A 144,179-nucleotide genomic window follows, 5' to 3' on the forward strand; every position below is an offset into this window, starting at 1 on the left:
GTATTTATGGTTGCGTTGCCATGCGCAGAGTGCTGTGCCAACTCTTAAGGGACCCTGCATCTAGTACTTTCACTTAAATGCTAGTTGAAGAATGAAGTTGAAAACCACCATGCATAAGGCCTTTGCGGCCTTGTTCAAATCATTATAGGGTGAGACTTCAGAGTGCATTTCTATTCTCCACTCTGCTTGTAGTGCAATTAAGGGCGGGGCAGAGCCAAGTGCAATTGAAATTCCAACAGTAACATTTTGTATTGGAGTGGGACCCCTGGTTTCCCAAGCACTGCACAATGGCCCACCTACACAGAGGCAGGAACTGTAGCATGGACGTGCAAGGAGGTAGCAACATATCCCTGTTCTCTGTTGCCAGCATTTAGCTACAGAACAAGGAGATTAAGGCTTAAAATAGCAGCAGAACTGCGTGGTCATCAGCTGATCTTGTAAAAGGCAGAGCAGAGATTTGAAGCTGTTGTCCATCCGCCTAACTTCACTGAAGTTATTGGGGCAAGCCAGAGTTGCAGAATGGCGACAGCATCCATTTTCTTTCCCTGAGGGATGTTTAAACTGAGACAGACAGAGATATCTAGCTTGACAAAGGACAGAGAGAGTGGGGGAAAGATGAGGCACATTGTCTCAGATTGCAGGAGCAAGAGTTAGAGTGAGCAGCCATGGCTGTGTGACACCTCAGGTCTGAGCTGGAAGAGCAGAGAGGTGTCATGGAGGGAAGGTTTGGGTGGGGGAGAAGTGGGGATCACATGTGGTGTTCAAGGCTGGGGCCAAGGGCTTGATCTGGGAAAATCACTGAGGACAGCAGAGAATCATAGGGAGGCACAACAGGGGCAGTGCTTGGGTGAGAGTGTGGGAGAAGAGAAGGTATCTAAGGCAGACGGGGAGAAGGAAAGCAGCTGAGCATATGGACAGCAGGAGCACAGACTAAATTTTACGTGTGGCGCAAAGATCTCCTGTCCAAAGAAAAGAAAAAAAGAGGACTGCAGTGATTGAGGCGAGGTAAAAAATGGTGGTGCAGGGGATGTGAGCTGGAAGGACAAGAATAAAATTATAAAAGGGTTAAAAGTTACATTTCTGCACCTCTGTGAAGGCAGTGTTGCATATGTTTGTGTGCCCCCTTAGGAGACCAGCAATGGATGATGGATCTGACTCCTTAAATTCCCGTATCTTGCAGGGAAGTCTGGCTGCACAGCAAAAGAAGACTGGCAGCAGCAAAAAAACAGTATGGTTGGGCGCGATGAGCTGTAACTCTCCTTAAGCACAAGAAGCTGAGGAGCGTGAAATGGGTGTTCTGACCCCGTCCTGCATTTACGTTGACTGAAATACAAAAGGAGCAGATCACCTTTGCCCCCAAGGCTAATTTCCTGCTACCTTTTGGAGAGCAATAACCTCTGGTGCATTGCATTGGGTCACACTCTGATAAGCTAGCTGGGGGAAGCAAGGATGGGAGCCGGGGGAGATCAGTTACTGGCAACGCCACTGCCTTGTGCACCATCTCCTGACTCTGGGCTGGGCCAGTCAAGAGGCGAGCTTCTTATCTCTTCACGTTCGTCATGGCACTCATAGGCTGGCTGCGTCCAGCATGGAAATCACACCGGGTCCTTGGACCACAGGCTGGAGGCGGGCAAACGCTCACACAAGTCAACCCCCAGTTGGAGGGGGAGGGAGGTGGGGGGACACACCATTAACATCTGTCAGAAGGTCATTGAGCTGGCAATAGTCCTTTGGCTAAGAGCATAGCAAACTGCACAGCAGGGAGACCACCCTCGGGGCAGGCTCAGAAGGCAGAGGGGGCATGGAGATAAGAGGTCGCAGGAAGGGTCGTTTGAAGCCACGCTGCCCAGCTGCAGCGCCACAGTTCATCTCGGAACAGGGCTGTCCTGAACTGGGGCTGGTCCAGGAGGTGTCTTCGAAGATTGGAGACTTCATTGCACCAGGATTATTTTCGAGGTGAAAGATTTCATGCCCTGGGCTCTCAGGAGACAAACTGCCCTTTGCTGGTTTGTTAGAGGCCTAGAACAGATATACAAGGGAGCAGTTTACTCTTACAGGAGAAATTAGAGGTGAAAAAAAATGTTGCACTTTCCGTTCAGAGACCTGCACTCACTCTCCAGTTGGGATAGCAGAAGCACCATTGCTGGGGGGCTTCCAAACCCAGGGAGCGCCATGCATCCACTCACACTGTGGGAAGAAGTTGCACATTGCTGGCGTATTAAATTAGATTCCTTAATGAGCTCTGAGCTGCCAGTGAGATCCAGCAGCCCCAACAAACTCCATTTTCTAGGACCTCACTGAAATAGCCTGCAGTGAGATGAGCACGGCTGGTTTGGTTTCCTGATCTTCATGCACAGGGGAAAGAGCAGGCCTATCATGCCCCGGAGGAATAAATACGGCTCAACGCATGCCGAGTTGAACCGAATGGATTTATTTATGGAGGATATTGCAGAGCCAAGCATGCAGCTGGGCTGCCGCACCACCTCTGCCAGCTGAGGTCCGTGAGGGGGAGCTGTGGACAGCCTAAAACCTTCCCAGCGAGCATTTGTAACCATGCACTCCTGGCTGTGCTTGGGGGAAGGGTATGACACAGAAAATTTGCTCGTCAGCACAGGTCTGAGCACAGCATTCAGCAGAGAAATTCCTCCCGGTGACAGCCCGTGATGAAAATCACTTGCTGGCTTCTTTGTAGTGTTGCTTAATTGAACACACTATGAGTTTCAGGGAATATGCAGCTCCTGTGATGCTATTTTGGTGTCAAAACTACTCTATCAGCAGCCCATTCAAAATGGGGTTATGATGAAGCACCAATCTTATTAGCTAATTGTGCTTGCTAGTCTACGGTTCTGTATTTCATGGCCAAATTACAATGGTTGGCGGATGGGCTCTGCAGTCAGAATACTTCTAATTCCCCCTGGATTTCATTATTGTGACTGCAAAGGAAGGAATAGAATAGCAGATGAAGCTGTTGCTGTTTAGGCTCATGATGCTGCCTGTGCCTTGTGCTAAGCTGTGCCCTTAAGCTGAGCAATTTGGCAGGACTCATCTGGAAGAGTGAAAACACAAATTTTGTATTTGTCTAGGCTTTTTTAATACAAAAAAAATTAACCCTTTGGCTCAGGAGCAGCTTGTTTTTTTCCAAGAAGTAGACTACTTCTTCAGTTTCCGCTAGGTAACCTGTACAAACACACCATAGGTATATCTGCATATATGTGACATGCTCAGTACCGCTTGCCTGCTGTGTTACCACTATCACAGCAAGATGCTGTGTTTCCTGGCTTGCAGTGGTGCATCCTTTCCTACCAGACCTTCTTAACAGTTTCTCTATCAGAACAGGCAGCAAGGACAGCTTTGCCGCCTTACAAAAGTAAGACACTCAAGCAAAGGTCTCTCCAGAAGCTCCGTCTGCTGCAAATCCAGTGATCCTCAGACTGTAATGGTTCATCTGTCTTCATACAGTTTCCCCAGACACCTCCATGCAAATGCTTAATTCTAGCCAAAGACGACCTAGTTCTTTTTAATTGCCAGCAGCAGCAGTTGTGTTCATCCAGGGTAGCTATAATGGGTGGAGGCAAGCACAAATACACACCCTGCAAAGAAACGGACTGCTGCCATCCCTCCAATAAGCAAGGCACAGGTAAAGCTCTTCGATCGCCTCTGAGATTTCCTGCAGCCCACTCCTGAGGAGGGTCTCCATATTCTGGCATGTCATTTACTGCTTATTGCCTTTTCCATTTATTGGCTTTTCCATTGCCTTTTCCCTAGTTACTAGTCTTTCTAGCCTGATCCCTCCAGAAGGGTTAGCTGGAAAACATCGGCAAGAGCTCAACAGGGGAGGGCATAGCTACAAGGTGCAAATACAAGGTGCTCTGCAGCCTGGACACTAAGCAAGGCTTTGCCATTGCTGGGACTTACCCCGGCTGACATCCTTCCTCCTACTTTCTTCACTGTGTCATGGCTGGGGCCCTTCTGGAGCCCAAGCACAGTTTGTGGCCACATATCAAATGTTCAGCTTGCTTTGAGCAACAGTTGCCCTGCCCCCATGGCTCAAAAACTCGATGAGCACTTTTTACTTGTCCTGTTATGTGCTGTTCTTGAAGTAAATCCAGATTATGATTACAGGAATGTTGAGGGCCCTGGCCCATGAATGCAATGATATGAACATAAATGTCGTGTTTGTGTACAGTTCTCCTACCTTCTTCATTCAAGATTTCCTTCCTTATTCTTTCTTTCTGAAGCTTAATAGCTTTTCAAGCTGTACATCTTCTGGGAAATTCAGACCTGCGCACTCTTGTGCTGGGTTTTTGGGGGAGCAAATTCTATTTTGATAAAGCTCTTAAGCTTCCTCTTCATCATAAACATCATGAAACTTAGATGCTCTTCTGGCAGGCTGGTCTCCTGCTGTTATGCAATACAGGCCCTTCTGAGGTTTCTTGTCCTCATGTTGTCTCACAATGAATGCATGCAACACCAGAGCTTTCAAAAGCAAGCTGTGATGCTCCTTGCCTGGAGGCAGCAGGACTTCTGTGCTCACAAGAATGAGGCAGTCCTCTGCAGTCCTCCTCCCAGGCCTTATGAAACAGGCAGCAAACTCTCACTTTGAAATCCCTTTCCTGTCTTTAGCAATGTTCCAACCTTAGGTATTAAAGTCAAGTTTTGCTGTTGCCATTAGGGGTAGTGCAATTTGGAGAGGTTTGGAAGGGACCCAGCAGCACCTTCTAACAAGTGAATTTTTCCTTCTTGCAGAAAGCAGACTTTTGTGGTGGTGTTCCTGGCCTGGGATTTGAGACATCTTGTTTCAATCCAGTTCTGTCATAGAGTGCTTTATGCATGGTTTGCTTCCACTTATCAGAGCCTTAAAAACCAAAATAAAACCCCGAGTTCTCTCAAGATATTCTTCTGAGCCCTCCCTCCCCCCTTCCCTGGGACTGACATTGTTACCGTTCTTGCTGCTCCATCCTTCTGTTGATGAAAAGTTAGGGAAATGAATCCCAACACAGAAAAACATGGGATACTGAATTGCATCCTGAGCCAGGAACGCTTTCACTGAAACCAAAAGTGTCGGAAACAAATCAGAAGATGACTTACGGTGAAAGGAAGTCAGGATGACTTCATGTATGTAATGAGCTACCAAGGCCCACTAAAGGACTGGAGGGGGTTTGCTAGTAGACTTTTGAGTTTTTAGATATTTAAGCATCAGAAGAGGGATGAGTCTCAGGTATCCACGTCTGTATTATTTCCCTGCGACTTCTGCCCAATTCACTGCCTTGTCCAGCTGCAGAGAGGCATTTTTATATCCCAACTTCCCACATAGCCTTACCTGCCCCTGTTTCATTTGTACCTCCTCTTGCAGTATCTGAGTGCCTACTGATCTTTATTAATGTACTCACCTTCACGGCATCAGCATCAGCTGGGAAAGGGAGACACAAAGACAGCAAGTGATGAGCCCCAGGCTACAGGGGAGGTCTGCGGTGGAGCAGCAGTGTGTTGGCCCCAGGCGGGTGTCCACATCTTTGAACCATCCCTCTCATACCTGGAAGCCCCAGGAGCAAAGCTGGGGGGATGTGGTGGGCCCTACAATCAGGCGAGGTGGCCAGACCACCCTGCCTCTGTCTGACATTGCCAATGCCTACTGAATGTTTTTTGCCCAAGGTCTGCATTCCTCCAGGACTTAATATTTAAAACTAGAATACAGCTAAGAGCTGTCAGAAAAGTAATTAAAATCAAGGGACATCTTATCACTATTTCTGAGACTGTGGCAGACTTTTTTTTTTTTTTTTGGCAGGGCACAGGGTTCAGGCCTGTGATTTCTTCTTCAAAGTATTGTGGTGTGAAATACCTGCTCACCCATTTATTTGTCTCCCACTTGATTACTGTCAGCTGAGGTAGCTAGATAAAACAATTCAGTAGCTTCTGTCATAGGCTTTATTTCTAGTTTTGACTGCTCTAGCAAGGGTCTCAGAAAATCTGCAATGGCCCTGGATTTTCTTCCACTTTATTTTTAGTGTATCTAAGGTAAACAAGGACTGAGCATTAGATGGAGATTATGGCAGTAGGTGTCAGAAAAACAGCTTTTTTAGGTGCTCTGTGTGGGGGAGTGCAAGCTCCATCCATTTCACGCATTCATAATTTAAATAGTAATTAGAAATTCTAAATAATCTCTCCCTGGGCACTAGCTAATCTTCATTAAACATCTAAATACCAGCGACTAAAACTGGGTCAGTTCCTCAGTGGCCCCCGGTGGGAGGAAGGAGCCGTGCCAAACTTCAGCAGTGCAAGATCTGGTCTCACTGGCTCAGAGAAGAAGCCAGTTTGCTGCATGCTAAGAGTTGCACACAGAGGGCTCCATCCTTCACGCGAGGCAGGAGAGCTCCTTCAGCAGCCAAGGAGCTGTGCTGTCCTGCAAGCAAGGAGACTGGTCCTTCAGTTGTGGTGGGAGAGCAGGACGACTCAGGGAGCAGGGATATGAGGAGGTGTCTGCCCGTGCTGTTCTGCAATTACAGATGCCAGTGAGCAGGTCCTGAGGCTAGTGTTCAGAGGTACATGATCACTGTAGCAGCGTGTCTTGGCCGTGGGAACCACTGTGTGGCTGAAGGACAAATCCTGCTTTTGCAGCTCCAGTCCTCTGTCTCCATGTCCCTGCTTTCCCGCCTGCTAATAGCTTCCTGGGTTTTCTTGCCCACTCCATCCCAGTGTCCTCAGGTTTTCTTTTCACTTCAAGCCCCATGTCCCATTCTGTTCTCCCTGCAAGTGCTTCTCTCACTAGCCATCCCCAGCCCACCTTTAGCCCCTTCACTTTTTTTTTTCCTGGAAGCCACCAAACTTTTGTTTCAGGGCTATGGGACTCAGCGTTGCTCTCCCCAGACAGCCCTTCAGTCCCTTACTGCTGGAGACGGTGAGGAGAGTCAAAGAGCTTCTGTTCTGCAGTTCTGACACAGCCAAAACCCAGTGGAAGCCAAACAGGGTTTTCATAACCTCTATGTGACGTGCCTCCTGCCCCTAACACTTCTGCTGATGAAGAAGGGCATCTCTGGAGACTCTTTTGCTCCATGCAACTAAACCCATCTAGCCAAGCAGCTTCACCCTTAATAAACCATGAAAAAGACTCTACAAGCCAAGGGAACATACCTTCGGAGGAACAGCAAAACACTGAGACATGCAGCAAAACACTTGGGTCCACAGCATGGGACCTGCCTGTGTGCAGAGGTCCTGCTTGATGGGCTGGCTGGTCCTTTTGCCCCCCTAACTGTATTTAGTGATTTGCCACAGAAGCTGCAGCCTCTGGTTCAGAAGTGGCAGTGGTTCCCAGATAAAGCAAACCATCTTATGCAAATGCAGTGCTGAAATGGTTTGCAGTAAAGAGTAATACAAGCAAGAAAACATGGTTCAGCTTGGCTTATTAGTATATTAAAAAAAGTGGCAGTAAAGAAAGCAGAAATTTGCTCTGCCCATGGGAGGGAGAGGAGAAAGGAAGGAGCCTTTGCAACTCCACATGCTTCTGCTAGTAAGATTACACAGGTGCTGTTATTAATTGCTTCTATTCACTATCCATCTTCAGCTATTCAATCTTGTTAGAACAGCTCTGCAGAACAGGGACCCTGCTGTGGGAGCAGGGAGCATGTACAGGACCTTGCAGAACAAGGAGGTGGCCCCACAACAGGTGCTGCACTGGGATGTACCGTTTGCATAGCTCATAATACATAATGAGATTTCCTTCATCCCTCCCTACTCTGCATTCCCCCTAAGCTGTCCCTATAAGGCAAAGCATACGTTATTAGCCACCCTGCTCCAGATAGCCTTAGCAGTCCTGAGAGTCCTCCATCCCGGGTATGAGCAAGGGACTGTGTGCATGTGTGATGGTGACCTCCATTTCCACGGTGAAGACTTTAGCAACCTCTTCTGTGTGAGACTGACCCTTCAACACACCCTGTAGCTTACATACCAGGGAGGCCAAGGAACCTGGTGATGGGTGAAACTGTTGGCATAAAGTTAAAGGGGCAGTTTCTTATTCCCAGGAGAGAAGCTGAAGAGCAGAAGGTTAGAGAGAAGAAAGAAAGCAAAAAAACCCCACCTTTGCTTTACAAAACCCCATTCACCCCACCCAGCTCAGCAAACCATTAGCATCACAAGACTTTTCTTGGCACTAGGACAGTGAGAGAGCCAAGAAGGCATGCCCTGCACTACTGCAGCTACTCAGCTAAAGAGCAGGCACAGAGCAAGCAAAGTTTGAGCAAAGATTTGGATGGGCTCTGCTTGCTTTTGGGGATGTGAGACAGTATTCCTCAGAAGAAGAACAGGGCTTAGCACCCCACAAGGAAGACAAACAAGTTTTTCTTACTTAAAAAGAAAAACTTTATTTTGATACATTAAAAAAACTATACATTTCTTAGACTAAAATACAGTTTTGCATCAGTATCCTGGCACAATGTCAGTTTACACAGAAAATCTAAGATTAGATCAGCACTGTTAATTTCCCTTCTCTTCCTGCATTCACAGCTTGCAGTATAAAACATTTCAAGTTCTCAAGACAACAATAAACAGTGTCACATTTACTTTTCCCATTCCAAAAGGAGGTGGCATTCCACTGGAAAAAGGAGCACTTTTTAGTTGATCTTGATTCAATGTAAATCACTAAGCCAGTCCAGGGGTTTGATTGCCCTGTTAGAAGTATGAGTGAAAGAAGATGAAAAATCTGTTTCCAGATGAAGCTTTGATGGACTATGACAATGCAAGTACTGTCAAATCTTTAAAATCTGTTCAGAAGATTCTCCTTTTTCCTTGGGGTAATTGCTATAATCAGCAACACAATCCACCGTATAGAAATAATTCCTTTCTATAGGTATAGGATTCCACCTTCTTTCTTGCTCAGAAGAGCTCCAGAGCAAAATAAAAGCAGGGCACAGGGGATGTTGCTGTGAGATGTCTGTGAATTGGAATGTGAATTTTCTTAACTACTGTGAAGATCCTGCAGATTTTCTACCTGTGAAATCCTGTTCTCCATGGATCCACCTAACTTCTGGCAGCTGCTTTCTAGCCTATATTAGAAACTAAACCACCTTTCTGTTTCCTCCTCCCTCACTCTCCTAGGAGACGCTATCGCATTGTCTGCAGCACTGTTTTTCTAGTAAGAGATATTCTCCCTTTTCAGTTTGAGCAGGGAGGGACCCAACCAATACTAATACTGGAGCACAAGCAATATTTATTTGAGAGTTAAAAATTACGACTTTCATAGGAACTCCAGTCAGTGCCCAACTTCTGCTGGGTTTCAGGAGTAATCCGCTTCCTAATCTCACAAAACCTTCCTGAAATACTCCCTAGCTTCCCCTATTTCACTCAAGCCAGAGGGGAGCGGTGGTGTGCTTGAGGAATGGTAGCCACCTATGCTGCCAGCATCTTCCATTACATACTTAGAGAGGCCAGAGCTATCTCTAAAGTTACTGAAATTAGGCTAGTTCTGCTATAGTCAGCTGGTACTTTTGCTCTGAATTCTTGAAACTTTGGTTCTAAGGGGAGTCCCATGTTTCTGTAGAAAAGTACCAAATGCTTAAAACACCAAATTCTGCTCATCATATTCACATATGATGACTTGACCTCAGTGAGACAGGGGAATAGAATCTGATGGTGTTTGCTGGTTCTCTTTTAACAGATCTCCGTCAAATGAATGCCATAGTTTAGCCTCCAAATGGGTAAATTTAGATGGATTCATGCTACCTATTGTCCCTAGAAATATTTTCATAATCCTAATGTCTCTGAAGAGCTTTGGCTTGATTGCATCAGCTTGCAAACACTGCAAGACACATCACAGCTCCATCCCAGACCAGAAATTCTGCCTTTTATACATGACTTGCATCACAAGAGAGAAGTTCCATCTCTTCTCTCACCTCTCTAAATATAAAAGAAAAAAAATACCTTGAGAACAGTATTTGCTACAGAACACAAGAAATACAAATTTACTAGTCTCCATAATCTCTTGTTATGTGATGGAAATAACAGCAGAGATGAAATAGTTGAAAGAGTATTTAAAAATGAAATATTTAGAGTAAACTTCCATCATCCGAACAAACAAGCTGAGTGCAAGAAATGCTTCAAATAAGTCTGTTAAGTTTTGGGAAATGCAGGGGTTTTTTTTCCACAAAGATGAAATAGGATTTCTGTGGTGATAATGTGACACACAAGCTGTTCAAGAAACAATGGACTAGTGATGTTTAGATTTAGTAAACAGTATCTGCACAGGCAAAGCCATGATTTAAAAAACAGGGATGCTGTTAGGTATCTACTTTTAGATCTTAAAAGTGTTTCTTAAAATGACTGTGCCATGCTCAATACAGCGTGTAATATGCACTCGGAACCAAATGATCACTGGATGGTGATGATACGTATATGTCTGCTACATGCATTTTATTCTGACTCTATAACATACATTCATAGAATACATCATAACCACTCAGAGCAAACCACTAAAGTGCATGCCCTGAGGGCACATTAAGTATGTTGTCTCCAACACTGGCTGCTCAATTGCCAGAACACTGATACAGAAAGGGCTCATTTTTGCTTTATATCCCCATTTTGTGCTGAAAGAGTAAGAGCTAGCATCCCCTGCTCCCTCCATGAAAGGGAGCACTGTGGAGCAGGCTAATTGCCTGCTGTGAAAAAAGCCCTTTCAGAAAGAAGTAACCACCCTGAGAAGGTGCTGTACAGAAATGCAGGGAGCAAGTCTTGGATTCACTCTTGGGTAAGTGGACCTTTGTACTGGGTTAGGCTGGGATGGAGTTAATTTTCTTCACAGCAGCCTGCATGATGCTGTGTTTTAGATTTGCGACCAAAACAGAGTTGATAACACAACAATGTTTTACCTGTTGCTGAGCAGTGCTTGCACAGGGTCAAGGCCTTCTCTGTTTCTCACTCTGCCACCCCAGCAGAGTAGACTGGGGTTGGGCAAGAGGGTGGGAGGGCACACAGCCAGGACAGCTGACCTGAACAGACTGAAGAAATATTCTATACCATATAATGTCATACTCAGCAATAAAACTGGCATGTGTGTGTAGTTTGAAAGTAGCCATTGCTTGAGATTGGCTGGGCATTTGTCTGCTGGTGGGAGGTGGTGAGTGATTGCCTTTGCATCACTTGGGTTTCTCTTTTTTCTTTACTTAATGAACTGTCTTTTATCTCAACACTTTTGTCCTTCCAATGCTCTCTCCCATCCTGCTGGAGCTACTGAGCACGCAACAGAGGAAGGGCTTACCTGCCAGCCAGCATCAACCTACCACAACGTGTAACTGGGTTTTTGACTTTAAGTTCTCCCTTCTATGACATGCTTTCCTAATGCAGAAAGTCCTTGGGTTACCATGCGAAGCTAAGGCCACACGTAAAACCCCATCCTGGTTTTGGCAGCTGGGAGTGTGAACACAAGCTACTGGAAGGCTGAAGATGCAATTCTAAGATGGCCATACCATATGTTTAGTCTAGCTGTGGAGCAGCACTGAAACTGTAGAAGTGATGGGCTGCACTCCTAACCACAGCAAGCACAGTGATGGAGTGATATCATACAAAAATAACCACCTCAGAACTTCAGCTCAGCACTCAACTCCCCCTCCCATTCAGTCCAGGTGATATCCTGAAACATTGCCTCCGGAAACTGAGAAGGCATGTGCTAACATCAGTGGGACAAAGGGGAGCTGACTCTCTGCCACTTGGCACTCCTTTGCTGAAAGAGCAATACAGAAATGAGCGGTAAAGGGACAAAAAAAATATCTCTAGGGCTGGAAGAAGCAAAGAAGGCAACACACTGCTGCTCAACTGCCAAATAGAGAGTAAAATAATGTGGAAAAAAATTAAGCAATTTAAAGAATGGCATGCCTTTTTTCCTTTGAAACCTAGCTGATCAGAGGCTATGATGCAGATGGTCTGCAGAAACCAAATGCTGGGAACCAGTAATCCCATTAACTTTGTTTTGAAACCCAAATTGTCCAGCCTGAATCTCCAGTCCTCAAGCACTACTTGTTTCAGTGGACTTTGCAAGGAGATGATTTCTCTGTCTCAGCTGTCTCATTTGCTGCTCCTGCAGTGTTACTCCCAGTGCAGCATCACTCTCTAGTTAGTCTAGACTGCTTCCCACAAAGCAGTCCATATACTGGTTTTAATAACCAGCTGGCAAAGAAAGTGCTTAATCCATCACAACTGGCAGACCCCAGCACCACTACTGCCAACTACGGATTTACATGTCAAATGTTCTCCCACTCCACTATCCCCACTAGGGAAGGAAAGCAGAGTCTAAGTTTGTCCTGAAAGGTTGTCTCTTCAGACGTCAGTCTTCTGCTTATCTCCTTACACAAGACAGAGCTGGAAGAGGGCAGCTCGCAGTTTGGTTGCAAATGAACTTCAAAGGACATTCAAAAGCTTTAAAGGGCCACTGGAAAGCCTGCATGTTGATGGAATGCCTTTTTGGCATGACTGAAAAGCTGTGCATGCCAGATATACACTCAAGAATGGTGCACACAATTTTATTAAGAACTTTGTAATGATATAGATTTGTTACTTAAACATTACAACTACGCATAGAAAAGTGTTGCCTGTATCTCTTAAACACCATGTAAATAAAACAAATTTATTTTTAAAACAGGATAAACTGCTATAAAAATGGTGCACAGTCAAGTCATATAAAAATACAAAATTTGTTTCCAACTGCGGTCCTAGTTGCAATTACAGAGAAAAGCCCCCACCCAGGACTTCCAGTGAGCAGAGAACACAAACTTGTGGAACTGGTCATGGCAGAAATTTGTTGTCAAAATGAGCAGAACCCAAGGCTTCAATCAAAACACCTCCAATAACTTCCAAACAAGGTGGAAATTAGTTTCTCTGGAAGCAACTGGGTATGCGGTAAGTCTCTTAGCTTTGGAATCCAGTTTCCAGGATTCATCTAAACTAGTTTTTAAATTTCTGTTGCTAAACCCCACTTATCTCCACAAATATCAGTGTTCAGTGCCACTGCTGTCTTGAGACACTGGTACAGCAGGAATGCCTCCTCTCCATGAACTTAAGGCTGCTCCAATGCTTATTCTACACAGTCTGACCTCTAACCTGCACTGAGGCCTCACCAGTGCTCCAGTCTGAATCCCCTAGGTTGAAGCTCTAGTCCAGTTAGCACTTAAATGGATGTGTAACTTAACAACTTCCATACTTAGACAGCCCTCCTGATGTCAGTGGAGCTACTGATATGGTTCATTAAATGAGCGTCAAAGTGCTTTCAGGATTGGATAATTCTGACTCCCTGCCTCCCCAGCAGCCATCATTACTAAATGTATTTTTATTTTCATACCTTTCATATAGTTCGGGTTCTGTGATATGAAAAGAGTAAATCCTTTTAATTGGCTTACTGAAAGAAAACTAAACAAATTTAAGTTATCAAATGACTTCTGGAAGCAGAAGTGAAATATTTCACTATTGCCAAAAGGTAAGAGCACTGGTTAGCTACATGATACTACATATTTTTTTTTTAACCTTCGCCAGCAATTTAAAAGTCTGATTTTCTGAAAGGAAGCACGGATAACTGCTTACTTATTAAACCTTGATAACACAACTTGTGCATGTCTCTACCTAGACATACCTCCACTCCATCACAAAGCTTCTGTAGAAGGGCTTTTCTCTTTCAAAAGATTTTCTTGAATGGAGTGATTGAACCATTGAGGCATTATTTATTTGTACAGAGCTTCTATTTAGTGCAATAAGTTTAAAAATTCTGCTCTGAAATATTAACTTTACATTAACAAAAATAGTTTTCTTAAAAAAATTGTAACAAAAGGAGTATATAGCATAGACAGATCATGAATTCTTAGCAAATACACTTTTAAGCATTTACCATTACAATATGCTGAACAATTGAATATTAGCATTCATATCTGGTGAGCTTCCAGACTGAAAAGAAATGTAAGTATATAATAACAAGAAGAAGAACAACAAGAAGAAAAGAGCACGTTCTCTTGTAATTATTTGATAACTTTAGGTAACTATCCTGGCAGTTACACTTCCAAAGAAATGTTTCTCTGCCCTTTCCTTTTTTAGCCACCCGCTACAGTACATACAAATATAGATGAAACGACAGGCAAGGAATGGTCCCTTCCACCTCCCAGAGCTCTCTGGCATTAAATGAAATGAAGCATACAGTACTTTTTTGTACAGTAGTACAGTTCATTTCTCTTCCCATCCTCAGCATCGTTGTATTTAGTCATGAATTAATCATGAGTATGGCTAAGACTGAGCTTTAACAATCTGTTATTTCAGTTGCTCATATGGAGAATCCATACCCTTCGAAGGAGCGCTGCTGAAGTGTGAAGGAAGCTACTGAACTCAATGGGAGGATAGAGGGCAACGGATGTGAGGGATAAATAGGGTAAACCAGGAAGTTAATTGCATATAAAAATTATCTGTCCCCATTTTGTAGTTTCTGTTTAATAGGAGATGCAAGGGCTCCCACACACCTGAATACCTGAGGAGTTGGTTATTGTGGTATCTGATACTGATAAACAAAACTGTGCCCTGCCAGGGCTGTAAAGTAAAATGACTGCTTACAAATCCATTCGAACTGAATGAACTCTCACTGAAACCACCTTTTGAAAAACTAAATTTGAGAATTTTCTTGATTTGAAGGTTTTCCTTACATGAAACTGACCTGAATTTAATGCAAATTTAAACAAACTAAACAAGTAAAATTCTCAGCAGATTAGCAGTGTCATGGGAAATCTGTCTCTAAACGCAGTCATCATTTCAGATTATCTTTACAGTGATACCTCCTCCAGATTGTAAAATAACAAGCAGATAAGAATCAACATTTCCATGACCACAACGAATAATTTAAAAAATGGAACAATGATAAAGCTGCTTGTAAAAGCCACCCGTATGAAAAGAGTACATGTTTCACAAAAATAATTGTTAAAAAAAGTATTAAATCCCTGTTCCTTTTCTCTGATTTTGGCTGTTTATTTTTATATATATATATATATGTGTGTGTGTATATATGTATATATATACTGTTTTGGAATGTCAATGGGTTCCAATATGGCTGGCTAGTTTCAAGATGAACTTGCTCCAGAGGCCTAGAAAACAAAGCCATACAGTACAGTCTTAGACAAATGCCAAAGGACAAGGAGAAAGTGAGTCAAAGGGGACACTGGAAACCATAAAGAAAGAAGTGTGAAAAGTTTTTTTTTTTCTTGTGCCTTGATACAAGAACAGAAGGTCCAAAATGTTTCCTCATCTCTGATATTAATACCTATTTAAAATACAGCTGCACTTAGGGCATTTCACTTTTAGAACTAATTGTCATGTCTAAGAAATACCTGCATTTCAAGGAGACTGAAGTAAACCAGTATAGACTCTATTTTCAAAAAAAGAAGAAAAAAAAAATATCTATTTTTCAGACACCCAATTTTGGGACTGTAGGCGCTACTAGTACGGAATAGACTTATGAATGATCCTATTCCAGATGTAACGCAGGCCTTTATCTGTACTTTGGGGAAAGGTATCAGAAATTTCATGGAGGTAACTGCTGTGTCACATCCTTGTCAGGAAGTGAGATCCTAGTTATTTCAGAATCTATTCAACTGGAGCTGAACGCCCCAAAACGGAAGACCACTTGAGAAAACAAGGTCAAATCAGTTCCAAACAAGACAATCACAGGAGCAGCAGAACTGGGAGTAATTCAGCAGGTGACACTCAGGCTGAGCCCCAAGTGCTCAGCATCTTCTCCAGCAGTCCCAAGAGGACTTTCAGCCAGTGCCAGGCTCAAGCACCTAGAGTCAAGTTCCTAAAAGAGCAAGACTACCCTTGACTTGCAAGTACTTGCTTTACCCTTTTACAAGATGGGGTCAGTAAAGGTTTTAGCTTCCAAGCTTTACACAGTCAAGTACAGAAGTATAAGTAGCAGTCTGTGCTAGCACTGACAAGAGCATAAGCGGAAAACCACTTAAGGTAAACCAGTTGTTTGAATTAGAGGTTAATATAAAAATTTGGACTGAGATTTTTTGTGCATGTGACTAGAGGGTTTGCAGACCCAATTCTCAATCATTGTAATAGCAGCTTTACATCTACAGTGTTTAGACCACTCTGAAAATCCCATCAGTGTCTGTTTGAACAGCTAGAATTACTCCCAGAAGAAAACAGTAAATGAGCATAGAATTAGGTTTTTTTAGATAAACACAGCAGCATTTAGGCATAAGCAAATCTAGAAACTAGTATGCTATAATGAAATAGCAAACCACGCAAAGCTACACATCTATCCACTCTACATCAGGAACCCATTCCAGCTTGGTCAAAAAGTACTCATGCAACATGGCTTCACATACATCATTGAAAAAAAAAATTCTACCGTTAGCGTACACTTATTTAGATTCCATTAAGTTAAAAAATTGTCCCCATGGTAAGGAACTGAGTCAGGCCCCAAATACTCTGAGAAAGTAATGATGGAAAAATATTTTATTTCACAAAGTCATATCGCACGATGACAAGTCATACCTTGCCCAGCCTGGCTCTCCATCATATGCTCTCAGTTCTCCACCTTCCAAACTTATCCTCCTATCTGTTATCTGTACCATGTATAGCTGTTCCTTATTCCAGGCTACTCAGACATGCAATGCCTTCCTAACAGGCACACCATAAGTAAAACAGGCTGCAGAAGCATAAATGATGCATTGTTCACTGTCTGTGTATCTGACAGTGTGAGATGGAAAGAGCACACAAGAGACAAGCAACATAAGTAGTTGGCAATAAAAACAAACAACTGGGAGAAATGTCATTTGAGCAGGTTGAAAGGAATCACTGTATCCAGTTCCTTGGCACTGTATAAAATAATTTGTTAAGACCTTTAAATGCCTGGTCCTACTTTGCAACAATGGATGCGCTCAGTAGTGTTCTTCAGGCTTTTACAGTGAACCCAAGATGAACAAAAATTGTTCAGCTCAGGGCTGAAAAGAGGATTAAAGCCAGAACAGCCCAATGAATTCCAGAGCCATTGTCCTGGTTTCAGCCATCTTATTTTAAGAGTACTCGGCAATTGGGGCTGTCTGTGTATACCACTAAGCATGCACTACTAATCCTAATGAAATGATACTGCATTTGTTTCATATGACACAGTTCCTTTCATCTTACTTTTACAGGAGATGGTCTCAGCTGTGACAAAAACTCTGCCATCCAGGTGATAGGCAAGCTCACAAACAGAAAAAGCAGAACATCTTGAGTGATACAGAGAACAAAAACTTCTCCTGAAGAAGTGCAGTCAGTAAAGACAAAGAGGGAGAAGAAGTAAAAGTGAAACTCTTGGAGGATCGCCACCTCCTCATCTGCACCTACCATTGGTTTTAGCTCTCTGCCCTCAGCTCCACCTCCCCGGACAGCTTCTTTCATAGATTTCCTACTATTCTCCACAAACTCCTGAAAAACAGTAATGAAGTGAAAAGTGCTTTCTTAGGGCAGACTCTAAACATCAAATCTCAAGACAAAACTTCAAGATGTAACTGCTCAAAATGTCAATACAACTTGCTCCTCCCACTTCTCTTGCTCAGACTTGTCCACAAGGTATCAAAAAAGCCTGCCAAATAGCCACAAGGGTCTCCCTCATTTAGTTCTGGAAGACAGACAGGTATTTGCCTCATGTGCTGTTACAACTTTTCCATTTACCACACAATGCCCTCCTTTATGGGGAAGGAAGGTAGAAGGGTGGTTGTCAAAAAACCCCAAACCAAACAAAACCAAACCTCAGAGATCCCAGTTACTATGTCCTATCCTGTGAACTATGTGTGATATTAGAACTCCATCAAACAGAGGCACTTGGAGATAATTACTTGCAAGGTCTTGTTGATTTCTCTAACTTACCTCAATTAAAATTCTTAAATTTTTCACTGGATCACAGTCATCTGTTCACAAAGATTAGCAAAGGTGCTAATTCAATTTTATGTAATTTTTTTCTCTTAAAGGCAAGCATTCTGTAGCAAGTTTCAGTAAACTTGACCTGCTGGTGTTTTGTGATACTGACTGCTGACTAAAGAAACCCACAATGCTTTTACGATTTGTCTGTGCTGTTTTCTGAGACAGCATGCTGCATTTTATTCTTATTCTGTGCTAAAAAACAACCCATCGGCTACCGTTTTATTTATTATATACTCTAGATTCTGTAATGTTTTATGAAAAATTTAACGTTAAGTTCTTGGCATGGTTTTCCAACAAGTAATAAAAAAAAAAGTTCTACTAAGAAGTCATGAGGTCTTCCTCTAGCCTACACATGGGGGTACATTTTACAGGGACATATTCTACCCACTTAAAAACATTGTCAAGAAAATTACCTACTCGACAACAAACTGGAGGGCCTGAGCATCAGAACTTTTACATCTTGGTCTCTAGCTACAGTGAACAGGGAATAAGATGGAACAAGCAAATAAGAACTGAATTGTGCAAAGGGCCTTGACATAGCATCTAGGCTCCGGGACAGAACATAAAACCTGTTGTTTCTGTGCATGACAGACTGAGAGTCAAATTCTGGTGGCTGCCTTTCCGAAAGAAGAAAAATTCCAGTGTAGTCACTATCTGTGTGCATGGTAGAATACTCTGATATTTTTTCTCTTTCCCATCGCAGAAGAGGTCCCTCTTAGGAAAGTACAAAACCCAAGCTGTTACCCCTTGTTTTGCTCCTTTCCATTCTGCACCGTTATCATTTTCAAGAAATGATACCCAAGAGTATGATTCTGCAAGATGACTGCTCATCTAACAGCCAGCAAATAGAAGCCAATACCAGTGACGCCAAGGGAAGGAAGCATCGTTATTTATCTGATGCTCATTAGATCACACTGTTGGCTGATCAAGCCATGAACAAGACAGCAAGGTAACCCAGGTAAAAAAAAAATTACCACATTAAACTCAGCTAGTGAGTTAATTCCACTGTCAAAATACCCATTTTATGGAACCATATGCTTAGACTTACGAGACCAAGGGGAAACTTACCATGAGAACTTTATCCATGTAGAATTCCCTCCCGGGGCTCCCATCATTGTATTTTGTATCGATGGCAAAACACAAGAAAAGGACATCAACAACCATTTCATAAATGGACAGGAAGCAGTGAGCAACCAGGAATGCAAAGAGGCAGACAATGATGAGTGGCAGCACCCAGATGGTGTAATCTCGTTGGTAATTCAGCAACATAATCCCAGCCAAACCTGTACTGCAGACAATCAGGACCTGAAGAAGAAAACAGTAGACAACTCTAATGGCAGAAGCCTTTTGATCTTTTTGTTTCGGTTTGGTTTGATTTTATTTTTTTAACCTACGTGCTTCTTGCTCTACCAGGGCTAGAACTTAGAGGTTACAGATTCTCGTGGTAAAGACAACTTTACCTGCTGGATTCCCCACAGCCCCAAGCGTAAATGACATTTATCCACTGGTCCAGCATGTGCAAATCAGAATACTTTCAAACACATCCTTCAACACAAAAGGTATTTTTCAGAGCAAATTACATTTTTATACTGCTGTCATAGTTCTAGTGTTATAAAATATTCCTGTAAAAAAGAACTTTATCCTGTCAATTATAAAACCCCCAGAACTTGACGCTACCAATCAACTAACATGGAATTGCTTTTTTAGTTGGGCAGGGGGAAGAAAGTAGGCCTTAGGAGGATGGAAGTTTTTCATTTTGCTGGTGGGAACAACTTCCAAACTTGTCTTATCTCTGTCTCGTCTCCATACAAGGGAAAGTAGATCAGAATTCACATGAGGCACTTTATGTAACAGTCTCCACAGAACTACACTATGTGTGATGCCCTAACAGGTATTTCACTGGGTACCAGTTTGGTCTTTGGGAATAACAAAAGGACTAAAACAATTGTTGTGGCCACTCAACGTTTTGAACATTTCTGAACCTATTATTATGAACTGCAGCTAATCAGGAAACTGTAAAATAGGTCATCTTTACTGTATTATGAAAATACTAGCTTGGACTGGTAGGGGAGACAGGCTATCAGCCTAGCACTGTTTTAGCTGATACTATATTTTATATACTGCACTGTTCATTTTAACTTTTCTGTCACCTGTGCATTTCTCTAATAATTTGAAAGACATCTTTTCAGGGATGTCTTTTCCTAACACGTTTCAGACTCCTCCATAAAACCAGGTAACAATAGTTTCATGGTCTCCCAAGCAGCTATATCTTCATTATGTGTTTATTTCTTCTCACACCTTATTGATTTAATTACTGGATTAAAAGTTCAGCCCACTGTACTCTGACTTAATAAAAGTAGAGGAACGTAGTAAGGAAGACAGTTCAGTCCAACCAGTGTCTGAATGCTTAGCTACAGGTGGTTTAAGCTTTCATTGTTTTAGTATATAATGGCACAAAATCCTTCAAAGGACAGGAATAACTCACTGGATTAAGTTTCCATAAAGTAGATCTTCATCAGCTGGAGACCCAAAAAGCTGACTGACCACAGCAATTATTCTAGTCTCCTTTTAATTCTCAGAGTAGTTGCTTAAGCTGGCAGTTCCTCATAGCAGGCTTCTGTACTACCTTCCAGTCCAATTTTGTCATAAATGGTGATCAATGTGTCAATTTTCAACATAAACCTGGAGAACCTTTACTACTTACTAAATAGAATTTAGAGAAAATGCTTCCTTTCCTTACAATTCTAGGTTTTAACCACAAAACCAATCAAAAGCTTAGAACTTCCAATCACCTTTCTCTTGACTCCCTAAAAATAAATTCATGCAAAAGGCATCATCATCTTCAGCTATTCCTTTCTAATCACTTTTACTTAACATAAGTGGATCATCTGTTTATCCTCCCTATCCTGGACAGTTCCCTCCTGACATGACGCAGCTAGATGTGATAAAGTGCATGCTAAGAAACAGGAATTTTAGGGCATTTTGTATTTGGGGTGCAAGCCATTGCTAAGGAAAGCTTGGTACTATGTAGGTCCATAACAACTGTATACAGCACACATACCTTTCCTAGAAACAGCATAAAATCCCCAACTGTGTTTATGGCAGCCACTCGCAAAGCATTTTCCACTAGAATAACAAAGGCATCCTTTGCTGATGTGCAGAAGTTGGTGCTGTTGATAGCTGTGGCTGTATATGCGTTCTGGGAAAAGGAGATTGAAAATTTACTCATGGAATGATCATATATGTCAGACAGAGCCAGGGGAAGAAGCGGTGTGATACAGCTTCTGAATAAGTCACACAAGTCATATGATGCTAATGAACAAAGATTCCCTTGAGAGTTCTTGAATCAAGCAGTATGTAGCAGCTGACAGAAGCCTATACATGGTAGAGAATTCTATTCTCCTCCCTTGCTCATCATTTATGCATTAACAAGTTTATTCCAAAAAACTACTTAAACAGAATTTGCAATACCTCTGCAGGAGGAGGTGAGCCATGGCATAACTACAGCAATTAAGTAGTTAGGAAAAATATTCTGGAAATACAGAAGAGTTTGAGAGTCATACAAGCCCACCAAGATAATTTCTAGATACTTCACTAGACTGCATTCAAGGTTAGCCAGGACAATTTTCAAGGATTACACTGGGGGTTTTTAAATGCTTTCTTCTGATTTTACTTTCTATATTTCCACAAGCAAAAAAATGAACAACAGTGAAAAAGATATTTATGTATGTATTTAACAGAGGTGGAACCACAGGCCAATAAAACCTCTTTTATAAAGGGACCTGACAAGCTAGTGTGTTGCAGCTTGTGTAGATGATGATGACAATGTGATGTTACGTACAGTTTTTCAGCTGTGTGAGCCTTAAATATTGCACCTAGAAAAGCTTCACTCTCTTTTCATAGCAAACATATTTTGAAACTCAGATGTAGTTAGACAGGGTGGGCATAAGGGGGAACATCTCCAACCACTAAAGAAATTGTTATAAAGTTGAGATAACATTCACAAAGATGAATACTGGCTATTTTTCACCTTTGCAATGTAAACAAAGACTAATGTAGTGATTTGCAATGTAATTTCAGTAATGGAGACAAGACTGAAGTACTGTCATTCAAGTTCAGTTCCAAAGTATGATATGTGTTAGCCTCAGACTGCATTATAGGAATATATATATTATCAACCCTTACATAAAACTTGAATATTGAAAATCTTACCTGATTTAAGTAGGTCAGGCACTTTTCTAGACACCAAAGGCAGCAGATGCAGGCTTTAAGCATACAGCGAGCACAAGCATTTTCCTAGGAAAGCACAGAATGTGGGAAAAAAATATAAAAAGTAAAACCAACAGACCGTAAGAAAACAGTATTCCTTTGTGTTTCAGTAACTGATACTCAGCTTGGTAACTTAAGCAGTGCTGCTCAATCCCACAGTGCTTTAAAGACCAAATATTCCAAAACAAGACTTTCAGCCTCCCATACAGATTAAACTAAATTAGCTGTAAACACATCAGGTCTTGAGTTTCAGTAAGAAAATGGAAACTATTTCTCTTACTTTTCCTTTGAGTTGTGAATGAATATACATAAGGATCATTCGTGGTATCTTCACTAGTGTGATAATGAAAGACCCCTTTGCTACTGTTCCTAGGTGGTAACAAACAAGGCGATTAACAGATGCCAGAATAGGAGTAAACGGCAGATTCCTTTTCTCCCTGTTGAAAAGAGAAAAATAATAAGGAGAATGATCAGTATGTATGTAATACCATCTAGAAGTGCTACAAATTCCCAATAAACTAACATGCCAAAGGAGTGTATTATCCTTATACTAGCTTTCGGGGTATATTGTTCACTCCACATTGACTGACTGTGCAACTCACAGTTTTGGCTCTAATGCAGTAACAGGAATAGGATAAGGAATCAGTACGTCTTAAGGGTAATCCTACTAGCAGTTGGCTGCATTACCGCTATCACCAGCTAGCAGTTTCTATACAACTACATTTGATGGTGTGCAATTCAAAACCTTCCAAAAAAGTGAGAAACAATGCTAATATTTTATTAGTCAGATTACTGATAAACTTGCTTTCCCCTTCTCTCCTGTTCTGTTGGACATCTTTATGGAGACTTTGGAGTATAGGGTATTACTATTTTTATTTATTAGGTAAATTCTTTCCTCAGATGTTTCACATTTCTGATTTAGCTATTATATCCTCAAGGAACCAAGTATTAAGCCTTAAACCAAGCTATTTTATTGCAACGTGGCTAGAATATTTTTGATCTATCAGATGAATACTCACTTGCACACCTTTGAAGCAATTCCCTCTTAAAGCTTTTACTTATATTTCCCATCAAGGACGCCACTTCTGTTTCTCTCTCAAAGAACAGCTCTATTGAACACTTAAAGAATGGCTCTTTTTCTTTATTAGAAATATTAACATAATGATAAGCATATTAAAGGAACAAGTGCTAACATTCCAAACATAAAATATCTCCCCAGCTTGGGAGAAAGTTACTTTCATGTGAGTTTCATTCAAAAAAGATAAAAAAGCAGAGTATTCATTCCATGAAACTAACATCTGCGTAACTTAATCCTGAGATGTTAATAATTAAAATAGGTTTACCCTGTATTTTCTTCCAATTAACTTTTAGAGCTCAGGTGGGGGAAGATAAATTCTATTCCCCTTTGGGCACAATCACATAAATGGTCTGAGCCTTACACCCAGGCAACCCAACCACTTCCTCCTTTTGAGGTAAATATAACTGAGGACAGAGTCTGCAATGCAGAACACCATGAGGTCTGTTATTGCCTGAGTTGAAAGGAGTCCATCCGGCTAAGGTGAATGAACAGTGAACATATATAAAACATTTCTCCATGAGTAACTTAAATCTCATTTGCTGTGGAAAGCTGTTAATACACGAAATAATGGGGAAGTCCAAATTAATGCCCTTTCTAAGTCACTTTCCAGATTAGATTTGTACCTTAAAATACAAAAAAGGGCAGCAGGAGGGAGAAATGGGTATTTACTACCTTAAAATAGAATTCCTGTTATGGAATGATAGGGTACAGTTAAAAGAAAAATCGTTTACCCTCAGGTGATAGAAAATACATAAACTTACAGATGAAGCATATATATTGCCAAACAATCTATTTAAATGTGAAGCTATCCTCTCTCCTCTGTATTTTCCTAGTTCTTTACTCCATCTAGTTTAATTATTCACAAGATTATATCCCTGTAACATCTTGTAATAGCTTCATAGATGTATTTCATTGGTATACTGGAGGACTTAATCATTAATAAAATAGCAGAATTTCTGTCAGCACAGTAAATTAATTTCTTGCCTTTGATATTGTTCTAAAGACTAGGGCAGATCAGGAGTCAAAGGTAATTCAGATAACAGTCTCAACTAAAAAGACAAACGAATTAAACATTTGTGATCTGAATCATGCACTTGAAAAATATCTGCATGATTTAAGCACCTTTTTTTTTAAAAAAAACAGACTCTGAAATGCACATGGCAAGAATAGAGTATGGTTGCTGGATATCACGATAAATTTTTATATGGGACATTCTTCATATGAAAGGCTGAAAAAAACACTAGCCGAACTACATGTGTATTTAGGATACTAATGTTTTTTTTCTTAGGGATAGCACCATGCCAACATCTTGGTTTTCCTTTCTTAAGTAAAACACCACTGCTAGATATCTTGTCAACATCCTCTACTCAAGTTGCTCTTTATCCTGAGGAGTTGTATTTTTATTGTTTGGAAAAGACTTTGAGAACATCTGAAATAAAATTACTTACCTAGCTCCTGAACAATGATATGGTGGGGTTTTAGGGGTTTTTTTGAAGAAAGGTATCATGAACTACTAGATCTAGGATGACATGTGGAGAAGCTTCATTAAACTGTACTTTTACAAAACAGGTATTATTGTACTTGCTTCTTTTCCTTACCAAAAATATTGCCATAGTTCTGCTCTACATACCAGTATGTAATACTTCAGATCACTTAAGTACTGTTTATTCTCAAGAAATAACAACAAAGCATCTGATACCACTTTTTTTCTGAAAAACTTGGGTCCTACATGGCTAAAATAAGAACTTTAATTTTCACTTATTTAAAGTAAACTTAAGCAATCTTAATTTCAGAAAAATTTTCAAATACTAAAGACTAAAACACCAAAGCTAAGTTTGCGATTCTGAAATCATTTTCTTACCTCTGGGTAGCAAAATTCTTGTGCCTGAAGGTTGGTAAAACCATTGCTTAATAATTAGTATTGCCTTCCTGAACAGCTAGCAGATACATGCAGAATAGCCAGAGTAAAGTATGGCCTGATACACAATTTAGTACACAAACATAGCAATGAAATATAGAGCTTTAATGCACATGTATTTTGTATCACTTTTTATTTGTACATAATCTTGTCAGAATCCATATGTAAATGATGAATCTAATAAGATCTTAAGTAATCTTGTGTAAGAAAGATTAATGAAGCACTGTAAATAATTTAAACAGCACTGTTTTGCAATTAAGATAATAATCGATTGCTTTCAATATTTTTTTAATCTCCACCAAACTTATCAGCATTAATTATTAGCATCACAGATGACATTCCAGGTGCATCCTGCTTTGTAAACAACCCTCTGTGTCTGTACAATGTGCACAAGTTACAAGGCAAATAAGACTTCAAGTCCTAAATATCAAGAATATCATCTATAACCAGCAAACCAGATTATTTTAGAACTTGATATGATTTGAAAAGAGTCAATACAATTTCAACTGCTCTCCAGCTTTCAGGACAGAAGCAAGAATTCTCCCCAAAAGCTCTGTCCCTCATTATTTCCACTAATTCCATTTCTAGGCTACTCTCAGTAGAGCTGTCTAAGTTGTTCTTACCTTGTAAAATAGTATGTCACAACAGCCCCTGCTACTGTCATCTGCTGACAGGCTAGGATAAACTCGCTGATCCAGATGAGTCCCACTACATGGTACCACCACATGTATTTCAAAGGACCTAACATCCGAAATTCAACAAAACCTTCTTCATTTGGGACAGGACTACCTAGAAATAAATGAGGGTAAAAAAAGGAAATGGTGCTTATGTCATCTCAGAAAGAAGAAAGCATATGGCATCTGGCCCTATTTGCACAAAGATTTTGTTTAACTGGTATCAGTGAAGATACTGAGTGCATGTAAGGCTAAAAGCATAAATTAGCCTTTGCAGAATCAAGGCCAATTGAAGATTTCCATCAGTAAAGTATAATATCAGCCTAAGTTCTGCTACAAATTTAGTCCCTGTGCAGTGGTCTTTAACTCACAGAGTGAAGCATGGGACTGAGATTTAACTCACTTTCAGAGACAAACGTTTTCTGCACATAGGTCAGCATGTAATGAAAACTAAAAATTTCAACAGTAATGATAACAAGAACACATGAATTCTATTACCTCCATCCCTCGCTAAGAATTCAGGCTATGAAATATAAAATACTTAGCTTGTCTTAACCTGAAATAGCTCTGTCACCTGAAACACTGCTACTTTTGGATCAATAGTAAACAATAAATTTCAAAGTCTAAGGTTTTAATAATGAATGATGGTCTCTATTTCCTACAACCTACTGCAAAATAACACAGACATCTCCCATTTTGAAAAGGAGTTGCTGGGTTTCTCTGCTGAAGTAACTAAGACTGGACCTACAGGATCGACTAACTAGAAGCTCTTGTCAGACCATGAACACAAATGAAACTCTCATCTTCTACGCTCTTCACAGCAGGCAGAAATCGAGAGTACATTGGCTGCTCTCAGAATACAGTGTACAAACAGCAGAAAAATCTCCCTAATAATCCTAGAAAATGCTGGAGTAATACTGGACACCTAAGTTATGAACAACTGAAAAGTACTTCCAGTATATTTACATTTTGGGAGACAGTAATTGTGTGCAACAGCCCTTTCATTACCATGTCTTCACCTGTGTGAGTACTGGCTGCAATACAATACTTTATGAGATTAGCTGCAAGATTAGGCTGTTTTTAACCTGTTTGTGTAAAATTAGAGGGAATTATTTGAAAAATTGTTATAGCAGCCTTATTAATGGTGCCTTGTGGTTTGCAACATGCCAACTTACATCAAATCAAAAAGCTGGCCTAAGGCACAAGTAACATACTGGGAATGCAGACTCAAACGCACAACAACTTTCTTAAAATGAGTGTTTTGAAGTCACTAAAGCAGACAAGAACAGAAGCACAATATGTGGTGGGTTTTTTTCCTAGAGGTTCCCACATGATTTTTAACCAACGCTGCCTGAAACCTTGCAAAAATGAAGTGGAATTTGTTTAAAATAAGACTGGTAAATGCTTACCTGTAGTACCAAGGAAAAGCAGGACTGTGATCCAGTATGTCCAGAAGAGGATAAGCACAAAGAATGTCCAAAATGGCTGGAAGACTAGCAGTGGCAGGTGAATGAAGACCTTGCCGGCCACGTGGAACAAGGCAATGGTGAGAGCTACTCGTTTGCGCATAATTAACATTATCAAGAACAAGATAACCTAGAGGGAGATGTTTCCAAATCACATTTTAGACAACTGAAAAATAAGAAAGCTATCATTTTGCACAGCTAGTATATTCAAACACAGCAAATTAACACATGCTCTATCTATAAGATCACAAGATCAAAATGTAAAACATCTATCAGCTTCTTCTGGTGATAAATAATTTTCCAAATTATACTTCTGGGGAATTCCAAGGTCATAATTATGTAATTGGAATCATCATCGGCCTCAGGCTGATATGATTAGACCAGATTTTATCCTCAATTATTTTTTACAAAACAATGAAATCAGCAAGATTTAACGAAGAATACAATTTAATATTTATGTTTGAGCATGGTGTGGTGGTCTTGACATGGAAGTTAATCAAACTTTGTAATTTTGAGTAGTAAAGTCACTGACTCTGAAATGAACAGCAAGGCCTAAAGAAGATAAATTGTTTCAGTAATCAGTGTTAGTATTTCAGTTCACAATGATCCTTCTGTAAATGGAAAAAGTTTGGGAACAACCGATTTCATAAGTAGGAACGGTCTAAGGGCTTTCAAATAAACTGAAATGACTAAGTACCTGTGAACTAAGAACCTAAGAAAAATCTCCTAAGTGAAATTGGATAGGGAGACCAATATTGTACCTATTCTTGGAAGTCCCTCTGGACATTTTACAGTAGATGAAAGTAGCTGCAGGGTTAGGAACTCTTTCCTGACTCAAAACCAGATATTAAAGAACAATGCCTGGAAGTTAAAAAAAAATCAAATCACTGCAATAGAGCTTGTAGTAGAAATAAACTCTTCAAAAATGTGTACAATATAAACGTTTCACCTGAATTAAAAAAAAAAGAGACCACCAGGAAGACAGAACAAGAAAATAATATAGTCATTAGCAAAACATACCGTGAAGACTGTAGCTGAAATGGCATAGATCAGGAGAGCCTGAAGATTGTCTTTGGCTATTTGAGTCTCAACAGCACTGGCAGATACTCGTTGCTTAGCATAGAGCCACCACAGGACCCCTGTACCACCTATTTTTTTAGAGAAAAAAAAAAAGGATAAATGAGAGATGCTTCTTCTGAGTGACACAGTCATACTGTCTAGTACCAAAGAAACTAAACTGTTACTTCTTTTTAAGTCTAGTCTGGTACAGAATACTCAAGGGCACTGACGCTTAACTCAACAGGAACTTCTCAGGAGGGAGAAGCGCTTAGCTCTCCTGTGTTGCCCTCAAGTGGATATACTCTTTTCACAGTCTCACCCCACTGCAACCACTTAAGAGACTTGCAGCTCTTTGACTCTGTGGTTTAGGGTGAACTGCATGGAAGGATTAGTTTATGGGGAGCCCTAACAATGAAGAACTCAGCTCCCATTAGATAGGCAATAAAGAAACAAAAAGAAGAATAAAGAGTTATACGGCAGGATATAAGTATATACATGTATAATAAGGCAGGGAGTAAGAATTTAGAAGCAACAGAGAGGGACCTTTGGATTAGGATCCAAAATAACAGAAGGAACAAAAGGAGGAGTTTACAACTCCTGGGAAGACTAATCGAGATGAAAAGGAACAGCCCTGATGCTGAAAACAGCACCTCAGGTTAATGACATGTAGCTACACCTGCATCAGACAATGTCTTTTGAGCACTGGAAAAAACATCAGAGAGGCACAAGAGGCCAATATAACACAAGGTACTTTCTTCTAACCCCTGTTACCAAATCCTAGCCTTATGGCCACAATATCATTCTCCTATTCTAGCCACCTTTCCAAGTTAGAACTTTTCTTAAATACAGGACTCCAGCCCCTCAGTGAGATAACCTCTCTCCTCTGATACATTTTTTTTCTGAGTATCCTTCTGTGTTCTGTTGTTACTTCTGAATCAGCTGCATAAGCTTATCTAGAGATCACAAGTCTTTGCTGAAGGTACTCCATTCAGGTCTAAAACAGTGAATACAGAATAAGCGGTATGTCTCACAAATGACATGTTCTTATTCAGTCTGTGTAATGGATGAGATTTTTTAGAACATAATAACAGATGGCAATAAGATATGTCATTCAAATACTTCACTCAACATAGTTGCTCACCTTCTAAAGAGAATATAAATGAAAAAAAGAAATCTATTTTTTTCCTTTTCTGTGGTCACAGATCCTGAGACCAGTAAGCAGAAAAACCAAGTGATCCTGAAAAAACATATATGGTTTGCCGATTTTCTTCCATCCCTTGCAGTTATGAACTGCAAGAATGAAATTGCTAGTGCTTCCTAATTTGATTATTCTATTTTTTTTCCCTCCTTACAGTCATCTGCCTATACATTTTGGCTTAGCTACTGAGTATCAATAACAGAAAACTTTAGTTTTACAAATGTAAAAGTTAATGTGATAAAGTACAGCTATTTTCATGCAAGCTGCATCATTTTGTATGAGACTATCTTTGGCCATTCCCAAGACAGCATGGCTGGTTGCATTTCATACATAACCTAGCTGATGCAGGACTTTCTGAGTCACATGGAAATACAAGGCTTTAATTAGAAATGCTAGAAAAGCACTTTTGCTTCCTCTCCTCAAGAACAGGTCTTAGATACACCTATGGAGCTACTCAGAGGACTGAAAGAGTTGATGAACATGTCAGGGTTGTATGGACACTTCTACATCTTAAGGTCCCCTGAGGCTGCATGAAAAATAGCTGCCCTTTGATTCCTGCATACTTGAGTATGCCCAGCGGGTGGGTATGCCATCAGATACACCCAGACTGGCAAATCTCTAAGGAGCAACATACTCTCTGGGAGGTGACTGCAATTACAATGGGGGCATTTTTTACATATGTCTTGCAAGGGACTCAAAGGAAAGCTGAAGGGAAATGTATGGTCCATGATCAGTGCAGGATGTAGCTGGCCTGAGGACATGCAGCACAAAGATTAGAACTGGGCACTCAGAAACTGGGAGACAAACAAGACTTACCAAGTGATCCCAGAATGACAAGAATTGTTAAAATCCAGACAAGTACTCTTGAAATGTACCTGATTATAACCATCAAAATCATGGACAACACTGCAAAAGAAGATAAATAATATAAGCAGAGCAATTATTTCAAGTAGAAATAGCCTTCCTAATTCTCCCACTATACTAAGGTAACTGCCTTCCAACAGAATTTTTAGACAGGGATTTATTTTCTGAGGCTTACGAACTCACTGCACAGACAGTTAAGGAAATTAGGCACCTCTACAACTTTTGCTTTGATACTGTTGATTAAAACAAAGAGAGCATAAATACATTTACATGGTACATTAAATACAAGACATAATGCATACATACAGAGATGTATTTAGACAATGACAAAACACACAGCAAGACATGACAGTACTCCCAGTCTGGTAACATGAGAACACCGCCTGAGGACCAGAGCAGAATTTACACTCAAATACACTTGTCAAACAAATGCAGATAATGTGACACCTGTGTATTCCAAAATGTCATGCCAGTAAAAAGTAAAAGAATTACGATTTTATTTTCAACATTCAGAATGAGTTCTTTAACAAGCTTTGTTCATATAGTTCCACTGCTATTCAGGAACTGCACGTCAAAAAGCCCTCTACAATCTCAGCCAAGTAAGATTTAGTGAGTGGTGTGTGTAAGGGCACACACATATTTTTGCATATACGTATTTGTGTACAGTAGTTACATGAAAGCCACTGGAAAATGGTTTTCTGAATCACACAATCTTACTCATTAATTAGAAATAAATTCTATTTAACTATGAAGGTATGAAAAATATTTTTTAAATTAACTGTATGCAAAACCCAGTATTAGCTTCTGTCTCTAAGCAAACAGTAGCACTGCTGATCAGCCACTAGCTTTCAGATTCGGAACAGTCTTTCTACTGTTATTATCAAACACTGAAGCAGTCAAGATAGAAGAACAAACAGCTTTCTAGTTATAGTTGAAAAGATACTCAATGGTCTCTTTTGTGGTTTTCGTTTGGTTTGGTTTTTTTAAATGGTATCTAGCATCCTCTTCTTTGGTTTTTTTTTTAACCACAAAGGCAGACTGAAGAAAAAGGACTTATTAATCTGGTATAGTTTCACAGTGTTTCTTCCTAAACCACACACTGCTCATATACATGGCTAGCATGAGGAGCCTCCCATTTTGGGATTTCAGATTTTATACTTGGTACGAGTAAAATAGAGTCATTAGGAGAGTAATTTCTGTGGGTGGGTAGCTTTCTACCTTAATTCACAAGACTTCGTTAAAACAGCACTTCAGTCTAGTGCAATGTGTCACTCTATAGGCCAGAAGCATCTCCCAGCTATAGAAACAATTCAGCACATCTATACTGCTGGGAATTTCCAGCTCTTCAGACAAGGCTGAGATTTTCAAAAGTGCGAAGTTTTTAATTTTAGGGGAAGGGGAAGAAGGAGGTAACATACAATACAACAAATGGGCACCTAGGTTTCTTGTTTTCCCTTTGAAAGTTCTCATATCCCTGCACAACTATGTTAAATGAAACAAAGTAAACCCCCTACATTCTAGCAGAGTGTGCTATTGTGCATTTCTCACCCTGTCCTTTTTATTTGGAAAGGGTTTACTTGGACTTGGGTTGGCAGAAGATGAATATTAGAAATGGGAAAGGGGAGTAGTATAATAAAAATTTGGAGAATGGGGAAGCTCTGCTAATTATACCAAAACTAACATTGGCTAACCAACAGCCATACATCCCCAATCTCATAATCAGTGGAAGAGGAGAAAAAACAGGAATGCATATGTATATTGCTTTTGAATAAGTTATCCAGCTGTCAAATAAAATTTTTAAAAAGCATTCTGGACCATATTCTAAGGGCTCATTGCTATCATGCATGTTTCTTGCTCATATTGTAGTTAGAGGGTGTTAACAATCTCCTAATGCAGTACTAAGAAATAGCTAGTAATGAGAAAAACAATTACCTAGTGATAACAAGCAAAGTCCCATTATAATCTCTTTGCTGGTCATAACTCCACTAATCAGCCTGTGTAAGACACTACTGTCACTGACAAAGGTGATCAGGGCCTCTGCAAACTTGGCATAGCAGGAAATGTTCACAGGAGCACAGCGATGGAAGAATGGAATAGGTGCACTGGTGACACAAGAAAAAAAAATCAGAAAAAAAAATTACTCCTACTTAATATAAATGCCACATCAACACACAAATGAAAGGTGAATAGATGCAACCATTCCACCCTTATAACATTATAACCAGAAACCATGTGTTGAAAGCACAAGTGCTGCTGGAATGAAGATGATCATAATGGGAAGTGATGTAGTTCTTACAAGTAATCCTGTGAGGCTGGAATGCACAGTCCAATAGGAAATTATTACCCCCCCACCCTTAAACAGCAAGGCTCAGAAAATACACGTTCCTATTTCTGCTTAAACATCTCTCATTCAAGTGTCAGGTGATGAACCAGCAGCTGAAACAATGCCTTTCACTCATGTTAGAATGGAATACTGGCCCATATTTGCAGCAAAAGAAATCCCAGAATGACAATACTCTTCTTGCAAGCATACTTTTTATGCTTAAAGACATCAGCACATACAACTGCTGCCAAGCAAAACCAATGTATTTATTCTTAGTCTTTCCCCATACTAAACTTGCTCTTGTATTGAAGATTACACAGTATTTACTTCCATTAATTTTGTTAAAATTATGCACTACATTCTTTGCAAAACATGCAAAGATGCCTCTATTGTTTCATTATTCCTGAACTGTTTTGGAAGCATCCTCCCCAAAAATACTCACGCAATGCATTAAATTTTCCAAAATGCTCAGCAGAACCCATACAGGAGAGCAAAAACTTCACTTTAAAACTGAGTAATTTTGTTTTCCAAATGTTTCCCATTAGAGTAGCTGCCTTTCTTGCTCATAAACTATATCAGATCTCAAAGTGGCCCATTACATCTTTTGATCAATCTTGCCAATTACACTTCAGACACATTCCATGAATTACATGTTCCTTCCTGCAGTTGGATCCAATGAAAGAAATGTCTTTCATATTAAGTCAGTCTTTTCTTCTAACCTCTGTACGTGTTTCACTCAGCCCAATCTTCCTTACTTAAAAGATTTCAGTGGACTGTAGCAGCAATGCACATAATCTTTTGCAGTTTCCTCCATTTCAGCAATGACCTATAAACCAGCAATTTTCTGTACTCAATAACTATTTGTTAAGCCCATGCCTTTCCAAAATTCTGTCATTTTAAACACGTAGTGAGTAAACCAGCTGCCTTAGGCACATAGTTTCTATGCATTGTTTTTGGGGAAAACAAGTCGATGTTAAAACCATTAGTGTGTAATTATTCTGTACAGAATTCAGGATTATGATCACCTGACATACCTAGGTAATTAGTAGATCCTAGGCTTTTGTTTGAAGTGACTGACAATTGTAAATTATATGGTTTTAAACTTGCTGTGCTGAGTAGGTAATGCATTTGGAGATGCTCATGTGGATGGTCTACTTTTGGGTACTGATGCAGACAGCAGTTAAGCATAGCAAAGTAATTGTGAATTAGTCACAGTTGTTAAAAACCAAATTAAACCCATAATGATGGCTGTCCTATTTAAAAGGCAGCCCATGTATCCTCTCAGCCTCTTACAACATAGCCTATTTTGGAATATGCAGCATACTGCAGTTCATTATATGCAGTAATACTGGAAAAGACTGAAATTTGGGAGGTTTATTTAACTGTTAATTGCTCCAACTTTGCAAAAAGCCTAGAGCATTTAGAACTTGTCAATATCAGTAACAAAGCTCAAATTTTGAGCTGGGAGTAGGCAAAGGACTGTCATTCCTGCATCCAAATACGAAAATATCCATTTTGAAAAGGGGAACTAATGGGATTAAAATACTGTTCCAAAATACATCCCAACAGAGGAAAAATTGCTTTTTGCCTACCAGAGTTTATATTACTCATCTAACATCCCTTAAGCCATAAGAATCTCACTACACATTTTAAGTTACGTATTATCGTGTGCAATAATTAATTTCTAACTGTTGTAATTAATAAAAAAATGAGCTTGGTGGTTCCTACAGGCTTTCTTGAGTAAATGGGACTCCTGAGAATCCACCTTTTCAGATCTACGCTGTTTCAGTGGTTCTGACTGAATAAGTGAGGTAAGGTGTCTCAGTTAATAAAAAATACAATAATAGATATATTCTGCGTGACCTGTGCTATTTTATATGGCCTCTTGATTATAACTTGGTATATTACATACTGAAATGGAATTACAAGTTTCTGAGAATAACAACATGATGCTTAATCATGAACAAGAGCAAGTGGAGTTCAAGCCAGCAGATGATGGTGTTAAAAATTTTATTTTTAAAGCAACATTCAAATGAAGTTAAGAGACCCATCTGATTGTTCAAGTACGAGATTTCAGAGGAGAGCTTCTTCCTCTCACTACTACACCCGGACATATACAGCAACTTCTGTGTGGGAAGCCTGGTTGGAATGCCACTGCTAGCTGCCCTTTGTAACATCTACAGGGCAGCCCCTTGGCACAGCTCAGCAGAGCTGGTTGATAGATAAATGCTGCAGGGATAAGCTGGATAGGTTTTCCTCTAGGGTCCTCTAAACAGTGAAGTCATGCTCTACTGAGGCTGAGATAGTCTGGGCACGACTTCTGGAAGACACATGTATTGCTGGCTGCCTTGCTAGACGGCACTGCTGTGTCAAAGTTGGACATAATGCCTTGAACCTGAAGGACCAGAGTCCCTTGAGAGGTGGAGCCTCAACTGAAGGGCATGAAGAAGCCTGGTCATCAAACAGACAACATCAAGGGACAGTCCTCACAGCATACGCTACCTTCATCCCAGGGACCTAATGGGAATCAGATGATGGTTCATACCTCTGACATCAAATCTGAGGAGTGTTAGGTAAGTTCTCCCTGAATGCCTCAGCCTACAGGGTGTTGAGTTTTCAATTGTTTGTCTCCACAGGATTCTATTTCCCCTCCAAATTACACTAATTTACTGAAATAATTTAACTATAAAAATCTGAAAAACAGAGTGGTTTACAGATGCAATATTGGCCTTTTTCACCTTAGAGCATTAAGTTCAGACTTTTCAACCTCAAAAATATTGAAACATATTGTACATTTTATTCATACCAAATAAAAAAGGCGAAATGCTCCACCTACACAATAGCTTTTCAAAAATAACTCTTGAGGTAGTTTTTGTGAGGAATTTACATAGTGTCATTAGAACTCTGACACACTGTTCTTTTGTTTTCTTATTAAGCTATATTCATTCAGACTGAATGACATAGGAACACACAGTGAGAAAAGTCAATATAATTCTGGCAAAAATGAAGATTGACAAGCCTTTTCAGTATGCAAGCTGGCACTGAAGTTTTCATTTGTTTTTGTATTACAGCTATAACAGCTGGTTAGCTGCATGGAATATTAATCTGCTGTGGGGAAAAGTAAAAAAAAAAGTTAATATTCCAGCTGCTACTTATTGTCACTACAATATAAAAAAATTATTCACTGGAGAAGCTACCATGCAGACAAGAGAGACTTAAAATCAGAGTTTTTAGAACTGACACAATTATAACATTTAATAAAACCATAACAAAAAACTGTGCATAGGAAAAGACTCTGCAGTTACAACCTACTACTGAATATGTTTGAGAAGCTAAATTTTGAGAAAACACGATTCTTCCTGAGTGAGTGGAATTACTGACAGAAGGGTGTGCACAACAGCAAACAGATCACTTTTCTCAGCAATGCTCATCTCCACAGCTCCAGCCAGCACAGCTAGCAGAGTTTCTGGAGCTACAAAGTTTTCTACCCTACTTCACAAAAAGCAGTCTAATATAATACTTTAAACAATAAAACTTAAATTGATCTGTTTATAAAATACAGCCCTCTTTTTGGTACTTGACCATCCTCGTATTAGTCATTCAGAGACCAAAAGAATAAAAAATGAAGCAATTTGCTAAATCTGACTGGCTGATATAAGTTATAAGAAGTGAACGCTGCAGAGCGCTGTGTGTCAATATATCCTTTTTCCTCCCAAAGATCCAAAGTGCTCCATAATTATCTCTGATCTGCACTGCTGACAGGCAGCTGGCTATAGGGTGAAAGGCAGTAAAACAGCTGATACTCAGCACAGTGTCAGTTACATCAGATAGAAGAGAACTTGAAGGTACCTGCTCTATACTCTCAGTAACACATGCATGATAGTTTGGGTTTTTCTTTAAGAGCTGCTTTCGTAATCTTTTAAAAACATGTGGCAATAATACACTAGAACATCCACCCGTAAAACAGTATAAATCTGTGCTGCATATTTTCCGAAGAACTGTCACAAGCAAACCAAATCTCTGCTCCCTCCACCCCCAATCAGACAAGATGTTAGTATTACCTCTCTGGAACAGGATATTTAGGACATAACTTGGCGGCCCTTGGGTCTGTAGTGTACTCTGATGGCTGTAGTTCATAGCTACACAGAGCGGATCCTGTTGAGGGAAAAAAAAAAAAGATTGATGAGGAAAAAAATAAAAATCAAATATTCCCGTTCTTTGTAAACAGTATTAAAACTGAGGTAGGTCCTGATTCTGCAGCTCCTCATGTTATTACCACAAAGTTATGCTACAGTTCCTCCTGTAATGGAACAGTGGATCAAGCCCAATACAGGCTTCAGTGTAACAGAATGACACTCTCCATCTACTTTTGGGTCTTCCAACATTTGTGTGTTCAGGTGGAAAAGGCTAATTCACAATGCAGTGTAAAAGAGGACACACAAAGCACTTGGAAGTCACCCTCCCCTGCTACTCCACCAAGCTTTTTCTTGATCATTTTTAGTGCATGAATATTGTATAAGACAACATTCATTATGGAAAGAAAACATTCAAGTGTTTTTTCATTTTGCTGTTTGGTTTTTTTCAAAATATAACCATTTTTTCAATATTCAACAATACAGTCTATAAGCTCCAGGGAGACAAACAAAGGAACCAAACTGCTGAAGTTGGAAACTTGGCTCAAAAACAACACAAGCTCTCCATTAGATGTCCAAAACTCTTAACGAAGCTGAACTCTCTCCATAAACAAATTGCTACAGCACAATAAAGATCAAGTTGCCTACAAGAAAATTCAAACATAATTTAAGGATTCCTTAGTACCTGACACTTGCCTAATGGAAGTACATTACCGAGACAGATATCTTTCCATTTGTCTGTAATCAAGATATTGAACATCTGAGCCAATGCTTCTAGGAATATAGCAACTGCCAAATCAGACTGGAGCAGCAGTCTCTCAGAAACTGGACAAAGAGGTAAAAAAGCCTCCAGCGGTACAAGCTGCCTATCCAAAGATGAGTTTCTACCCAAGCATGTTTGCTAACAGATTGCTTACTCCCCAGTGCAAGGGCTCTGGATACATAGCCTTTAGTGTCCTTGTTTCCTACATAATAAACTAAGGACATCTTGATCATCCCTATAAATATTCAATTCTTTCGATTATGAAAATCTCTCCAGAAATACTTTGCAGCAGAGAGTTGTACAAACTGGATCTGGATAATACATACACACTTTTACTCAAATTAAAACAAGACTTTTCACCAACAGCCTCATCTTGGCTTGTGTGACACCAAACAGAAGTATTATTTGTAGAAACTGTAGAATATTATTTGCAGAAATCTTGTTTACCGTTACCACATTGCTACCTCTATGAAGAGACATCATCTGTTTACAGACTGAAACAGAAGACAGCAGCTGAGCAGGCTATCCCATGCAGTATCTGAAACACTACTTAAACACCACTTCTACGAATTAGTTTTTGGGGGGCAGGTCCAAAACACCAAATACACTACTGAAGAAAGTTAGATTTCCCACAAAGAGAAGGTTTCAGGTAAAACATCTGAACTCTATTTTCAATTCTACTCTTTATATGAATCCTTAGGACTCTACTTGCTTATGTGGAAAATATGGTGTCAGATAAACAGACGTCAGATAAAACTACCTTCATTATATTGTAGCTGTAAACGTAGTATCTAAAAAGTAATTATTATTCTTTTTGGACAAAAGGCTTTATACTGCTGCAAAATTTTTTATTCTGTTCTTGTAGATATGAAAACTTCTGGATCAAGTGCATTTACAAACAATTCCAGAATTTGATGGAGGGGCAGCAGTTGAGAGAGTCACATGTTTATCTTAAAAACAGAAGGAAAAAGAAGATTGCAGATATTTACATTTATTTTGCATTGCTTTGAATATAGGCCAAAAGTTAAGCTATAAAGATGGTCGACAGCTGGCTGAATATGAGCCAGCAGTGGGCCCAGGTGGCCAAGAAGGCCAGTAGCATCCCGGCTTGTATCAGAAATAGTGTGGCCAGCAGGAACAGGGAGGTGATCGTCCCCCTGTACTCAGCACTGGCGAGGCTGCACCTCAAATACTGTGTTCAGTTTGGGGCCTCTCACTACAAGAAAGACACTGAGATGCTGAAGCACATCTGAAGAAAGGCAACGAAGCTGGTGAAGGGTCTAGAGCACAAGTCTTATGAGGAGCAGCTGAAGGAACTGGGGTTGTTTAGCCTGGAGAAAAAGGAGGTTCAGGGGAGACCTTATTGCCCTCTACAACTAACTGAAAGGAGGTTGTAGCAAGGTGGGCATCAGTCTCTTTTCCCAAGTAACAAGCAATAGGACAAGAGGAAACGGCTTCAAGTTGTGCCAGGGGAGGTTTAGACTGGATATTAGGGAAAATTTCTTCACGAAAAGGGTTGTCAAGCACTGGAACAGGCTGCCCAGGGCAGTGGTTGAGTCACCATCCCTGGAGGTATTTAAAAGGCATGTAGATGTGGTGCTTAGGGACATGGTTTAGTGTGGACTTGGCAGTTTTTACTGTTGGACTTGATGATCTTAAGGGTCCTTTCCAACCTAAATGATTCTATGATTCTGTTCTATGATTTTATGACAAGAACAAGAAGTTCCATAGGAAGAAGCGGGGGGAGGGAGGGTATGTGGACAATTGTATACAGATTTGTGATACAGAATGTGCAGTGCCAGCTTGGTCATTCTGCCATTCAACACTACCAGTGTTGAACTACAGTTAAGTATCTTATGCAGAGGCCCCCACACTTAAATAGGCGTAAGGGATACAGCTGATCTGTGGATAACCATGCCTCCTTGTGACTTCTAGCAGTTCAGGAAGAAGAGAAAAAGGGTAGGATTTGCTACGGCCAGGGAAGGAGGTTCAAGGTTCCTTGCACAAATGTGTATCTGAAAACCTTCTGCTTGGATCACAGATGTAAGCCAAGCAAAACCAAATGCCAGAGCCTGATCTGCATACAGGTCACAAGTCATTCAAGTAGGCCTTGTAGACTAGGGTAACCCAACAAAACCCTGGCTGTGGAGGAAACTGGACACACCTTGCCAGGTCCCTCTGGAACCCAACGTTGTGTTCCCTCTTGTCATGCAATGGAGCAGTGGATGACTCTGGCTGCCACTGTCAACTCTTGCCTGGGAACTGCTCTTGGGGCTCCTTTGGAACTCTTCCCTTCAGCTGTTTACCTCACATAGTATGCTTCTTTAGAATCCCAGCCAAGCACAGAAATATTCTCATGGAGCTTGTCAGACAAGGGACATTAACCACCCTGCATCTAAAGAAACTACCAGTCCAATAGCTGAAATAATCCCCATGAGATTTATTTGTCCTTTTGTCCTACATAATTAGGCAGAATAAATTTTTACTATTCCCACAAGTATTTATTTCTTTATATTTTGAAAACCTTCCAACTTCTCTAATACTGTGTAGGAGAGTTTTACAACCCCAACGTGTGCTTGAATAATGTATCACTTTACATCAAATTTAAACTGATTTCTCAACAAAACATCCTGTACATCAATAAATAAAAGTTTTAATTTTGTAAGGGGAGAGTGGGAAGAATGGGCTGCTTTGCCAAACCTTCCACCCCACTGTAGTTACTCTGTGTTAGTAGAGACTGTCTTAGCACAGCCAGTCTTACGATTGCTGTTTGAGTTTGCAAGGCTTGCAAAAGTTTAAAGAATTGAATCATCTACCTTGCTGAGCTAATTATTTTACCAAAGATACTATTATTATTCCTAAATTACTGTAACTCATAAATGTTTCAACAAAATTATGGGTAGAATACAGAGAACAAACTAAAAAATTATTAAAGTAATACATCCTTTGCTTCCTACAGCAATGCACATATTTCTTCTGGAGAAATCATTAGGCAAACAACATCAAACTGTCCTACAGGGATTGGATTTGAGATTCCAACATGTTGTAACCTCAAAGAAAAACACTTCTAAACTATGCAGAGCAACAGATGCCAGGCTGCTGATGAGCACACAGAGTTTACTGATCCCACAGTGCTATAATTTGGTGCTTTCACCTACAAAGTGGTATCCTGGAGACACAACACAGCTTCTGTTCCATGGTTTCTTTCCATGAATAGAGTTGCTCCAGCCATTGGAATATTTTGGTAACATGACTGGAGCAAAGAATCTCAAAAGACAAACTTTCCTTTCAACCTTTATGTAGCCATAGGAGTGACAGCCACCTTTCCTTCTTTCTGTGTTGGCTAGGCTTGCATTAGTAAGGAGCTGAACAGCCATTATCTCTGGCATTTCTAAAACCAGCCACATTTAGCACAAATTACGTAAAGATGCTGTAGAAAGCCAGGACAAAGACAGGGGACCAAACTCTTACTTCAAAGATTCTTTCCAAGTGAGAAGGCAAATTATTAAGGGTCTTGTGTGCTTAGAGGACACAGCACACGGAACAAGACATAACCCCCTGCCTTCCACAGCAGTGCAGTAAATAGGAGTTCCATACTAACCCAAGGAGGTTAGATAAAACTACTTTTAGAGACCACAGCTTCAGTACAGCTTTCCTTCCTGCATTTGCTGTGCTGTAAAAAACCAGACAAAACCCCTGCTACATCAGCATCACTATCAATATCAAAGTTTACAGCTTCAGAAATGGTAAGACTTCCTAAGTCATCCGCTCAGAGGACCAGCCCACAGAGGAAGCCAGTTGACTGTCTGAATGATAGTGGTGGAAAGCACGCCAGAGGTCCTGAATCCCATTCTGAGCTGCTCAGCAGTGCCTATCCATCTATCAACACTGTTAGCAGGAACTAAAACAAGGACTTTCATATCTTAAAACATGGAATCATATTCAGAGTCAAGGATTTAAGCAGAAAAATATGGAACTATGCAGAGATACCTGGGATAGCTTCAATACCAGAACCAGAACAGTCACCTTAAGGGCTTAGGAGTATGTTCTACTTATGTTAGGCGTGGCTCCAAGCAGCTCCACATACCCCTTTCCACAGGCACGTGGCAAAGCACAGCCTGAGAGACTAGAAACCAGTTGTGATAAGGTAATTTATATGGTCTTCCATGTATGCTCTCACTGTTCTGAGTCTGACTGACAATATGCATCTATTGCACACATACGTGACCTAAATGACTTCTAAAACACCCTATGATGAAGCAGAGATTAAACATCTTATTCCACTTTAAGCATTCTCTCTCCTTCACAAGCAACATCCTATGAGTCCATCAGTAACATAAGTCCTCTAACACAGGAATCAAACGCCAGGTACCCACAGATAGAGAAATGTGCAGAAATGTTAGCAGGAGTGAGACTGTTATTGTACTTTGTTGTGTTGAAAGTACAACTGTGGGTTCTCAGTGTTTTATGAGTAAGTGTCACCAATTAAAACATAGCTAACATTGTGAATATATGACTCACAGATGATTATGCTTGACCAACCCACGCAATACAATCTAGAGGTATTAACAACTGAATATTGACAGAGGTGGAGTTCACTGGTATTCAGGAAGGACAAGGCTCACAGACTCTCACAAGGATGAAATTCTTAACACTTTTCTACTTTTCTCACTCCAGAGCTTGCCTCAAATCTATCTGTCAAACTCTATCAGCTCTAAACTGTTAATGTGAACTACATTACCAGTCCAAAGCTTCACACAATAAGACAACTTGGTATACTACCAATAACTGCATAATATCTTAGCATATTATGGACTAGCAACATGGCATAGAAAAGTGGAAGCTTAAGACACTGGCTTATGTATCTGTAGAGAACTCTGCTGTAAATTCCACAGCCAAAACCCACAGAACAGGTAAGATGCCAAGCACTACTTCCAGTAGTAAATTACTATCCATTGCCGACTTCTGCCAGTAACAGAGAACAATGCTGCATGACCTCAGAAAAAGCGTGCCTATGGGGAGTAGTAACAAGACCATCTCTTCACGAACTCCTGCCAAGTGGAAAAAAGTTCAGGTCATCATGAAAGGAAATACACTGATGCTGACCAGACTTTCTTCATCCTTTGTCTGTCAGGTCTGACAACTGTAATTATACCTGGTCTACAACTATTAGGAAGTAATTAGAACACAAGCACTAAGAATACATAAAATTTAGGCCTGTATAAATTTCCTATTTGCCTACTGGTTTTTAGAACAACAAAAACATTCCAGAAGCAGACAAGTTCACATTTGATGCTTCATTTAGGAATGAAGTAGCATTTAACTGTGCAGAGATTAGCGTCAGAGCTGGAAACGAGTAAGAAAACAAGAACTCCACTTCTTAGCCATTGATTTGTGCACGGCCTGAACCAGCAGTTAATGTGGAAGCATCAGAGGACTGCACAAACATACCTAAACATTGTAGCTATGCCTTTTACAAATGGTGCAGGAATAGAGGCAGAAGGCTGACCAAGGATACAGCTCAACCTTAACACCTAAACCTAATTTCTGGGCCCTAGTAGAGCCTAGAAAAATAGTGATGCCTTGAGATGAGCAACAAGGCATAGGAAACACCACTCTGCAGTCAGGATTTCTCAGATTAATGACAGATTTGTTCTCAGTGAAGAAAGCAAGCTTCATTCTCTAGATATATCCACTGGTGCCTTCCAGAAGCATGGTGTGTGTTTTAAAGGAAGGAAAGTAATGATTGTATATATCTAAACTTCTAGTTGTTGCAGAGAGACATACCATCACTTCTTTAAAAGAGTGAGCATCAGAGGGCAGGAGAAATTGCAGCTTGCTTTTATAAATAAATGTGGGACTGAAGTAAAAGTAAGTATTCTCCAGTGCCTGCAAGAATGTTCGAAGAAAAATCCAACACAAAACCCCACTACTAAGATCTTTAGATGTCTCCAGAATTGAAAACTACAAAAAGAACTACTGAGACAGCGAAGCACAGTTGCTGTTACAACTAACTGTACATAAAAAAAACCAAACCCAAGTCAGAATTCATATACATGTATTTTGAGTTGTAATTAAAAAGCCCAGACTATCCCTTCTTTATTCCCCACTCTTATGAACAGTACAAAAAGTTGAAAACAAGTATTAATTTACCCATTCCTCCACTCATATTTCTTCCAGTGCTAAATAAAATCAGCTGTTCTGGAATCAAATTTAAAATCCGTCTAGTCCCGTAGCAGATGTTTCCTGTACTGTATCTTTAGTTCTCCCCCAATTATAGCTCAAGGATATCCCTGAGTGCTAACCACCTATTAAATATCCAAACACTATTATTCTAACAGTTTATCTTTTGGTATCTACAATATCTTCATGGCAATAAGTTTTGTAAATTAACAATAACTTGTGTGTAAAAAATCTGGCTCTTTGATGCCTAGTAATTTCATTTTTGATCTCTAGTTTCATATTACTCAGGTCATGAGATCAAGGAATAATACTTTTAACCTATGTTTTAACCTCTAAGCTATTTCTGCTTTTAATGATCTTACTTTTCCTGATAGTATTCTCTTTTCCAGGCAGAAGAATCCAAGATGACTGCCAACACGTTGTAAAATAGAAATTTCATTTTAGTTTCCTAAATCTGCATCCAGTCATTTACACAACAGATAGGAATATTAGTTCCCACAATGACCAGCCAATATAGTTATCACTGAATTAAACATGACAGAAATTATGGCCATCTGTTTAGTGTTTCTTTTTAATAATGACATTTCCATTATTCATTTGGCACAATCATATATGAATTATAGCTTCAAGGATATTTCAAAATGCTTTGGCAAGTCCTTGAAAATAGCACTGTAGTATTTCATGGACATTATGTTTTGAAGCATCAATCAGCTTTCTGGAAAAAAAAGCTTTCAGTCACATTACTCAAAATACATCGTTTTTTAAGTGCCAAGACCAACATTAACGTTGAATCTCAAGTACTCCTTGCCTGAGGTGTCCTGCTGGGTGAGAAAATCCTGGTGAGCCCAGCAGCAACCCGTTCACAATATACTGCATTCTCAGTTGTCTTCAGTCCATAGCTCTATAAACTCAAGTATCATCATGGCTGTGTGAGAACAGCATTAGAACATGTTCTCAGCCAACACTGCAGCTTTCTCCATCACCTACAGGAGTTGCTCCAGAACATTCCTGTATTTTACAACTTGCATCTTGGCACAGGCTGAAGATCTGAGTGGTCAACTGCCCAGCTTTTTCCTTCCCTTTTTACTCCTCTTGTGAAAGGTCCCAACTGGTTCCCAGTGTTCTGGGTGTCAATTATTCTGAACAGATTAAAGGCACATGCTTTCTTGTCTTCCTAAAATCAGACAGGCTTTGCAAGGGATGTTCTTCTTTCCTTAGATGGGCAGGTACTGAAAATGCAGGACCGGACTGTGGGAGATCAAGTGGGGTGAGGGTTGGCACTGAAGTCACTGTCCTGAAATGGTGCAGTGTTATTCATCAAGTCAGCTCCTTTTCCCAAATTACAGCAGAATAGCAAGTGCATCCCTACTGACTCAGGAAGCCAAAAGGCTGCTTTGTCATGAAATGATCTTCATGCCTCAGGCAAGCATTTTCCATGCCCTAAATGCGTATTTATAATCTTGCTTATAGAAAAATACAAGCTGTACCGCACAACAGGAGCTCTGCCGTAACAGCTCTAAAACTTAGGGGTTAGCAGTTCTGCCATGTTGCGTACAGGCAATCAAGTGCCTGTCCCACTTTGGGAAAGATACCATAAATTCTAAGCTAGCTGGAAGATCATACATGTTATTTATAAAATCATTAATCAATAGAAGGATGTTGTAGTATGTTTTACTATGTTACATCTTTTGATAAAGATGTTTAGATAAAAACTCCTCTATATGAACTTACCAAACCACCTCTTGACATGAGGATTTCTTTGGGATGGAAGGGTTCTTAAACAGTAATTTATGAAAGAATTCCAAGGTGCATGGACAAGTAAGGTGATTTCAGGGATGGCATGTGAGACAGGTGAAAATGGCTAACTCTTCAAATGCACATGCAGCAACATACATAGAGCCTATCTCCAGCACAAGTGCTATTTTCAGGTTGCAGGAGTTAAAGCTTTCAGAAGGGCTCAGCCGAGCAAAATTAAGAGTTTACTGCATTCTCGACCCATATATTTAAAACATTAAGGTGGTTTTCTTGTTGAGTGTTAGAAGTTGCAAGCCTGGGAAAATTCAGCAGTGGTTATCACAAGAAACCAAACACGTATGTCTTGCCCTCCTTCTTCAGAACTTGACAGCTGAACTCTAAATTCTAACTAGGTATCATCACAAACATAGAAATTGCAATTAAGCTCTGTGCAGTCATGTTCAAAGTCCTCAGATTTCCTTATTATCCTTTTTACAGTGGAGTCTATGGTCACTTGAAACAGACTGCCAAACATAATCCTAGTATTAATTAATTTAAACCCACTATCATAGTTACAAAGTGGCTCTCAGAAAAACGGTTCTGTTTACTGAGTACTATAGTTTGGGTACTAATTCACTGTTCTTGCATGGTGATTGAACTTTTACTATAATATGCAACATTTACGGTGATCAATACTTAAGCTGTTCATTTGCTGCAAACCATCACTTACTGGAACCTGCACAGGTTGGTGAATATTTAAGCAGAAACATAACCATGAGGATGACAATATTTCTCTGAACTGTGTGATCCCAGTCTTGCACAGGGTTCATCTACAAAAGGAAAGCTCAGTTTAGTTTAATACCTGTTTTTGATAAGCCCAATATCATATAATGAAAATTAGGAATTGAACTCATTGATGATTCTGTTCTGCTGTAGCACCAGGTTTCATGCTTTTGACCAAGCTTCTGTAAACTGGAACAACTGGCTGTGATATTAATTAAAAAAAAAATCTTTTATCTTTAGGTTTTAAAATCTAAAACACTAAGGGAGATACAGTTAGAATGGAGAACCATGAGGACAAGGCATAGCATGTTTTAGGAAGAGTGGGTTTTGGTTTACTTTAAAAGATGGTTATACTGAACATATTTCAGGCACAATTAATAAGAGACTTAACTTATAAACATAGAAACAGTATTTGTAGTAAAAAAAGGCACGGCTGCATTTCATTATTTCAAGAGGTACTCCACTACTAATGACCTTGACTTCACATCAACAAATAACTGGTCTGCATTAGTTAAGAAAAACACAGCATGGTCAGATAAGGGGTAAAGAGTAAAATTGTAAATATATATTGGCTAATTTCACTGTGGGCTTGTATTTGACAACAGTGCACAGATCACATGAGGAAGTTCCTGTTCTCAGACCACCTGCTGCACTGTGCTGGCACAGCCATCTATGCAGCTCCATGCATGCCGTAATGTCACATGATAGTTCAGCTCCCTGATTCAGGCTGTCAGACACCCAAGAGTGTGGGCACAATGCAGTGTGAGACCCAAGGGCACTTAACAGTGTCCTAGGGCCACTTCAGCTTGCTCTGCTTTCAAACAAGAAGTACTCACATAACCTGTACCAGAAGAGAAATCAAAATTGCATTTCCTTCTATGAAAAAACATCAGTTTCACTGCTTTGAACTTGGTTGCCCAGACTGACTCATCATTAGCCAAATACCTCACAAAATGTTAATGCAGCATTTTAAAGGATGAAGTAGGAAAGTTTAGGACAAAACGCTCCCACTTGAATAGCTGAAATCCCCTGAAATTCCCTCAAATTAAGTTTTTATCTTTACTTTCTTTTGGAAGGTCCAAAAGTTGTTACCTCTCATGTGTTTTATTCCATACAGTGTTAAAATATGAATTGAGCTAGTAATATCAGTATTATTGCTACAGAGAAAAAGTACTGCTCTTAGGGGAGATGGGGTACAATTTGTTAATACAGTTAGTTTCCTTCACACTTCTTTAAAAAAGTGTAAGAAAACAAAAAAACCCAGGAACTCCACTGTAGCACTGAAGAAAAGCAGGAATATTTTCACATCCACAGCCATATTCTGTGCAGCAAGTGCCATCTAATAGCAGCATTGCTCTCACTAACCCCATACACATGAGGATATTTCAAAGCATTACTGTTGAGCAGCAGTGTCAGAACATTTCCACAGGAGTTGAGAACATACCCTATAGTCAGACATTCCCTCAAATTCTTGTTACACTTTGTAGTCCTGTTTTAACAATGAGCTTTCAAAACTGTCCAAGACATGACAGAACAGAAGCAGATTAATACTGTAAGATTTAGTAAAGTTTTAGCTTAATATAAATATCACATTATTTCTATTGGTATTTCTTAATATGTATTTAATTTTTAGTTTGCTAATGCCCAAGTCTTTTTTTAATCCTATGAGAATACCTGCTACATGAACAAAAACAGACATGGGTGTGGTGAGGCACTGACACAGGTTGCCCAGCGAGGTGGTAGATGCCCCATCCCTGGAAGTGTTCAAGGCCAGGCTGGATGGGGCTCTGAGCAACCTGGTCTAGTGGAAGGTGTCCCTGCCCACAACAGGGGGGTTGGAACTAGATGACCTTTAACGTCCCTTCCAACACAAACCATATCATGATTCTATGATGTGATTCATAACATAGTTTTTTGCATACCATTAGTTTCTGCAAATTTCTGAATATCAGCCAGAGTTTTTAGTTCTTTCCTTGGGCAAGCTGATACACACAAAGCAAGTGACTTGATCCTCTGTTGTACTAGATCAATGTTGCATGGATCCAGGAAGAACACATACCTAGGGAAGAAAAAAAAATAAATTACTCCTATTTTAATTAACAATTACACTGAACAAAATCAATTTCATTTCAAAGTAAAGGATTCAGCTAAGACTAACCTTCAGTCTACCCATAAACACAGGAAATTTGCTATTACCATAATTGTGAGTCGAAAGAATATGCACCACAAATACATAGATATTTATATACTACTGGATCACACAGAAAGGATGTTTAACCATACCAGATTCAAGTCCATTCAAATGGTGCTCTTCATAAAAACAGCAGCACTTCTACCATGCCTCTTCACAGATATGAGTTTAAACATTCACAAAGCTTCATTCCAACCTTAAACTTGACTTCAAGATATCCAACTTTTTCCAAAAAGACCCAACAAACCCCATAAGGTCATACTTATGCTGCAAAAAGGACAACGTCCATAGCTACTTTAATGAATATGCATAATACCAGCAATTAAGATCAGCTTTTTGGTTTAGATTGATTTTCCACACCACCAGTCCATATGACTGAGCAGATTACTTTATTTATATAAAAATAAAAATTGTTCAGATATTTCAAGTAGAACTATCCAATGTTCAAGTGCAGTATTTTGAAGAGATTCTATTTGCTAACTTTCCATGATGAGTCACTGTCATTTAAAAACCCAATGCATGAAGAATGTCTTATAGCTTCCTGGCTAACATCTTCTCCTGGCTATACACATTTCACCACAAACATTAACCCTACAGTATTGTCCATTCATGGTATAATATAGATGCAGAATGTTTTTCTATCTTGAAGTTGAACAAGTCTTTCAAATTCCTACAATTCTAGTGATATACTATGCATTGAAACACTCTCTTCATATTATCTAACATCATCATAGGAAAACACCAAACTGCCATATAAAATGCCATTTCTGTTTTTGCAGTCCTCATGATGGGAATTCACTCTGTAATTAATAAAAAACCTTCCTGCTCCTAGAAAGCACGTAGGTCCTGCCTGAACACTTTCGGTCTATATGCCAATTGCTGTCTAACTTTCCCCCACAGAATGGCTGTTCTATTATCCAGTCTCAGTATACAAGAATTATTAGTACTTAATACAGTGTTACTTCCTGATAGTCCATCAAAACCCATGTTATCAATATCAACTGTAATATGGTAACAGACTACTTGCATTCTTAAAACATTCTCTTTCCTTGTCCACACATCCTTCCTTGTTTCATCTCTACACTACACACCTCAGGACTCCATAGATCATGAAAGTCTAACAAGCAAGTGCAAACAGGAAACATTCCGTCCCACAGACACAGCCAAAGTAACTGCATGTAAGCAATAAGCCACTAATTCCACAGTTTTCCTTTATTTCAAAGAAAATACTCTTGAGTTGATACCAAGATATACAATACTTGTATTAGCTGGACACTCCTGTTACAACTTCCTCTTCATGAAGGCAAGTTCCTGCAGTTGCTATTCCATACCGTAAGGCTACATGTAAGCACAGTGTCTGCTCCTTTGAGGGTATCTGGTCAAAGAAGCTACAAACAAGAACCTACAAAGTCAAACCTGACTGACACTGCTAAGGGAGGTTGTGATGGGAACAAATCTGGTCAGTTGCACTAATTGGTAAGGATAGGGGGAGTGTGAAAATTCTCATCTTTCAGTAAGATTATCTAGCTAAGCACCTTACCAAATTGTGATGATAAGGAAAAGCGGGGAGACACTTGACATAAAACTTGACCAAGGAAAACAATAACCAAAAACAGTAATTGATGGGCTATCAAGAAACTGCAGGCAGGGACTTTGCAACTGATAAGGATGCAAACCTGAAGGTGCAGGAGGTGTCAGTGGGACTGTGCCAGCTGCTAAGGGAACGTGCAAGAGACAGGACTCCGGCAGAAACAAGAGGGAGGGGCAGACAGAAAGAGGTGTAAAAGGGGACAGTTCCATGTAGGCTGATGTCAGTCAGCAGTACATTGGTCTGACTGAGCCCAGCAGCTGATCACTGCAGTCTGCCCTATCCTTTTACTAAATCCTTTCTTAACTCTCTCTCTGCGTAATTCCAGTCTCTATCCCATGTGCACGGATGCTGCAAATGCTACAAGGACTAAGTGCTACTGGGGGGACTGGCATGATGGATTTGGTGCCAGCACTGGAGTCAGACTAGTGGTGTGGGTGCACCAGATCTGTGGTGTCAGCTCCCAAAGTGAGTGGGGTCTTAGTGCCAGCAACTGGGTCAGGGAGGGGTCTTGGCCACCAGCCACTGGGCTGGTGTCCTGGTTTCAGCTGGGATAGAGTTAATTGTCTTCCCAGTAGCTGGTACAGTGCTGTTTTGGGTTCAGTACAAGAAGAATGTTGGTAACACACTGATGTTTTCAGTTGTTGCTAAGTAGTGTTTATACTAAGTCAAGGATTCTTCAGCTTCTCATGCCCAGCCAGCAAGAAGGCTGGAGGGGCACAAGAGGTTGGGAGGAGACACAGCCAGGACAGCTGACCCCAACTGGCCAAAAGCGTATTCCATACCATGGGACATCATGCCCAGTATATAAACTGGGGGGAGAGGGGCTGGGAGGGATCACCATTCGGGGACTAACTGGGCATTGGTTGGCGAGTGGTGAGCAAGTGCATTGTGCATCACTTGTATATTCCAATCCTTTTATTATTACTATTATTGTCATTTTATTATTGCTATTATTATCATCATTTGTTTCTTCCTTTCTGTTTTATTAAACTGTTCTTATCTCAACCCACAAGTTTTACTTTTTTTTCTGATTCTCTCCCCCATCCCACTGAGTGGGGGGGAAGTGAGTGAGCAGCTGCGTGGTGCTTAACTGCCAGCTGGGGTTAAACCATAACAGGTGGGAACAATGTGTGTCCCGAAAAAAACAGCTACAGAGGTGAAGGGCTCGGCGTAGGTGTCTGGAGCAGGACTATGAGTCACAGCCTGTGTGGTTCTCTCTGTTGACAGGGGCTGAGCATCTGTACCTTCCCCAAAGCGGGTGTGCGCATGTGTAACTCAGCAGCAAACTCCAAGTTGTACCAGCTGGTGAGTAGGAGGCTCTGGGTCCACGCAGAGTTGTCAGGTGGGTGGAGGGTCTGTGCTGGTATTTGGGGGGAACCTGTGAGTATGGGGTGCCTGTGGGATGAGGGTGTGAGTGTTTGCTAGTGAGCACCAAGCTGGACCAACTGCCGAGTAGAGAGGACCCACGGGGCAGGTAAGGGGGCCTGGGATCAGAGTGCCGGGTGGGCAGAGGGGCTGTGCTCATTCTTGTGGGATTCGTAACTGTGCATGTGCTTGTGAACCTAGAGAGTGTCATGTGTGTGGCTGCACTAACAACCTTCTGTCTCTGCCAGCCCATGAGGAGGAGGTGACATGGCTGTCTGTGCTTGTGTTTATGCAAGTCCTGCACTACAGGCACTGCTGAAGGCAGCACATTGTCAGTGCCAGTCTGTGTAACCAGCTATGTCAGTGTCGCATGTGTCTGTCCATCCACAGCCCTCAGCCCAGACAGAGACCCTGGGTCCCAGGACCTATCAGGCTGGGCTCCAGTGGCTGGATAGGAGACTCCTCCAAATGTCTCTTAACACATACTACCCAAGGAAACCAAGCTAGAATCCAGCCCACTTCTGCAGTGATTTAAACTCAAAGGCCAAGCTATAATTTTAATGGCCAGAAGAAATTAGAATATTTTGTAAAATAAACACTACAATTTTAACTCAAGCCTGGAAATTTAGACGTACAATGCAGCTAGAGTGCCATATGCAGTTTTGACAGAAGTGTGCTGTGTTGGCATACCCTTAAATGGACACATGTAAATCAAACACTGCATTGCATGGTTCAGAGACAGTTCTGACAGCAATAAGGCAGCTGCAAAGCAAACTCCAAGCTATCAAACCTGTGGCTTCAATCCATGGTCTAGGAAGACCGAAGTAAGATTTTTTTTTTTAATTTATTTTATTTTTAGCAACTAAAACAAGAATCAAAATGCTAGGCACCAGCATTACAGAGGAAAAGGCATTTTGGTTTTTGTTTTTAAAGCTTACTTATGGCAAGTGAATGATTTTAGTACAGAAAATTCCATACTGTGTCCACAGAACAGGTTTTGTTTCTCACTAGAAGAACATACTTACATGCTTTGTGCTGGAATTTCAGTTATTTAGAATCAACAATAGACTAATTTGTTGATAAGAAAGTAACTTAGATCAACAATACAAAGACTGAAGTAAACTAAGTATTCATATTGTTAGAGATGCTTCAAGATGGCAGATGAAAATTTGTTTGCTACAGGGAATTCAGTATATCAGTTTCACAACCTAGGAAGCATCTTTATGAAGTATCAGCCTTGCAGAGAAGGACTTGGGGGTACTGGTGGATGAAAAATTGGACATGAGCTGGCAATGTGTGCTTGCAGCCCAGAAAGGCAACCATATCCAGGGCTGCATGAAAAGAAGCATGGCCAGCAGGGCAAGGGAGGTGATTCTTCCCCCTCTACTCTGCTCTCGTGGGACCCTCCCTGGCATACTGCATCCAGCTCTGGGATCCTCAGTAGAAGAAAGGCATGGACCTGTTAAAGGGGGCCCAGAGGAGGCCCATGAAAATCAGGAGAGAGTGGGAAAACCTCTCCTATGAAGAAGGGCTGGGAGAGTTGGGGTTGTTCAGTCTGGAGAAGAGAAGGCTCTGGGGAGACCTTATTGTGGCCTTTCAGTACTTAAATGGGGCTTACCAAAAAGATGCAGAGAGGCTTTTTACGAGGGCCTGTAGTGATAAGACAAGTTTTAAACTAGAAAAGTGTAGATTTAGATTAGATATAAGAAGAAATTCTTCACTATGAGGGTGGTGAGACACTGGACCAGGCTGCGCAGAGAAGTTATGGATGCCCCATCCCTGGAAGTGTTCATGATTGGGTTGGACAGGGCTTTGAGCAGTCTGATCTAGTTGAAGATGTCCCTGCTCATGGCAGGGGTGTTGGACTACATGATCTTTATACATCCCTTCGAACCCAAACCATTCTGTGGTTCTATGATTCTTTGATCTTAATAATCCACTTTTCTGAAAATCAAAGTCTGTTAAAAGAACCTCTGAAATACAGCATGATGAACAAGTTACTTGAGTAAAAACAACTGCATGTAATTTTTAGTATGTCTACCTCCTGTCGCCATAATAAAAATCAGAAATTTTAAGCTCGTCTTTAATTTTAAGCTAATTCCTATACATAAAGGAAAATAAGGACAGAGTTTATTTAACTTTTCAAAAGCCATGATGTCTGAAAATAAGGTCAAGTTGTCAATCATGAGGCATGTAATCCAAAATGAACTTCATTACAACTTTTCAAAACACACCGTAACATTTTTTTTTTTTTACAGTTCTATAGGTTAACCTTCCTTATGCTCTACTATGATTTTGAGTTTATATTGCAATGTGTTTCTTTTTTCACTTCTGAAAGAAAAATCTAGATTTCTAGGCAAGTAATTAGAAATATAATTTCAAACTGACCAGAGGTTAAAAAAAAAATACCCCCGAACCTCCTCAAATCAACAATTTTGGCTTCTGACTAGTAGCTTACTAGACAAGTGCCTACTACCTACTTATGTCCATGAGAAATACAGCAGTCTCCTCTTCCCTCTTCTCTTCCAGGAAGACAAAGCAACATCATTTTGTACACTACACCCTGATTCTGGAAGCACTGTGGCAAATCCTATGAACAAGCCAATCTTACCTTCAAGTAATCTGTACACTCTTACATCTGCCAGTGTCATTGATTTTCTGTGAGCTCTTAAGGCATCTCTTTATAGGCAAATGAGTACTTTACAGAACAACCTTTGCTGTGATCTACAAGCATCTTATCACAATAATGGACAAGTGAATTAAGGGATCACACCCACTCTAAACAAATTGTGGGTAGGGCATATACATTTTCACTCAAACCAAATTCTCTGTATGCATGCTGCAAACTGTCCCTGGGCTTTCCCACTACCTAACCCCAAGCATGTTCCTGAGTCAAAGGCATTTATTAAGGTGGAATGCCATCCTAACTCTTCCTTACAGTGTCACATGCACATATTCTTATACTTGAGTGATCAGCACAAACTGGATTCTGTCCAAGCAGCAAAATCAGACTGAACTAGCATTTCAGGGACATGTATTTGGCTGCCATAGTCATCATTTATTTGCAGATAAAAGGTTTTTTTTAACCCTCTTATAACTGCCAGAACTTGAAAAGCAAAAAGCTTATTTGGAGCAGATAGGTTTAATGAGAATTCACTGCCAGGGCTAGACTATAATCCCGTGTATGACTCTAGAGCACAGGCTATTAAAGCTGTACTGTGTTTTCTTTGTAAAAATAAAGAGGTGCCTGATTGACTCTTTGTTCACGAGACCAGGCTGTAAAATCCTCTTTCCCAACATTTCACCTCACTGGTTTCAGCATATCTGATGCACAGAGATCAAATCATATCCCTGTGAGGACTCTGCTTTTCATCCTTACCACCCAGATTTCCATATCCACACAGACCACATCCATTTCACTTCCTCATTACAGTGCCTATGGGTTGCTGTCATTTGCAAGGAAGAAAACGTTATTTTTACAGATGATTTAGCTTTTCTGCCTCGGACTGGGAAAGGAAGACAGAATTACCCTGCAAGCAGAATGAAATGAGAATAACTTTGTGTTTCCAGAACCACATTTGTAGAGCTTAAAGCCTTTACCTTCTCTACTCAAACTGAAATGTACAGGCAGGAAGAAGAGTTTATTTTTACAGTCAATCTGAAAAGTACTCCTATAAAATAGCACAAAATACTCCCATGAACTGCACCTCAGACACTGCAGGAACTCCATCTGCTAGAAACAGATGCAAAGCAGATAGTTTCTTCTGAAAAATTGCCAAGCAAATTTAAAAAGCTATAGCTTTTAAAAGTAGTGTGAGTGGGAAGGATCACTCGCTTACATAAGAACTGGCTTCTTCCAAAGCTGGGTACCCTGGACTGTACCAGGCACATCACTGTGAACAGTTATAATAATCTGCCTTGGTAGAAGGTTTTCTCTCACTCTCACCCAAGTAGGGATCATGATATCCCATATGAGTGTATCCATTCATTTGCTTAGGTCATGCCTCAAACCCTGATACCTTTATTAGGAAAACATAATCCTTGTGAACCTTATTAAGCCTTTGACAAGCAATGGGTTCTGTCTACTAACTGTGTTAAAAATAGTCTCTAATTTTATTTGCTGTCTTTCAATCTTGCCTTTACAAGAGGCAATCACTTAGTGGTAGACACTTCTCCTCATGATGGCCTGATTTCTGTCACATGTAGGAGACTATTACACTATTTATTGTTACATTTCAATAAGGTGTCTGAGTTTCTCTGCCTTCACACAACTCAGGCACCATTTCTTTCTAAATGTAAGTTTAAAATTATAATTTTAAATTTGTATTTTCTCTCGCAACACAAGAATGAAAATTTTGTACTGAATACACCTGATCTTAGAAAGCGTTAAAATATTTATATTAAAAAGTAGGAAAATAAGTTTTAAGCCCATCAACCCTCCTGGAAGTTGTGATTAGATTAAGAAATTATTCTTTTGACAGAAGAAATCTCTTTAAAGTTTCAGGCTATTTTATTTAACTCAAATTCTTCTGGCAACACACCAATTACCTAGCCACATTAAATCTTAAATCAGCTCTTTAGGAATCGTTGGTATAGCAACTCAAAATAAGCAGATCTTAGGAAAGCATCCCTCCAAAGTAATTCATGCAAATTACGGATTTTCAGTTAGTCTGAAAGTAAGGTGTGAAGTAAAAGGCTATGATACTCAGATATTAAAGGCCTTGTTTAGTTCTTTGAATTATCAACAGTGAAAGGAACATCTTTTTTGTCAACTAATACCACTGTTCTAAGGTTAGACTAAATAGTTTACTTTCTAAAGTCACCCCAGTTGTACAGATGCACTCTGACCACTGACTGGCAGACAGACCTCAACAGATGTTCACAGGTTTTCAACCCATCAGTCCAGAATTCTTGTACTCAGCTCCAGTACTACTACTGCAGTATGGGCAATAGATAGGAAATATCTGTGCTGGTTCTGACCTGTAAGTATGTGTTTTAACATGACACTGCTTAGTAAGAGCTGTGTGCTGCTTAAAAGTTTTGTGCATTTTCTCCACAAGCCACTGATATATATTCTGCTTACAGTTTAAATTTTAAAGTCTCCTTTTAATTTGTTGGATTATATCCCATCTCCCTCTAAACTCAGTGGCAGAAACTGAGTGTACAACATCAAAAGTGAACCATTTCTACATAGATAGCAAAGGCCTCCTTCCAAATCTGAGAATACTTGTCATACCTACAACTCTAACAAATAAGATTCTTCAGTGGCCTGATACAATCTCCTACATGAAGTGGATGCTAAGAAAACGAAACTCCTCAATGTCTTAACTGTACTCGTATTGCACATCTGTCAACATATACTCTCCAAGTACCGTTGCTGGTTGTTACAAAACATTGCTGTTCTCTAGGTGAGAAGAGTAGAGAAAGACAAGTAGGAATGAGTTAGCATGTCCTTTTTCCCATTTTATTGAAAATCACTCTCAAAGGAAGAAAGGTTTTGCCTTTCCTGATTTACAGAATGAAGCAATTGAATCATATACTCACTTCTTGTGTGTGAGGTCCAGACCACTGTTGACTATTCCCTCCACCTTGACATTTTTCTGTCCACAAATATTTCCATAACTGTCATATCCTGAAAGCAGTCTTGCAGCTGCTCCTGTAGCTATTGAAAAGCCACAGATAAAACCCTGGAGGAGAAAAAAACCCCCACAGTTTAGTAATACTCTGTTTGACAGCTGGGGAAAGTCAGTTTAATTAATTTGTTTCTAAGCGGAGGTTTCTTTAAAAATTCTTTCAGACTGAAAAAGGAAAGACAAGGACCATCCACAGAGAACTGTTGTGCAATTATAAAATTGAATGCAAGCCAGAAAAGGATTCAGACATCTAACACTGCATATTATCCAAGCATAGTTAACAATCTTGTAGGTGTTTTTTTGAGAGTCACATTGTCAGCAAGTGGTGCATGAAGCAGAAGGGAGGCCAAGGGCAGGCAGTGAAGGAGAGCTACAAGCAGAGCTTGAGCTGTCAAGGGTTAGTATGCATCTTAGATGATTCCAGACAGTCCAGATTTGCTTGCTTCAAGATTTTTTTTTTTCCTTCAAATTATGTACTTTCAAAGATGAGTTAGAATGAAGAAGCCTATCTGACAAGATCCTTTTAAAGAAATCCTCTAAAGCAAGTGACCAGGTCAAGGCCACTATAGTTCAAGATGCTGTGTTCAAATGCAGGAAAGACAGACACAGAGCAAGAGAAAGCAAAATGGCTCAAATAGACTAATGTGTAAAATACCCACTGCCAGGCAGGTCTTGCTGTGAACTTTCAGTGATATTTCACTAGCAAAACCAAGATCAAGACGGTGATTATGCGAATAGGAGACTGGCCCAAAAGAATCATTAGCTCTCTAGCAATACCACTGAGAGGGAGAAGTGAACCATCGGCTTACTCCACTACCATCAATGAACTGTTTTTACAGATGAGGCAAGCTAAGATTTGAGAACGGAAAGCAGAGTAAACAGCCGAGACAAATGCGTGGAGCAACAGATGGCAGCGACAGGATCAGATGAGATGATGACAACAGGTAATGAAGTCAGCATGGAACAGTTAAAATGTGGGTGGTTTTAAAGGTCTGAAGATACAGGAGAGTGACCTTCTCTGATGGACAGGCTATCACTATAGAGAAATTCCAGACAGCAATCTGATCATTATCTTTCTCTTGCCAATGCACTAATGGACTTACAGACTTAATACTCAAAGTAAAAACAAGGGCAAAGTGAGCAAGAGGCTATCACAAGTAATAATTAAACCTGATTTCCAGCACTCACTTACAATTCTTCAGATCCCTTACTATTCTGTAAACAACATACTAGCATGCATTTTACATACAATAGTATTCAGGTTCTTGGCTGGTTCAAGAATTTTTTTCCTTGCATACAGGGAAAGGGAAATCATGCAAATCCTCCACCATCTAAGCTAATTTACAACAGTGTGGGGATGCCTTCCTGTGCCATCATGGTACCTGACCCTTCAAGCGAAATCTCCTAGAACAGTAACTAAAAGGGTATTTGACCCACAGGATAACTGCTCTGTATATGATATTGCTTAGACAGGAAAATCTGGGACACTCACCCACAGCAGACTAATTTATAATTGGGGGAACAGGTAAGTATAGACTCAGTAACCAGGGAACATCAACAAAGGCAGAAAAAAAAGCACCACAAAAAAGAGCTGTTTGTTTCAGGAAGTACTATGCTTTTTATGATTTTAAGATATTCACATTACAGTGAGAATATAATTCATATGATTTAAACAAAACATTATAATTTTTGCATTTGAAGTGCAGCCAATGACAAACACTTTGGGGAAAAAAAGAAGAAATTTTTCAATGGAATAATTCCAAAGACCAGAGACCAAGGGACAGTAAAAAAAAAAGTTGACAGCACAGAAATCCCAAACTCCTAAGGGCTACTGCATGCAATACAGCAGTACAAGACAGTGACAGACATTCTCTGATTATGAAGAACAGCATACATGGGTTCATGAAACAAAACAAGATGTCAAGAAGCATATTTCTAGTTTTCACTAATCTGCCGCTCTTGGAGGTTTGTTTTTTTTAATATAAAGTGCACAGTGTTGTGACGCTGTCTTGAGAAAGGTGATCATTTGATCACGCAGGACAAAGCTGGGATAACTTGGAAAGAAAGATCTTGCCATTAGTAATATGGCTGTTAATAGTAGGTGCTTCTACTAAGCATCCAAGAAAAAAAAACAAACAGTAAACCATTTGATATTCAGAATCTTTGTTTCTCAGGCATAAGTTTACTGTGATTCACAGGACCATTCACCAGACTCAAAGCTATGACTTCTGGGAAATCCACAGTCCCATAAGGAACATAAGACAAGTGATACCTCAGCATGCTGAAAATCACTTGCAGGTGAAACTGGAGTTTCAGGGCAAGAGGAGCTGGAGCAAGAACTGGCACAAACAATAAATTATGGATCCCTACCAAAGGCTTTTGATACATACATACTACCCATTTCTGTTCTACAGCTGATGGTGCCCACGCCAGTATACCCCGACCTTACCCAGTGACTAAGTTACTGAAGGGCTTTAAAACTTCTTTCTAATGAATGCAAACTCTTCAACTACGTAACAGTCACAAAATCCTTTGAGTTTTACTCACCATTCCTATGCAGAAGAGGATAAATAAGAGCAGCCATGGTACATCTGTGCAGCTGTGGTCCTCCAGAGGCTTCCACTCTCGCTTGGAGCTCTTGTGTGAGGAGAGAGAGATGAGGTTAACAAAACTGTTTTAATTGTCTTCTGCTCATAATAGAAAAAGTCAGAAAATGATTCTCCGGGGCATTAACATACAGCAGGAGTTATATTTAATATAGCTGAAGCAGCTTGGTCAAAAAAACCACTAAGGCTCATGAAAGACGCTTCAAAAGTGCCTCCACTGGAAGCTAGATGGACAAATAATTATTTATCCAGATAATTTACCCAGGAATTTACAGGTATTTATCCACAAAACAGGTTTTTTTCACTTATTTTTTTAACAGAAAAGAGAAGCTAATGGCATGGAATCAACAATATCTGCTATTGCCGTCTTCTACAACTACCTTCCAGTAATCTGCTTTCCAAGAAGGCTAAAAGGTTAAATTTTTCAAAAGCTCCTAAGTTTTAAAACACTATTGGCAGGTTTAACAAGTACAGTGCACATAGAAAGGAGGTAATAAGTTGCTGTTAAAGAATAGCTCTCCACCTGCCAAGAGGCAGCTGAGCTTAACATTTCAGCACAGAAATCCCTAGTCAGTATTGCCCAGGTGCCAGAAAGGAAAGTCGTGTACTTAAAGGTTGAAATACTCAATGATGTAGGCTCTATTGCAAAGTATAAAGAGGCAGTTGTAAACAATTCAAAGAGTTTGCTGCTCACAAGGCAAAATTTCTAAAGTGTGTATACAATGCTAAGATAATTCAAGTCTGTTAAAAACAGTCATTTTGCCATCTAGGCAATATGTTTTTAAGAAAAGAATGATCATAAGAAAAGAATGAGCATTGGCTGTAGCACAAAACTAACCACTGTATCAGAATTTATTGTAACAAAAATATTGATTATAGCTACTTTTAAAAATACACAGTTACACAGACAAGCTTTTTCAGTTACTTCCCACATACTAACTGTTCACATATGTCCACTAACACCCAAAAAATGCAGTGTTTCCATACTTGAGGAAGAAAAGGAGATTGATATTGGAAGAATACAGAATAGCCCTCTTGAGAGACAGAGCAAAAGGGGTAACCTATTCAAATTTTGATTTTATTTTTCCTCTAAGACTCTGAAGCATCTTCAAGATTTTGTTGACGAGGTAGCAAATGTCAGTGCTGAATTAAAACAGAATGGTTGGATGAAATGTCAACAGCTTTTATCTCCACTATGTATTTTTGCAGATTTTTATTGAAAAAGCTATGGTACATAACTCACGTGGTATTAGCAAAGTGGTTTTTTGGTATTCATGACTTTGGTTTTTGCTAATTCACAAGTACGAAGCAAGCTTTTCAAATACTACCATTAGAAAACTACAAACTGGGTGCAATATAAATGATAGTCTGCGTGCACCATGCTTCAAAAAGCACAGTTTTCTAAGTAGCCTGGCTTTGCATTAGGGAAATCAATGCTACTTTTGCAATCTTGTGTTAATAAAGTTCCACTTGCAGATGTTATATTTGTATTTTTAATTCAAACTGTGCAGATTCACTGAGTTCCAAACAGTCAAACTTCTTTTTATTTTACTCAATCAGTAGTGAAAGGTGCTAAAAGGTCACATTATGCACTCTACAACACTCATTCAACAAAACTGTCTTCTGATCCTGGTGGTTCACACTTAAAACTAACACACTATTCAAACTTAACATTTACAACAAGATTGTGACATTTATATTGTTATAATTAGCATAATCATAATTGCATAAAATATGTAAAGCTTCATGCTTCCTATTCCTAAATCTACACCAAGAACTCTGGATTCTCTAGAGATTTACTTTTATTTACAAACAGCAGAGATAAATTTCAGCTATAGCTGCACCTTAAAAGTAAACTGCCCTTGGCAAAAGAGGGAGCAGTAAGATGCACCACATAGTATGGTTTGTTTGCTTTGTTGTTTTGGTTTTTTTTTAATCCTCTCTGTACCATCTGCAAACAAAATCTTTTAATAGGATTTTTAAAAGCCACTAAACATCCTCTAGAATAGCTCTGGCAGAGATTTAGGTTGTCTGACTAGTCACAGTTACCATAAGTAATCCATTTTATTTACCAAGTGGACTGCAATTTATATGTCAAAAAGAAACTGGAAATGCCATTGCATACCACACAGTTAGAAGGCTACACTGAGGAATTCATTCTGTGTCCATAGTCTTTACTCGGCTCCAAAATAGAATTAAAAAAAAAAGAAAAAAGGAAGAAGGTATTTTAAAAAAAAGTACCCTTGGAGGCAACTGAAAAGGCACTAGATACTTAGCAACCTTCAATTTCACCACATAGCATACTAACATGGTATGAAATTACGCATCTTTAGAACACCACCTTTTTCCAGTAGCCTGCCCAATCTTTCTTCTCTCCAGACCTTGCTACAACCCAAGCCAGCTGCCATTATGTATCTGCAGTTTTCTTCTCAGTTGCTTCCTTGTATTCTGGATTCCCACTGAAACTACTTCCATAGCTTCACAGCCCTTCATCCTCATCTTTGATGTTGGTGTCTGTCTTTGTAGTGACTGCTCCCTTTCCACTCTACATCCTTAGACGTTTACTCAGACCATGATATTCATGCTTGGGCAACACAAATTGCTAGCCTATGGTCAACATAAGGTCTAACAAATGTTGTTTGTTCTGCAGTCTGGAAACTATGCTTTGTCTCAGTTGTAACTGAAATACCATAAAATTTTAGCAGACATGCTTTGCCTGCAATCCTAAATCAGCACTTCTACTGATTTCAGTCTTTCCTCCAGACAAAGAGCCTTCAGCATCTGCTGATACAAGAAAGCTAGATAACCTGGAGGAAAAAGAACATTTTGGGAAATTATTTGATTCATTTTAAGTTTTCTCTTAAAGCAGAGCTTTCACAATTTATGCTATGCTCTCTACTGATATTCTTGCCAATAACAAAGCACAGGACTACCTGGGCACTGTTACGACAGCACAGACAATCAAGAGTAGTATCAGTCAAGAGTGGAAAGCGGGCAAAAAACCCTATCTCTCCAAGACAAACTTGCGGATTGGGAACAATTTTCCTGCCTCTAACAACTCTTTCGTGCTGATTTTAAGAGTTATTTGCTCAAGAACCCAAATAAGTGTGTTCAGAAGTTTATGTCCGTCCATTTTGCAGAAGATTTAGCAAATTCAATGCTTCTCAAAGCCAAATCAGAACTGTTGGGTGCATCACAATTTTACAATTACATCTTAATTCCACACCTAGAAAGCTGGATGTCTAAAGTTAGGCTTTCTCTTGCAGAAGATAAGTGTGAAGAATGCCAGCACATTAGCTGTTGGCTTTTCTAGTTGAATTCAGAGCTCCATGGTCTGGAGACAGCAAATACTTGTATGCAAACGCAAAATATAAAGGGGCTATTTTCTTGGTATTCATTGCATCCAAACACTTCAAAATAAACATAGAACCGCCCTCTCCAGATTTCTTTCTCCCTGCCACTTTCAAAATATACCTTTGTAGCACCAAATAGCAGGCCTGAATTTGCATCTCTTCTGCATACTGTAACATACTTCTTTACAGGTATCAACATAGCACAAAACCAATGGTTACCACTTCCACTGTTAACTGTAATAGCTATACTGGATGCTACCATACAAGCACTCACCGGCCCCAACCAGAGTGCAACACACACACATAAGAGCAGAAAAAAGTGTAAAAATGCAGCATGTCAGCAGGAGACTACAGATGCAAGGAGTTAGAGAATTTTTTTAAAACATAAAACATCTCATGCAATGTACAATTTGGGAGTAATGTGATTGAAGCAAGAAGCCAAGTAAAGAACATCTGCAGTATTATATATATGGATAATCAAGCTGTGGGTAAGTAGCAAAGATGTGAATAAGATCAGGATAAAGATGGAATTTGCCATCAACAGAGGATGTTGCAACATCATGAGAAAGGCAGCAGAAAGAAATCCTAAAATCTCATGGTGATCAGATCATATGTTTCAGGAGGAAGAAACTGAAGCTACTACTGAGACAGATGGGCTGAATTAAGGACAGCCCAGTGAACAACTGGCCTGAATAACATCCACTGGATGAAAAAGGAGATGCAGGGAGAGGTTAGACTCTAGGCTTTACTTCGGCTAGCGAGTTTAAGCTAGCAACTGAAGAGTATAGGACTATTTTGATTTGCATATGAACACACAAGTGGTAAGAATACAGTCATAGCTTCATTCAGGTAGTCCAGTACAAAAAATAAAACCAAACCAGAACAAACAAATACAACCCCCATAATTTTCAGCCCAAAACAAGTTTCAGAGAGATCCAGGATGAAGGATATCCCATCAAAATCCTATAGGAAGATTCCCTAGTCATGTGGAAGGCCAGTCGTGTGAACTGCTAATCATACTCCAGGACTACAATACACAGTGTTACAAAAGCCAAGAGGTGATAGAATTTTAAAGCAATGTCCACAGCCAACAAAGCCAAACCAAATTAAACTTCATGAGATACCAGTTACATGATCTATGCTGTTCTGGCTCAAGAGAAGGCTTCCAAGTACAAGAGTTCTGTAATCCTGGAAGGTCCACATCCAGGACAAAATGTTCATTACCCTTACTTGTACATAATGCTACATAAAACCTTACATGCAGATGAAACATAGTGACCCAGTATTCTTCTACTTCAGCATTTGGTTTAAATCAGTTCCACTTCCAGTCAAAAATAACAGAAAATATGACAGAAAAGTTGAAATAGTTTTTAAACAGAAATGTGCACAAATCATTTTGACATTCCCTCTTAAAAAGCAATAAATTCTTTTTAGTTTCCTTTTTTCTTTAAACCTGGTTCTAACACAAGACAAAGATGCTGCAAAACATCCAGTTTTCCATTTGCAAGCATTGAGAATAAGCTTTTGTATTTTCTACCCTTAGAAATGGCCACTTTTTTTTTTTCTATTGAATACCGAATACAAGACATGGCATTTTGACTCATCCACCTAAACAATCAGGCGTAGATTTACAAAGTTTTTTCAGATCCTAGCACACTCAGGCACTTCAGTATTTGGCCCATTCCCCCCTTAGCAGCTTATACCATGCTTTAAGGATGTGACTTTTCAGACCACTTATGATTTCTGAAACTTCTGTTGGTTCAACTGGTGAGTTACAGTACTGCCAAGACACAGACCTAGTATATGGAAACTTCACCACTGCTTTCACCATTTACATTCATTCATTATTTGACCTTTCCTTAAAAACTGGATAAATTCACAAAATAAATCCATCCACTACCCTCCACTCACCAATGCACACTGAATTTTTAACAACTTCTGGCCTGTAGTCTCCCTTCTATATTACATCCACCTTCCAAGTTTTTAATATCTCAATCACGACACCAACTGCACACCCTTTACAAATACCTCCTCCCTAAGATAATTTACAAAATTTAAAACACTTCAAGATGCATCTTCTTTTCACAGAACTGTTGTGTTAGGCTGTCAATTATGAACACTGGTATGTATGAATATCTGAACTCCCATTTGTTCCTCAAAATGGTATCTGTGACTATTCTTTCCAGTGGGACATAGTTTTTTGTTTTTTAAGCACAGAACCCAGCTAAAAAAACATATTGATAGTTCTAGAAGCCACAGAACTAGTTAAGATTGATTTCCGTTTGTCTTTCTGGACAGTACAATCAGATCCTCTGATATCTAACAAAGGGAAAGTTCTGATCATAGTTCTTCATGCAGTGGAAAAAATTCCTGATTTTTTTTTCCTTCTCATTTAGGTTTCCTGATATTTAAGGATAACTCAGCTTTTGTTACAGCTCCTTTCTCTGTGGCTACAGTTTGACCTCAATCTTTCATTAAGCTCATAAGAATACACCTGAATCTTTGAACCAACTATCACTCATGAATTAGCTATCAATGCCAAGTTAGCTTGGTTGGATCAACAATTCTTTAGAGTTATTGGGGATGGGAGAAACAAGCAGGAAGGAATGAAATGTGTGTTATCTGTGCCAAAGATTTTTTTTTCTAAATGTAAGTTACAGGCAGTTTAAATTACTACAGAAGCATTACATAAGTTAACTTTTCAAATAGCTTTAATTAATTAAGGGGTTTTTGCTCTGCAGAGAGTCACTGTAGAAAAACTTGGAATATTCATTTCAATAATGACAAGAAGATACTGAAAATTTTGGGTTGCAAGTATTTCAGGTTTTTTTCTTCTTAAATGAAAGGGTAGTTTTTGTTCTACTTTTAAAAATCCTGATGTGGCAGTTTAAGATAATTTGCTATAAAACCCCATCCTAAGAACCACATTCACCTAACTACATCCCCTTTCGATTAATTCCCTGTTGTTTTATCACCTTGATGTAACATCTGGATTCAGAGTATATGTGACTGTAGCTCAACACAGGAAAGTAAATAGAAATTACTTCTGTTTGTATATGTAAATCAAGGAATTCAGAAATGTGTAGCTGTCTATCTACAGAGGAGATCAACAGCCACAGTATGCACACAGCATTAATAAACAGTCCTTAGGTTAGTCATCCTGACTGGGATCTTTTGTGGGAAACTGCCACAGAGTCCTGCAGAACCTCCCTTTCCAAGAAGGAAGGCTGGTTCTGATAAAGTGCCAGAGATTCAAGTGATTGTATGAATAGCATTCAGTTTATTCCAATCACACAGTGAGTTTTGATGCTTCAGAATTGGTGGGTCCATTTGCAATACTGTCCACACCACAAAATGACATGTAAGGCATGGTCCACTCTTGAGTTCTCCTTTGAGAAAAAAAGGCAAGCCAGGTTAAAGAGGTTGCTACCAAGAAGTCATCCAGTCCAGAAGTTGTCCTGCAAACTAAGGTTAAAACTACAACTTGACATGCTATTGAAACATCCCCACAATGCCAAAAAAAAAAAAGACTGTTCTTGAAACATTTGTCAGCTTTTCCTAATGACCATTTAAAGAGCTGATTCTTTACGCATTTTACATATCTTTACAAGCTAAAGAAGTCTCAGTCACGTGCTGGCCTTTACCATGAAGCATACCACCTATGAAAAAGAAGAACCATAATTCACTAGTTTACCAAAATGTTTCCAATGCAAGAACGTAATTCTCTAGTTTATCAGAGAGCACGGCATTTTTCTGTCCAAGACATGGCACACCTTTCTAAGTTATTCAGCTGTTTAAGAGAAGAACTAGCAGCAACTGTATATTGTCCTAATGAAACTTCTTCCACCTCTGAACAGATCTTAATTCTAGAGCTTAAAGAGGAACAGGAAATGAGTCCTGATACCAAGCAGTAATAGTTTAGGATGTTTCTAGATCGCTCTAGCCTGAAGCCTAAAACCAGGATGTAAGACCCCTATTCCATAAGCAACTGCAGCCATTTTGACAACAAATGAAGTTACCAGCTATTCCTCTCCTTTCATTATGAATGTCAAACTGCAGTGAACAAGATGATCAGTATGCTGCATCTGAACTATATTTTGACCGCAAAGTGCTTAAAACATATGTGATACTAATTACAGGTGTAGACTAAGTGTGTCTCAATATAAACATGAACCAGTAACTACTTCATGAAAAACAGAGCATTTCTCTGCATATAAAGCCACCTTAGTAGATAATGACTGAACAAGTGTTTAAAATATCAGAATATAAAATTAAAATCTAGCAAGTTGTTTCACATTTTCAAACAAAAGCATTAGGCAACTTTTAACCTATTAAATACACTGCACAAAGAAATTCATAGTGAGAAGGAGGGAAGAGACATGGACATTTTCTAACACCTTCACAAATAAACAGAGCCTAGAGTCCCTGACAGTGCCCCTATGAAGGTCTGTTACCTCTAAGGAGAATGAAGTCTATAATTATTCTAGGATCTTCTTTTATTCTTAAGAATGGATGACACTGTCCCTAAAAAAAGCCCCAAAGAACTAACCCCCCACAAAAAAAACACTCACTTTCCCACACAAGTACACTTCTGAGAATAACAGTAGCAACTCAAGTAAACTATCCCTCTATATAAAATCTTCATGGAGTGAATGCACTTTGCATAAGCGTCCAAAGCAAAGTCCTGAAGTGTGAAAAGTATCTTCAGTTCATGACTTCATCAACTATCTTACAATTTTTTATAGAAAACCCTTCGTTTACTGCACTGTGAAGCCTAAGAACACCGTGTGAAGTTGCCCTAGTTAAAATGCTCACCATTACCTACAGACTTCCTGTGCGTGACCTACAGGTGTTCAGATAAAGCACCGAGCAGTAGCTTACTGCAGTTTATCACAAATTCAGATGATTCTCTCATGTTCACAATAAAACTGATTTATTATACAGAAATTACTGGTGTGTCTCCATTACTAGAGGATGAACACACACCAGCAAACCCAGACTTCTACTCTACTAAACTATAGCAGTTCCCTGGAAGAATGAACTACGCTGTATCAATAAAAATATTCCCATAAACACACCAAGAAAATTCTTAGTGTAGCTTTGTCCTGGATCTCCCTCTGGGGAAGAGCAGTATTGCTTCTACCCCAAAAAGCCTACCAATGATAACATTCTCCTGAGAGGCAGATGATTGAATTCCCCCAGACTTACAGAACCAAAGCTATGTCTCCCACTTCCAGGGGCAAGTGAGCTTGTCACTGTAATACTATTACAGCTGCAAGTGGCAGTCACCTCTAGAAAGAAATGAAAACAATACACACTGTTCCCTGCAAGTGCCCTCCATGATGACACCATCCTCTGGGTAACAAGCCCAAACACCTCTGAGCAATTCCAAAAGGGACTGCATTACAGAACATGCAAATGACAGTGGTGCCTAAGGCCTGTTTTTGTGGAATTTCTGCTTTATTTTTCAATTTACTGCAAAGCAGACATTAGTCATGCTTTTGGATTTTACTGACAACCACATGCCAGTACTTTACATATAAGCACCCGCGTCCTTATTTGCCTAATAATTCCACATCACCGCTTGTTCTCTGACACCTTGTCCACTGAAAGGACGCATGTGCTCTTCACAAGAACAAAACTCAGAGTACCTGTTAGGAGAAGTCTTCTGATGGTGTAATACTACTTTAAAGTTATCCATCAAAGGGGAATGAATTTACCACTTCCATTCTCTTCAGAGACTAATCATACCACCAATTCAATGTGTCCAACACCTGCATACTTCACCAATGTTCTCATACTCCACACACAGTATTTATGAGTTTTCAACTTAATGTAAGCAAAATTGAGAGCACATAAGACAGCACTTACAACATTATTGATGGTGTAATATAAAGATGTTTATCCTGAAAACTCACACATGGAGACTTCACTTATGAATCTGACAAACACTGTGCTGTATATCATCTTCCACTCATCTTTTCAGTCAACTCATATTAAACATTGCTTCTAAAACTCCTTTATTACATGCTTCCACCTCAGTCTACAACTTAAATATTTATCTTGAAACATAACACAGCTAATTAAAGAAAGAGCTGACAGGATCAGCACACCTGCTGAGGTTTTGAAGTTTTGAAAGAAGACCATCTGCAGACAAAAGCCCAGTTTTTAACCCTCAAAGTACTTAGTTATTGTTTCTTTTCTTCATTACAGGTTGTTAAGTACTTATTTGAAAGCAGTAATAAGTAAGGACACTACAAATATTATAGTAATATTTTTCAGGGGATTAATATATCCATTTCAATGCATGTTTGGTACTTCCATGTTTCTTAATCATTAATAAAAAGCAGTCATGCAAAAAAAAACAACAAAACACCAAAAAAACCCCAAACAACAAAAAAAAATCCCCAACCCCCCAAAAAACCAAACCCAACAGCTCACTTCTGAAGATATTTTGCACCTACCAAGTTACTTCATCACATTGAATTTTCTGCTTGTACATCTACCTGTTTAACAGAATCTCAAATTTTTTTCTTACTACGAGACTGGAAGTCCCAAATCACAAAATATTTTCAAACTTGAGTAGTAAAACATTTTCCAACTGCAATACATATTTTGCTTCCAAATGTGTTAACTTTATCACAACATGACATTAGTAGAAGAAAAAAAAAAACCACAGCAGAACTCCCCAATTAGTGGTCTCCACAGAAGATGAAGGACATTCCATAGAAAACGCTGCCCCTGTTCTTTGCAGTCTCTTTGTGTGTGATGAGTAGTTTTCTCTAAAAGAATTTTTTCACCCTTTTAAAGTGTCTAAAGCCAGAATTCAAAACCAAAACCATCACAGCTCTTTAAGAGCTCATGGCCTGCATAGTACTGCTGTGAAAAATAATGATGTTGCCACTTCGTAGAGACATTCATAGCAGTTTGCTAAGTATTCTTTCAAAATGCATCCTACATTCAAATGGGTTTGTCAATTGAACATCATAAAAATCACGTACTCTTGTATAGCATTTACAATCCTTGCAGAAGAACTTCCTACCTTTCGAAGGCAAAGGCCTACTTGGTGGAGGGCTCTGTGAGGTTAGAGGCTCACATGTGCACACGTAAACACAAACGTGGTCCTTGTGGCACTACACTGAACACTATTAACTAACTGTTGGATACATTGGCCATAGGCATTCTTCCGTATCACTGTGTATGAAACCTGAAAGACAGCTATGTTGGAAGTTGAGAAGCTAATAGCCATATTCAGTTACATTTAAGGGACGTAATCAGCACAATAAAAACTTCTCAGAACACTTTTTTCCCCTGCTTCCTCTAACGAAGATCATAAAAATTTTAAGCTTACGTTTTGTGGGGGAAAAAAACCTCTCACATAGCTTCTTAAATACAAAATCCTAACTTACAGGTCCAAAATTCTGGCAAAACAAGAAAGAAAACCACTCAGGATTACAATAAGAGGGTAGTGCTTGAGGACATTGAAAGCGTATTAGTTTAACAGGAACCAATGCTAAGAGGGCTCTATCCAATTTATGGAAGAAAGGATGGGAGGAGAATGGAAAGGGAAATAATGTGTCAAGCCCTTAGCTTATTACATAAGCATACTTCCTTATAAGTAGGCAATTATTTTGCAGCTTTTCATAGCAAACTAGGGGGAGTCTGACAAAGCATTACCAGGACAGGTTATTGTGACCTTGAACAAAATACTTTAATGGGTTTCCTGTTTTGTTTCTACGGATCTGTATATGACATTCAGAGGTCTCTTCCTCAGTCAAATAATGTATCTGGAGAGCAGCAAGAGTGGTTTCAATTTAAAACAAAACCAAAACAGGTCAGAGTTCATTTCTGCTGTAAACAGCTGCTTCACTACATTGCATTTACTAAAAGTGGATATCAGGCACAAGTCACCATGTTCTGCTCGCCAGGACCCTCCACCATATTCTAGCAATATTACTGGTTAAAATAGCAACAGCTAGAAACTAGCATGTAAAAATGTAGTATGGAATCTCAGCTTTCCTACATACTGCAATCATCTCCTATTCTTGCAGTGCCATGCATACTCGGTGTTGAAATCATATTAAAGCAGAGAAAATTAATCTTAGGACTGCAAAGCTTAACTTCAAAATGAAGTTGACTCTTCTTTCTTAAATATGTATACAGATGTTCTTGAAGCTGTTGTCATACAATTGTACACTTTTATTCCACGTTCGAAATTTGCTTACCTAGAAGACTAGGAAAAAAAAAAAAAGAGGGGGCCTAGGGACAGGAGGCCAATCAATGCAATGAAATTTGTTTACTTCATAAATCTCTGAAACTTTAAAGTATCTGGAAGACCTAGAAGAACCCTATTATATATGCACCAACACAGACTCTTTCTCTAAAATTGATACACAAAAAAGCTCTCAGTATAGTTTCATCAAATAGAGGTAAAAATTAGCATTCAGTTTAGTCAGCAGGTAGAAGTCACCTCGCAACACTCTGCTTAACTGTTTTTTAGAAGCAAAGCGCAAGATGTACACAATTTTCCAACAGCTCCTTCAAGTGAGAAAGATTCAAATACAAAATAACAAAGACACAGTTTCTGTCAATTTGGTTTGCAAGTTTTGATTTTCACAAAAGAAACCACTGAGGAAAGTTCAAAGGAACAAAAATTATAGTCAGCCTGAAGGAGAAAAAGGCATGCAAAAGTGTAAAGCTTGCCTTTAGAGTAAACAGCATAAAAACAGTTGACAACTTCACTACATAACAAATACTGTCATTTCTTCATAATGAAAAATAAAAGCAGTCATGTGGATATGAATATACCTTCACAATTACTAACCTAAAAGTCTGATGGCTGACGGCATTCTAGATGCCAATTAGATTACAATAACATAAGCTTTGGATTTAGCATTCACTATTAACAATACAAGATAATCAATCTTTTCCAAAACTGTTCTCACTTTATCAAAAAAATGTCTTGTAAGGATGCAATATCCCACGCTTGTTCTTAATCCAAACTACTGCTTCTTGAAGCACTTAAAAAAAAAAAGTCAATCTTTGAGTTACCTGACTAAGTAAAGGAAATAATGGGCTACTTAAAACTTTTAAGATGTGACACAACGGAAAGACAGTCTAACTTCAGAAGGAGCTAGTCCTCAGTGGGAAAACTCAATAAATTTGAAAGAGTATCTATGTAGTTGAAATATTTCTTTCTACATCAAGATCAAAAGGAATTATTTGCACAGATTGTGCAGTTGCTTGTGACAGCATTTGTAAAAGGACACCTCATGCTTCACAGGAAATGAATAGAGCTCACAGACCAGAAGTACAGAGTAGTCAACAACTTCATGAGATGCCTCAATCCTTAGCACTATTTCTGGATCCTGCTTGTATGCTTCCTCCTTCATACTATATCTCCTTCCCAGAAGCTAGAACAGAAGCTTCATCTACTGTCAGCATGTTGAAAGGAAAATCAAGCTTCCTAGCTCCTGAAGTAGAACTGACAACTCATTCTGTTTCTGCCCATCAACACCGTTATTCAGCTGGTTGTCTTCTGTGATTGTACCCCATGCCCACAATGAAATGGGCATGTTTTGATGCTCCCTGTATTCATTTAACTGCAAGAATCTCTGACAACTGAAGATATGGCTGAAGTACAATTAATGATCTGTATTGTCCATAACAGCTCAGAAGAGACATTTCATCAGAACTACGAAATTTTTTCAAAAGTTAAGAACTCCAGATTTATTCTATGTTGCTTTGACAACAGATGCTCAAGGGAATGTTAATGGATGATCTGTCTTCATCTCCTCTTACAATGGGAAGTTCTTATAGTCTTGTAAAAGCCAAGGCTACCACCAAGAATAACATGTGCTTTGTTTATCCCAGTCATGTCTCCAATCTCCAGCAAGATTTCAAGCTTCTCTCACACGTACCCTAGATTAAGCAACTGACATACAATATAAGGATAAAATAAACAAACACACACAGTATTTCCCAGTCCCAACACAAACACCAAAACCTCTGTAAGAAGCCTTGTTTCCTATAACATCTTGCCACAGCAAATGCTTTTGAACTACAATCAGCCACTTCAATTCAACTGCAGAAGAGCAGGAAGGGAGAATGGATTCTGTATCACAACCACTCCAAGAGAAACCAGTTTAAGGTCCACTTCTCCCCACAGCTTGTTCCCTTTAACTACAATTTCTGTCCCCTCAGATGTAACAATGCAAACGTTGTAGAGCTGTACTATAAACTAGATCAGTGGAACAATCTGAGGTACCCTGTAAAGTAAGTTTGCTTGCTTAAAAAAAACCAAACAAACCACACACACAAAAAAAAAATAATCAAAAAATGTGTACAGATTACTTCAGTCAAACAGATGTACAACACAGCCTAACAGTTATGGTGACTTGAGAGTGATGAACTCCAACAGTTATCTCCCGCAAATCCAGTTTTATAATGGACTAATGCTGTGAGATAGCAGAAAATACCACTGATTAAGGAGAATAATGAAAAGAAAGGGAAGGAAGTATTGCCACTCAAATGCAGATTCCGTTTTTCTTCTTTAATGAAACTAAAGATTTGAAAGAAATTTGATTCTTGTATTAACTTAGAGCTTTAGCACCATTCGCTCAGAAGATCCCAGCATTTAGGAAGAGAAGATCATTTCCAAACCGGCACAACAGAAAACCCTACCTGTATCAAAAGTGAGTAGAAACTTTTTAAGCTTTCTTGCAGATCCATGATGAGAGAGATGCACCTAGATAGAAGCACCCGTCTTGAGAAGCTCATGACAAAGATATGGCAAGGGAGGACAGTGGGCTGAAACCACATGAAGGTATTGACAATCAACAGCACTGCAAGACAGGAGATACACTGAGGTGGGTTTTTTTCTCCTGTCCTTTACAAGGTTTTAATCTCCTATAGGTCAGCACACTTTGGCCAAACAACTACAGTTCAAAGAAGCATTAGGAGGATCTGGTCATGATAATTAATGAAAAGTACGTCGACTGCTCTAAGAAAACAACTGTAAGGTGTAGGTGACATTGCAAAAGGTCTTCCCAGCAAGCTCAAGCTTCAAGATGGTGAGAGTCAAGAGGCAGCAAGCACTGAAAAAAAAATATTGTTAAGTCCATCTAAATAAGTAGAGAATAGCATAAGCACCTAAAGAAACAGAGGATGACACCGTTGTAACATGGAAAAAGGAGCAACAGGTAAACAAGGACTCTGGTTGTGACGATAAAGAACAAGCGTAGATCATAGAAGATACTACACCAGGGGAAGTACAAGAACTTTGTATGAGCGTGGAATAAGACTGAAATTGAAAAAAGAAATACACTGGACAGAAGTATTCCAGATTGAAGCAACTCAACAGGTAAAACAGCAGTGGAACAAAAGGAAAGAATGAGCCCACCTGGAAAAAGTCCGGTATGGTTGTATTAAGTTAACATCACTCATAACAGTTCAAGTTGAAAAATTTAGTAGAATAGGAGGTAAGTTAACAAAAGGGGGGAAGAAGACTGCATGTACCAGCACAGACAGCAGTAGAGAAGAAATAATAATCAGAGAGTAGAAGGCAGTGAAAAATAGCAAGAGGACAGTATTACAGAAGCCCAGGGACAATAAGACATCGAGTGGTAGAGGATTACAGATTGTATCGAAAGCAGCAGAGATCGAGGAGGGTAAGAAAGGAAGGGAATCCTTGCAACTTGGCCAGAAGGGGCCTGCAGAGATCTCAGTGAAGGCAATTTCAGCAGAACACAGAACCTGATTGGAATGAATTTAGTACAAAGAAAGAGGAAGGAATGTATGACAGCAAATGTAAATTCTTCTGTTTGGGAGTTTGGAAAAGAAGGGAAGCAGACTAGAGTTGACTGTCAGCTTTAAGAATGGAGGATGGTAACTCAGAATAAAATTAGGAAGGGAATAAGAGGTAAAAAGGCAGCAGCAAGAGGTAAAAAAAAGAAATTTAGAATTAAAACAGAAAAATTGAACGAATGGAGCTTTGGGGTCAGGCTAAGCAGTTAAAGGCAGAAAAAGCAGAGCAAACACAAGAATCCATCACTGTAAGTAGCAGACAAGAGTGCTGAGCAAAGGTAAACATGCCAAGTCTAATCAGTTTTTCTCTGGAAACCTTTAGATTCTGCAGGGGAAGAGATACAGGAAAAAGCCTAAGACAGAGCTCTAGACAGCCTGCAAAGCAAAGGAACTGGGAAATGTATTTGGGGGAGGGGTGTGGGAGGGAGGGAAGCATAATTGATTATGAAATAAGAGTTAGGAAGAAGACGTCAAAGAAATTTGCCTGGTTCAACAGTCACAGGTAGGTGTATTACCATAAATGAGATGAGGAGGTGCAGTCATGAGAAAGGGACTTGGAGATGCAGTAATCAGATAAGATGGCTGGCAAAATCAAAACAGAAGTAATCATTTCTCTCAGAAATAGAAACGGGGATTAGCAGATGAAGATCAAATAGGCTAGAGACCTGAAGAATAAACTTAATGAGAAATCAACTTGAGAAACAAGTCATCAGGAATGATGGCGAGATGTCCATGATAAGAGACAGTATGTCAAAGACTAAGATGAAGTTACACAGGGAGAAGCAAGAAGTAAGTGAGGCAACATGAAGGAACCTCTGATGGACCCCTGCTCAAGGAAAGCTTAAGAAGAAATAACAGAGGGGGAAGCATAAAGACAGTGGTAGATGAGGAACACAACATTTGTTGTTACTGATAAAAGGGAGGGTAGGACAGTGTCCTGGTTTCAGCTGGGATAGAGTTAATTTTCCTTCTAGTAGCCGGTATAGTGTTACGTCTTGATAACACACTGATGTTTTCAGTTGTTGCTAAGTAGTGTTTATACTAAGTCAAGGATTTTTCAGCTTCTCATGCCCAGCCAGCAAGAAGGCTGGAGCAGCACAAGAAGTTGGGAGGGGACTCAGCCAGGGCAGCTGACCCCAACTGGCCAAAGGGGTATTCCATACCATGGGACATCATGCCCAGTATATAAACCGGGGGAGTTGGCTGGTGGGGGGTGCGGGTCTCTGCCCAGGAACTAACTGGGCATCGGTCGGCGAGCAGCGAGCAACTGCATTGTACTTCACTTGTTTTGTATATTCCAATCCTTTTATTATTATTGTCATTTTATTATTGCTATTATTATCATTAGTTTCTTCCTTTCTGTTCTATTGAACTGTTCTTATATCAACCCACAAGTTTTAGGTTTTTCTTTCCAATTCTCTTGCCCATCCCACTGGGTGCAGGGGGAGTGAGTGAGCAGCTGCGTGGTGCTTAGCTGCTGGCTGGGGTTAAACTACGACAGACAGACATTAGGCTCTAATGTAATGCTGTATTGTTGGTAGCAAGGCTTCTGCAATCAATATACCAGACAAAACTGTTGCTGATAAAATATTCAGCAGCTAGCCTTTGATTTGAATTTCCTAAGGAGACACACAATCGCTCATGGCTAAGGAATTAAATAAACAACCATTCTTTATGCTTCAGTTACATATACGGGATACAAAGCTCAATTACTGTACCATATCTTGCCACACATAAGGAAAGCAAGTGAAAGGTTCAGTAGCGTACTATTAACATCATGCACCCTGACAGCAGAACACAAATTTAACTGAAAAACAAAATCGGCTAGTTGAAACCTATGAACAAGCCAGATATTTTAACTATTTGATCCCCTATTTCTTCTGCTTTTGGTCTAGTGTTACCCACAAATAAGCCTGCATTTTCATTTAAGAAAAGACCATTAACAGCGACCAGCAATTCAAATTCATAAAGAAGAGCTAGAAAGGGCTTATTAAACAGTTAAGAACAACAATTTGGATAGGAATCACAGAAAATAAGGATGGAAAAGACCTCAAAATATCAACTTCACTCTCAGTGCTCCAAGTCTATATCAGCTTTCCTTACGCCACTCCTGACAGATGCTTATCTAACATTTTTTTTTTTTAGCAAGCCTCAGACAATACACACTCCACAATCTCCCCGGCAGTCTACTGCAGTGACCGAACAATTTTAAAATCTTCCCCTAACATTTGGCATATATCTCCCTCTCTGAAATTCAAACCATTTCTTCATGCACCATAAAGCTGATTGCCTTCCTCTTTGCAGCAAATTGGCTGTATGAAAAGGATGTTCCCTATTGCAACTGGACAGCTCTCTGCAGTGTTTTCCATTGGAAGGACAGAGCCCTTTATTAAAAAAAAAAAAAAGTCTGCCTGAACAGATGAGCTACAAAAACTCGTCTCTGTGATGAGTCATCTGGGACAGCAGAGACGGACTTTCCCACATAAGCAGTCTGCTGGAAGCTGGATTCAGCCACCGCAAGTGACACAGCCAAAGGAAACTAACATTTACAAGCAAGCAAAGCACAGCCATAGCGTTAGTCATGATCGCTCGTCCTACAGCCTTCAGAAAGGAGTCAAGTGAAAAAACAGTATAGCCCTGGTTGTGTTGTTCAAAGAGAAAGTTAAAATGGGAAGCAGAGCCGCAAACTGGAGCGCTGGGTGGAGCTCCCGATTGTGCCTTGCTTGGCAGCACCACTCTGGGGGAAAAAAAAAGGAGTCAGTAAGGGCAAAGCAGAGCAAGGGGGGAGGGGGGGAAGAAAGAAAAACCGAGCTCGGAAATAAGAGATGTGCATGGGGCCAGTCACACACAGGGAAAAGGACGCAGGGAGGCACCTGAACCCTTGGCCATGGAGTGGGGAAGGGGGCTGGGATTAGGATTGTCTCCCTTTCCAGAGGCAGTGGACTTGGGGGAAGACCTGGACATGGCAAGTTTCCTCCCATGAGATGGCTCTTCTCTCAGGGGTGGGGCAGTAGGGACCCCAATGGAAAAGCTGTAGGGAAAGGAACAGATTGCAGAGCTATATGAGGGGGAGGGGGGGTGCATCGAGGCATGGCAGAGGGGAGGAAGGAGCATAGGACAGGGGTGCAAGGCAGTATTGGGGTGGCAGGGGAAAGCTGGAGATATGTAGCTGCAGCTGTGGCAGGCGACTGGAGCAGGGAATGGCAAAGATTGCAAAGCCATAGCAGGCCTGGGGGAAGAAGAGGCAAGATGATGCCGGTCCACAGGGGAAGCAGCACACAAAACAGTGTGCAGAGCAATGCAGAGGATGGAAGTGCGTAACATGGTGGGAGCAAGGCTATGAGGGGTAAACAAGGGGGTGCACAGCCATAAGGGGGAAGAGCAGAGGTATAGAGGGGAGAAGAATGCTGCACAGTTATGTGCATCAAGGCTTGGGGGGAGTGGGTGTAAAGGGGTTCACAGCCATGAAAGAGCAGGAGTATAGGAAGGGAAAGCAATAGGTTCACAGCCATGGGAGAGCAGAGCTGTTGGTGGGGCAGAGGGGGAAAGGGAAAGGAAAGGGTTCACAGCCACGAGAGAGCAGGGTTACAGGGGATGCAAGTGAGTGCGCAGCCATGGGAGAGCGGTGCTACAGGTGTAGCAAGGGGACGCGCAGCCACAGGATAACAGGGCTACGGTGGTGGGAAGGAGCAAAGTGGTGTGCGGCCATGAGAGAGCAGGGCTATGAGGCGTAAAAGGGGATGCGCGGCCAGCAGAGAGCACGGCTATGGGGGGAACAAGGGGGTGCACAGCCACGGAACGACAGCATGAGAGGCAGACCTGGGGACGGGGGGAGGAGCAGCACAGCCGTGGGGGACAGTAGGCCTGCAGGCGGGTGTAACCGGGCCCGGCAGCAGGGCCAGGGGAGGGGATGGGAAGGGAGGGGAGAAGGGCAGCGGCCAGGGCAGGAGAGGGGGACGACAGGGCCCGGCGGCGGGCGCGGGCCGCTCACCTGCGCGGCGGAGCTGCAGCAGCCCATGGCGTCCGCGGGTCTCTGCCCTGGCGGTGCCCGCTAGGCGCCAGGCGGCGGCGGCGGGCAGGCGCTGGGCATCCACTCGCCGCGACGGCCCGCCCCGGGCGGCGGCGAAGTGCGAGGCGGCGCGGAGGACCGCCGGGGAACCGCCGGGCCCGATCAGGCGAGCGCGGCTGCAGCACCAACGCCGCCGCGGCTCCCCTTCATCCTCCCCCCGCGGCGGCGGCGGCCGCGGCTGAGGGGAAGGGGCGGGGGCGGGGCGGGGGTTGCGCGGGGGGCGGGGCCTGCGCGGGGCGGGGCCAGGGTACCGCAGCGCGGGGGGTACCTGCCCGCCCGGGTGGCACCGCCCCCGCTTCCACCCCGCCCCGCCCCGCGTTCCGCGGCTCGCTTCCGGCGGCGCGGTCGTTTTTGCCCAGTGTCCAAGGCGACAGCTGGGCTGGGGTCAGGCGGCTGGCGGCAGGCCCGGCCCGGCCCTGTCCTGCTCTGGGGCCCTGACTGCCGCCTCTGGAGCCGGACACGGTCAGACGATCCTCCCTCTTTGTCCTCTCGACCCGCCGGAGGAGGGGGCGCTGCCCAGCGCGGGGACAGCATGGGGGATAGCTGCGTGGGGAAGCCGTGCTCTGGTCAGGGTTGTTTCCGAGTGGCTGATACTCTCCGAAGAGGAGGAGAGAGCTGCTTGTGTGGCCCTACAGGGTGTGCGTACTTGCAGGTGCAAGAGGGGACTTGAGGTGCCTCTGCTTACAGGTAGGAGATGCTTGAGAAATCCACAGCTCAGCAGGCCTGTGTCTTATACTGCCTTTAGTGTGGTTAATCCCATTCTTCAGACTAGGTCGTATCATTGGTGCAACGTGCAGAGTACCCAGGCAACTGAAATGGTAGCCTTGAGTGATTGCAAAAGATGTGAATCTGTCCCCAGGATTGACAGCTGATTGCCTATTTTTGCAGCTGGTTTTGGCGAGCTTTGTAGCCTTCCCAGAGACACAAATGCAGATGTCATTGTTTTGAGGTGTATGCCTCAGTAACTGCAAAAAAGTGGTTCCATGAACTACATCAGGATGGTGCTTGCTGCGTAGTTAAGCGATACAAGTTCAGGCTTGGAACTGTAGGCTGGGCTGTGTTCCTAAGCCATGCAGGTAGCAACAAATGCCTCAGAGTTTCTGAACCAGTGAAGTCACTACATGGCTGCATCTTGTAGTTGTTAATGGCAACAAAGGGGGTGACAGCTTTTCTCAGAATGAAAGAGAGTTCTCTCTGGAAAGTGGCAGTCCCTCTTAAGGTGAGTTTACTGGCCCAGCAGTTGTGTTTGAATGTGGCCTAAACCTGTTAAGTGATACTCTAAGTTAAAATAAATTTTTTTGTTGAATCTTAACTCTGTAGTGGGTTTAATTCTGTCACTATGATAGAATATCCATGATTCAAAATAACATCACAATTGACAGGCAGGATGAGGCAAAAGAGGCCTTGTGACTAGAGAAGGAGTCTCATTCGGCTTCCAAAATAGAACAAAAACTGGTGTGGGGGTGAATTGTGAATCACACTTTTTTTTTTTAGCTCTTCTCAGTTTAATGGCAAGTAACATCACTTCTCACAATTTTCATATTTTCTAACATGGTTAAAATACCTTTTTACCACTTACATATGCATTGCTGTTACTTCTCCTTGTTCCACCTCATTCTATCCAAATATTTCTGTTGTATTCTAAGGAGTGACCATGAAAGAACTGTTCTGCAGGAACACTCTTTAGGAGACATGTTTCTTTTGTGATTGACACAGGAATAGATAACAAGAAATCCGTACTCAATTCTTGTGTAACTTTGGACATGTCACTTCAGTTTCTCTGTTCCTCAGTTTTGCCATTTATAAAATTGACTTTTGTCCCAATGTTTTTCTGTCTTGTTTGCTTGGGTGACAACAGCATGATGTCTGTGCCATAGATGTGATTAGTCAGTCTGTTAAATAGACCAAATTAATTTTTTTTAAATACTCCTTTCATTTAGGACTTTCATTTCAATAGTTTCATTTAGGACCTCAAAGTGTTGTCATGGTAATTAAATACTGCCTCCTACTTTTTGCATGTAGACTAAACATGTTCAGCACGATTATCAGAAGATAGTGACAGATTAAAACACAGTCTCTGCCCCCCAAATTTGTGGACTATTATAAAAAAAAAAAAAAAAAGACATTCTAGCCAATAATCAAAAGCTTTGTGCAGTTGCGTAGGGGGAATGGTAGTTTTATAGTGATTAAAAAATGCCAGTCCTTCGTTGACTGGGGGAGCCCTTATGGAGAAGCTTGTAAAGACATACCAGCTGTAGCGTAGGTAACTGGGGTTTAGTTGAAGTGTGTGACAACTGTAGAAAGTATTTGGACAAATTTGAGCATTAGAAATAATCACCAGAGTAATTGCTTTTATCTCTGCTTCTGGCCCAAGGAAATTAGTTGTGTTTTTCACAGGGATGCGGTAATAGCAGCAGCGATAGATGTCTGGCTTTCATTAGTTTAACCGTGCTTTGTTTGGCCAGTCACACAAAGGAGTGGAAAAGTTAAAAGGTTCTTGCTTATTCATGATTGTACTTGCTTTTATATTTATTCAGATCAGTATTTTATGAAGAAACTGGAAGGGTTTGAAATGGGAATTACTGAATCTTAATTCAGTAATACAGAAGTTGAACTTTAAGCATATGCCTAAATGCATTTTTTAATTGTGCTTTACGGATTCCTTTCTGAAGCTGATTGTAATCTGCTCTAAGGCATGGTTACATCACAAGCTGCTAAAGTGCAAACCTGACTGCCCAGATTTAGTGTTAATAAGAATCTAGCTTTTTTTTTTTAATAACAGATTTGAGTCTGCCCTTCTCCCCTCAGCCAAGAAGGATGAGCTGTATCTATATTTTCATTTCATTGCTAGACTCAGAATGACAGGTTAGTTTTTGAAGTACCATCTGATACTGGGAAAGGGAGACAGCAACAGAGAGAAGGCCCTAAAAAGACAAAAATGCCTTTAGTACTTGAGTAAATTGTAGGTTGTATCCAGACTGCTTCCACTCTTGGAAGTGTGGGGAGGACAAAAAAAAAAAGGCAAGGAAACAATCCAGAAAGCATTAATTGTGTGATAACATTTATCTTTTCTCACCAGGTGTAGGACCCTGACCTTAGGCACCCATATTTAAACACCTAAGGGTTTTCCAAGCTACAAATATAGCTTTTGTTCCATATTAATAAGGGAAATACCTTTAAAATAGCAGTAGCTAAAATTCAGACCAGTTGGATATGTTCTTAAGTATGAGTTTTGGGATGGAGTTTTCAAACAGGCTCAGAACTGGGCTAACTTCTCCATCAAGAGGTGGTCCAAACCTGGCCTTGCTGCTAATGAAAGGGAAGAGTTGCATCATGCAGACTAAATATTGAGGATTGCACCAGCAAGGCATTGTTAACAGTCCATGTGTTCGCCTCCATCTCCTAATAGAGAAACTCAGCTTACTATCCTTCTGCTGACTTCTTACACCTACCAGTAAATCTGCACCTACGAATGCTTGGTAACCACTCTGGATTTTTCAAAATCCTATCCTGTGTGCTTAGCCTCAGTATTCCTATTTTGGTTTTTTTGTTTTTAATCTATTTAAATACAGAATCACACATATTCCCTCCATAATGTGCCCAGGGAACAAACTAAGTGTTATCTTTCATACAGGTGCATCAGTGCAGGATTAAGAGTGATTCTGCTGATTTCAGCAGAATACTAACAAAAGTAAAACATGAGAAGGCATTCCAGCAAATACATGGCAAATAGGATGTCAGCCCATCTGTATGAGCAATGTGGGGATAAAGCCCACTCACTAACCTGCTCAGAGTCCTGTGGCCCCATTATCTCATATATCTCAGAACCCACCTGAAACTGATTGTCTTCCTGAAAAATTCAACCATGCCATTGCACTTTTTTACTACTGGGGAGCTACAGTGTGGATGCTTGTGTCAAGTCACACAGGACACCTGTCACAAAACAGAAAACTGAAGCTCTGTCTTACAAACTCCAGCTTGTACACTGAAGATCTAGTCAGTTATGAATTTTAGTCAGTCATGGCAAAAGCTTCTGAGTGATCCTGCTTTGCAGTTAGAATGGCAGGATTCTTGCAGACTTTTTCATCGCTGGCTAAGAAAAGTTGCATATTGCTCAGTAAGTCTGACCTCTCACAAGTTAAAGCTTAAGATTTTCTTCTAACTGCCTGTCTGAACACAGAGGAACAGGTCAATTCAGTGAACTTACTGGGAAAGTCAGAAAACCTGCTGTGATTCTACTTTGTGCTGCAGCCCCATAAATTGGTCCCATTAGGTCTGTTTCAGTTTAAGAACTGGATACTCCAAGGAAACAGCAGCAGAGAGCTTTTTGAATGAATCAGGAGAGTGAAATCTTCCTTCCCTAGTTCTGAATCAAAATTTTGGTCCATTGTACTCTTAGAGATGTAACTTCTTGGTGAGGGGACAGAAGTGTACAGTGGAGATCCTGTCCATTGGTGGCTATCAATAATGTTCAAAACTCATTAGAAGAATAATATTTTCATGTGTTGGCAAAATGGCTTTCTAAGCATATGCTTTGTGCCTACAGTAGTCCATTCATGCCATAGTGAAAGTAAAATAGATATCTTTTCAATATTAAAACATGTTGCTTTGCAGTATTTAATGCCTGTTGGACTTCATTCTGATGTTGGACACCTGTGCGTGAAGAACTGTATGAATAGATCATTTCATGCAAGTGAAACACCTGTCACACATTTACATCATTATCAGCCTAAGCCAGAATCATGCTAGCAATTTGCAGCTGAAATGTTCCATATCCAGTATCCAAAACTCCAAGAAATCCACTCTTCAGAAAATGTTCTTTAAAATAGCTGGGACAGTGCCATTGCATATGTGGGGGTGGGATGTCCAAGTGATGTCATGGTAGCAACCAGAAAAATGTAATCTGTTTCAGCTTTGTAAGAAAGTTTTGTGTTGCCCAAAGGAGACACACAAAGCCAAGTGCAATCCTTCCTGTAGAGACAATATCATCATAATACATGATTAGCCATTATGATCTCCTGTCATTTCACTCCAGGAGAATTATGGCTCTCACACTGAGGATGTAAGACTGCAGATGGAGGACTGCCTGCTACAAATCTCTTGTAAGGCTGCTGCAGTAAATCTCTTGGAGAAAAGTCATTGCCTAAAAAAAACTATGCTAAAGGAACCTGCCGTTTGTTTTCTTAGGGAGGATGGGAAGAGGGGCTGTGGAGGGAGGTACTGTTCCATTCTACACTCCTTAATGTTATGCAAGGAGGCATTCATCAGGACTCAGCAAGGAGGACTCAGCTTTTTCTTAGAGTCAGACAAGAAAGGCAACATGGCGGTATTCAATGTGTTGTGTCACTCTGGCTTTCTGTATAGTATTTTGTATGAGATAGAGGGAGTAGAGACATCACTCTCCAGAGGCTGACTCTAGGCTGTGATGGATTTTATAACTTATTTATAGTAATGGCCAACTGGAGGTTGCTAGATTGGCACAGGTCTGGACTATTGATTGTGGAGAACATCTACAGTGGGCTCAGAATTGGCATTCAACTCAGGTGCAGGCTTAAGACCAAATAATGCTCTATCATGGACACAAACCCTCATTCATATACTCAGTGTAGGTGAATAGACACTGATGGAGCTCAAAATATTGATGGGTATCCTCTGCGTGGGTCCTTGAAAGTACTCTTTCGGAACCTTGAGGCTGAGTTAAACCAGCAAGGTGGAGAGAGAGATGGGACTGTCACAGGGCTCAGCATAATTCAGCTCCATGCTGCAGTTGACGGTATACATACAGCCAATGTAGCTGGCAGCGACAGCTAACAGGAGAAGATAGGAGGGGCTTCACAGTGAATTTCACTGAACATTTTCTTTCTGGGGTGGATTTTAAAGGTCCCAGCCTCACTGCTTGGTTGTTCTTTGAGTCACTCATGTTCACCTTTAAAATGAGGGTATTAAAAATTTGAAAAGCAATTTGTTTCTATACAATGCCCACCACTCCAATTACAAAAATAAGTACATATATATATAAACAGGCATCAAGATTTATTTGAAATTGAGGATCTCAATTTGCATGTTTTCTACACATGTAGACATGCTTAACTTTAAACTCATAACAGATGCTTTGCTTGGTGAAAACCTGTAGATGATCATAAGAATGTTTGAAAACCTAGTGTTATGTTAATTTTTATGGCTTGCAGGAAAGGAGACTTTCAGAAGTTCTGTGCATCCATCAGCTCCTGTTAATCTTGACTTTCTTTTAGAAAAAAAAGACATTGCTTATTTAAGAAAATAATTTCATCTCTGTAACTGGTAGAGCTTATGTGACCTAGCTGGTATAGTTGGAGGGTTTTCATCCTTACTGGTCCTAGACAGCTGGACGGTACTGTGAACAATGTGTGTGCTCCAGTAGATGTAGGTTGCATCTGCTCAGCTGTATCAGATTATCAGGCTGCCTGTGTCCCTTGAACCAGGCTTGTGCTGACTGACACAGCCTCATACTAACATCTGTGGGGTCTAAGGCCACAAAAAGCTCGCGTGGGAAAAAAAATAATCCTTGCACATCTGCAATACTCACCATGGTATAAACACCAAAGAAAAAACATTGGCTGACAGTATTCTTGAGAAGAGTAAGTCCTATTAACTCCTTCAAGCGTTTTTTCTGTTCAGCACTTTATGTTTGATTACCAGGTCTTTGATTATCTGGAGGCTATGGCTCACCTGCAGAATTTGCAGAGATACAGTTGCTTCTGATTGTTCATTCAAACTCAGAAGTATTTTACAGGAACACAATCAGTCAATGTTTTTTTAGGTTTGGTTTGGTTTGGTTTGTTCTGGCTACATCTGTTCATTTGGCAAAGTATTCCCCTAACTACTGGAATAATATCCACCAAGTAAATTGTTTTATAATGTGTAGAAAGCCAGGACTTGTCTGTGGGAATTTTGTTACTGTGCCTTTCCCATAACCATTAATTTAACAGTACTCCAGAATGTTCTGGTTGCTCTTTGCTTCTTCCTGACGCTATTCAACTCCAGACTCTAGTCACCTGCACCAGTTTTTTCCTGCTATTAATGGTTCAGTCAACAGCTGTTTTAAGTTCCCAGGTAGGAGAATACTTCCAAAATAAAAGCAGAGACAGTTTGCCTGTAGGCAATAGGCTGATGTGCCAAACATGTTGTTGCTTCACTTGGAGATACATCACTGTTGAGCAGGTGACACTGAGAAATAGCTCTTTTGCTGTGACATCATCACAGTTGTGGCAGATAAGCAGAAGTGTTTAACTTCTGTTGCTGGACTAATGAGCATGTGATAAATGACACAGAACTGAGATATTGGGGTGAAGGGACTCCGGCAGTGAGATAAGGACATGGGGGAAGGTGACATGAGTGCTGATGACTGACTGAAGAGGTTTTCTTTACCTCTTCTGTCACTGTCCCTGTTAACTCACTGACTAGATTCCAGAAACCTGACAAAGGCAGCTAGCTAGCATTGACCACAGAGCCTCCGACAGACCCTGAGTACTAACAATGCAGCTTTATCGGTTTCCATGGCACTCTGGAAAAACCCCAGCGCAGGATGCAGTGTTTGGTATGGATGCTCTTGTAGCTATGTCTGCTAGGAGGGATTGGGGAAGAGTGAAAAGCTGTCACTTTGAAATTGAAAAGATTTGGTGAGACAGTCTTCAAGCTGGAAGATGGAAAGAAAACATCTAAATATGGACGATGTGGTTTTTTAACAGTGCTGTGGGAAAGCTGTATATTTTAGAGAGGTGGAGTCTATCCACCAAGTCTATCCAAGGTGGATGCTTGTGATAGCTCATTACCAGAAAGCCTCTTGCAAGTTTTAGAAGTAGATGAGGAAGCCTCTCCCTTCTTGCTTCCGATCTTTGTTATGTAGGGCCCAGAGCGTATCCACCTTCCAGTAGTTTAGTTGGCTGAGTTATGCTTAGCTGTCTGAGCCCAAGGTCAGCTCCTTCAGTAGTAAGAACTGTTGTAGAGGAGACTGGAGGTGAGGGCCTGCCCCTCCTGTCCCTGGGGAGCTGCTGTGATGCTGAGGTTCACAGCTGTGTAAGCAGATGTGTCAGCATCTGGTCTTCACCTTGATCCAGACCCACTGGCTGGGCTGCCTGGCTTGCCATCAGCCTGCTTCATTTCTGGTCTGTCTGACCCTGATCACTGTCTCTGGTCCTGATCCTGACCGAGACTTGCCGATCTGCATCTCAGCTCCTTGTTGGTGAGGTCCCTGCTCACAGGAGCCGTAACAAGGCTCCCGGCTACAAGCTCACCTCCCTTGTGGAACAGGTGCCCCCCCTCACTGCTTCCTGATGCACTGTGCATTTGAGACAGGTTGAGGGTATGGCAAGTCTGTGTGTGCAAAATAGGAGCAATGAATGAATGAAAATGGTGAAAGGCAGGAAGATTTTGAGTACATAGAGAAAATACAGTTTCTCTGACTCCCAGGTGAGTTACATTAGACATTGGACTTTACACAATAAAACCTCCTTATCAGTGGTAAACGGTGACCATCCCACGAAAACAGATTTCAGTAGCTAGCTGTTCTGCAGTATGAAAAAAAAGGAATTGACTCTACATTATTTCCTTAAAAAAAAAAACCCTGCTTTTTGAGTTGGTCAGCTAATTACTAAGATATTGCAGATGCTGTTCACTTGTTTTTCAAATGAATGCCTCACTCTTTGAACAGTCGGTTATGTTTGAGTTAATGACCAAGGGCAGACTTGTATAGATCAAACATCGTATTTGAGCTATCAAAATTCATTTCTGACAGATTTAGGGCAAGATATATGCATTGCCACAAGAAGTTTGTTTCAAAGAACTTGCAGTTTTCAATGAGAAACTGCTTAGTCAAAATATTTCTTAAAACAAGAGAACTCAATTGCAATAAAAGTGATGGTAAAGTAAAAGTCTCAAAGAGCTTCAGTTATGATTGAGAGACCTGCCCTCCTTTTCAGATTTTATTCTATTGCGTTTGCCAAACAGCTCAACCTCAGAGGCTTTCCTAGAACAAATGTCATCCTACTGTGAAGCTTTTCTCTGATCAGAGCCACCAATTCTACAACATCTCCAAAGGACAAGTTCTGCTGCTTAACACTGGTGGCTGGGTACAGGAAGAAGGGACTTCTTCCACCCCTCTAATGAGTGGATCTACCTTTTTCAATGGAGGAGGCTAACCTATGAAAGAATTAGAAGAGCTGACTGCATTTGGTCCTTCTTTAAAACAACTATTCTGTGGTAGTGGATTGCCTATGGAGTATTTTCTTATGAAATTTCTACATCTTCTCAGGCTTGGAGGAATAAATAAACTCCACCTCAGCTACTGAGCTTGCAGGAGGAACCACATTTGTTTTACGGCACAGATTCATTCTGTTGTGAGGAGGGTTTGTTTTGTGAGTCATCGCAGAAGTCATTAAGCAGATGTCAAACAGTGTGTGTGATACATTGGTAAAGGAGAGGCAGATGAGCTACGCTCCGTGTAAGTAGAGAGGATATTGGCTCCTGCTGTTCTTGTGTTTTCTTTTACCTGGGTCTGACTGAATACCTCTTGCAGCAGTTGTTCCTCCCTGTGAGTTTCTAGGTGGGCATGAAGTTATCAGTCATTAGCTCTTGTTTTTTAGGGTAATAGTTGTTTTGTATGGTCACCATTTCAGTGATACATTGTGCAGAGCTGACTGTGACATCTGCAAAGGAGTGTTTTGTACCCTTTCTATCAGAAAAAAAAAAAAAAGAATTTTGAGATGAAATAAATTTTTAGCTCCATGTTTGTGTCTGTCTGCTCTAGCATGCCTCACTAGAAAGGAAAGTTGTACCCAGTCCTGAGTTGTGGCCTAATGACTCTTCTAATGTGACAAACTACAAATGCTTTAACTGTGGTACTGATGCACAGTGAATGTCAAGCTGATTGTCTGTGTACAATGCTTTTCATTGCATACTTTCTAGAGGCATCTATGCTTTCTTTGGTTCACTTCTATTTAAAGTGAACAATGACCATGCACACACATGCAAGACATAGTATTAGCTCTGAAAATCAAATGTCTTAACAGCACCTCAGGATGGAGAAACAAAAACATGAGTCATTTAGAGATCATCTGCAGTATAGATCCAGGAATATTCATCCAGGCTAACTGTGGAATTTTCGATCTTTCAATTGGACATGTAGGACAGTGTGGTTCAAAAAACAAAAGCTGCGTACACATTCATATCAGGAAACAGTTGATACATACAGTAGGACAAATTACATGAGTTGAACCTTTTAGATTATGCTCCATTGTGCCCCTAAGAAATAGCTGCTGTCTTCAGTAACATATGCACCATTCAGTTCCTTAGCAGATAAAAATTGAAACGTTTTCTGGATCTCCTCTGGTATCCATGTAACTTTCCTCTTGTCCTACACCATTATTTTCTGAATCCAATTTGTATTGAAACAAACACTGCCTTAGTGATTCTGCTTTCAAATAGTAGCTAGAATTTCCTATTCCCTGAACAAAACAGGACAGACTGAGAAACCAGATGGAGCTGGAGGATAAAATACATATACTGTGGAACAAGAATCTGGCATCCTTCTCTCTCCTACCAGAATCTTGCTGTATTTAGTTGTTCTAATACATGGTTTAATCACCAAGAATGTAGCATTTCTATTTTGCATGACAGTATGGATAAGAAAAAAACCAAAGGGGCAGCTGATTTATATATATTTTACAGTATCGCTGTGATAATCCCAGGTGCCTTTGATGCCATGTGGTAAACACACTGTACAAAGGGAGGGAATGCCTTCCAAAAATTTTAGAAATAGCTGTATGACACAAAGTCTGTCACTCATCAGAGAGAGTAAATACTTTTTTGTTTTCTTCCCTTTTTGTTTCCAGCTCACAGTTGAAAAAGCACTGCATAAATGCTATAGCTTCAATGGGGAAAATAGCTAAAGCTAAGTTTATACTGAAGTGCAATAGAAATGCCTTACTGAATAGCTACCTTTATTTTCCTGGGACAAGGCTGAATAGCTGTATGAGATACAGGGTTCTGAAGACACTGGACAGGAATCTCCTCTCACCTTGTTTTTGTTCCATGGATTCTAGTGAAATTTTCTGAGTTAGATGTGTAAGAAAGAACAAACCAGCTGCCTGAAACGAAAGCCCTATAACTAGCTTTACTTCCAGTAGCCTTTTTTTTAATAGCAGTGTTACTAAGGATGTGAAACAGATGCACAACTACCTAGGGACAAAGGATTTTCAAGTTGTTAGAGCAAGGAAGATGGACATGGCAAGCCTGGATTCTATTTGCAGCCCTGGCCATGCCAAGTTTTTAATGATTAATTGCAGACTTTATTAATTAGTAATACAGGCCTGTAAGCAGCTCAGCTTTTTGCACCTTTAGTCTTTCAACTGTAGTTTCCTATCCATTTGCCATGCCCTTTACAAAAGCTTGAAAAGAGTCTTGCTATAGATAAGCACTGAGAAATGCAGCAGGTAGCAATGAGTTCACACCTATCTAGCCTAGGAATGCTTCCAAGGCAGATGTGTAGAAGCTAGTTGTTTTAACCCACATAATTTTGCTCTGAAAACACATTTCTAAACACCATGCTATTTGCCATTTCCCTTCGTAACAGCAGGCCCAGCAACCTTTCCACTCTAAATGCTTTATCTCCTCCTAGAACCTGTACACATGGCACAGGACGGTGAAAATAAGGTCACAAGATCCTGGGCAGAGAAGAGCATGTATTTTCCACTGGATGCAGATGATGTCCTTTTCATGTATGGCTTAGGTCAGAGGACTCCATCTGACATTTAGGAAATTGCATTGAATTGCTCCGTGGCCAACACTCTTCAGAGATGGAGAGTGCAAATTGCTGGCATTTCATCTGGAGAACAGTGCTGTGAAGCTTCACTCTCAGTGGATACTTTAAGGGTTCCCTGTGTGAATTCTGAACACAGGAAGGTCCTGCTGAACCACCACCCATTCACTAGAGCTTTGGGGTCCAAATCAGGCTCACTGTCCACTAAGCCAAAGGACTGGGAAAGGACATCAGTGTCTGCTACCTTCCCTTCTGCCAGCGTTGTGCTCCTGTGCAGGCAATAGCTGAACCTACTTACTGAGCTCCCTGAAGACAAGGTCTAGAATCACCAGCATTCCAGCATGTGCTGATGAATAAACCTTGGGACTGGGCTTCTACATACTCGCTTGGTCGTCCTTCTCATGCACTGCTGAGCAGCGCACACTCATTCCCTTTTATGCTCTGAGTGTGCAGGCAGACTGCCTGGGTGAACCACGGATACCGATGGCGTTACGGCAGTGCCCATCCGACAGCTATGGCACAGTTGTAGCTGTTTGAGCCAATCCTCCCTGAGCTCGTTCATGAACTGTACGTTAATTTTCCTTGGTCACTAGGTGGCAGAATTGGCGTTCTATAAACGATGTAGGATTTTTTTTTTTCAATGCTTACAAACTACTTCATCTCTGTCCCTGTAAATGAACTGGTGAATCCTGATAGAGGGAGCTGTGTGAAAGGAACAAGCAGGACTCCCTCTCAAGGATATGATCTGTCCTGCAGCTGATGGGTCACTTGCGTTAGGCTGGATTCAAGACATGGGCAAATTTGACAGGTTGTCCTGTTAATGCAATCTTTCAGGCTTTGATTTGAAGTTCTGGTGTCAACAGAGGTTCAACCTTGATTCCAGGGTGCTTTTCTACTTGCTGAACAATATTTGCACTTTTCATCAAGAGGAATCTGTCTCTTGAGACACGTCCTGCAGTGCTTTTGGCTAACACTAGTGGAAATCTAAGCTCATGCCACATCACAAGGGATCATAGGGATGTATTTTTTGAGCCAAGCTAAAGCACTTGGAAAATTCGGGTTTGGAGAACTTTTTTACTTTAACCTCTTTCTGCCAAGTGTTTTAGGTTGGTTTGACTCTTTAGGCCATGCAATACAGAGAAAACATTTAAATAATGTTTTTAATTCCAAGCACCTTTCTGATAAATGGAGAATGTCCAGGAAACATGTATAACAGGAATGTGATTTTAAAGTGAGGTTTTAAACTTAGTTACGAAATCTAGATAGGTTGCAAAAAAGGTAAACATAATGATACATGAAGCTCCAGATCAAATCAGCTTCTAGTTTGATAAATTAATCTTCAAGTTGCTTTATCTTCTGTGCTTGGCCATAGCAAGGGTTAGTCAAAAGGAGAAGCAAATGCAGAGAACAAGATCTCCCAGTCTGGAATAAGACTGCTGTTTCCTGTCCTGGTAGATCTGGAAATACAGAAATGGCTGAAGGACAGGGTAAAGAACTCTTCTGCACTAGGGCTATCATGCAGCATAGAGAAAAAAACACTTGCCACCTTCTTTAATCCTGTAATTGGCTGTCCTCTACACTTTGGAGAGAGACACTCTTCCATAATTCTCCCAGCAGAATGGAGAAGGAAGGAGTACAACTTGCCCATTCATTTGTTCTGGCTGTCCACAAGGAAGCATAATATTTCAGTATACAGATCAATGAAGGAATGTCTGTCTCCCCTTGCATTTCATTTCAAATAAGCAGCTGCCAAACTAGTAGCAGCATTTGATGAGAGCTTGCTAGTATAAGAACTCCTTTCAAGTGTTCACAGAGGTTGAGTGAGATTTCAAGATTTTTAACAAAAATCTTTGGACCTTGAGGGGAATTCAGCTGCAATAAAAAGTTATGGTATTAACTCACATCAGTTCTGCATTTCACAGGCTTCATAATCTTCTGAACCGTGTTGCCAGATCTCCGTGTCTTCAGACTTGAAACCTGATTCCAACTCTGTACCTTGAGCCCACTGAAAATTATTCTGCATGCACAATTCAATGCTCTTCACCTTCACCAGCTGTATTCCTCCTAGCTAGGAGTACTGAAGGCTCTGAAGGAAATTGGTTTGCTGTGGTGATTCAAGTAATTTTATATTTTCTTCCTGCTTTCCTTGGGTCTTTGTACTCAAATGTGTTGTTACTATTCTTCTCTAATGAGTTTTTTTCTCATTTTTCTTAGCAAAAATAAAGGGGATTTATTTTGCATGAAAGTATAATACTTCAGTCCTTAATGCCTTCTCTGCCTCAGTGTCTAATAGTAAGACCAATTGTTCTCAGGGTACCAAGCCCACTGAGCTGGAAGATAGGGAAGGGGAGCAGAATGAAGTTCCCATAATCCAAGGGGAAATGGTTAGTGACCTGCTGCACCACTTACACACACACAAGTTTATGGGACTGGATGGGATCCACCAAGGGTACTGATGGAGCTGGCAGAAGTGCTCACCAAGCCACTTTGCATCATTTATTAGCAGTCCTGGCTAACCAGGGAGGTCCCAGTTGACTGGAAGTTAGCAAATGTGATGTCCATCTACAACAAGGGCCAGAAGGAGGATCTGGGGAACTACAGGCCTGTCAGTCTGACCTCAGTGCTGAGGAAGGTTATGGAGCAGATTGTCTTGAGTGCCATCATGTGGCATGTACGGGACAACCAGGGGATCAGGCCCAGTCAGCATGCGTTTATGAAAGGCAGGTCCTGCTTGACTAACCTGATCTCTGTCTATGACAAGGTGGCCTGCTTAATGGATGAGGGAAAGGCTGTGGATGTTGTTTACCTGTACTTTAGTAAAGCCTTTGACACCATTCCCACAGCATTCTCCTGGAGAAACTGGCTGCTCATGGGTTGGACGGGTGTACTCTTCACTGGGTAAAAAACTGGCTGGATGGCCTGGCCCAAAGAGTTGTGGGGAATGGAGTTAAATCCAGCTGGTGGCTGGTCACAAGTGGTGTTCGCCAGGGCTCGGTGTTGGGGCCAGTTCTGTTTAATGTCTTTATCAATAATCTGGATGAGGAGATCAAGTGCACCCTCAGTAAGTTTGCAGATGACACCAAGTTGGGCAGGAGTGTTGATCTGCATGAGGGTAGGAAAGCTTTGCAGAAGGATCTGGACAGGCTGGATTGATGGGCTGAGGCCAATTGTATGAGGTTCAACAAGGCCAAGTGCCGAGTCCTGCACTTGGGTCACAACAACCCCATGCAGCGTTACAGGCTTAGGGAAGAGTGGCTGGAAAGCTGCCTGGCAGAGAAAGACCTGGGTGTGCTGGTTGACAGCCAGCTGAATATGAGCCAGCAGTGTGCCCAGGTGGCCAAGAAGGCCAATGGCATCCTGGCTTGTATCAGAAATAGTGTGGTCAGCAAGAGCAGCGAGGTGATCGTCCCCCTGTACTCAGCACTGGCGAGGCTGCACCTCAAATGCTGTGTTCAGTTTTGGGCCCCTCACTACAAGACACTGAGATGCTGAAGCACATCTGAAGAAAGGCAACGAAGCTGGTGAAGGGTCTAGAGCACAAGTCTTATGAGGAGCAGCTGAAGGAACTGGGGTTGTTTAGCCTGGAGAAAAGGAGTCTGAGGGGAGACCTTATTGCTCTCCACAACTACCTGAAAGGCGGTTGTAGCGAGGCGGGTGTCAGTCTCTTTTCCTAAGTAACAAGGGATAGGACAAGAGGAAACAGCCTCAAGTTGTGCCAGGGGAGGTTTAGATTGGGTATTAGGGAAAACTTCACTGAAAGGGTTGTCAAGCTCTGGAATGGGCTGCCCAACACTGGAACAGGCTGCCCAGGGCAGTGGTTGAGTCACCATCCCTGGAGGTATTTAAAAGATGTGTAGATGTGGCACTTGGGGACATGGTTTAGTGGTGGACTTGGCAGTGCTAGGTTTACTGTTAACTTGATGATCTTAAGGGTCTTTTCCAACCTAAATGATTCTATGATTCTATGAAAGTAGCATCTTTGACATATATTAAGAAAAGTCACAAAAAAAGCTCAGCATTGTTCTTCCCTCAAATTCAAAACACGCATAGAGCAAAACTCTAATCACATCAGACACCAGCTCTGCTTGCCTTTCACAGGCAGGAACCTGAGGCTTGCATTGTGTCCTAGTAGTCAGACTTCTACATGTTCTGATCAAGGAGACAAAGGCAAAGCTTCTGTGTTTGTATTTCTGGCCATCACTGCTGGTTATTGGTGGGAGGGAGGGAGGGAGGGAAGGAGTGGTCCAAAAAGAAAACCTGAAAGTAAGGAAAACCTCAGAGACTTATAGTAAGTTTGCTCTTCTCTCCATTGAGGCAGGCAAGAATCTTTGTGCTTCAAGTCATACTGTGATTGTGCCTGTAGTTAGGAATCAGGAATAGCATCTCCCTATACATTTGAAATGGAAGCAAGGTTTATTTTTGACTCTGACATATATGGAAGCTGCTGAAGACAAATTGTTTGGCTGAAATACTGGAGGATCAAATTGTTCCATACCTGCTGTCCGTGGGACTAAGTGCCTTTTGTAGGCATTGTTGCTTAACATGAGAAAATATTTTAAGTCTCATTTCACTATTCAAATGTTATGACACTCTCTTTTCAAGAAGATGGAAGGGTCCCTGACAATACTGCAGTCAATGAATTTGTATAGTTTGTAAAAATATTACTTAATTTCATTCGGAATTTGCTGTGAGATGGCCATCTTGCCATTTGCACATTCAAAGACCTGATTTGCCACACAGCTGCAGAAACTGCATATCTATTTTAGAATAAAAAAGTAAGCTTGCAGCCGTGGGATTCTGGGTTTTTTTCAGTGTCTAGCCTTAGAAGTCAGACCTGTTCTGTGTTCGAAGAAGACAGCAGCTGTTTCTTTATGCATACCAAAATTCTGCGCTAGAGTGAAGATGGAAAGTATTTTTAGCATCCAGCATTTGGATGTCAGCAGAAATGTTGTTAACTACTGTATTAAAAATAGTTTTGCAATGACAAAGTTTTCATATCCCAATATTTTGTCTGTTCTTGCAGGGCAAGAGATTTTCCAGTTTAGGATATAGTGATACCAGACTTGGTTTGTTTCATTGCTGGGCTTTTGAAGACAATAGGATGCTTCAGAACTTTTGATGACTTTTCAGAGATGATCATTGTCAAAAATCAATGCCCACAGGCTTCTGGTTGTTTTTTTTTTCTCCATACATGGTGACTTTATCTAATATGTAATTAAATAACTTTAGGAGAAAGGCTTTCCACTATACCTTCCTGCAGGCCTTCCTGGCGTCTTAGTAGGAGAACTCAATCTCAGATCTTGTTGGATGTAAGGATCTGGTCTAGCAAAGCACTTTAGACAAGTGGTTGATTTCAACCATGTGCTTAAATGCTTGGCTGAATGATGATGAACTTCAAGCACATGTGTAATGTTAACTGTCTGCTTGGTACATTGCTGACCTGGTGCTTTGAGGACCAGTTATGAGGCCTGAGCTCTCCGCTCAGGCTTCTGGGCCCAATGGTTGTCTTTGAGTTGGAACATCCTGTCAAATAGATAATCTCAGAATGCATGAGTTGAGACCATTTGGGACAAATGGACTTAACCTTGTAATATCAGTGAAAGAGACAACTCAAGCCTACCTTCCTTGAGGAGGGAATTTGTCTCTGGAAGGACCCTATTGCAGACAGCCACTGAACTCTTTGTCAGGACTCCTGCTCCCTGCTAGTTGCCATTACTTTATCTGAAAATAATGCTGCTTAACACGACAGGAATGGAAAATGAGCAGTTCACTAAGAGCAGTCCTACTGCATTGTGAGCATCCAGTTGTCATGCATATTAGTGGAGCTCATACAGACAGGACTGATGGCTCTGCCTTCTCTGTCCAGTCAGCAAAATAACACTGCCTTTCCCCTCCTTCCTGTATTCCTGTATTCCAATGCTTTTGTAAGTCAGCACAGAAACCACTTGCATGTGTTTAGTGAAGTGGAGCAGTGCTGGACAGGCAAGAGGCTGGCATGCAATTAGCAATGAAGAGAATATTCTCCTCCTCTCCAAGCAGTCTCTATCTGCAGCGGTGTCATTGCTGACCTACTGATGAAAGCATGTAGATAGACAACAGTGTGCTAAAGAGAGGAGACATCTCCAAGCCATTATAGCAGAAGAAAGCAGCACTCCATACTCCTGTATGAATACACCAATATGTGCAAGTGGGTCAAAAAGTCGGTATTCTAAACCAGTAACTGGTCTATCTTTCACAAAGACAGACTACAGCATTTGTCTCCTCCCCGCACTATTCTATAAGAGCATAAGAAGAGACATACTTGGTCAGACCCTAGGTTTCTCCAACACAAGCCAAAACACAGTGTTTAGGGAGAAGTTTAAGAACAGAGCAAGGATGCAGTAACATCTTTAAATGCTCCCCCAGATTCTGCTGAGAGGACTTGATGTGGCCACTGGGATTTTTCTCCTACAGATCTTTAAGTACTCTGTGATTTCTGTGTGGCCTGAGTTATTTCTGCTGCTGGGTAGAGCCAGCTTACAGCTTTTGCCTCATCCCAGCAGAGAGGAGAAAAAACAGAAGTTAGGCTACCTGTGTTTCAAGGAAAGCAAGGAGGCTGCTGCAGTTGTGACTGAAAAACCTCCCTGAATTGGGATGTGGTCCCCATAGCTGAGAAAGGACTTACTGCAGTGAATACCTTTGTTTTGAATGTAAAAATACTTCTGGCCCTAATGAAAAATAGATGAACAAACCCAACATTTTAGAAGTGTCATGATATTTAAGTCAAGTTCATTTTTTAATATTTGGAATTGGAAATATGAATGCTTCCCATTATATGATAAATACTGTAAAAGCATCTACATAGAGCATAATGGAGAAACAGTAACCTCTTTGCCTTTAACCTTGCAACCCGTTTCCATTAGTAAGCCCTACCTTTTTGTCTTGAAGTATAATTTGGCGTGGAAGTTGTTACATTTGAAAGCAAATGTGAATATGTTCAAAAAGCCTGAAGAATATTCAAGCAGTAAAAGCTGGGGAGATGTAAAAGAAAGGTCATATTTCAAAGGCAAATCAATCTTTCAGGAATAGGTTTGCTGAATTTTACCATTTATACAGCCATATTCTTGAATTATTTTAGGATACCAGATTATATACTACCCATAAAAAATAGGCCAAATTATTGGCTACACACAACACACTGCGATGGAGAAGTGGGTCGTCAGTACACAACAGATGCTCCTTGTCTTTTCAAGTGGGGAGAGAGTCACTCTGGAAGTGAGCTAGCTCCACTGATGTCAGTAGATAGTTGTGTAGAGAACTTGCAGACATTTGGGGGGCAAATTCTCCCATTTCACAGTACATGTAGCATTTACCTCTTCCAGAAATGGCCAGAGGTATTGAGGGCAGACTGTGTGAAAAAGGGGAGCACCAAAGACACCTTGTCTTTCCATTATTTCCTTCTGCGGGGGATGCTGTGGGCAGGGTGTGCTCTTCTGAGAGTGTTGCTGCTTCTGTGCAGAGCAGAAATGCAGGCTTGTGGTGCTCCTGTAGGCTATGACCGCAGGTCACTGAGACAGAGGCTTGGTGGAATTCCTCTCCTCCCTCCTTTCACTTGCCTGCCAATTGTGCGGGTCTTTCCTAGCATGTTCAGCTGATACAGCTCCTTTGCCAGTGAGAGCATTTGTGATAGCTCCCAGCTCTGAAGTAATGTTGGAAGAATGCCAAAAGAGGGAAAGGGTTCCCTGTCTTTTTGGTTACCCACTGGCTCCAAGCCTAAGAGTCTTGCAACTTCTCAGAGTGCTACTTACAATCCATCAGCATGTGACTGGTCTTTCTCAGCACTGAGGAACCTAGCCAGCACAACAGAGCATTTAGTTTCTGATCTGGGGAGTTGTTTTGTGGATCAGGATGTAGGGATCATTTGCATAGAATGATCAAACTGAAATTGCCTAAGCTGACCCAATTATAACAGATTCCATTGTGTTTTCATTCAGTGTATTAGATGCATTTATTTCTGGCAGGCTGTGTCAGAGATTATTTAATCAGTGAAAGCTGAGGACTGGGTATATGATTCTTTTTTCAGGCAACACTCTGCCTTTTCATGTAGTGCTATTCAGACTGAAGATGATTTGTTACCAGATTTTCTGTCTTCCCATAAATCTGATTCTAACCACACAACAATCCACAAAGACGACAATACTGCATAGTGGCTATGAAGAAGATTGGGATTTTAGAAATGTGCTTCTCCTCTCTCCATTCCCAATCTTTTCTCTTCCTTGATTTTGACTGTTAACTCTACAGTAAAGGCAATGTTTTTACATAATGGTTGGCACTGAGGGGCTCAGGCAAGGTCTCCAGAGGCAGCTGCAGCAGAAAGATATATCTTTCAGTAGCTCTGACTGAGATTTTTTGCCCACTTTAATCTCTTGTTTCCACTGTTTAAAGTTGACAGCTGAGGTTAAACTCAGTGGGTCAGGTTTGACTTTATTATTACACTGATTTCAGAAAGTCAACAATCAGTTTAACTCATTGAAGAGTTGACCATGTGGAGTTAGGAGATATCTTCACATTTAAGTGTTTTCCTACCAATGACATGGTATTTCAGTCCATAGTAAATGTTTCCTCTTTCTCTAAACAACTTTGAGAGCTTTGCTCAATATTTTGTGCTCTTTGTTTCAGATGAAAATGCTTTTTTTTTCTCAGCATTATTATTATTACTATTATTTATTTTTAAATAATTCAGCTTTATTTCCTCTGTTTTTGTAGCCACATTTTCTTCTTCCGTCCACATGCACCCAAGCTCATTTGTACAGTAAGGACAAAGATCTTATCAGCTCGCTTGCCTGTCATTGAAATGCTACTTGCATAATATTCACCTTAGATTAAATCTGTGTCATTCCAGAAAGATTTGTTCAGTACCAAACAATGTCTTTAGCTGTATAAATGTATCTCTGATCAAATCAAGGACTTCCCTAACAGATGGCTCAATATACAGTCTTCATTGTTCCCTGGTAAGCTAAGAAGCCAACAAAATACTATGAAGGAGAAGCCATTTTGCAGTAGTCGATGGAGAGCTCCACTGAGAGCAAAATAGCGATGTCTCAGTTAGCTTGTCATGATGGCTGTTCTGTGACCCACTGTTTACTTTTCTGGAAGACGGTGTTTTTATAGCTAGGCTATTCTAGCTAGCTGTCAGCATATTGTAACAACGCAAAAGTGATCTATTGCCCATAACAGTTGACTGACGAGGATTCAGCAGGCTCGTTGTATGCAATGAATACCTTGAAGTATTATGAGAAAGCCCTTTAAACTGTGGATGACTTATGCACTCATTAATATGTTGTCCATATATTTACTGACCTTTTGCAAAGCGTTTTTGCAGTCCCTGGATGAATAAGATCCCAAAAGTGTCAATAGTACTTTTTTATTAGCATGAGCATGAGAACAAATGAAGCAGAATCTTGACTGCCAGATGACAGTGCCACTCAGAACCTCGATAGACCAGTATGTGAGCTACACCCCTGTTGGCAGGCCTTTGTAATCTGAACAGCACAAGTAACTACTCCTCCTGCTTTGAAGCAGTATGAAACTTCAAAGAACATGAAAGCTATAGGGATCCAGTGCCAACCATCATACTATTTACTTTCCCCCATTTGAATGAGTTCATGCATCAGTGTCATGAAAATAATGCTAGACACATCCCCTGCCCTGCTTAAGATTCATGCTTCAAAGTTCTTGATGAAGAGAAGAATGCAACAAAGATCTGAATGTGACAGCCTACTTTTAACTTTATTGTCTCTGGGTGTTTTAGCTTATTGTTCTTTTCCCTGGTTCACTTTGCTGGCATTTAGACCAAGACTGAATGTTCACTTTATTGAAACAGAAGTACATCCTGCTCACTGCACAGTTTCAAAAACAATGAGACAAGAAGGCCAGTAAAGCATTCATAACCTTGTACTGAAAAGTCTGACATGCAGTTGGCAGTAGAGAGCTGAAGGAGGAAACGACTACGAAAATATAAAGAGCTAGTCATAATGCTGCAAAGAAAAAACTGCAAACCATTCCCAAGGAGATAGTAGAGAGGCATTGGCCTTGGCTTGGGATTGCAATGCTAAAACTAAAATTGGGCTTGCTTTTGAATGTATAATTCCAGCTTTTCATCTGCAACAGGTAGGTAGCAAATTAATTAGTTATGCCCCTTGAAGTCAAGGGATGGAGTATGAGCAACAGCTAGGTTTGATTGGCCAATATCAGATGCGCAGACTGCAGAAAATACGAATTGCTTCAGAGCTGTTGATCAGCTCTGCAGATTCAGACAGCAGGAAAAGAAGTACCACAAAAAGAAAAAAAAAAAAAAAAAAAGAGATTTTTTTTTCTTTTTGCCTCGAGTCATGCTTGACTACTTTGCTCTTCTTGGTCATAAATCTCTGCATTGGTTAATGTGGCATAACACAGCTGAAGGCATCCTGTGTCCTGCCCAGTGCTTTCATGAAAGTAAAGAAACAAGGCATATGTCTTCTCTAAAGTTTCCATTAGACAAGGGGCATCTGGGAACAGAATGCAGCCACTAAGCATCCATCTAGGCATTACATTTTTAAAAGCATCCACCTCCAGTTGCTTTCCCAGTCTTTTGCAAAGTGATATGTCTGTCATTGACCAGTTACTTGATGGAGATACTTACTGGTTGGATAGTTAGTAGGAGAGCAATATTTCTTCCAGATGGCCAAAGGGGATGTGCCCATGCCTGGGATGGCTGTTTCCACATTTCTGTTTTCCACCTATTTCTACTTGTTCCTACCTGTTTTGCCATAGTCTTTGGCTGTACCAAGTATTGTCATGATGAATTCAGTGGGAATATCTGTGAGGTGTATCCTTAAAAATAGTGAATCTCTTTGTACCTTATGAAGCTCAAACATCTGGATTTGTATGTAACAGCACCACATTGTAACCTTCTACAACGTGAAAATGCCAGTTATTACACGTTTTCATTTATGCCCACACTTGGCTGTAGACATAAAACTCTACTTCAGAACTAACTTGACAAGCACTTGAAAGCTTCTGCTAGTGCCAAATATGCCTACTTGCCCACTGAGTCAATGTGCTCTTGCAATACATAGCTTCTCCTTTACAGTCTTCAGAAGTGCAATCCAGCCAATGGAAGTGTTGGCTGCTCTGAATCCCACTTGCTCTGCACTGCTTAATGGTAGCAGTGTTGAGAAAGAAAGCTTTGGCTTTCCAGCTATAGACTTAAATGGAAAGCAGGCAAAGCAGGTCATTCTCAGAAGGTAGTCCTGTTCAAATGAACCAAGCAACATATATTTTTTAGTGGCACTTGCCAGTTTATCATGCTGATGTGTATCTGCCACTGAATGCTTCACAATTTGTCCAGTGTTGTTTGCCAGTCCCAGTTCGGGCAGTGTAAGTACTCACCTGAATTGTACATCCTCCCTCCCATGTGCACATCTATGGGATTCTGCCAAGCCTACTTGTCAGTAGACAGTTAAATGTTACTGCATCCATAATATCTGTTAGCATTTTTCTCTCATCCCACCACATTAGAGATGAATGTGAACTGGTTTTCTTCATGTCCAAAATGTTGAGATTTCATTAAATACTTGGCTGGAGCAAATAATTTAGTATATTAATTACTCTGAAGTTTCGGAAGGAAAAGTCTTTGAGAAACACCCTCACAGAGTAGGAATTAGCTCTATGTTCAGGACCAGAGTAACAAATTCAGACATTAAGAGCACAACAGCAGCAACAACTGTTACCTCTTGCCATAGCAAACATATAGCTTGGTCTAGCAGAGAAGGAGGAATAGGGACTATCTCCTCCTTGAAGAACAGAGTTGAAAGGCACCAGGGCATTACATCTCGCTGCTTTTGTTTAGGTCACTGATCTAACAGAAAAAGTTTAGTCTCAAGTCAGAGACTCCATTGATAGTCTTGTGCCTGCATTTTTCGTAGGACCATAATGTTTCCTAATAGTACCATGTTAAGAGTCTCCACTCATTTCCCAAAGAACTTTTTATTCAAAACAGTATACAATAACTCATGGAGACAGCAAAGGAAAGCTTTTTGAGACCCTATTTGTAAAAAAAGCATCCTAGACCTACTCTCATTTGTATTTTTAAGGAAAAGCAAATTCCTGAATCTGGGAAGTCTCTATAAAATAAATTCTTCTTGGACCACAGTGAGGAATACCACTGAAGGCCAGCAGTTTATGTACAGGGGCCTTTGTGCACTGGACAAGATTTATCTGACAAGATTCATACACGTGACACTGTCTGGCGTGTGCAGCATGACTTCATAATTCTGCCAGTTCTTACCTTTGAGCAAATATAAACAGGTGCAGTTAAAGGCCCAAAGCAAAGGGACTTGCAGCTGGAGAACAGTTTGTTCTTAGGAGCTGCCAGCTTTGTAACAAACCACAATGAGTTGTAATGTCATGAACCCAAGTCACCCAAAGAATGATCAATGTTCAGCAGCATAGAGCTGCTACTAAAGTAACAACTAGCCAATCAACTTTTTGTCATGTTATTAAATATCACACTGGGGAACTTAAATCTCATTTATCCTTCTCCTTGTTCCCAGAATACTGCTAAAATGACAACTTTGTTAGATAAGAGAATTTCACAGGAGAGTGTTTCACAGAACATGTGCATCTGTAAAGTTGTGTGTTGCACTGTACCTGTGTACAGGCAACAACCACACAGTGTTAACTGAAAGTTAGGCTAAAATTCACAGGTATGATTTTTTTTTCCTTCTCACTGTGCTGTTTCTTTTTCTAGTCACTGTCCTATTTGACTAGACATTGCCCTTGATTATATGGGGCAAATCCAGACAAGCTCCATGGCAAAAGAGTAAGCAGCTTTGGGCTTTGGCCTCTGTGTTTTGACTCATAATTTTGATTTTGCTGTCTTTGCCTGTTTCACATTCCAGTCAGTTTTCCACAAAAGTTCTATGCAGAATAAAGTGACACCAGTAAGAATGCTATGTGTAGTAAGTACAGAATGAGTGATGAGATCTTTGTTGGCTATTAGAGAGGGAGATTAATTATTAGTCTATCTCACAGTGTCTGAGTTGTGTGACCTTCTGCTCTGATACTGTGAGCATGGCTTCAGAGTGGAGGGATTTATACCAATTTCTCAGAAACAGACAAGGATATGAGACAGGATCAGCCAAAGCATGAAAGTACTGCAAGTGATTTTAAAGATTCAAAATGCCTGTGTTCCAAGAAAGTTCTCAATTTCCAGAACCCATGCTCACCTTCTAAGGAGTGGTATAGACATGTGTATTCAAGTATGAGAAATGCTGATGTGCTGTGGTACCAAAAAGAAGCAGATGCCTTTCTAGACTGCTAGATTGAAGATTTTGTCAGCCATTTCTCAAGGAGCTTCTGGTCTTGGCTGAGTGAAAACCAATGGGAGGTCACATTTTTGGCTTTTGAAGGTGGGCTCCTCTAGCTTTAGAAAAAAGTTCACAGGCAGAATGGTGTTTTCTCTGCGTATGCTCTGCAGAACCTTTTCCACTCATTTCAATCACCTGCAGTGTTGCTTTGAATCAAGACTGTTTGGTTTGCTGCAGCTGAGGTCAGAAGCTGACAGTGGCCTAGGGAAAATTAAAATTCATTGAGAGTAAGCTGAGGGACACTTTTGAAGATGTGCAGAACATGGAGGGTGCTGAAAATAAACAACCCAGACCCCAAATTCACCTTAATGGAACAAGAGAGGACATTCTCTCAGTCTGCAGCTCATAACCCTGCCTCATGCTGAGGTTTAGGAAATCAAATTGAGAGAGTGAATTCCAAGTTTGCTCAACTCTACTCTGTGATTGCATTTTTGAAGCATAAGATGAAGTCATTCATTTCTGATAAGTTATGTTGCTTTACCCATTTACGTGAAATGACAACTGTGCACACTGAAGTCTGTTATAGGAAATAGGGTTCATGTGAAGAGGAGTGATAATCTCAGAGCTGCTTGCCATTTACAACAGGAATTGGAAGCATGGTTCTTTGCTGTATACCTATCCTTCCTGTTCCCTTCAGATTCCCATTCATGTAGTTTTATCCCAGTTTGTCTAGAGCTCCAAGGAACTCTTTAAGACCTAAGCCTAAGTCGGACACCAGGTTTTTAAATAAGGATCATTTTTTCTGCCACTACTTGAATTTTCGCTCTTTATAGGATCTCAGTAGGTCTCATACATTAATAGGAGGAACTTCAGCAAAGTGTACACATTCAGCTTTGTCTGTAATTATCTCACAGCAACAATGAGGTTATTTTGAATGAGAATCCTAAAGATTTAGCACATATGTCACTGTTTTTTCCAGCCACTGAGCAGCTGTCTTACATATATTTTCTATGTCATCATCAGTTTCTGTGTTTTTGTAAAGCTGGAAGTAAAATTCACGTGTTGCTGGGTGCTTGGGGAACACTATGCATGTGTAATAATGGCAAATCTTTCACCTGTACAAATTGTCTTTAATCCCTATTCAGCAAGGCATTTATGCATGTGCTCCACTTTAGGCACATAAGTAATCTTTTTTACTTCTGCTGGATTATCCATGTACTTGAAACCAGATTTCAAGCTTGCTCATACTCTCTAGTTTTCTGAATAGGAGCCTCAGAATAGAAAACAGTGCAACACAGCCAGCTAAATACATCCCAGATGAGTTAGAGAAGAGGTATGAAACTCTAGAGCTGTAAGTCCCAGATTTAGGCCTAGTCTGTACTCTTCTTCAAGCCTTTTTTTTTTTTTTTTTTTCATTATTTCCACAGCTTGCTTCTTTTTTTAAATCTCTCTTCTTAGACACTGTTGTGGTATCTGAGTGTTTCACAATTTTGTAAAGTGTGATCATAAAAGGATTTCTTTCTCCTTACATCTGAGGACACAAAGGGACCCTGGAAGCTCTTTGTTTCTGTGTCTGTGCATGTGCTTAGAGGAGTGGTGTGCTGTGTGGACATCTTGATCCCCTATGGGAGAATGTCCCAGGTAGCTGGAGCAGCCCCCTGGAGCATTCTGCATCTGTTCTGCCTGTTCTCCGTGCTGAGCATGACACTGTCCTACGTGTTGCAGAAGCCTTCCCCAGTCAGAGAGAGGTCATCTCTCTGATAATATGAAGATTAAAACTCTCATCTTATATTGACCTGGAGCCAGGTAAAAGAGCAAAACCCAAGGCTGCTCTGTTCTTAGCCATCTGTGTTGCATGAGCAGATGGCCTACTGTGTAGTAAACCAGCTGTGACTGTTTTAAGGGGCATCTGTTCAGTACTTCAGTGTAACAGTTGATGCTATTTGGACCTGGCAGTCACAAGTGCAGGCTCAATGTAGCTCAGCCTGACTCCAACAGGATGGGTGTGGCTTATTGCTAGTCATCAGGGAACGGCCATTTGAGGAAGGAAACGAGAAAAACAGTACAACTGTCAGCCTTTCAACAAAAGGGGAGAGCACCTTGTAGGAGCACCTTGTAATACTTAGGAAGAGGCAGGGTTCAGCTAGTGAAGTACCAGCTTTATTGTGTGACTTTGGCAAATCATTTGTTTCTTGATACTTGATAGATAAACAGATAAATTGAGCACAGTCTCAGGCCACTGCTTCACTGGAACAGTCAGATTGCAGGGTGCTTGGATAATACAGACCATATAACGCCCTAGGAAGTAGATGGTGAACAGTGGATTATTCAAAGTGCTTCCTTATGCAGGCTGCCTTAGTCTTCCCCAACATGAGCCATCTGGTCTTTCAAGTCAGCTGAATTTTCAGAGATATGAGTGGTAGATTTATTTGCACAGGATGGAGCATCGATGGGAGGAGGCTGTTGCCAACATATTAACTTGACCGATGCTTTCATAATCTGCCACTGTAACTTCATGTACTCTATATCACAAACAGATGAGTGGAGTTCGCAGAACTAGATCCTCAATGTGGGAAGTGCCCCCGCTTTCCATGAAATATCTACCATGGTATTTTGGGCTGCTTGTTTGTTGGCTAATTTTTTTTAAAAGTTGTGTTAAAAGGACTCAATATTTCTAGCAGCTACTGTTGATAAGAATTTGTTGAGTTATTTGCTTCTGAAAGAAAGTCAGCTGCTAGAAGAGGTAGATAGCTGCTGGTTAATCTTTGATGATGTGATGGCTGCAGTGAGGGATTAAGTGAGGAATTTCCTCTCAGCCTCTGCAGCCTGCTCTACACAGCCAGTCTCCACACTACAAGGCTGTGAAAGACTCACATCCTTACCTGGTCAGTGGGTTATACTAAGGAAATTCGCTGCTTTAGCTTAGCTGAGTAGCTGCTAAGTTGATTTACACAGCTGTCCTCAGCAGAACTTAGTAGCCTGGTGAATCAACAGTCCCAGTCTTGTCTGGTTTAATTTCCACTGTGTAGGTATGGCTCCATGCAAAGAACTGTTAACAGCAGAGCATAGGATGCACTATAAACTCAGTCCCTAGCATGCCCCATGTCTTTGTGCTTAATGTTTTCAGAAGCTAAAAACCTCACTGGGAATTTAGGTGAAGCCATCTTCTGATAGTGCTTACAGCTTTGGATATTTGCTTTCTGGCCCCCATGCAGTCCATCTTTGTGTAGTCCCAACAAAGCAATAGAAACTACTTGAGATGAGCCACAACACAAAACAGTATTACTGGCTATTCCTAATTATTCCCAGTGTTTGTAATATGGTCATTACTGCAGATTTAGGTAACTGTTCTGTTGTGTTTGGCATTGTAAAGACTAATAATAAAAAATTACTGCCATCTCAAAGATCTTGCAGTGGACAGGCAAGAATTACTACTTCCCATTACAAAGACAAAGAGAGATTTGGTTACTTCCCAAGATAACAGAGGAAACTGATGTCACAGTTTAGGACTGAAACCTCTCAATGTGTGGGAACACCCAAATCCTTGTCAGAGCCTGAATACCAAAGAGCACTGCTCCGAGTCTCTGAGGCTCAGCTTATGATAGAGCAAGGACTGCAATAAGTCGAGCGGCTAGGATAGTGTTCATCTCTCCTGATCGCATGCTGTGACCTGACATTGTTGTGGGTCTCTTGGAGCCATAGACATTGAAATTCATGACGTCCAGAAAACAGAAAAGTGAAAAAAAGGAGGTTGCTTGATGTGTGTGTGTATTCGTTACAGTCACTGTAGAAGCAGATATTGCAAGATAAGGTAGAAATATGTAGGTCATTCAAAATGTCTTCTTCCCTGGTATGGAGGAGGTTGGGTTTTTATTTTTTCCTGAAGTTCGGAGATAGGTAAAGACTGACACTGAGAAGGTGTGGAAGCGACAGGTGATGAAAGAGAAAGAGAATGAAAGTGACTATTGTAATAATGCCTTTGAATTAACAGCAGATGAAAAGAAACTTGAACTAAATCAAGGCTAAAATATATGAGGATGTTTGTCTGTGATAAGGCAAAAGATACAGCACTAAGCAATTAAAGCTGAACATCAGCTTCCATTATGCCAGCATGAGAGGGTCAGGCAGGAAACAAAACAGATTGAGGAGGGAGAATAGCAGAATTGGGGCCTGGGAAAGGGAGGGAATCTTGCAATAACATGAAAGTCAAGCTACTTGTGAAACAGGTTTGGGGGTTTTTGCTGGCACCAGTCTAACAGTGTTTGTGATATCCTAGCCTAAGACTCAGCATACCAAATTCTATACCATAAAAAGCAGTCAAAATGCAGAAACACAGTCCCATGCACAGAAAACTCTGATATTTCAGAATTCTTTTCTTCCCAAATAGCAACAGTATTGGTACACTATTTTCTGTAAAAAAATCCTTTCTGGCATTACCCAAATCTGACTAGGTTGAAGTGCTTTGTTTAACCTCTTGTCATCTGACATATTACACATTGCAGCATGGCATGGATAACACATTAAACAATATTTGAAATGTCAGAAAATTAAATGAAAAGTTCTTAAATCATCCAAACCCCAAAACATTTTATATCTTGCTCCAGTAACATTGGTTAAATGTTTCTGACTTTGCTGATCTAAGACAAAATTGCCATTAAAAATTCTGCTAAGAAATTTTTATTCTGCTTTGCCTTCTACTTTTCCTAATCATTCTCAAATGAGTAAAGAGGTGACACATAGGTTTGATATGCTCTGAAAGTGGAATCGAAGCATTTTGTGCCCTGTTCACCCAGGTGTGAAGGACAGTGCAAGGTACAAGCAGAAGGCCTGGCGTGCCAGGCCTTCAGTGAGCTAATGGCGCTTGGAAGGCACCAGGAGTCAGTATACTGTTGCAACGTGCCTCCACTAGAGTAGCTATTAGTTTGCTGAAAACTGAAATGGCACAGTGGTAGAAAAAGCAAATTAGAAACATGCTCAGGTATTGAGTTTTGACCCTCTGTTTTCAAGTCTGATTTAATAAAAGTTCAATGTTTTAATTTTATCTGTATAGGTTGCAAATATGTTGTTAAGACAGGTTGTCCCGGTTTCAGCTGGGATAGAGTTAATTTTCTTTCTAGATGGCTGGTATAGTGTTATGTTTTGGATTTAGTATGAGAATAATGTTTATAACACACTGATGTTTTCAGTTATTGCTAAGTCGTGTTTAGACAAAGTCAAGGATTTTTCAGCTTTTTATGCTCAGCCAGCAAGAAGGCTGGAGAGGCTCAAGAATTTGGGAGGGGACACAGCCAGGGCAGCTGACCCAAAGTGGCCAAAGGGGTATTCCATACCATGTGGATCATGCCTAGTGTATAAACTGGGGGGAGTTGGCTGGGGGAGTGGATCGCTGCTCGGGCATCAGTCAGCAGGTGGTGAGCAATTGCATTGTACATCACTTGTCTTTTCTTGGGTTTTATTTTTCTCTCTTTTTGTTATATTCCTTTTCATTACAATTATTATTATATTTTGTTATTATTGTTGTTGTTATTATAGTTTAGTTTAGTTTAGTTTAGTTATTAAACTGTTCTTATTTCAACCCACAAGTTTTACTTTTTTTTCTGATTCTCCTCCTCATCCCACTGGGAGCAGGGAGGAGTAAACGAGTTGCTGCATGGTGCTTAGTTGCTGGCTAGGGTTAAACCACGACACAGGTGTAGGAAGTTATGTTCAAGATTCATAACTCTATCAATATAGCATTTTGTGGCTGAATTAGTAATAGCTTTGCTAATACTCCTTGCTCTGTAGGACACGGTGTAGGTCTTATAGCACAAACAGTGGTAAAGCTATAATTTTTCATTTAATTTACCCTTTGCATGTTGTGGTGTTGTGTAGTATTTTGTGACAACTGTTAGTTACTACTGTTGCTAGTTGCCCTAGCAGCTTAGGGGCCACATGTGGGCCAAAGTACCACTGTGGTTAGAGTTGTACAAATAGAGGACAAAGTGACTGTTACTGCCGTAAGACCTTTATGGGTGCCTGCCAAACCTGAGATTTCTCCTCCTTTATATCCTTTGGAGTTATTGACGCCATGCAGATTTACACCACTTGAGGATTTTCCTCTTATTTTTGTAGATACAGCAGGATGTTGTAGCCTCCAAAAGCAGCTGAAGACAGCCTGTTCTCTTGCTAAGCTGCAGCTTCTGTTTGCAGCTCCAGCTGTCACCTGGAAGCTTGCTGGGCGGCTTATTTGTTGGGAGCTGCAGCTTCCCAATATGCTGGTCTTCACACACTGAGACAAAGCAGTAAGACAGTTATTTTAATTCCTGAAGACAGAAATGTTTAACTTTCTCCTCTTGTCACCCTGCAGGTAAATCAGCTCTGCACTGGTACAGCTTTCCAGCTGCTTCTCCTTGGGTTGTTGCTGCTCTTTCTCTCAGGCAAGTGGCATTGCTTGGCTATTGAAAGTTGAAATGGACTGTCTGAATGTGTGCAGGTGGGAGAGTGGGAACTGCTTGTGCCTGGTTCTGTTTCCTGCCTGCCGGAATAGACTCTCTTCAGACAGACACATTTTAATTTCAAGCTTTAATACCTGGACACTTCCACCTTTATGCTCTTAGAAGGTCAAGTCATCCACATGCAACAGCAGGCCCTGCAATGATACCCAGGCTCCCTCACTGGCCTTGGCGTGTTTTAGGTCCTGTCCATACTATACTTCTGGCCTGAACTTTAGGTTGCCTTCAAGCTCAGATTTAGTGGTTGTTCACACCACAAAGTCCTTAGCTTGACACCCAGTGGCTATGTAGCCCTTCTGCAGGCTTTGCTCTATGGTATGTGAGGTTAACCCTGTCCCCTTGCCTCTTCCCCTCACACCTTTGCATGTCATGTTTGGAACTTGCTGCTGTGATCTAGAGTCAAGCAAAGAAAGTCTCCCATGTGCTGCCCCAGCTCACAGCTCTTCAGTGATGTGTTCTCTCTTGTGTTCATTTAGAGCCAAGCCTTGAAGAGGAGCTGGTATGTAGCAAGCTGTGCTCAGGGAGCCCAACACAGAAGGTTGCATGGTCAGAGTTGGGTGGGGGAGAAAGGGACAGACAGCTTTTGTGACTCAGGCAGGGGAAAGGAAATCTGTAGTGTAGTCCTGTGCCAAAGAGGTGATTTGAAAGGCTGATGACCTTTTTTTATTGGTGTCATTTTGAAACAAACCATCCTTTCAGGGTGGAGAAAGGGTACCAGCTCTGAGTTAGGCCTGGGAGCTTTTAAATTTTGCATAATTGTGAGCTAAAATACAAAAACAGATTGTGGCTTTAGGTCAGTATGTATTATGGCAAGTTTTGTTAGTACGCCAAAACTCAATTTAAAAAAAGTAAAATATTTTAAGAATACCACCAGCCTTGAATTAACATCCATGCAGAAAATGCCTCCCTGAAGAAGGTTTTAATCATGTTTTTATCTACTTTCAGTGAAGTATTTTTTGCAGATGACAGATTGCATGTCATTGCATCAGTAGGTGGACCACCATGTTGGAGGATCATGTGCTTTTTAGTTTAACTTTGCTGGTTCAGAAAGTAATTCAACAAAAGCAGTTTAGAGAGAAGATACTTGCTGATGCCAGAAATGATTGCCAAATGGGAAGAGGACTGTACTGTGTCAGCCTGCAAGCTCCATTCACCTAATTGCCTCATAGGCAAAGGGGTGAGTGGTCCCTGAAGCAGGTCAGTGGGGAATAGCCTGTATAAACAGAAAACCAGTGAAGAGAAGTAAAGGAGGATTTAGTAAAGAACAACCAACACTGCTGTATGGTACTCCATCAGTAACATCTGAAGCTATAAATCCTCTACTTCTCTGGATACCACATGCCAGGAAAATAATATGAAAGGCTTGAATTATTGGTAAGTCTTGATAAAGCAGCTGGCAACACAAGGAGCAAAACAAGCATCTTTTGATGTCTGAAACTTCATTATTTTTCAGATAATAAATTGCGTGGAAGCCTTGCTAGGCCTGAAAGCTGGTCAAGGGCACAACAGCATCAAAAGCGAGAGATGAACCAGCTGAACAGAGGTATGTCGAGGCCACAAGGCTGCAGATTCTGAGTTACCAGGCCCACAGGGGTACATCCGCTGGAACAAAGTTCCCTTCCATGCAGGTGCTCCTCTGCCATATCAGGCCCCTTCATGGAGCAATTTATATGCGTTCTAAATTTTTGTAAGACTTAGTACTTTCTTCTACGACAGAGTTCATATAGATAGAAAGCTGAACTCTGTTGCTCTGTGTTCTCTCCTATAGCTATAGAGATAAACCGCTTCTGCCTGACCTGAATCCGCAAAGTAGACTGCGTGTTTATTCCGTGACAATTCCTACACCAGGTGTGGAAAGGAGGAGAAAACTGGGCTATTTGTTTTCACCTTTGTTGGAGACAAGGGACATGCCCTTTTCTTATTTCTGTTTAACTGTATGGGTTTATGCTTTCCTAAATATAACTATTCCATACTATTTAGCTTTCTATTTGGTGTTAAAACTATGGAGATTCTGTGTTCATGTGGGCTGAGGGAAGGAAGATAAACACCATGTAATAGCAGGGGGATTAAGGAGGAGGAAAGTTAAAATGCTGTCACTACTTTAAGGTGACTCAGGAGTCTTTGATACCTCTCTTGGGCAACTCCTCTTTTTAATGGTCAGTGATGAAAATGTGTGTGTAGGTCCATACACACAGGAGTTAACAGGAGCTTACCTCCTTCTTCAGAGCCTGACTTCTGCTGGTTATAGCTTTTAATCTGAAATATTTGCGACTCTGTGCAGGTTTGTTGATGTATGGTCTTTTGGGAGATTCTGTTAAGCTCTTGTTATAAATGTTTCAGGAATGTAAGCACCAAGCATCAGCTATACTACAAATGCATTTTTATCTATTCCTGCCTTTGTATTCCTTACAGTCAGTGGTGACTCCTGTTTATGGCAACTGAGAAAAGAGCAGGGTGGTTAAAGCATGTTATCTATGTATGTCATGACTTCATGTAGCTTTAGCATGAACTTTGCTTTTCCCTTTTTATTCTTGATATAAACAGATATATTTTTTGCATCTTTCACCAGGTAAATTTCACATATTTCTCAAGGCCCTATTTTTAGAATTTTTTTATATTTTTTTTGTGTTGGAGAGACAGAGTTTATTAGAGATGGCACAGGTTTGTCACTTGTAGCAACATTTTAGTATTTTTCTCTAAGCATTTTTATTTCCTTTCAATACTGGCTTCCTCAAAAAACCACCAACATTTCATATCCCAAATCTAATCACAGTGGAATTGGAATACTGAGATAAAGCCAATACTGTAAGCATGCAATTAACTTATAATTTACTTTTATTGATTGTACAGTAATTCTGAAAGTTGTAAAATAATGGGAAAACAGTTGATAATGCTTTATCAAATGGTTTATAATGTTCCTGAAGTGCTTTAAGATTTACAGTATTATAAATGGTTATAGCTGAAACCTAAAGTGAGTTAGAATTAAAGCTAATTGTTTCTGATCTAAAGATCTATTTCAAAAAAATGATGACTGCTTCATTTTTTTTATAGAGCTGAGGTTTTCTGAACCTGATCTCTGCTTGAAAGATAATTGTTTTAGGAAGTTTGAGTAGAAACAGTTTGGTGCAATGGATAGACTTTCTTTCTAGCTCTTACGTTTATAAAAAAGGTGTATTTTTTCATGAGTAGACTAAAGCATCTCAACAGGAGACACTGGAAACCCAAAATCTGGAATGGAGATAATGCATTAGGCTCAATGGAAAAAATCCAGTTTGGTTTAATCAGATCATACAGATATAAATTGCATGCCTTGACTGTGTATTAACTGAGACATCACTAGGGAACCTGGATCTCATTTGGTGTCCAGCAGATGGATCGGATATTAAACTGATGAATGAGGAAAGGCTACATCAGGAACACTAACGTAACACTAAATGTAGTTCATCTTTGTCATTTGGTAAGCAGAGAATTTGTGAATAGGTATTATAGTATTGAAGATTGTATTGCAATTGCACCATATTGTCATGAAGCGGCAGAGCTAAGAGTTGGTGTGCAGCCTTGGGATATGGGACCTCTGCACTCCTCACTTTGCCATCCTAGTGTTCTGCTAGTAAATCTGAGCAATTGCATATCAGCATTGTTTTGTCAACTTTGATGGTGCTGTGCTGATTTACAACAGTGAATGATCTACCTAGCAGCCTCATTAAAAGTCAATACGATGTGAATCATGTTGTGTCATGCTTCTATTTAACCCTCATGCCCTATCCGCCCTGGCATGGGATATTGCACCCAGTTTGAGGGGCCAGTCTAAATTGCTTTTAATCTGTGACAGTCTTTACTTAGTTTGACTTAAAAATTAATCAAGCTTTGCCATGATTAAGCAAGACATTCAGTCAAGCATGTGTCTTAACTTGGAAGCATGTGAGTGATCCTGTTGAAGTGAGAGTTTAGCCTGTACTTAAGCACCTGCCTAGACAGGGGATGTAATTAAAGATATAGAGCGATATCATGGAATGACTTTTGACTCAGTGACTGATACCAGAATTGCATCAGATTGCAAATTCAGCGTGACTGAGAATGTAAATATGCACCACCATATACCTGGGATAGCTCTTATTTTAAACCTGAAAGTGATCCTTCCACTTTTTCCTTCCATTCTGCAGAAAAGAGCAGTTTAATGTAGCCCTCATTCAGTCTCACTAAATAGTGGCACAGGTGCCTGCGCTCCTTCTAGCATCCTACAAACTTTTTGTCAGAACTGTTTGTCCATGTAGTGACTTTTCCACGTTTGACTTGTGCCAAAGGAGGAAAAATGTATGATTATTTGTTCAAACAGCAGCAATGTGGCAAAAGAAGTTTGAGGTATGCCATGAGGATGTTGGATTTGCCACTTGATCTAAATGAATGCTGAATGTAAGTAAAACTTAATAGTCAGAGTTCACCCTGTTTTGGAGCAGCAGAGGCACATCATTAAAAAAATTTCTGAGATGTCAGTGAGCAATGAATTACCATGCAGTGCAGCACTGTAAAGACATAACAAACAACTCCCTGCTGGTGTGTAATGTGCCAGCACATGGAAGATGATACATAGAATGAGACAAGGAATAGCTCCTTAGGGAATAAGATACTTCAGGCCTCATCCTGAGGTGGTGTAAGAGGCATATATTTCCACTGAATGAACTGGAGCTCAACTGATTTACAGCAGTCTGAGTGCCAGCTCTTTCTCATTAGTGAACAGAGATGATGTTCTCTCTGTTGTACCTTTTTCCTCTCCAGCTTAATAAAATTACTTCATCAGCTATGTTAAGGTTTCTCCATTGCTAGCCATCTGCTGCCAAGTCTCATCCTTCCACTTAGACTGGTGTTCTACCCTTCTGTTTCCCAGCCTTCCATACTGAAACTTGACAAGCCATTCTCTCCTTTAATTGGGAATGTATCTTGACAGTGCTTTCCAGCTGGTGGTCCTCAACAACTTGTCATGGGACTACAGAAAATCACTACCTGTTCAGAAGGCTTAAATTTACCATACAGGGATCTATACTTTCACTGGAAAAATAGAGTCTGCAAATTGATAAAGTTTTAATGTCAGAGTCCTAGTGTTTGATTTTTGCACCTTTAATGAGTTGACAGCGATGCATGGCAGGAGGGTGGGAAACAAGCATAATTTGAAACAGGAAAGGTCCAAGTTGATGCAGGGAGAAACTGTACCACCAGGAGGACAGCCAGGCAGTGGAGCAAGCTGCTCAGAGAGGTTGTGCCATCCCCATCCTTGGAGGATTTCAGAATGTGACTGGACAAAGCACTGAGCACCCTGTTCTGATCTCATGACTGACCCTGCTTTGAGCAGGAGGTTGGATTAGAGACGTCCCGTGGTCCCTTCCAACCTAGATTATCCCATGATCCCGCAATGTTTATAGGAATTCCTTTTAGTCTATCTTTAACATTTTGGTGATATTTCTGTGTTGAAAAGCACAATTAAATATGTAGATATATACATATAAATACGTATGTATTATATTAAATTTTTTTAACTAGGGTCACACTACTACAAGCCTTTCAGCTTGGTGTATTGGCTGCTCTAACCCCAACAGTAGATCTAGCTGAACCATTTCCTACTGTAATTGTATTGACGGGATATTGTCTAACTGCTAGAAGCATCGGAGTTGAATCTGAGTTACATTGTTGGTGCCTGTTGCCTCTTATTGTGCCCAGTTTGCATATTTGACCAAAAAAGATATAGATGGTATTTCATGTAGATTGTATTTGAATAATGGCAATTAAAAAACACAAACAGAAATCACTGAGTTAACATGTCCCAACATCCCCTGGAAGTTACGGTAATTAGCTGTAAGCAAGCACTGAGTTAGTAGGTGCAATTTTCAGTAGATGTTCTTTCTTTAACAGGACTCCTGCATTGCCTGTGCCTCCATGTACAATTATTGCTTAGCTGATGTGTTTACTACCAATGCATGTTTGCAAAATCATAATTAAATGCAGAACATATGCTATTGTTGTGTATGTGGCCTCTCTGGTAGGGCATTTATCAATGGGTGTTTTTGTCCCAGTCCTGGGGTTATTCTAGTGCAATGGAAGACACCCAGATCAACAACTGTTTGCAAAACTGTGGCTCTGAGCAGTGCCAGCCCACAAAGGAATTTTTGAACCTGCCTGTATAGTCCATGACAAGTGAGTAGTGGCAGGCAGAAGGGTTACTAGAGTTCACCAAAGTCCTGCAGAAAGCATGGATTACTCAATTCTCACAGAGCTTTTGCTGCCAAGTGAGCAGGAGAACATTGTAGGATAAATAGCTGTTATCTGCATTTAGAGGATGCCTTCCAAGTGAGATGGAAGGTGTTCTGCCTTACAGGATTAGCTGGCTGTTCATCCTGTCACGTGAAACAGCCATCCTCTGGTTGTTATAAAACATGGGCTGTCAACATAGGGGCCACAGCATGGTATCATAAAGTCACAGGCACCATTTCTATTGCTCTATAGAAGGCAGCAGAGGTCTTGCCCAAAACCTTTATTTATTTAGGTTTACATATTATTTAGGTTCACTGATACAAGAGTTGTTTTGAAAGAAATTAAAGGCTTCTGATTCTAACCAAATCCAGTTTGCAAGGTTGTACACAGAATTTCTGTTGCTCTTTACTCTGAAACTTTATTTTCTATTTATGGTAAGAATAATGACAGAGATTGACATTCTGACATGATTTCTCTCCTCTTCTTGAGCCTATCCTAATACAAACAATGTATGATGGGTGTTCCTGGGGACAACACTAAACAACACTAAATCCAACCTCATAGGAAGTAACAGTTTACCAAAGTTGATGTCAACTATTTGACTTCTGGCTCAGATGTTCAGTTAGTGCATACTTGGATAGCTTATTTGGTCCTTCATGGTTTCATTACTAATTTTTGTGGGGGTGGACCATGACAGACAAGGCAGAGAGTATAACAAAGAAACTATGGCATCCACAAAAGGGTCAACATGACTTACCCACCTGTCTTTATCTTTTCATTCTCCATGTCACCCTGTCCTATACTGACCTTGCTATTTTTTTGTAAGCCTTTCTTTGGGAATAGATCAGGAGAAAATAAGAATTTATAAGTTGTCTTGAATTTAACTTGTTCTCAGTTGGGTGAAAAATCCCACAGGCAAGGTTTTAGGCTAACTCATCGCAGCGTGACTTTCTTCAGTGACCTTTTCTTACTGACGGTTTGAGGCAGGAATGGCACAAAACTTCTTTGCCCCTTTCTGTAATTTACCACCTCGGTAACCAAAGCTCAACAGATTTCACTGCTTCCTGTTTTACCAGGCCACTACATGTCTTTTCACAGGCCACACCATACGACTCAGCAAACTCTGTGGCTTTCCATCAATCAAAGGAGAATACTTCCTTATTATTCCACTTCCCCTTACTAATGCTTTCCATGTGTAACCCGCTGCTACAAGACTGGTACCACTCTTGTTTGCTACACACTACTGTTAAAGCTAAAGAAAGCCCTCTGCCTAATTACTACCTGTTACTCCAGCATAATGTCTGTTTAACAGACAGACTGTTAAACAGCATACTGTTCTGTTTAACTCAGAGTGACTTGGGCCAGTTTCCCCATTCGTTGTCATATATTCTGGTTTGCTTTCTTGGTTGACCCTGCTTGGAACAGGAAGTTGGACTCAAGAGGTCCCGAGGTCCCTTCCAACCAGAATTATTCTTTTATTCTATGATTAAGTGATGTTGACTGAAAGATGTCATCACACTTGAACAGATAATTTTCCTTTTGTGCTCACTGGATAGTGAAATATAATCACTAACGTAAGTAAAAGTGTGAGACTGCAAGCACGGAATTCAGCTTGCATTGTACTGAATACTAGTGCTGTGGGTTGTTTTTGTTGTTTGTTTTTTTTTTAATGTGGCGTATTCTGTGTTTTCAATGGTATTATGTATACTGTGGAAAAACATTTCTTGGGGAACTATTTAGTGCTTCCTGACAGTTCCAGTTCTGGTACCACTTGAGATTAGCAGGTTGACAGGCTCTTACTGCCTTTGAAGTTTTGCATTTGCCTAGGGAGAATACGTCTTTCTTCCCCACCCTTTGCTGATGGTGTAATCACGGGGTGCTGAAGTGTATTTTATCTCACGGCACAGCTAGTTGTTATTTTTAGACACTAAATAATTTCTTTGGAGTTACATTCCCTTTTAATTATAGGCATTAATGATACAGCTAGCATTTTTTAAAAGACTGGGTAAGATCCTGAGGCTAATCAAGGGTGCTGGTGAGGCTTTTACATGAAATCACTGATGTCCTCTACAAGTGCCTATAATGCCTTGACTTATGTTGCTTATGTTAAAAAAGGAAACTTAGGACCAACTTTATACAAATGATTAACTATAAAATCAAGAAAACATTTCTTCAAAGCTATACTGCTTTTGATAATACTTATTTAAGATTAAAGTAATACAACTACCAAATCAAACTTATGTCAGCAGGTTAACACCAGCACTCATTGGGAATAAAATTTCTCTGCAACATTAAGCTATTCTATGAACACAGCATATGAATCTGTATAAATCCCAGGAAGGAATTCAAGGAAGGGTCCAGTGACTGCAAAATCTTGACTACAGTATTTTACCAAAGGCAGTCAATTTAAAGGGTCAAGTAAGGAAATAAAAATAAATTTTGTGTCTGAACTGCAGCATTAGAGTGAGTGCAATGCCTCCTCGTAAGCTGTCTGGTTTCATACACAGGTTAACATTTCCTTACTAGTTTTCTCTGTAGTTCAGGCCATCACTGATGCTCTGGCAAATGAAGTTTGGCAGCTTTTGGCTGGCGGTTTATAGTTCAATGGTTTTCACTTTTTCAGGTTGCTCAGACAGAGAATACAGAACATGCTTTAGTGAGTACCTGTATGAGGCTGTTTAGGACTGTAGAGCTTCTTTTGTAGAGCTTCTTCTCCTTGTGAATTTTTATATCGCTTAGATGTGCATAGGACAAGTTATATTTTTATATCTCTTATACCTCCATTGGGAAATTAAAAACCTGAAGACATTGTGGAGGAGATCATACTCAAGATCCTCCATGGTAGCACTTTCGCCCAGTTATCATGAGGTGTTTTCATTTTGGAAGTGTTGTCATCACTGCACAGAATAAAACCTCTACTGCCTGCTCAGTCTGAATCTAAAAAGTACAAAAATCAGCTTTCTGAGAAAGCTCTTTCCCAGCTTCCTTGTGACTGCATCCTGCCTGACATGTTACTGGCTTGTGGAAAGCTCACCCACAAACTGGCAAAAGTAAGAGACTTGAAAGGTCCAGCTGCTTGGCACTCAACTTTGGCAATGCAAAAGCAGTGTAAATACCTTATAGGCAGATAACACAATTCTCTTACAGAAGAAGAGCTGGCTCTGCACTCGAGGGAGTCAGGACTATTGCTCAATATTATGTCTTGTTTGCAACCTCCTTTTTGGCTTTCCTCAGGTGTACCAAGAAGCAGGCAAATTTGTTTGCTGACTCTGCAGTTTACTGTTTCTGAGGTAGTAAGTGTGAGGGTCTGGAAATGCCAGCCACTCAAGCCCTTACCCTTGATCTTCACTGCCTCTGCCTTGCATACCTGCTCCATACCCTCAGTGATGCTCCAGACCTCCAGTGGAGCAGGGTGGCCCATCACAAGCTGTTTTCAACTCAGCAGAGTCAGCATCTGAAGAACAAATGAATTCACGCCCTCCTCTCATTCCTCACTGTGGAAGTGTAAGTACTAAATAAGTCTGCTTTTTGAGAAAGCAGTGTGAACATCTTATGGGCAGATGGCACTATTCTCCTTGCCAACTAGACCATTCTGTGGACTTTATATTTAGGGACTTAGACCACAAGTCAATCAGCTCATCTTTAGAGTGTCATCCCAGTAGAAATAAGCAGATGGACAGCCAGCCAGTGGTTTAGTATTAGCTGGATCTTCTTAGGAAATCAGACTTAAAATATGGAAAGTTTATTTAAGATCTGCATTACCCTGCACATTTTTTTCTTTTATATCGTGCTGCAGAGCTGTAGGATAGCAAAACCATCACTGAAGTAAGATGGATTAAAATGTTCATCATGTGTTGACTTGCAAATCCCAACTACTTTTTCTCAAAATTGTCTCACAATAATCAGAAAACTGGATTGTACCATTTATCCACAGTACTCTAGACAGGGATTAAGGCCAGGGTGAAACACTTGCCTCAAAGGGAGAATACCCTCCAGAAAGACTATGACCTGGTTGTAGTTATCTTACCAGCATTGGGTCACACCTATGGACTGTTGTAAAGATGCAGGCAAGTAGGGTTCCTCTTTCCTGGCTGCCTCAGATGATCTGCATGGAGACAGAGAATGCAATGCTGGGGAGAGGCCCATGCAGAGGATTCCCTTGCAGACTGGGCAGAAAAATAAAACTATCTTGGACAGTTCTGCCATGGTAGTCTATAGGGCTTGGGTTTCTTTTCAGACACAGAAAGTTTGAAAAATATTTGCTGAATTTGTTTTAAACTGTATTTATGTATTTTCAATATTGCATTAGGAAGATATTTATTTAAAAATTATAACTCGCTAAACATTGGCTTATCAGGGTGAGAATTCAGAGATGCTCTTTCTGTATTTCTCTCCAGTTCGGGATTCAGATAGGGAAAAGCAGATCAAAACCAGAACACACACCTCCTGAGTACACTTGCTAAATGTAAAATGAAATTCAGATCTTAAAAATGTCGAGAGTGAAAGATACTGTGGGGTTTTGCATTTGTAAGTTCTATTTGTGTAGCAAGTGTAATTCGTAAGTGTATTAAATTGCTAACAAATCAGAGAATCTGTAGCAAAGACTGCATGTTGACTACCTGGGTGGAGAACACTCTCCAGGTCAGCATCTAGATCTTTTTGAAAACTTCTGGAAGTAATCGACAGCCAGCACAGTTCTGGCAGGAACCTAAAGGTCAGTAATACCCTGAGAAATTCTGTTAGATGGGAATTGGAATGGGAACGGGAATGGGAATGCGAATGGGAATGGAAATGGAAATGGAATGGGAATAGCAAGGTGAGACATTACTGTCTTGTTAATTATCTTCTGAAAAGTTTGTCAGAGACTCTGGAGTCATGTTATGTTGTTTGGATAACATTTTATTTTAGCCCTTTAATTTCCAAGGCTCCACACAAGGGGCACAACACAGCCCTTGTTATGTTCATAGAAGTCTCAGACACTTAAAAAAATGCCTGTAGGTGTACTCAGGAAACAAAACATTGAAAAGTGCTGATATCCAGGGCATTCCAGTAACTTTTGCTCCTAAGATGCTTAGGTCTTTTTAAAGTTTTTATTCTTGTGACTGGAAAGGTGAACAAGGATGGGTTAACTGCTTGTGCTTGTATACATTGAATTGAGGTGGTTTTCTGAATAGGTGTAAAAATGTGAACATGCAATGGTGCCCCCTTTAGATCCTATTTCTTGAAGCAAAAGAATTAGCTCCAGAAGCAGCAGAATTCATAAATCCTGGTTTCTTTTGATGTGCATCTTACAGTTGCTGGATTTTTTTAACATTTATGTCAAAGCTGCTTTGTCAACTCACTTCTTGTTAGACACCAGAAAACAGACTGCAGAGTGAGTTTTTCTGGTCAGTTAAGTATGGCTCTGACTAAAGCTATCCAGTGGTTGGGGAACTGGTAGCATCTCTGTCCCATGTGTGTCCTTTGCTATTAATCAGTATTTAGTGCAGCCTTCCCCTTAGTGAGCATGCTAATAGAGTCACTCTGCCACCCATTCACCTGTTTTCCTAAAATGTGAAGGAATTCTCTATCTTTGTGATTGTTTTCTCTGTCAAATTTGACTGTAATTGGACTACAGGTTAAGAAGTTATTAATGAAAACACACACATCTGCAGCACATGACTGCTGAAACTCCATTTCCCATAGTACACCACCAGAATACATACAGCAACACATGGGCAAACAGGGTTTTCTACTCTAAAGTGGCACGCTTTGTATTTGGGCACACTTCCAACTTCAACCTAAGATTTCCATGGCTCCACATCCATGCCTTGATCTGTCATGGTAAACTCAGCAGTGTACTCTGAATGTGAGTGCTGCTAAAACTCACCCATCCTTTCCCCACCACTTTGCACACCTGCCTGCCGCCTCTTTGGTCACAACTTTGCTGCTGCTTCTAGAAGGAAAACTCTTGGAAGTCCTTGGTATCTGCAGGTATATAAGGTATCTCCAAGCAGAACAGGTGCACCAGACTCAGTCTGCAGGCAGCCTCCTCACAAAGTTGTCGTTATACGCATGCAGCAGGTATGCTGTCAAAGATAGCAGGCAATAATGTAAGGAAAGGGAAGGGCATCTTGAACGTGTTTGGTTGCAATGAGAGTCCAAATAATTTTTAAGTGAAAGGTATCTCTTTAGGCCACATGTGAATGAATATTTACGCCCTCAGAGTGTGATTACATCCTTCATTCATTTCCTAGTTCAGGTGGAATAGGCGATGAAGACATATGTTGAGAGAAGATCTAGTGGTCTCTTTTACAGGTAGATGCCAGAAACTTCTCATGAGTGTTTATAGAACTCACCATTCCTGTCTCCTGCTTCTCATAAACATGGATAATAATAGGTATAGCACATATCTCATTGGGATTCCTATGGAGAGCAATTAAAACTTTGAAGATTTAAATGTTTAACATTGTTTATAGTCCAGCTGGAAACAGGAAATGCCAGAAATTACATAAGCTCTCTAGGTACAAATAAGCTCCATATAGACATCTGCTTCTCTTTTGGGTTGTTTGGCAGTACCTTGCATAATAAGGCTCTGATTCTGAGTGGGAATCAATGGGGAATGCCTGATTATAAATGACATTACATGATAGTCTGAACTGCTGGCATTTGTTTTGTATCCATAGCCAGGGCTGTAGTTCCACCTCTCCTTGGCACTGTCCTCATAGTATGGAAATAGGGAGAGGGACTCTTTTCTCTGGACATTACATTTGTTATTTCCTTATTGCATCTTCTAAGGAAAAATAAATATAATCCAGACAAAGTACACATTTTCTGTCAAGGGAGAACATCAAAAGGCAGCAGCAAAATGAGCATTTTGCTGTAGTCCTCACAAGACAGGAAAAGATATGCTGATGTTTGTCTGCTGATGGAGCATTGTCATAGGGAGAGGCATTAAAAAGAAATGTGATACAAAAACTGTAGGAATTGGTGAGTGTTTGCTAGGACTGGATGACGTCTGCCTGGGAGTTCCTAAGGAACCAAGGAATAAAATAGCTATGCTGGTGACAAAAATTACGCTCTTTATCATTCAGAACAGCTGCTTGGCTGGAGAGTCGCCCATGTTATACTACTCTTCTGAGAAAAACTGTTAGAAGGAAATATTCTAAAGAAAATCATTACACATGGAATTACATAGCATTGCGATGTGAACAGTATAATAGGGATTGAAGTAGTCCTGCCTTTATAAATCATGCTTCTGAAGTAAATTTCTTAGGAAGACTAGTGGAGCAGACTTTTGGCTGCTAGATTCCCAACCAATATGAAGCAGCAGAGTCCCCTGACTTCAGTGGTGTAAGGCTGAGCTACGTAGGCTAAGGGGGGATGAAACAAACCATTCATGATAAAGAAGTGAAGTTTTCTAAATAGCTTTTTTGAAGTGCCTTGTTAGAAGCTATTAAGAAAGGCTGAAATCCACAGGCTGAGAAAGCTTTGAGAAGGATTAAAAATTGGCTACTGGTTAGAAAATAGAAGTCCCTTTCTCATTAAAGCAGCAAAACCTGCTGAGAACACAGAATTATTTAAGGTAACCAAGAGTAGGGGAGAGTAGCAAAGTTCTAGAAAGGCTAGGTAATAATATAGTGTAATATTACTTGCCCTTCCTATCATTCCCCTTCCTGCTGCTGACTACACACTCGTGCAGTTTCCCCTTGCGCCAGCACAGGCAGCCACACAGCCTTTATGAACTCACTTGGCTCATTATAAAAAACCTACTCCAGAAGCAAAACCCAAATATAAATGGAGTGGACAAGCTCTGACTAAGGCTAGAAGGAAAGTGACCCCAAGCAGCAGTAAAGGCAGCCTATACATTACCTCTGGCTGCAAACAGAAATGGGATGGTTCTCAAAACAAACCTTCTGTGAAGACATCTTATGTTGGTGCAAGGTAAGAGCGGAGTGATGTGGAGAATTTTCTTCGAGAGTCATGTCTGCAGATATAGATTGTTCCACAAGCTACCTGGCTGAGATCTGCCAACTTGTAACACATAGGTTAAGCTGTGGATGAATACCAGAGGTGCCAATGGGCCTCCTCCCCTCTCCTTTGCTTTAAAAGAACCAGGATGTCCCTGTTAGTTTGTATGTTCAGACTGCTTCAGAACTGCAATTTATTAGGTGTTTATGGCTTGAAGTATTAGCAATAATCAGAATATACCCACAGCTACCAACCCCAGCCAGGTGGCAGCCCCATTTAACCATGTATGCTGGTTTTGACTGGGATATAATTATTTTTTTCCATGGTAGCTTGTATGGGACTCTTCTGGATTTGTGCTGAAAACAGTGTTGATAATACAGGGGTGTTTTTGTTATTGCTAAGCAGTGCTTACGCAGAGTCAAGGCCTTCTCTGCTTCTCAGACTGCCCAGCCAGTGAGTAGGCTGGGGGTGCAGCACAAGAGGCTGGGAGGGGACACAGCTGGGACAGCTGACCCCAACTGATGAAAGGGATGTTCCATACCATATGACATCATGCTCAGCAATTAAAAGCTGGGAGAAGAAGAAGGAAGGGGGAGAGATTCAGATTTATGGCATTTGTCTTTCCAAGTAACCACTACGCATGATGGACCCCTGCTTTCCTGGAAATGGCTGAACACCTGCCTGCTGATGGGAAGTGGTGAATGAATTCCTTGTTTTGCTTTGCTTGTATGTGTGGCTTTTGCTTTACCTGTTAAACTGTCTTTATCTCAACCCATGAGTTATCTCACTTTTACTCTTCTGATTCTCTCCCTGATCCCACTGTGAGTGAGCGAGCGGGTGTGTGGTGCTTAGTTCCCAGCTGGTGTTAAACCACACCACCATGGTAAACAGGAGCCATCACAGATACACGGCTCTCACCACACAACTCCCAAATCTCATGCACAGCTGGGGAAAGTCACATACAAAGCTTTCGTAACATACACCTGCAAGTTTGCACAGGGCCCTTGACACTGATTTTTTAATACAAATTATTGAATAGCAAATGGATGTTTATGTTCCAAGTAAGGCTGACCCAGACCTGCTTGTCAGCAGGCAGGCAGGGAATAAGTATCACTGCTGGTCATTTTATTTGTGGGATGGGAATTTTACAAGCACTGAAACAGTAACATACAGTACTAAGTCACTGTCTCCAAAGACAACATTGATAAAAACAGCAAGTGGCACAGGATGAAAGCTCCATCCTTTCCTAGGCACTGAAGGATTAGCCCAGTAGCCAACAGGGAAGCAGAACATCTTCCTGTGTATTGTCAGCTTTTATTGTGGCTTGTACCCTGAGTCATCCTGTTTAGAACAAAATAAATGACAGACAAGAGGGATGCCTTCTTTCTGGTGTTGTTCCACCCTTACAGGATCCCAAGCCTTTTCATTATAATGAATATGTTGTTCAAAATCTCAGTTCTCTTACTTTAATTAAGTACTTCCTGAAAATAGGAGGGAAACTCATTAAGGTGTATTTCACTGAACACAGAATTATTTGTGTTTTCCTGGAAAATTAAGAGTTGACAATCTTACTAAAGCTGAACAAAAGAAAATGGACTTTATGATTGTCTAGAAATTATTTGAGTTAAAAAAACCAAAACAACACAGTGATAACTTGCCTTTTTGGTTTCTTTTCTCTTTCTTAGTTTTACCATTCTGTGTTCCTCATACACAGATATATACAACAATGAGCAAAACTCTAGTGTCCAGGACCTGAAGCTGAAAAAATTAACAAAAGCAATCTGATTTCCAGATGCTGATATGTACATTTCCCAAGGAGGCTAGTGACAGCTACATGTGATCATCAGGTCTGGAAACCTGTCCTACATTCAGAGTTTTAGAAAAGGACTTTATATTTACACTTAAACACACAAATCAGGTATGTTCAGGCAACCTTCTGTGTCTTTGAATACAGTATTTGGGCCAGTAGCATCTAAACGCAATGGTGCATCTGGCTGAAATCCTTCCCCCTTCCTGCTCCTCCCCTCCAATAAAACATTGTCCAAAGTGCTGAATTAGCAACAAGAGCAATTTGTGTGAAAATGTTCGCTGTTTGAAATGTCTTACGCTTAAAAATTATAATAATGACAAAAAAAAAAAAAAAAAAAAAGAACCAGGCACCTAAAGCTATTTAAAGGATTTAAAAATTTGGTCAGTTAACTCATGTAATAACTTACGTACAAGAAAGAGAAAGCATGGCAGCTGGGTTTGCTCACCCTTTGTTTTGGGCATTATGTAAATTAAATGTGAACGGTATCAGCCACATCCTGGATTGAACAAGAGTCTTGTGTACAGGAGATTGGACTAATCTTTTCTTCCAACATTTGCACAGCCCAAGGACAGGTGAGTGTCCCTGCAATTGTAGACACTGTTTCCTTTTGAAAGACAGGTTGCTGAAGGTATGAAAGTGAATTACTGAGCTGATAAGTATTTGTTCCTTGTTTTAATTGTTTTGGCCTTTTGTAGAAGCTTCATTGTAAAGACATGGATTCAACAGCAGAGATGACTAAGGCAGCTCCCACATCGAAGTGTAGTGATAATTTAGTCTTCCCAGTTTAGCTGAGGAGATGACAGTCATCTTCTGTTGGGACAGGGTTGGGGGGAGAGGAAGTGTTCACAGCAAAAAGCTGTAGGCACAGATCAGTAGCTTCCAACACCCCTTATAACAATACTCTTTCAATACTCTTCATGTGTTACCCAAAACATAGGTCACAAAGGTAGGTCATTGTGTTGATGAGTTATTTTGAAAACAAGAACAACCAGCCAAAGCCCATCTTTGGAACATTATCAGCAAAATGGGTGATGCCTTTATTTGTAAAGGTGTGTCTAGCACCAGGTCAAGGTTTATATGGTGTTATGGTAGTGCTAGCCCTTCTCCATATGAATGTTAGCCAGTGCAATGGGTGTTCTTACATCACACATGATGGTCATGCTGCATCACCCCTAAGTACTGATGGCAATTTGTTTAAATTTCATTAGATTAATTAATGGAAGTCCATCATGGGCTAATAAACACAAAGGTGAGGATACAGTTTCTCCCTAAACCTCAAACCACTGAAAGATGACAGTTTATCAGCGAAAACACTTCTATATGATTGTCCTATTCTTGTAATTTTTTTCCCTTTTTTTTTTTTCCTGTCTCTGGCTACTGTCTGAGACAAGATACCGACTGGATCAACGGACATTTGATCTGATATATCTCATATTTGTAGCTGTACCTAGAAGTTAATATATGACAGAGTCAGATTGTTGCTGACACCTCACATTTCTTGTAGTGGTGCAGTTTTCATTGTGGTTTCTTTAGACAACATCTTTGAATGCATTGTGCTCTTTTGGCACCTTTCTCGTTCTTCTGCCCTTTCCAGAGAGGTTGCACAAATGGAAGATCTAGTCCACTTTCTCTTTGCCTCAGTAACTATCCTAGGCAAAAGAAAATAATGCTCTGTTTTTCAGATTACTTTAATATCTGGCATTTTTTACTGATTGTCCTTGGAAAGAGACGGAAATTCAGGCTTCTCCTTTAGCATCTGTCTCTGTAATGTTACACTTGTACTGTGTTGGGGATATTTGTGGCCAAGTAACACTGAACTGGAGCTCTCACCTAGTACTGGCAACACCAATTAGAGTCACCAAGTAGAAAATGGAAAACAGTTCCAAATCTGGGTTGAGTTCAAGAAGGCCAACGGCATCCTGGCTTGTATCAGAAATAGTGTGGCCAGCAGGAGCAGGGAGGTGGTTGTTCCCCTGTACTTGGCACTGGTGAGGCCGCACCTCAAGTCCTGTGCTCAGTTTTGGGCCCCTCACTACAGGAAAGACATTGAGGTGCTGGAGCATGTCCAAAGAAGGGCAACCAAGTTGGTGAGGGGGCTGGAGCACAAGTCTTATGAGGAGCGGCTGAGGGAGCTGGGGCTGTTTAGTCTGGAGAAAAGGAGGCTGAGGGGAGACCTTATCGCTCTCTACAACTACCTGAAGCGGGGCTGTAGTGAGGTGGGTGCTGGTCTCTTCTGTCAGGTGGCTGGAGATAGCAGAGAGGAAATGGCCTCAAGTTGCAGCAAGGGAGATTTAGGTTGGATATTAGGAAAAATTTCTTACTGAGAGGGTTGTTAGGCATTGGAATGGGCTGCCCAGGGATGTGGTTGAGTCACCACCCCTGGAGGTATTCAAAAAGTGCGTAGACAAGGTACTGCAGAACATGGTTTAGTGGGCATGGATGATGGTTGGACTTGATGATCTTGAAGGTCTTTTCCAACCTAAATGATTCTATGATTCTATGATTCTATGATTCTATGAAATGTTTTTGCTAGAAAAACAATGGGAAATGTTGTAACTTCTACTTTGCATCTCAATACTAATTTGATAACTTACCAACATGTCTTTTGGTTTGGGTTGAACCAGAGTGATTATTTCCCCAGCTTTTGGTGTGATAGTCTAATAAAAATTTCACTATTTGTTTTCCCTAATTTAGGAGAGACAGGTTCAGTTCCTACCTCTGCCAGTAGTTTTCAGTGTGACATTGAACACTTTTCAATATTCAAGCCTCTTTTTATAAAATGAAGACAATGTTTACAGTCTCTTTTATAAAATGGTTTGAGATACATGGATGAAGAACACTGTATGAGATCTAATTATATGTTGTCATCAAAGGGGGAATAGGATTCATGTCACTGGCAATCACAGTTTTCACTCTTACTTTTTTCTGAAGGTATTTCCAGCTCTCCTGATGGAGAATTCATTACAGCTTATGAACCAAATATAATTTAAAATCTCAGAAACGAAAAACACTGGTAAAGTGCACATCAATAGCTACAGTCTTGCTGGGTGTGTCTCTGCTGGCATTGTTAATCACTGCTTTGTTAATAATCCTTTAAAAAAGTAAAAATAAATTACAGAGAGATTGCAATTATATTTTTTTCTTGGTGCTTTGATGCAAATTGTTTTGATCTAGAGAAAATAATGTTTTCTTCTTTTTCCAAGGAATGATACTTTCTCATTGAAGTTTCCAAAGACTTGAAAGAATCATTGATTTCTAGAGTAACTGAGGTTGAAAGGAAGCTCTGGAGGTCTCTGGTCTCATTGCTTGCTCAAAGCAGGTCAGTTACATCAGGTTGATCAGGGTCTTTCCCAGTTGAGTGTTAAGAATGGAGATCCCCAACAGGCTTCTCTGGGTTCCTGTTCCAGGGACTGACCACCTTCAAAGTGAAAAGTTTTTCCTAACACCATATTAGAGTTTCTCAAGGTGCAGCTTGTGCCTGTTATGTCTCATCCTGTTGCCCTGCACCTCAGAGCAGGGTCTGGCTCTCTAGACTGTCACTTTCATTCAAATGTACTTCACACCCCTTATTGTAGACCAATGCACAAGCCAGAGTCCTGGAAGGCAGCCATACATAAGCCGTCCTCCTACTTTGCAAATAAGTTATCAGAAAACTGATAAAGAACCTTTATACAGCCCAGGCCTTTAGTTCAAACCAGACCTGACATACTCTTTCACCTTTATGTAAATATGCATTTTTTTAACGCTCTTTATAACCACTAAACTCCACTCCAAGGCCAGCTTATTCTCCTTAATGCTACAGCTGTAGCCCATAAATTCCCAGAGAAGACGACCCAATTCCTCCTGTAGGAGCTGAAGTAGATTGGTAGGAATTATTACTGCAGTGTATGCTGTCAGTATTACAGTCCTGTGCAGGTTTCAGACTCAGCCATCATGCCAGTGAGGATCTTCTGGTTTTAGAGCATTATTTTAAAACTTCTTTTTTTCCTCCTTAAGCTTAAAGACACCCTGATATCTCTGAGTTTTAGGTCACTGGAGACCGAGAGGTTATGCCAGGGAAATACCACTATATGCTTGCCCTCTTTTAATATTCATCCTTGGGTGCCTGCTACTGCCCTCTGGACACTGAGGGAGAGGGAGCTCTGATCTGGCTGATGCAACCATCCTTACGTTCTGTTAACACACAGAGTTGGAGACCTACAGAGTTCTGCTCTGAAAATTATGACACAATAGCAAATCACCAGTTACACTTTACTTACTTGCCACTGGAATAAACCATCTTCTGACCAGACCAACACACTAGGTCATTCCAGACCGAGCTAAAGCTAACAGGACTAGGAGAATACATACATAAAAACCTTGACAGTAACAGCTGTGGTCTGCATCTCAGTATTTACCACCTCGATAAGCGTAGAAATACCATACCAAGAGAAAAGGTACTAATAAGAAATGCCCTTTGAGTCTTACTGCTTTCACTTTACTGAAGCAAACAAGCCCCAGAGTGAAACTGGAGACCAAGTTCCCTTTCTCTTTCACTGTGTAGAATTGTGGTGAGACCTGATATTGTCTTATCAAGGATACAGTTCAAGTGCTCTGAGACTTTCACTTCCTCTTCAAGCAGATGCTACAGCACAATACATAGCTCAGTCTTCCACTGACTTTATTACAAAAGCATTTGAGGTTACTACTCAGGTTCAGTACTAAGATAAGCTTGATGAAGTGTCAAGTCAGCTGATGATTGGAAGAGTTCTTGGCTGTATATCCTGGCTAGCTGCATCCCCCTCATGGCCTTCAGCTCAAGTGATGTAGAGTTATGTCCACAATTGCTGGGGACTCTAGACCAAGGGGGTCACATGCACACTACATAAGCACTTGGTGTAGTGATGCCCTGTGGGCATAAGGCAGATGCTGTTTTCTATGGTGGTCAGTATTTTTCAAGCCTGGCAGCAGAACGTTTTTTTAGCATGAAACTGAAATTGTATGTTTCATGCCTTAGGCCATAGCATGAGGGGATGTAGAGGTGTTTTGAGGGTGCAAAACCTTCTGGGATATGACTAAAAGTTTATATATGGCAGACCTGATGCTGTCTTACCCAGCCTGCCTTTTGACCAGAGTGAGCTACCTCCAAAATTATACTTAGGCCTTATATAAGAGGGAATTAGTTTGCTATCTCAAGGGGAAAACAAAACAAAACAAAACAACAACAAAAAAACCAACCAGCAAACCAACCAACAAAAAAACCAACCAACCAAAGAAAAACCCCTACCAAAACAAAACAAACCCCAAATCCCCAAGGATTTCATAAACTAACATTTATTTAATGGAGACAGCAGGGAACTACAACAAGGGATGAACTAGAGAGCCTAGTAATTCAGTGTAGATGTGTAGCATCAGAGAGTTATTCCAGATATTTTTATGGAAAGAGGAAACAAGAGAACAGTTACTGGATGAACAGACTTTCCAAGGGGATGATTTATAGATAGAAAAATATTGCAATCACTCACATTAATGTAAAGTTGAAAGCAAGGGTAACCCAGCCTCCTGGCAACATGAGACACATACCAGTCTTCATGTGACAGAGAACCAGGAGCAACACACCACACACCACACACCATGGCGGATCAAGGAGGCAGGGTTTTCCAGGGTTGTTCACAGGCAGGAGATAAACTGATCACCAGCTTCCAATGATGCCACTGTAGGTGGAGTTAGGATGGGTTAGGCTATGGACCTCAGGGCAACCTGAGACACTGAGACACTTCTTGGCTTATTTCATCCTGCATGTGGGGGCCCAGATGCTCAGCAGTCCCCACCTGTGCACAGGTGGCACACGAACTACACCTAGAATGCACAATCTGTTCAAGGACTTATGTTGGTCATCCCTTGCTTAAAGCCTTTGTGGGCAGAGGGGACCCAGGTTTTTTCCTTCTTATCAAGTAATTAAAGTAAAATTAACTCAACTTTTAAAATGGCATGTATAGAAATGATTAAACTTACAGGTTTTACCAAAATGACCCTCTCAAGACAGACTCATCCTTGTGAAGAGTTTGAGACAGTCTAAAAATTTGGATTTAATTGTGAGAAAGTAAGAAGACCCAAATATAGGATGTCTTGGAGGGGAAGTTGTTTTGTTGTTGTTTTTTTTTTAATTTAGTAACCACCGTTATCTCATGGATCACTTGCAGAATCACTTATCTTTGACATGTAGATACAAACTGAATATTGAGCTGATCTTACTGATCTCAGTAAAATGAACAAATCAGGTGATTAAAAGTAGTTGCATGTTTCTGTCATTACGTGAATGTCTCTTAATAGAGCTGGTCAAATAATTTAGTGAAAAACTCTGTGGTGAAAAAAAAAATTACCAAAACCAAAAATTGCTGTCAGAATATATCACCTTCTGTACTGTGTTTAGTTATTAGAAATCTCCAGTTATTTGGGGACAAATTCTTCTTTCTCTCCAGCTAATATTACTTTTTTAAAGCTGTGAGTTTACTATTTGCTATAGGTGTATTCATTATCAGTTTTTAATCTAGACATATTAAAGCAGCTTGAATATGCATTACTTCTAAAACTGAAAAAGTGGAAAAGTTGATAAGCAGAATTAAATGCAAAGAATGAGGCAGTGTTTGTATTGACCTATGTCAAACAGAAGACAGCTGTTAGACTTTGGCATACATTCAGACTATATGTTTGGTTTTTAGAGACAGACCAAAATCTCCTTAGATAGTAAGTTAAAGAATGAAAGTCATTATTGGAATATTAATAATACACAAAAAGCAAAGCTTAAAAGGAAAGATTGTTCCTAACTAAGCTTTGTCTCTATTTGTAACATGTTTTCCTCATATGCATCCATTTTGTAAATCAAAAGAATGACCTCTGATTCAGAACTTCACATACTACTTCATGCATAATGATTCATGTAGGAATATTAATACTAAACCACCTATATGAAAGATGCTGAATTTTGTGATGGTTGTGATTTTTTTGTTGTTGTTTGCTCTTTCTCCTAAAGAAGCTGTAAACATCTCATCAACCTAGATTGTTGCTTCAGATATTCTGCAGAGCAGTATACCAAAGTGCCCACGTGTTGAGTGTTTACAGATTTGAAGTTTGGAGTTGAGTATGTGCCAACCTCTCTTCAGCTGTGAGCATGGAATCCTGCACCAAAATTGCTGTAGACCTTTCCTGGTATTTATGATATCAGTATGGATTTCTAGCCATTTTTGTTTAAAATAATTTAATCATTCAGTACTTATCACTCATGACAACTCTTAAGTTTTCTATGTCTGGGCAACCAACATGGAAACTTTTGCAAGTCCCTGATTTTCAGAGGCTGGAGCAGATGTCACATCTCTCTGCAGAATACTGCATGGTTTTAGAGGTCTAGGTGTTACTCTAATGCATGTCTGACACACAATACTTCTGCAGATGACCTGGTTCCAAGGGCTTGGGACTCACTAAAAGTGTCCTGTTTGCTTTAGGGATAGGGTTGGAATAACTCTTGCAGGAAGGTCTTCAAACTCTTTCTCTCACGGGGGCTGTACCTTTGTTGAAATATAATCAGCACTGGCAGATGACTTTGCCATGCTAAAAACATGCTTTTACTTTCCGTAGGTGACTGGGAATGCTTCTCCTAATACATCCTGAATGGACAGAGTGGTCTCAGGAGTGAGCTTCACGTCACACCTGAGGCAGGTTGTGTAGCCTTGTAATGCAGTGTTACCATTGCTAGTAACACGTCACAGGTTTTGTACAGAGTTTGCAAGGCCTCAGCACTGAAGCTTGTCAGGCTTGGTTTGCTGGAAATTTTCTTGACCTGACTGGAGTTTTGTTTTTACTTTACTTAGCTCTAACAGCAATTTTTTCTAATGACCGTGTGGCTGTGTCTAATTTTTTTAGTTTTGGTTATCACTGTATTGTACAGCCATGGTTTCAGTATCAGTAGCACTAACAAATAGTTGTTCTGTGAAAAGCAAGATAGTGATGCAGCGTAGAGGAATAACAGACCTGGTAGGATAGCAGAGGCCTTGAGAAGTGGGTACACAGAATGCAGTGTGGAAGGGTAAGGGCACGGAGTGATAAGAGCTGAGACGCAGGCTGGTTCTAGAGGTCCCAGCCCACCAATGACCAATTAAAGAAATGCAGACATGGAGGTGGGCAACGCTCTTCATAGGAGTAGCAAAGCAACAGTACTTTACAAGTATTCCACATGCATAAAACAAGTAATGTACAGTAAACTCAGATGTAATATGGAGTTGCAGACCAGTGAAGAAGGAGCAAGGTGTGAAAGCATAATAGAAGACATGTATGTGGGGGAAAAAAAAAAGGGGGGGGGGGGAGAGTAGGAAGGAGAAATCAACATCATAGGCAAAGGAATTTGGGTGCTGATGATTTACTCTAGCCCTTCCCCTCCAACTAAGTGGAAACCATCAACATTAGGACCCGGAGGAGCAGTAGAGAGCAAGGGTAACACCAGGAAAAAAGGTAGAAATGAAGAACTCTGTGTTTAACATTTTAAACTATGTTATTATGGAGACTTTTCTCTTTATAGCAACATCCTTCTCTTTTTGTTTTCTTTTTGTAATAATTAGATCTGGACTGATAATAATTCTTTGATTAGACTATTAAGATTTAATTTATACTATTCATAAATTTTTATCTTTTCATATAAGGAGTATTTACTTTTTTTTTCACATAAGGTTTTGAGCATAGCATGGCTTAAGCGTGGCTGCTTAACAGACCTTACCACGTCCTGCCTGGAGTTACCTATTGGTGACTGGAACTATGTGGCAAGGAAAAGCCATGTAGAGACTCCCTGTGCACGGAACTCCAAAATAAACTTCTTGAATACAGGGAGAAGAGAAGATCTTTAGTCTGTTGATGGCTGACAAATGCAACTTTGAATTGCTTGATGTGACAACAGAGGAGGTATATTTACACTGGTTCAAAATTATACCAATGTAACCCCTCATATGACTCTGCCCGATTTCCACTATAGCTTTTTTCCTATAAAGCATTTGCAGGAGGACTTCCTGTGACACATAAGGTACAAATCAGAATGTAAACACATATCTGTATGCTTCTCTTTGGCACTGGCTTTACCTAACTGAGTCTCCTCAGTTCTCCATTTAGTTGCCAGTAAATTCTGAATTCTGTTTTCCAGGTACTACATGTTTGTGCATGATTTTTTGAGGCATCATGCAGGGATTTAGTGCTTTGATTTCCATTAAAATTAATGGTCCCTGTGTGGCTAAAACAGTGCATGAGAAATAAAAAAAAAAAAAAAAGAAAATATGTGTCATCCTAAACATTCCATTTATTATTTTTTATTAAATGCATTTATACACAGCTAGAAGGAGACTGAGTATCACTGTTTCTTTTATGGGTTACTAGTAATATCGAGAGGCTTTTAATACTTGTGGTCTATCTTAACGGCATCTGTTTCTGTGGAACATCTAAAAAAAGTTGCTATTTCCAGTCTGATGCTGATCAAAAACAATAATAAAACCATTTCTACAGAACTTGGGAAATAACTGTCTGTGCAATTATACATATTCCTGTAGGATACAGAAGCCCATTAAATTAAGCCCTCACGGTGCTAGCTTCTGTATAGAATAGTAAGATAGCCCCAGTCCTGCTAAGAGGGGATGAGTTGGATAGCAAAGATCTGTGTGAGGAAAGATAAGGCACTGAAGTGATATCCACGGAGCCTTTGGGTTCTCAAGAAATGCAGTTCTGTGCTCTAGGTATTGACTTACCTTAGAGAGCCCCCACATTCCTAAATCTTTTCTCCTGAATTACCAGAGCTGAATGAATAGCCAGGGCAAAGGACATCTCCAGGAATGTATCTTCAAAGTCTAAGGAAAACTAATTTTCAACACATTCACAGCCTTTTTTCCATCACTTCCCGGAAACGTTCTCACAGTTAGATTTTCATAGTGTGAATACTTGAAAAATCTATGATTCATTTATTTCCCACAATGGAAAATTAAAAGCTTGATCATACAACTAGTCCAGACTGTTCTCACAGAATATTAGTGGGCCTGCTTACTCCTGATAAACATGGATAAACTTACTTCAATGCTCTATATGTGCACAAAATGAGGAATCTGTTGTAACACTGTAAACACAAATCTGTGCTAGCCAAAATCATGTTTTAGACTCAGATATAAGATCTGAGACACGTTCTTGTTGCTTAGTTACAGAAGTTCTCCAACAGAGAACAGAACATGTGACTCCGACGAACATGAAAATATAAATTGAATATTTGTCAAATTAATCCTTGGCATTCATGCCACCTGCACCTGAAGTATTCAGGAGATTGTGAATAAAACTTTGAAATATGAAAATGACTTCTGAGGGTTAATGACAGAAAATGTGCAGAAGCTGAGTTCATGAGCTTATTAGTTGTTACAGAAGCAACGCTGTTAGACTGCAAAAAAAGGCATCATGAGTTGTTCTTTAGTGCTCCCTCTGGTTGATACCGGGAACTGTAGCTTCAGGGGAAACACGTTTTTAACTGGAAGAGGGGAAATGACTGAAACCTAGACGAAGTCAAGGACAAAATGTGAATGATAATAAAACTTCCTGAAAAGCCTAAGGTGTTACTTTCGCTTGGAATAAATGATCCCAATGGGAGGTGACATTCAAACGCAATGAAGCAGAACCTGTTCCAAGTCTAAACTTGACCACACCCACACGTCCTTAATGTATGATAAATGAGCCATGATAGATGTATATCAGGTCAGTGATGCTGACACTGGCAGATGGAGATTTTTTTTAACAGAACTCCCTGAATAATGGTATGCTTGTGGTAAGTGCTGCAGAAAGGATTACATTTAGCTAAATGCAACTGGACGTCAAGAGTGATAGGTATTTGCTTTAGGGTATTGACTCATTTATTCAGGAGAAGGAAATGATTACAATCTCTTTTTTAATTTAGTATCCGTAGACATTCCCAGACTTACCTGTGTGCAGGACAAACCTATTTATATGCTTGAGACTTGTGAAATAAGCCAAGCACATGAAAAACAAAAAATTCATGGGAACTTGTTGCTCATGGGAACTCGGGAGTTCATGGTTAAGTGGCTCTTCTTCTGCCCACCTTGATATGCAGCCAGACACCCTGGCCCTGTTTTGGCATGCTTCAGTCCTGGCAGCTGTGAAGGATTATGTTGGAGAAAAGAAGGTTATAGTGTGTGCAGATAATCCCAGAATGCATATACATGAAATAGAAGAGTATTAGGGGGCTGCAGCAAGGGCTAAATCTTCCACATTACCTTTGCTAGCAGGCTTTTTGAGTTTTTGTTTGGAATAAAAAGAGCCTAATTACTCGTCTCAGCATCAGGGCAGTACAAGAGATGTTTGCACCACTCTCCCTGTTCCAGCCTCCTGATTCCCTACCACTGATTCAATTGCTCATTTAATTTTAAAAACCAGCAGCGATGGCCAGATGTATCAATGCCAACTGCAGTAACAAGCCAAAGGGCACAGGGGAGTCCTTCACTGCCATGTTGCAACAACATGCCATCACTACACACGCTTCACTGACATGCAAAGCTTTATGACTCTTAACCTTCTGCCATTCACCAGTCTTTGTGAAGGCACTAGGGGAAGCAGTCAGCTGTTTGGACAACTGGGTATTGTCTTTGCAGTTTGACAGCACCATTCAAAACAAGGGGGTTTTGGCACCCTGAAGAAGCGTGTTTGACTGAGGTGAAGGCAAGAATATGTATAGGTCAAGTGACTCTGGGATGCCACATATGAGTCTAGCAGGTATAACCAGTCTCATCCTCTTCTGGAGACAGCGTGCTGTGGCTGTTTGAATTCAACTCCTCCTTCCACTGTGAGTTCAGAGTCTTTAAAGTTTATCCTCATTCTCAAAACATTTAAGGGACAGTGCCTGTGACTGCGGCACTCCTGAACTTCTTGGAGAAAACAGCTTTTAGTTTCTAAAGGAGGATCAGGCAGCTGGCTGCAGGGTGCCCTAAGAGGTGCCCTCAGTCTTTGCAGTCAATCTGCCCGTCAAAGCAACTGAGCCTTCTCTGAACAGTTCTCTCCTCGAATCCTGTTTAGATTTCAAATGTCTGTCCTGGTTTGTTTGGAAAACCACACGGTGAGAAAAAACTCAAGAGGAGACAGCTGTTACCTTGATTTGGTAGGTCTCTGACTGCATCAGGGTTGCTATTAGAAAATGTTAATAAATTTAGGGCTAAAATCTTGCCTGCTGCGAGATCAGGCAAACAGATTTAAAAGCCCCTCTGTTGCCACACTGCCTGCTGTGTTGCTACTGCAAAGGAGGCAATTCAAAAGCCCTGGGCTACTAAACTAGTTTTGGATTTCAGTGTGGAGGAGAACCTTTAAGATACTGACAGCCTTCAGAGGCAGATGAAAACCTATGAGCAGTTGTGTCAGTAAAGTCCTGTTGGTTCACCCACTGCAAAACTCCTTAAATGGTCCCACCATAATTTGCTGAAAGCACTCTCAAGATGGGCTTCATGAGATGATCCTGCTAATACATGAGGGAGAACTACCGAAATGTACTCTCCAGAGTACCTCCATACCCAGGCTGGAGAACCATGCGTGCCTCTGGGTGAAAGTGCCAAGTGTTCAGGAGACTGAAGAGGCTGATAACCTCTTTGTGAGATTTTCCATAACACTGAAATAGCTTTTAAAATTTGGCCCTTCCATCCCCGGAAAATTCCTTATATTTGCACCTAACAACAGGGCTGTAGTTCCAAAATGCCAGCATGTTTCAGAACCCAGCTGTCCCTTGCCCCCTCTAGCATTTATTACCTTGAAGACCAGAAGTCTTTTTGGTTGTCCAATACTGAAAACAGAATTTTGCATTTCCCTATTTCTGTGACTCAAGGCAGGAAGATCAGGTTCTGCTGTGTGGCCTCTTCCAACACTTGTAATAACGAAAAGAGTTCTCCATTGGGGTTACTTTAGTTCAGAGTCATTACACAAATGCAGCATGCTGCTTTATCGCCCAGCAAAATGCAGCCACTTCTAGGTTGAAATGGAGGAAATGTTTTAACAGCAGAGCACAGAAGATACCGGAGTTAAAAAAGAGAACTAGTGTGTGTATGAGGGTAGTGCATGCCTTGTGCAACAGTCTGCCAGCCATGGCTATAGTCAGAACCAATAGTAGCTCAGTGGCAATTTATTTAAAAGCAACTAGTATTTGGGGTTTTGCTAAGGAAGGATCAGGAAAGGCTAAGCCAGTTCAGTAAGAACAAGCACTCTCAGTGCAGATGAGAGCTCCCAGTCTTCTGGGAAGAACTTGGAAAGATCAGAGATGTAAACCGCGAGGACCAGTTCCAGCGGAGCCGATACTTGCGTGTTAGATCGATGAGGAGAAGCGTGAAAGTACAGCTGCTTCTAACTCAGCAGGCATATGAAGGTCAGGGAACTGCAGAATTCTCAGTGTGCAGTGATCCTTAATATAACACATTTTGTGACTGTCTGACAGGACCTGGTAAGAGCTGAAGATAATCTAACACAGCAGCTGTAATTATGGTACAAATACTTCAGGGAAAAGGTAGGGACTTGCTTCCTTTACTTATTTCCTGGATAATGCTAAAGTGAGCAGGCATCTGGGACAGGCAGTCAGGGCAACAGAGACATTTTTCTTACCATCTCCACTGCCATCTACTTTAGTCACTTGCATTCCAGTCTCCTCCCTATCAAGCACCATGGTAGGTGTCCATGCAGCTGAAGGACTGGGAACACTGTACTTTTTTTTTTAAAAAGCAGATACCTCCAACAGATATTTAGGCAATGGGCATCATAAGCCCCTTCTACACTGAACTCACCTGTGATGGGATGATTGTCTCAGCAAGTATGGACTGGGGGTAGGCTGAAGAAAATGAAGTGCAGGTGCTCACCAGACTCCACCCATTTGTATCAGTCAGACTCCATCTATTCATAACAAAACAACAAGATGGCAGTTTTGCAGCTCTCCAGAATGGAACAATCTGTCTTCTTCTGTCAGCAGTTCAGTAGGGATATCTGTTAAATCTGAAAACTAATGATGGTGAGCCCGCTCTGGTGAGCTGACCACGGTGTGGTTTTGGAATCTGGTTCAGTATTTTTGACACCATAGAAGACAAGGAATCCATTTAAGTTCTGAGATATGACAGATGACCATTAAGGAAGTGCTGGCCTGCTGAGCCACTGCAAACTTGTCATGACTTTGGTGATACAGCGCCTGAAATATAAGGGAGATTGGGTGAGAAAGCAGCAGTAGAGGGCAGGGGTATACCTTCTCTTAAGAGTGATGCCCAATTTCATCTGGTAGGTTAAGGGTGAGAAATGTTTGAAGGTGTATGCTACTATAGCAGTACTGTTACATACAAGCATGGTGTGAGATTATAGCCCCTTCCTCGTGTTTGCTGTATGTACAAGAGATACCGATCTGAAAGAACTTAACTGAAGCACATGTAGCAGCTGCATGACTCACCCCACTTTTGCTACAGAATTAGTTCTGTGCCTGTCTTGTGTCAGCCTGTTCTGTGAAACCACTTCCTTAATTTACTTTGTCTAGATGTCATGGCTTAATCACTTGGTGTTGAAACCAATCTGAGGTTACAATAAGTCATTCACCTTATGTTTGAAAGCAAGCTGTATACGCAGAGTAAATTAGAGGCAAATTTTCACCCTAGCATCCATATGACTTCATCAAGAATAATGTGCTGTGTTGTGGAATACATTTACATTATGTAGGACAGATTTGTTTAACAGCTCAGCACTAAAAAGCTCCAGAGAAATGAAACTGCCAGATTTCCCATGCAGCTCAATCCCCACCGAGCAATAGGCAGCTGCATGGTTGGAGGGATATGAAAAGAGCTGCACCCTCTCTCCTCCACTTCCCCTCTCTTCTCATGATACAGTGAGCAGAGCTCAACAGGGGATGAGGATCTAGGCCTTAAGTCTAGCACTTTTAAGCTGCCAGGTAGCAACTGAGGCCTGAATTTCATTAGGTATTCTATTGCGCACTTACTTACCTTCCTTTCTCATGCTTCTCCAAATATTCTTCTGTGACTGCCTGGCTCAGTTGTCAACGTGAAGGACAGGCATGTGGGTGTAGGTCATTCTTATATTCCAGGGGCCTTCCAAGCACCAACACTTGGAAAAAGGCTTTTGTGCAAATAAAATCCAGTGGTATGACAGACTTGCAAGCACTGTGAAAGAGCAGGTTGGGAGAGGAAGAAAAACTCTCGGGGGTACTCAGGCAGTCTGTGACCCTCTATACCTGGGAGGCCTAATTAGCTGGATGCTACAAAAGCTTGCTTGCAGCTGACAGAAAAGATTTACTGTTGGGACGGGAGAGGCAAGAAGGGCTGTTTCCTGTGGCGGGAGAGCAGTGGAAGTTTTCTTAGGTTCTGAGGTGCAGACACACAGCTTTGGGCTGAAGGCATTGGGAGCATGTGAAGCAGCATGAGGCAGTATCAGGACCTGATGAAGGCAGGTTTGATGTGTTAAATGGAGCAGATCATCTTTGCCTGTGTGGCTAGAAAGCAGGAAAAACTAGTGGCCTGTGAGGCACATGATCCTGCAACAACTGTGGGCAGCCCACAACAGGCCTAGTAAAAGCACGTAAAATAACGCTCAGTGAATCCAGTGTTTTCAAGGGTTTACCTCAGGTACCAAAGTGAGCAGACTTCTAGTCTAACTTACAGATCAAGACTTCTCTCCTGAGGAATGGAGCCACTGAAGCTCAAAATCTTTGCAAATTATCCTGTGGCTGTCTCAACTCCGGTGGTGTTTGAAAAGGCCCCAAATTAGCTGATACTTCTGAAAACAATGGCCTTCAGGTTCTTTAGGTTAGGCTGGATGGGCTAGCTAGGGCTGTGTGCACTCAAAAGGAAAGCTAGTTTTTGAAGGATTCAGGTGGCTGAGTGCAGATACTGTCCTGTTGTCCTCTTTCACACACAAAGAGCAGGCAGAAGGAAAGGCAATGTGTAACCCTTGAAAAAAGGTTATTTCTACAAGTATATTGCTTGCATCAGCCCCTCACAGCAGTGAGGAAGATACATGCCAACTCCATTTTGTCCTTGTCTGAATACTCGTGGAAAGCCTGTAACAGTGAGAGAAGTCATAGCAGGAAGAAGTTTGTCAGAAGGCTAAAACAGCAGCATGACACTTAAGTAGCATCATTGAGGCATGATCCATCTTAAGGTCGTGGAAACAAAGCTCTGCTTAAACTAAAGTAATGGAGGGTCTGATTTTAATGGGAGAGGCCAGGTTAACTGGGTTAACAGGTTGCTGGGTTAACAGGGATAACAGGTCCTAAACGAAAAAGTTGCCATGCAATTTTACTGGTATCCAACTGGTGAACTTCAATTCCTAATATCTGAGATTTTCAGCAGTAACTTGGGCCAGATCAGCTCCTCTCTTACTGACTTTGGTGAAAATTTAACCATGGATTCAGAGAGTAAAGCAAGGTGAACACTTGGAGAAGTGGCTGCCCAACTTTTGTGCAAACTCAACACTGAATCAGTGCCCTGAAATGAAATGCTAACATGTCTGCCCCTTACCACTCCTGACTGAATTTATCAATTGCTCCAGCGTTAGGAAAATGGATTGTAAACACTTTAAGCCAGAACTTATTTTCAAATGGTACTGTGAGGTACCCAGCATTTCTAAGGGTGCTGTAAAACAGAAATGGTATGGTTTTAGGAATGCTATTGTCCAACCGCTTGGACAAACATGAAGGGTTTTGAAATAATACATTCTTCCCTGCACACTTTGAAGGTTCATACCAACTTTATCTTTCCTTCTCTATTGAAATATACTTGCAGCCTCTCTGTGCTGTCCTCTGGGCAGCTGTGTTCTGTTTCAGCATGTTCAGGTTGTGGGAGAGCAGTGTGTTCTGTAAGGTTAAATACATTTATCTTCCTTAGGACTGGGCCACACAGTACCTGGAACAATTGTTTCTGGGGCACGGCAGCTGCAGAGAAGACTAGCAGACCTAGAAAAGAGAAAAGCCAAGTGTACAGTGAGTTTTCATTAAAGAAGAGACAAGGTGATGTCAGTCTCAGAGAAATGTAGACAGTCTCTCTACACTTAAAACAGAAAATGGAAGAAATTCACATAGATGTAGTTGAAAAATAGGTTTAGAAACCTACCATATGGAGTAATGGCATCATGTTTTCTCCATGTTGTTACGGTCATCGCACCTATTGCAGTTTCAGACAGAGAGTTACATCAGGCAATGTCCTCATATTCAGTCAAATGTGTGTTTCGAGATGAAATCTGCCCAGCGATCTCCTATACCTTGTGCTTACAAAAGGCGGAAGTGGTAACATAGGATAAACCCACCACGGTTTTCACTTGTGCAGCTTTATGTACAGCTGTAAAGCACCTGCAGAGTTCCTGGCACTGTAGTTTTGTTTGGTTATAGTAATCACTATCTCCTACCTCTGGCTGTACTCAAAGCTCAGAAAAGACTGAACACCAGTGCTCTTTGTGCTCTGTAAACTGTAGTATAATTTGTAGCTTGCAAGAGCTGCAATAAATTATTCAGTTTATAGGAATTAAATTCCAGAGGAGGGAGAGGAGATGAACACAGATTGTGAGATGCTG

The 144,179-nt window shown here is 40.7% G+C and overlaps 1 protein-coding gene and 1 long non-coding RNA gene across 5 annotated transcripts in view; both read right to left on the minus strand.

Annotated features, from left to right (window-relative positions):
• Positions 1–8,334: 8,334 nt before the first annotated feature.
• SLC44A1 (solute carrier family 44 member 1) lies at positions 8,335–79,135 on the minus strand. 3 transcript variants are annotated; one of them, XM_075021839.1, is made up of 16 exons: positions 78,897–79,135; positions 59,689–59,778; positions 57,053–57,195; positions 48,284–48,420; positions 36,827–36,920; positions 32,375–32,544; positions 30,395–30,484; positions 28,342–28,469; positions 27,265–27,451; positions 25,805–25,970; positions 22,466–22,622; positions 22,129–22,212; positions 20,978–21,115; positions 18,985–19,221; positions 17,341–17,421; positions 8,335–9,885 (listed from the first exon to the last, which is right to left on the minus strand). In XM_075021839.1, the coding sequence occupies exons 1-16, from the start codon at positions 78,921–78,923 to the stop codon at positions 9,850–9,852; spliced, it is 1,965 nt and encodes a 654-aa protein (XP_074877940.1). In that variant the 5' UTR covers positions 78,924–79,135; the 3' UTR covers positions 8,335–9,849. The 3 variants fall into 3 exon arrangements, with proteins under 3 accessions (XP_074877940.1, XP_074877941.1, XP_074877939.1); XM_075021840.1 differs by having other exon boundaries at positions 8,335–15,089; XM_075021838.1 differs by lacking the exon at positions 8,335–9,885 and having other exon boundaries at positions 15,098–17,421.
• A 55,698-nt stretch (positions 79,136–134,833) lies between these two features.
• LOC142026943 (uncharacterized) overlaps positions 134,834–144,179 on the minus strand; it is a 10,950-nt gene continuing 1,604 nt past the window's right edge. Inside the window, exons 1-3 of one of the 2 annotated variants that reach the window (XR_012648953.1) lie at positions 143,723–144,179; positions 141,599–143,565; positions 134,834–140,802 (exon numbers count right to left, since the gene is read on the minus strand). The exon at positions 143,723–144,179 is cut by the window's right edge and continues 982 nt beyond it. This is a non-coding gene — a long non-coding RNA (uncharacterized LOC142026943). Of the gene's footprint in view, positions 143,566–143,722 lie in introns of both variants that reach the window. The other variant, XR_012648952.1, reaches the window with a different exon arrangement.

This window comes from Buteo buteo, chromosome Z, assembly GCF_964188355.1.
Source record: "Buteo buteo chromosome Z, bButBut1.hap1.1, whole genome shotgun sequence".
Classification (NCBI taxonomy): Eukaryota; Metazoa; Chordata; class Aves; order Accipitriformes; family Accipitridae; genus Buteo; species Buteo buteo.

Excerpts from the sequence above, each read along its gene's own strand:
- SLC44A1 (XM_075021838.1), bottom strand. The coding sequence starts at position 78,923 with ATGGGCTGCTGCAGCTCCGCCGCGCAG. Across the intron at positions 36,921-48,283 it reads GAAATTTGCAGAAACTAATG|GATCCGCTCTGTGTAGCTAT; the intron begins GTATGCAAAAAA and ends TTCCCTCAACAG. Across the intron at positions 25,971-27,264 it reads GCTTTTCCTTGGTACTACAG|GTAGTCCTGTCCCAAATGAA; the intron begins GTAAGCATTTAC and ends ATTTATTTCTAG.